General features: G+C 42.7%; 14 protein-coding genes across 21 annotated transcripts in view; 7 read left to right on the plus strand and 7 right to left on the minus strand.

The window, feature by feature from the left end:
• LOC115671870 (uncharacterized) overlaps nt 1–892 on the plus strand; it is a 3,569-nt gene extending 2,677 nt beyond the window's left edge. For both annotated transcript variants that reach the window (XM_030593529.2, XM_030593530.2), the window contains exon 8: nt 505–892. In XM_030593529.2, the coding sequence (XP_030449389.1) occupies nt 505–673 (169 nt within the window). In that variant the 3' untranslated portion in view covers nt 674–892. The remainder of the gene's footprint in view (nt 1–504) is intronic.
• A 429-nt stretch (nt 893–1,321) lies between these two features.
• On the minus strand, nt 1,322–5,954 carry LOC115671871 (AP-1 complex subunit mu-2). Its single transcript, XM_030593531.2, has 11 exons — nt 5,416–5,954; nt 4,954–5,100; nt 4,761–4,823; nt 4,421–4,597; nt 4,220–4,323; nt 2,820–2,927; nt 2,592–2,688; nt 2,410–2,507; nt 2,188–2,329; nt 1,934–2,056; nt 1,322–1,661 (listed from the first exon to the last, which is right to left on the minus strand). Exons 1-11 carry the CDS (start codon nt 5,542–5,544, stop codon nt 1,563–1,565), a joined length of 1,287 nt encoding a protein of 428 aa, XP_030449391.1. The 5' UTR covers nt 5,545–5,954; the 3' UTR covers nt 1,322–1,562.
• A 14,086-nt stretch (nt 5,955–20,040) lies between these two features.
• On the plus strand, nt 20,041–20,987 carry LOC115671872 (cyclin-dependent protein kinase inhibitor SMR6-like). Its single transcript, XM_030593532.2, has one exon. The coding sequence runs from the start codon at nt 20,449–20,451 to the stop codon at nt 20,782–20,784; it is 336 nt and encodes a 111-aa protein (XP_030449392.1). The 5' UTR covers nt 20,041–20,448; the 3' UTR covers nt 20,785–20,987.
• Nucleotides 20,988–26,497: 5,510 nt separating this feature from the next.
• LOC115672137 (ARM REPEAT PROTEIN INTERACTING WITH ABF2) lies at nt 26,498–28,896 on the minus strand. The gene has a single exon (XM_030593916.2). The coding sequence runs from the start codon at nt 28,677–28,679 to the stop codon at nt 26,853–26,855; it is 1,827 nt and encodes a 608-aa protein (XP_030449776.1). The 5' UTR covers nt 28,680–28,896; the 3' UTR covers nt 26,498–26,852.
• Nucleotides 28,897–32,064: 3,168 nt separating this feature from the next.
• LOC115672134 (amine oxidase [copper-containing] zeta, peroxisomal) lies at nt 32,065–37,678 on the minus strand. Of its 2 annotated transcripts, none has more exons than XM_030593912.2 (12): nt 37,335–37,678; nt 36,645–36,754; nt 36,229–36,534; nt 35,647–35,759; nt 35,219–35,549; nt 34,872–35,087; nt 34,517–34,753; nt 34,189–34,374; nt 33,795–33,935; nt 33,328–33,596; nt 32,703–32,784; nt 32,065–32,378 (listed from the first exon to the last, which is right to left on the minus strand). In XM_030593912.2, exons 1-12 carry the CDS (start codon nt 37,552–37,554, stop codon nt 32,256–32,258), a joined length of 2,334 nt encoding a protein of 777 aa, XP_030449772.1. In that variant the 5' UTR covers nt 37,555–37,678; the 3' UTR covers nt 32,065–32,255. The 2 variants fall into 2 exon arrangements, with proteins under 2 accessions (XP_030449772.1, XP_056165661.1); XM_056309686.1 differs by lacking the exon at nt 37,335–37,678 and adding an exon at nt 37,060–37,075.
• Nucleotides 37,679–51,764: 14,086 nt separating this feature from the next.
• Nucleotides 51,765–70,970, plus strand: LOC115672139 (protein DETOXIFICATION 29). Of its 4 annotated transcripts, XM_056309687.1 has the most exons (9): nt 51,765–52,007; nt 66,009–66,246; nt 66,536–67,077; nt 67,669–67,755; nt 69,651–69,707; nt 69,780–70,018; nt 70,116–70,234; nt 70,371–70,457; nt 70,550–70,970. In XM_056309687.1, the coding sequence occupies exons 1-9, from the start codon at nt 51,865–51,867 to the stop codon at nt 70,631–70,633; spliced, it is 1,596 nt and encodes a 531-aa protein (XP_056165662.1). In that variant the 5' UTR covers nt 51,765–51,864; the 3' UTR covers nt 70,634–70,970. The 4 variants fall into 4 exon arrangements, with proteins under 4 accessions (XP_056165662.1, XP_030449779.1, XP_030449778.1 ...); XM_030593919.2 differs by lacking the exons at nt 66,009–66,246; nt 66,536–67,077; nt 67,669–67,755; ... (3 more) ...; nt 70,371–70,457; nt 70,550–70,970 and adding exons at nt 52,656–53,197; nt 54,188–54,274; nt 55,840–55,896; ... (2 more) ...; nt 56,553–56,639; nt 56,732–57,109 and having other exon boundaries at nt 51,773–52,245; XM_030593918.2 differs by lacking the exon at nt 51,765–52,007 and having other exon boundaries at nt 65,690–66,246.
• Nucleotides 70,971–76,207: 5,237 nt separating this feature from the next.
• LOC115672143 (60S ribosomal protein L27a-3-like) lies at nt 76,208–76,864 on the minus strand. The gene has a single exon (XM_030593927.2). It carries the CDS (start codon nt 76,797–76,799, stop codon nt 76,356–76,358), a length of 444 nt encoding a protein of 147 aa, XP_030449787.1. The 5' UTR covers nt 76,800–76,864; the 3' UTR covers nt 76,208–76,355.
• Nucleotides 76,865–78,291: 1,427 nt separating this feature from the next.
• LOC115672141 (uncharacterized) lies at nt 78,292–82,015 on the minus strand. 2 transcript variants are annotated; one of them, XM_030593922.2, is made up of 4 exons: nt 81,434–82,010; nt 80,871–81,023; nt 80,542–80,747; nt 78,292–78,740 (listed from the first exon to the last, which is right to left on the minus strand). In XM_030593922.2, the coding sequence occupies exons 1-4, from the start codon at nt 81,950–81,952 to the stop codon at nt 78,533–78,535; spliced, it is 1,086 nt and encodes a 361-aa protein (XP_030449782.1). In that variant the 5' UTR covers nt 81,953–82,010; the 3' UTR covers nt 78,292–78,532. The 2 variants fall into 2 exon arrangements, with proteins under 2 accessions (XP_030449782.1, XP_056165877.1); XM_056309902.1 differs by having other exon boundaries at nt 78,696–79,726; nt 81,434–82,015.
• A 3,911-nt stretch (nt 82,016–85,926) lies between these two features.
• Nucleotides 85,927–89,697, plus strand: LOC115672135 (beta-arabinofuranosyltransferase RAY1). Of its 2 annotated transcripts, none has more exons than XM_030593915.2 (6): nt 85,927–86,278; nt 86,372–86,712; nt 87,189–87,441; nt 87,537–88,304; nt 88,753–88,999; nt 89,244–89,697. In XM_030593915.2, the coding sequence occupies exons 1-6, from the start codon at nt 86,198–86,200 to the stop codon at nt 89,687–89,689; spliced, it is 2,136 nt and encodes a 711-aa protein (XP_030449775.1). In that variant the 5' UTR covers nt 85,927–86,197; the 3' UTR covers nt 89,690–89,697. The 2 variants fall into 2 exon arrangements, with proteins under 2 accessions (XP_030449775.1, XP_030449774.1); XM_030593914.2 differs by having other exon boundaries at nt 85,929–86,278; nt 87,531–88,304.
• A 268-nt stretch (nt 89,698–89,965) lies between these two features.
• Nucleotides 89,966–90,758, plus strand: LOC115672142 (uncharacterized). The gene has a single exon (XM_030593926.2). It carries the CDS (start codon nt 89,969–89,971, stop codon nt 90,602–90,604), a length of 636 nt encoding a protein of 211 aa, XP_030449786.1. The 5' UTR covers nt 89,966–89,968; the 3' UTR covers nt 90,605–90,758.
• Nucleotides 90,759–91,463: 705 nt separating this feature from the next.
• LOC115672138 (inorganic phosphate transporter 2-1, chloroplastic) lies at nt 91,464–95,613 on the minus strand. Its single transcript, XM_030593917.2, has 3 exons — nt 94,591–95,613; nt 92,543–92,734; nt 91,464–92,346 (listed from the first exon to the last, which is right to left on the minus strand). Exons 1-3 carry the CDS (start codon nt 95,314–95,316, stop codon nt 91,525–91,527), a joined length of 1,740 nt encoding a protein of 579 aa, XP_030449777.1. The 5' UTR covers nt 95,317–95,613; the 3' UTR covers nt 91,464–91,524.
• Nucleotides 95,614–109,485: 13,872 nt separating this feature from the next.
• LOC115671916 (uncharacterized) lies at nt 109,486–110,787 on the plus strand. The gene is made up of 2 exons (XM_030593605.2): nt 109,486–109,761; nt 110,050–110,787. Exons 1-2 carry the CDS (start codon nt 109,587–109,589, stop codon nt 110,529–110,531), a joined length of 657 nt encoding a protein of 218 aa, XP_030449465.1. The 5' UTR covers nt 109,486–109,586; the 3' UTR covers nt 110,532–110,787.
• Nucleotides 110,788–113,785: 2,998 nt separating this feature from the next.
• On the minus strand, nt 113,786–119,031 carry LOC115672117 (uncharacterized). Its single transcript, XM_056309653.1, has 5 exons — nt 118,798–119,031; nt 116,747–117,103; nt 114,451–114,513; nt 114,114–114,352; nt 113,786–114,020 (listed from the first exon to the last, which is right to left on the minus strand). Exons 1-5 carry the CDS (start codon nt 119,029–119,031, stop codon nt 113,867–113,869), a joined length of 1,047 nt encoding a protein of 348 aa, XP_056165628.1. The 3' UTR covers nt 113,786–113,866.
• LOC115663734 (plant intracellular Ras-group-related LRR protein 3) lies at nt 118,874–121,597 on the plus strand. Its single transcript, XM_030585719.2, has 3 exons — nt 118,874–119,759; nt 120,428–120,594; nt 120,743–121,597. Exons 1-3 carry the CDS (start codon nt 119,178–119,180, stop codon nt 121,389–121,391), a joined length of 1,398 nt encoding a protein of 465 aa, XP_030441579.1. The 5' UTR covers nt 118,874–119,177; the 3' UTR covers nt 121,392–121,597.
• The last annotated feature ends 16,150 nt before the right edge of the window (nt 121,598–137,747 follow it).

Below are 137,747 nucleotides of genomic sequence, written 5' to 3' on the forward strand. Positions count from 1 at the left end.
AAAGATTTGAGGTCAACACTCGATATATTTCACCATGATCATCCTCCCCATGAAGAACAGTATGCTACTGTACTGCATCATTAGACAGCATAAACGACAATCACCTAAGGTTAGTGATTGATCCAGGTCGGCCAGATAGAGCGTCATCATCTGTTCTGGCCTTCCTTGAGGCCTATGATTCAATCCTCAAACAGCATACTTTGGTGCAGTTTTATCTACGTAGCGTCTCTTTCACATGAACAACTGTTTCAACATTTTGAAACATAAGGTGCCGTCAACTTAAATTAGCAGTGGAATCAAATCTTGCGGTTGAAAATGAGTAGTTTGAATTGCCCCGGCGAAGAAGTTTGACGTATTAAGAGAAATCTATTCAATTACCCACTTCCTTTTGACGGATACCACTGAATTGTTTTTTCCTCGTGCTAGTCGTTGTCCTAGCAAAGACTTGCTAACATGAAAATGAGATGGTTTGGCTTTACACGGTTGTGAATTGGTGGAATGCAGGTACCACAAGATCGTGGAAGCTGATCACATACTGTTCATTGTGAACCGTGAGAGAGCGGGAATTCAGTTTGATCTCATATACGATAGCATCTTCCAACGTTGCCGGAAGCATGTATTCAGAAAATCTCTGCCAACATTGCCGAATAACATAGTTGCTGATGATGAATAGAAGTGGAAACTGGAAAGGAAGCTCATGGTTGCCCATATTTATAGCGTTTCTCCAACTCCGTGTCATTCTGTCGAGTCGATGCCAATTTTGGCACATCATTTTGATCTTTTAGTAGTGTTAGGGAAAACAGAAGCTATAGGCAGGCTCAGAATTAAGTTTGTGAAATTATTTGAAACAGGCAGATTTTCTGGCATTAAGTCTACAGAAATTCTTTTTGCATCTTTACAGCCATTTACTCTCTCTCTCTCTCTAAGCTTACTGATTACTGTATCATCCGTGACATAAGACAAACTCAGGACATCTTGGGTAGCCACTAGATATACCAAACTTATTCCAGCATTTTCCTCTAAATCAACCACAGCATCACCAAAGGCAGATGCTTAACAAAATAGAAACAAATTCCAGCAGCACATACTATGATTGTTAAAGCACGGATAATGCCATGCTGGATTCTTCTGAGGACAATTCAGTAGCTATGATATTTCCAGCCATATGTTCATTACAGCACTCAAAGACAGGCTGCAACCAACATCGGCAAGTCTGAATACTGAACAGATCCACAGTATGAAACTGAAAAACTAGATTGTGAGATTATACTGAAGACAAAGATCAAAGCGTACTATGCAGACCTACTCCACAGAGTTAATATGAATTAAAGATCTCGACAGCACATTCATTCACATTATCAAAATGGTAAATCTATCAAAAGTATGGGAGTACTACATATTTGGGGAACCACCAACAATTAAGCCCAACCAAAAGAATAATTATAAAGCGTCGAAAAACAAGAAAACCGATATTATCCGCATCAAACCACTCTTCAAAAAGCCCGCATTTTCTGAAGCTTCTGTCATTGTCCATCAGTCTTGGCATGTCTGGTAAATCTACCTCAAATAAGCCTCAGTTCATACTCGCCTGCCATTGTAATGTATCTCACCCAGGGAAGAGCCTGGTAGCCGGTCTTCTCAATAATCTTCAGGTACCGCACCTAAAACAGCATCAAGGATCAGAAATAAAACGGAATGAATATTCTGCTTTGATTGTTGAAATAAAGGCTTCACCGCAGAATATGTCCGGCAATCTAAGAAACCAATAGTCGAGAAGAGACTTCATCTAAGATTTGACATGTCCATGCCAACCGTTTTTGACTACTGTATTTTACCCTTCTTCTTACATCATTCTTTCTCCAACAGTTCAGTCAAACTGGACCAATACCATGAATATATTGGAAGCAATAAGATAAGCCCTATAGAGAGGCACCTGTATGCCGGAGACAGTGAAATATGGTATCTCAAACTTCACGCGTATGGGGGCCTTCCTCTCAGGAGTTGCTTCTTCAGCTGTTATACTGGGTAGACTGAATTCAGCCCTCAACATATACTCCTGCAAATTCAGTTTTAAAAGGAGAATCGAATGAGAATAGAATGGCTAGAGATATACGTGTAACACAATTCTTTTAGTATGCAATGGTATAGATAGTCAACCCACACAAGTGAGAGGATACACAGCCATACCTTGCCACCAGGAAAGGATTTTATTTTCCAGACAAGTGCATCGTTTTCTGGTGCATATGACGCAGAACCCATTGAAGTTCGAACATTTGGATTCGTAGAATCAGCAGGAACTGGCAACTCAATTTCAACGTTTGTAGCGGTACTGTTTTTCAAATCAAACTTAGAATGCTGATAAATCATTAACAAGAAAAGCAATTATATAATCATTAAAAGAACAATCACCTGCGCTCCTTGAACTGGCTCCTAGCTTTTACCATGATCTCAATACGACTTCTTGAATGCTTTTCTACTTGGGCTTCCACCCAGATAAGTGGCTTTACCTGAAGTAGAAAAAATAAATGCATCTTTCACAAGACTACAAATGCAATATTGGAAAATAACTAAAATCAAAGTTTGAAGCAAACCTGAGTACTGAGTCTGTACGTCATAAGGTCAAAAGATCCATCAGGTGGTATAAAGGAGATTGTCCTATCATTTTCGAAGCGGGCCAAGCGTACACACCTAATTCAACATAGAGTTCAATCCAAAATCACAGATCAAACTGAGATGGACAAACAAAATAAAAAGGAAAGGTGAATCATCTTAACAAACAGTTCAGGCCACATAGGAGCTCGTCGAGTTAGACAACTTACTGATGGAACTTTATGTCATCCAAATCAATTGCCTTTCCCTTTGTTGTTCGACCTTGGGCCTCCAATAATACTCTATCATTTAGGCCAAGCTTGCACTCTGGCATGCCACTGTAAAAAATAAATAAATTAATCGAGTTAAGAATCAATACGATTGTGCTGAAAAATATGTCAGAAACAAAAAGAACTATCAAATAGAGAAGAAACAACAGATTCCTACTCCTGCTCCTGTCTTCGTAGAGTTAAGAGTTTTTTCAGCTCCTCTTCCTTCTCTCATAAGCCACAGTTCTACATCCCAAAAGAGCAATAGGAAGTCATGATTTTTTAAGATCCCCTATGTCAAAGAGGATGCAATATTCTACTCTGTTGTCATCATCCTTGAGCTTCATACTCTTTCTCTAGTTTGCCTATTAAAATGCTTGACATGGATGTCCAGGCCATCCAAAAAGAGAGCTTGTAAACTTGTAATGACTAGTTTCTTAGAATCTTAATGCTATATCCTTGCAACAACCTAGAGGTTCCTATTTCACTTGCGCCCACTGTCATCCTTTAATTACACTACGAGTTGCAATAGATTTGTGGAGCTACTGTCAAGAAATCCTTCCGCTTTCCGTTCTTCTAATGAAATGACCAAGCCAGATTATGAAACTTATTTTTCAAGTAAATGTAGAGTGTTTCACCAAACCAATAACTTGTTACAGAGAGTTACAGTTGTGTTGGTTCCAAAATACAGAAACCAAATTCGGTCTGATTGGGAAAATACATTCAATCAAATCCTTTGCCACAAACTTAGACATGTCAGAGAGCATGATCAGATGATTAGCAAGCTGAAAGGGCACAATACATACTAATTCACATTAATGTTGATATGACAAGCTCAACTTCTGCCGTTACCAAACTTCATGATCTTACTTGAGTCCAAAATTAGAAAGACTTCTGGTAATGTAAATCTTGACATAATTATGGTAAGAACGAGCAACTTCTTGCTGCGAGAAGAGACAAAATACTTAAATACACAGAACCAACCCCCAGACATTTCAAGCATCAGCAGAACAGGCGTGGTGAATAGATGCTAGTTTTAAGATTACTACTGAAATGAGGGGGAAAAAGACAATAACATTTTATAGTGTACAGACTGCACAGTGCAGGAACACTATCAATCTTCAGTAGATTCAGGATGGGAGAGCAATTGCTGTTTTTTGACAAATCAAAGTACAATACCTCAGAACAAAATTTATTTTTACTATTTCAAAACCAGAGTAAAAATATTAAAGCGGTTCCATCTTCATTCTATAAACTTCTGTGTAAATAATGGCAAATATCACAATAGCAGGTCTATGAAGCATTACAAGCTACCATTTCCCAAAATGGACTGAATAGTTGAGCATTGGTGAATAACAAACCTCAGATACGTTCTCATTTTCAAAGCTCCAACCACATCTGATCTGATAATTTGCCCGTTGCTATTGACAAGTATATTGACACTCTCCACGACATCCAAGAATACCTACAAAATCAGACACGCCCATTACATTCCAATTACTGGTAAAAGATGACAATAGAAGAGAGAAAAGAGCTTGGGAGGAAAATCAAAACAGACTTACTTCATTCTTCTTGTAACGTATCCCTTCGCTACGCCAAGAAACTGCATTTGTTACAGCCATGGGAGGCCTTTGAGATACTTCCATCCTATAAGCATCGGTCTTGATAAACTCACTTAGAATTTTTGCTTCAGTATACTGAGGGTAACCGAAGTCCATCATTTCATCGAGTAATTCATACTGCCACAGAAACAAAGCGAGCAGAGGATTCAACAAATTATCATCAACACCCGAACATTTGAAATCACCCAGAAAAAGAAAGAAAGATTATTGAGCCCTAAATGATCCATAGGACCAGAGACAATGATGGGAAACAATAGAAACAAAGTCCAAAGCATCTTACCACAACAACAAAGTTATCTCTAAGCGATTCCTCCTCTAGTTCCTCGAAATAATGCTTGAATACCTGCAACGACACATGCACAATTCTCATTACACACGAGCACTTTAAATTTTTTATTTTCCGCAACATTGTGCTAGTAAATGCGTAGGCTACTAATGGTGCGAACATATAAAAATTTACCAATAGCTCTTACATCAACAACTCGGTGTAGGAAAAAAAGAAGGCTGGCAGCGTTGCAGTTCTGCCGCGCCGCTACCATCAAGTAAACATTGCTATGCTGTATGAACATATAGGTGACGCCATTATCATACACGACTGGATCCTGAGACTGCGGATCACCCTGAAATGACAATCCGGATGATATCAGAATCACGCCAAAGTCAGCCAAACTTCCATCGCGTAGGCGTGAGAGCAACACGATCGAGATCGTAAATGGAATCCATACAGGTCAAATCAAAGAAGAACCAACAACAGATTCTACCCAAATCACGAGCATCAGTCTCCACCTCACACAACCACAACGCATTCCAATAGCACACGTTTCCAAATCACACGAAATCGACCAAAACCTCCACGAGAAGCAAGATTCCCTCCTCCTAACTCGGAAGTCCAACACCCAAAAAAAAACACCCCACGCGAATCGAAACGAACGGACCTCTTTCTCGATGAGCTTGGTGAAGAAGCGCTCGGCCTGGACGGCGGAGACATCGCCGCGGTAGTCGCGCCACACCAGGACGCGGCCCTTGATGTCCAGGAGGAACAGCGCCGACACCGCTCCGGCCATTCCCCCGTCGCTCAGCCGATCGAATCGGAGACCGACCGGATCGGATCGGATCGGATCAGGCGAGAATCGCAGGGATCTGAGGCTCCGTCAGCCGAGGAACCCACCCGTCCATCCGCTCGCCGACCTCAGAGGTCCGGATCCGCCATTGACTCTCGCTTCAATCGCTTGTGGCTCGAGAAACAAGGTATTGCCGAGAGCTTCTTCTTCCTCTTCTTGCTCTTCTTCTTCTTCTTCTTCTTCTCGTCGTCAGAAATTGCGAGCAGGGCGTGACGATGGCGGACGGAATGGAATGCGCGAGTGAGAAGGGAGCTCCGAGCCTTCAAGCTTCTTGATTCCAAGGGGGAAACTTCGGGTCCGAGCTAAACAGCGTTTTCCTTCGTGTTTCCTCCTCCTCCTCCTCCTCCTCCTGGTAGGCTGGGTACGGGGATGGATTTCCTCGTGCGACGACGCCGTATCGTTGCAATTCTTAACGGAGCATAGTCCCACGCGAAGTGCTGTGTGGGCCCAAAATATTTCGGGCCTATTCCAATCTTCTTTACTGGGCTGGGCTTAGCTATTGAGCAGTCGTAATTATTATTATTTTTTTTTTGGCGATTCGTTATAAGTTGGGACCGAGGACGAGACCGGCCATATGGGTTTGGTCAGGTTCCAGGGTCAATCCGAGAGCGGTCGATTCTTTTTTTTTTTTTTTTTTTTTTTGTTTCGCTTTTTGTATTCCTTGAAAGGAAAAACTCACTATTTGAAATTACATATATATCTACAATACGATATTGAGCGACCAAACCGTGAACATTGGTACAAATCAAATAGAAATCTAAGATAAGGCAAGATTAGAAATCTCTATTTGCCAGAAATAAAAAAGATTTTTCTAACGAGCATAAAGTTCTCCGATCAAGCATAAACCGAGAAGCGAAAGGGGAAATATAAATACATAACACAAATTGCGAAATTACATGAGCTTGAAGCTCTTAGATCAAGCACAAACCGATATGCAAAAGTGGAAAAATAAATACTCAGCACAAATCGAGAACTCACACGAGCTTGAAGCTCTCAAATCAAGCATAGATTGGGAACTCACTAGCCGAGCTGCATTCGTAGGGTGAGGGAAGAAAGGTGAGCGAGTTGCGTTTGTGAGGCAAGCGATGTCAGCAGCTAAGCTGCGGAGCTGCGTTCGTGAGATGAGTGAGGAGAGGCAAGAGATCTACCGAAGTTCGCTTGCGAAAAAGAGGCAACATTCGACCAAAAAAGGCGAGAGAGAGAGAGAGAGGAGGGATAGAGAATATATACATATATATATAGTAAATAATATAATATAATATATATATATATATATATATATATATAGGGTTGGTCTGGGTTGCACCAACCCTAAGGGTTGGTCTGGGTTGCACCAACCCTAAAATTCCAGGACCGATAACCAACCCCCACTCAATGCACGTTCCGAGATCCAGGACCCATGACTGGCCAGTTCCCCTGGGAACCGGACTATGATCGGCCGGGTTGGGCCAGTCCAGAGTCGGTACAGGGGTGACGCCGGATTGCTACTCACCCCTAATTATAAGTTGCAATTGGATGGTTAGCAATCCATGTCGTGTTGTCGTAATCGGTCGTTTATTAGCGTAATTCGCAACATAATGTGCGATATGTCAAACTCCCATCAATTCGGAGTCATTTTCCTTTCCGTTGAAGTCTTAGAACTTGTGCAATGCATCCCAAGTTGCAACTGACCGGTCCTAGTATGGTCTAGCGTTGACCCTGAATCGCTGCTTACCCCTAATTATAAGTTGCAATTGGATGATTAGCAGTTCATGTCGTGTTGTTGTAATCGGTCAGTTATTAGCGTAATTCGCGGCGTGATTATAAATTGTATTTTTAACGAAATGCGCAATATGTCGAACTCCCATCAATTCTGAGTCATTTTCCTTTCTATTGAGTTCTTAGAACTTCTGCGATGCATCCTAAGTCATAACTTACTAGTCTTGGTCCGGTCTAGGGTTAAACCTAGATCCCTACTCATCCCTAATTATAAGTTGCAATTCATGTCGTGCTGTCGTAATTGGTCAGTTATTAGTATAATTCGCAGTGTGATTATAAATTGTATTTTTAACGAAATGCGCAATATGTCGAACTCCCATCAATTCCAAGTCATTTTCGTTTCCATTGAGGTCTTAGAACTTCTACAGCGCATCCTAAGTCGCAACTAATCGGTCTTGGTCCGGTCTAGGGTTAACCCTAGATCGCTGCTCACTCATAATTATAAGTTGCAATTCATGTCGTGCTGTCGTAATCGGCCAGTTATTAGCGTAATTCGCAATGTGATTATAAATTGTCTTTTTAATGCAACGCGTGATATGTCGAACTCTATCCATTGAGGTCTTAGAACTTCTGCGGCGCATCCCAAGTCGCAACTGACCGGGTTACGTCGGCCAGAGATTTTATCTGGGCCGGGGTTAGTAAGCGGATTGTTTGTCCGTGTCATAATGAAGAGTACATACAAGGGCTAGGTCGCGCTTTCAACGAAATGGAACTTCTAATTGCGCTTTTCATAGATGTATCAAGTTAAAGAGAATGAGAATATATAAAAAATTAATCAATGAGCCAGAGGCTTCAAATCGTGCGCAAAGCTAGTCATAACACTGTAATTTGCCAGAGGTGCTCGCCTTGATGTGTGTGGTGACACCTAAGAAGAAAAGGACATGCATGGGGCAGGACTACACGTCTAGAAGCGGTGGCTCCTCTACATCAACAATGTGGCGGAGGAGGAGGCGCATATTTGGAGATTTTGGCTGTCGGATCTCGCCGTTTTATTGCTGGGGGCGGGGGAGGCGACTTCGGTGGCGGCGGGGCAAGGATGACCGCGTAGTGTCCAGCCCGATCCCGGGCCGGTGCCGGTGGAGGCGTTAGGCGCCTCCTTTTTGCCAGCATCTGAAAACTTTGCATTTGCATCCGCACAAGGAATTCGCATCCAGGAACCATCTTTCGAGATCTCTCCCGGCACCCGCCGAGCGGGCCCAACGACGAGCCTCTCTCACCTGTTAGTTAGATAATTAGGAAAGTCGAAAACAAAATAAGGTTTGGGTTTTATGTTTCGAAGAACACCTGTTGGGTGGAAACAGCAAGAAAGTAGGCTACATACCTTGAAGAACAGGAGAGGGACGGCTACACGATGACGACGCGAAGACGGAAAGAGAGAGGAAAATGGCCAGAACAGTCGCAGTTAGCTTGGTTCTGATATTTCTTTCCGAGAGCGCCATGTCTGAATTCCTGAACAGGAGAGATGAAGCTAAGCTAGCTTTAAAAAGGATGGAAGGCCAGCACCACCGCGTAGAGACACGGAGAGAGAAGGTGAAGGGGGGGTTGACTTTGACTTTCATTGTCCTCGAGATTGTACTGAATCGAAAAGCTGAGCTGGAACGAGGATGAAGCCGAGGTTGTCGTCAAGAAATGCGTTGCGATGTCTGATGAGCTGTTGTGTCATGTGTGTGCCCAGTTGACCCGAATGCCTTGAAAGAGAAAATGGGATTGAGTATGTCGGAGTTGCTTATCTCAGAATTAACCACACGAGCACATGGTAATGCAGCACAAGCTATCATCCTTTAAGTTTAAATCTCACTACCTGTATACTCGAGCAATCTTTTAGGTGTTGCAGTAGGCGATGACTCGGATCAACTTGTGTCTTAGGTGATAAAATGCTAATCTTGTTCGCCTCAGGGCTCAAAGATCCAAACAAAATCACTCTTCTTTTATAATCGAAGGATACGAAACGCAGAGATCTAACTAGCCAAAGGCCCATAAGACACTCCACATGACTTTAATTTCATGACACATTGTGTGACTTGTTTTTGTTTTCTTTTCCTTCTTGTATAACTGTTGAAATTTCACCTTTGCTTTATGTCGATCACAACAGAACTTGCTCGAAAATGTACACACATATTAACACGTAGATTCAGTCATATCTCATTCACATTTTCTTAAACTTCAGAAAGTAGTTTTGTTCTCACAATACTGTAGGACAAAGTAAAAATGACTTTCTAAAATTCTATAAGAAACAAAAGATTATACAAACCAATACGTGGATCTCTCTCCAACTCTAGGAAGAATGTACCTGCCAGCCACCACAGGCTCCTCTCCCTTTCTCCTCATGCTTCTCTTATCATCAGTCACGGACGGCGCTGGGCTCCTCCTACTCGTCGCCGAAACGTTCTTGTTTGATACTAAGAATAGTGAGGAATAATTGAACAGAAGAACAGAGGAAGGAATGTGTAAATAATCTTTTTGTGTTTTGAATTTTTCTATCGTGTCTTTGTACAATTACAGAGGCTCTATTTATAAACTTTCACAAGAAAACCAATGTCTACACTTGAGGGGGTTTTGAAAGGAAACGTAATCACTGATTAGGAATTGACGTAGTGATTTGTTGATGCTTGAATTGTGGGGATTTGATTATGTCAATTTGTTTCTTTCTTTGGTGGAGATCGTGTTGTGGGTTTCCTTCTTTGCTTGATTCTTCCAATCTTCCTTCTTTGGTGTTACCATCGTTGGTGGAACCAGAATGTTGTTGATTGCTTGATTGTTGCAGATTTCGTGATTGTTGCTGATTTCTTGAATTTCGGTGATTGATTGATTCCCTTAACATCCCCCTGCAAGCTGACTGGGCAGAATGGACATTCAGCTTGGTTTGAAGCATCCGAAATCTAGCTGATGAGAGTCCTTTGGTGAAAATATCGGCTGGTTGATCGACAGTTGATATATAATGAACCGAAAGTTGACGGCGTGCCAAGCTTTCCCGAATGTGCGGGCATGGAAAACTGGGTTCGCAGTGAGATAGATAGCCGAGAGATTGTCACACCAGAGTGCAGGCGGGTGTGAAGGTAGTGCTCGAAGGTCACGAAGTAGAAACTCTATCCAAATGAGCTCGGCTGTGGTGTCTGCTAGGCTTTTGTATTCTGCTTCGGTGCTAGAGCAAGCAACTGTTCATTGTTTGCGTGAACTCCAGGAATAAGGTTGGAACCAAGGAAGATGCAAAAGCCACCAACGGAACGTCGGTCGTCACGATCACCGGCCCAGCTTGCGTTGAAAAATGCATGGAGAGCAGTGGAGGACGAGCGGCTAAAATGTAGCTCGTGTTGTGGAGTGTCAGCAAGATAACGTAGGATCCGTTTCACAGCTTGCCAATGCATGGTGGTGGGAGCATGAAGAAACTGACAGGCGGTGTTCACAAAATAAGCTATATCTGGGCATGTGAGTGTGAGGTATTGAAGAGCCCCAACAATGCTATGATAAAGTGCAGGATCAGGCATAGGATCACCGGAGTAAGCTGATAGTGGTTCATCGGTGGTGCAAGGAGGAGGAGCAGCTCGAGCTTCGGTCATTTTGGACCGCTGGAGGATCTCTTGTATGAACTTGGTTTGATTGAGTAGAAGGCCGGTAGAGGTGTGCTGAACTTCCATCCCCAAAAAATAATGAAGGGGTCTAAGGTCTTTGATGGCAAATTCACCTTGGAGTGAGTTGAGTAAGGACTGTATAGGAGCCTGAGGTGACCCTGTGAGGACGATATCATCCACATAGACAAGCAGAAAAATGCTGTAATGTGGAGTATGCATAATGAAGAGAGAAGAGTCCGCAGTAGATACACAGAATCTGATTTTAAGGAGATATGAACTGAGCCGTTGGTACCACGCGCGTGGCGCTTGCTTTAAGCCATAGAGAGAGCGTCGAAGACGGCAGACATGAGTCGGTCGTTGGGGATCAACAAATCCTTGTGGTTACGTCATATAGACTTCTTCAGATACATAGCCGTGAAGGAAAGCATTGGACACATCTAGTTGGCGAATAGTCCAGCCGCGAGAGTAAGCTATTGCAAGTATTGTGCAGAATGTGACTGGCTTAGCAACGGGGCTGAATGTTTTTGTATAGTCGATTCTCAGTTGTTGGTGATAACCTTTGGTAACTAATCGAGCCTTGTACCTTTCAAGGGAGCCATTGGACCTGAGCTTGATTTTGTAAATCCATTTGCAATCGATGGGGCGGACATGAGAAGGTGCTGGTACAAGTTCCCAAGTTCCATTGTTGATTAAGGCATCATATTCTGCCGCCATAGCTGCACGCCAATTTGGATCTCGGGAAGCCTGCGTGAAACAAGTAGGCTCGATGGGAGTTTGTGTACCTGCAGTCAAAGCAAAAGTTTGATTCCTTATGAGGACTCGTCGGTGAATCGTGCCATCTCTCAACCGAGTGAACATGGGATGTGCCGGGGCTGGAATGTCCGAAGTAGAGGAGTTGGAAGTGTCAGGCTCCAGAGTTGTGGAGGGAGTTGCAGATGATGTCGGTGAGATGGATGGTGAGGACCTGGGGGCAAGATCTATTGCTGCAAACATGGAGTTCTGTTCAGAGTCGTTCATTGGTGGCAGAGGTAGTACCACACTTGTAGGTGGAGGGGCAGAGCATGGCAGTGGAGATGGTGTATTGCCAAATGGAAAGGTGTGTTCGTCGAAAACTGCATCAGCCGCAATATAGATTTTACCAGTTTATGGGCAGTAACAGCGATAGCCTTTGTACCCCGAAGGATAGCCAAGAAAGACACAACGGTGTGATCTTGGGGCAAGTTTGTGAGTGGTATAGGGCCGTAAGTATGGAAAAACTGTACACCCAAAAACTTTGAGGTGTGAAATCTCTGGTGGTGTTTGGAACAGTGTCTGCCAGGGTGTGAGATTATTGAGGAGAGGAGTCGGTGTCCTGTTGATAAGATGTACCGCCGTTTCAAAAGCATATTCCCAGAACTGGTAAGGGACTGAAGCGTGGGACATAAGGGCTAGGCCTGTCTCGACGATGTGGCGGTGTTTGCGTTCAGCAGTGCCATTCTGGAATGGAGCATATGGACAAGATACTTGTTGATGAATACCATGTGGGAGGAGATGGTTTCGGATTGCAGTAGAGCGGCGAAATTCTGGTGCGCCATCGCATTGAATTGTCTTAAGTGTACGTTGTAATTGAGTTTCTGCAAATTTGTGAAAAGCCTTAAAAATGTCTGCAAATTGATCACGAGTAGTGAAAGGATAATACCAAGTGAACCGAGAATGGTCATCGACAAAACAGACATAATATTTATATCCTGAAATAGAAGTGATAGGGGATGGTCCCTAGACATCAAAGTGAACAAGTTCAAGGGGAAATTTAGCTCTAGAAGGGGATGGAGGGTGGGGTTGGTGTTTACTCTTGCTAAGAGCACAGGCCGTACAATAGGAGGGAGAGGATTTGGAAAATTGTGTTTGTGTGGATTGAAGCAGACAAGTTATTCGATCAGATGACGCATGACCCAGGCGTTGATGCCATAAGTTGAATGAACTAAGGAAAGTTGACGGAGACTTGTCAGAGGTGGAGACCCGATATAGACCATTCTCAAGATGACCTCGGAGGAATACCTGACCAGTATGAACACACAGAGCAACAAATGAGGTGGGGTAAAATAAGAAGACACAATTGTTATCGAGCGAAAATTTAGAAACTGACAGCAGATTTTTTGTAATATGAGGAACAACTAAGACATCTAAGAGATGAAAGTATGGACCTGTTGTAGGCACGAATGTACCTGTGTGAGTGATGGGAAGGGAAACTCCATCACCCACAATCAATTGTTGATTCTCGGTGTATGGAGTGACCTGGGAGAGGCCGGAAATGTTGTCGGTGATGTGGTGGGTGGCTCCTGCATCTGGATACCAAGACTGAATATCCATCGCAGAAGGTGGAGTAGCAGGTGAGGCATAATAAGCTATGGGTTGAGCAGTTCCGGTTAGGGCCGAATAATGTGCTTAAGATGGCGCCGGTGTAATAAACTGGGGATTAAACCGCTGCTTGCAATTGTTCACTCGGTAGCCTTGTCGTTGGCATATCTGACAGAATGGATCTGAATTTTGTCGCTTGCCACCTCCACCAAACGACCGGTAGTTGGGTGCCCTTGTTGGTGTCGGCAAAATTGGATTAGTGCTGGATGGGCTTGCATTTGATGAGCTGAAATTTTGAGTGCCCCCTTTAGACTGTTGAGACGTGAATCTCGACTGGTGAGATACAAAAGCAGCAAGTGGAGGGGTATTGGAGGTCATTTTGTTGATTTCCAGTCTTTCTTCGTGTTGAAGGAGCAAACCATGAAGGGCGTCACGTGAAAGTGCTCCTGATTGAGAGACGACGGAGATCGCTGTGTCCAAACCGGAAAATTCTGGTCCAAGACCACGGAAGATGTGTGTGTGGTACTCATTTGCTGATAGGGGTTCTCCAATGGTGGCTAATTGATCTGCGATGGTGGCTGCCTCGTGAAGAAATTATGTTATTGTGCGGCTTCCTTTTGTAATGGATTGAAATTGAAGTCGCAAAGCCGATGCCTGTGCTGTTGATTGTGCGGCATAAGAGTCGGAGAGGTATCTCCAGATGGCTACTACAGAGGTATGGTTTGTCAATTGAGCGACAACAGGAGAAGTGGATGAATTGTGAATCCACCCCATTGCGATTGAGTCACGGATTCGCCATGCCTTGCATTCGGGATTAGGCACCAGTGTGCCGTTGTTGGAAGCATGTGAGATGTGTTGGGGAGGAGCTAGTTCTGAGCCATCAAGAATAGAGAGGAGATTAGCTGCAAGAAGATATGGGGTAATTTGGGCTTTCCAGATTGGGTAATTTTGCCCAGTGAGTTTTTTCCCAATGGTGGGTGGGGAGTGAAGATTGAGTGTCGAATTTGGAGCTGCAAGATGTGGAAGGGCAGCGGTAGTGATTATTTCTGAGGATACATGAGTTGAGTTAGTGTTGGATCGAGGGCTTTCGCTGGTATGCTCTAATACCATGTTTGATACTAAGAATAGTGAGGAATAATTGAATAGAAGAACAGAGGAAAGAATGTGTAAATAATCTTTTTGTGTTTTGAATTTTTCTATCGTGTCTTTGTACAATTACAGAGGCTCTATTTATAAACTTTCACAAGAATACCAATGTCTACACTTGAGGGGGTTTTGAAAGGAAACATAATTACTGATTGGGAATTGACGTAGTGATTTGTTGATGCTTGAATTGTGGGGATTTGATTATGTCAATTTGTTTCTTTCTTTGGTGGAGATTGTGTTGTGGGTTTCCTTCTTTGCTTGAGTCTTCCAATCTTCCTTCTTTGGTGTTACCATCGTTGGTGGAACCAGAATGTTGTTGATTGATTGTTGCAAATTTCGTGATTGTTGCTGATTTCTTGAATTTCGGTGATTGATTGATTCCCTTAACAGTTCTCTTCTCCCACCATTGCTATGGTCTGTTGCCCCAACCACAACGATGTTCTCTTGTCCTGGCCAGTGTTTATCGCATTTTCCATAATTTGTTCTTGCAATGAAATCTCTTGACAATGCTCCTCCGTGCCAAGATTTGGTAACTTTTTTGAGCTTGCCTGTTCGTCTAGAATCCTGCGTCAGCTACTGCAGTTGCCAATGGCAACTTGACATCATCGCCACAGGTCTCTACTACTATTTTAATAACTTGTGCTGCCTTTTCTCTACCCATATAAGCCGCGCCGTGCCGCACCATCTCCGCCAGCTACACTTGGCTACCTCTTTTATCTAAGCTCTTCGTTTTCCTCACCCCCATGAATCATTGCAGCTACTTTGCCCCCAACAGCTACACGACCATTGTCACTTCATGGACCTTGTTGCGAAACTCTTTAACCACTGGCAATCACACCGTGACGCAATTGTGAAAGCAAATTCGATTCGTGTATTAAGGCTCCGTTCGTTTGGCGGAAAATATTCTCCCGGAAAATATTTTCCGGATTTTCCGGTGTTCGGGGGGCGGAAAACGTTTTTCGTGGGAAAATATTTTCCTTCCCCCCCTCACAAATTAGCCTAAGTCTATGGAAAATAACTTCCGCTTCTTCAAAAGCGGAAATCATTTTCCGGAGCTTCTTTTTCTTCTTCACTAAGGTCGCCGGCCGCCGCCTGTGCAGTCGCCGCCGCCGGGCCGCCGCCGCCGCCGCCGGTCGCGCGGCCGCCGGACGCCGCCGCCGCCGCCTGCGAAAAATATTTTCCGAAACTTTTTCATATTGGTCGCCGAACACCAAAAAATTATGTTCCGGAAAAATATTTTCCAGAAAAATGACTTCCGGGAAAATATTCTCCAAAATGAGAATATTTTCCGCCAAACGAACGGAGCCTAAGGATTCCTATTTCCCACCGTCCATTGTAGGCACAAGCCTTGCGGGTTTTGATTATTTTCCAATGCGGTGATGAGCTTAGGCTTGGGTTTCTATTGGGTTCGCCCAACGAGCCTTTTAGCTTTTACTTCTTTCAGTTTTGTTCGCTAGGTTGTGGCTTTTAAGTCAGCATTTGCTCATCGTACATGTATCAATTAGGGGTGTGCAAAAGAACCGGAACTCGCCCGGACCGCCCGGAACCGGTGGTTCCCAAGGGAACCGGTTCGGTTCCCGGTTCCAGGTGTGGAACCGCCCACCCGGACCGGACCGGTAATATAATAATAATATATATATTTTTTATTTTTTAATTAAAAAAATCTGACCAAAAAAATTTTAAAAAAAGAAGAAAATTTATTATCATGTCTGAAGCTCTTGTGTAGTTGGGATACCTTGGTCATTTTTCCCAATAATTAATGGGTACCCACTTGATTTATGGATGATGTGGTTAATATAATCGATCACAGTGTAGGAATTGTATGAAAAGTTATGTTCTTTTCCTTTTGTTCTGTTGATCCGATGTTGGTCCACAGAATTTTTTTTTTATTTGTCTAGGAAAACTTGTTGAGACCCGTTTCATGGACCCGCCCAAGAGCCGGACCGGACCGGCGGTCCGGTTCTCGGGCGGGTCCATGGAACTGACGGGCGGTTCTCGGTTATAATTTTTGGAACCGTTCTTGTAACGGGCGGTCCACGGTTCCGGGGTGGGAATCGCCTACCCGGATCATGCACACCCCTAGTATCAATTACGTGCATACTTGCTTGATGATGGACATAACCTATATCAGTATGGGAAAAAGCTCCGTAGCATCACATCACGCTGTGAGAATTTAATTGTGGGATGATGGCAAAGTCTGATTTCTAGCTCGTGCAAAAGTCAGTCTTAGCCATCATGGCTTCTTCCGATTGTAAGAAGAGACATGATGATCTAAATTAAAGATGCTCATAATGAAGAGTTTAAACATGATGACGGTGACGAGAGCATTGAACGGCCGACCGCTGGTTTGTGATTGAAGAAACAAACAAAATCCACGTGATACAAAAGATTGGCTCCTGACTGTCCGTCGGGTCGATTCAAAGGCATCCTCCAGGTCTGCACCAAGGCCATCGAGTGAAGTAGGCCGCGTATTTTGCGGCTATCTTTTTTGTATACATCCCACAACTTCTACGACTGGGAACGACAGGCCTTCACGGGCCTACTGTGATACCATGTAGATCGCTTTCACGTGCTGAGTTGCTGAAGCTTTGTCCTGCATTTTGCTTGACTCATGCCCAATCATGAGTTTCTTGATTATTGTGGGTGTAGTAGTCACTTAAGAGGCTTTAGACAGCTCTAAAATGAATGTTGGCGTGGGCCTATTTCAATCCGGAAGGAATGTTTATGCCCAAAATGTCAGCTTTTGACTTTGCTTACCATACTAACTCCTGACTAGCCCTGAAATTGATAACTCGACCTTAAAAACGACCCAAGACAATCAACCACCGGCTGATTAAATACATGCTATGAACACTTCACGATCTTCACTTTCCTGTATAGCAAAATGAAGGCAAGCAAGTACTCCTTTTTATAATGCAAAACAATGAACTTCAGTCGATATCCGGCATGAAACATATCCGGGTTTGTTCCGAGAGTTTCCGGCGAAAAAGTAGGGGCATGAAAGGTAAAGTTTCCATCACCTAACACAAGAAAAGGACCACCATTAAATCAAGTCGAATAAGAAGGGTTATCAACAGTAAGGGTAAAGTTAATGTTACCTTGGGAAAAGATATCAGAAAGAATGGAGCGGGGTCAACTGGCTACTTAACTTAGCATTTAAAAGCGCGAATAAAATCTGGCTTTTCTAGCCAATGAGATCGATCGTGCGGATTTGGATGCTTTGACTTTTACGGGACAAGGAACTTTACCCTGTTCCAAAGGAGACCTTCACGTACGCTCAACGAGCGTAAACTCAAAGCAAAAGCTTCATCAAACCCTTCTTTCTTTCTTTTTTTTAATCTCTTTCGTGGCATCGAATGTGGCGTTATTTTTGCCTTTCTTGCCTTCCCTTTCACGTCTCTCTTTGCCATTGGCTTTCTTTCACGTGGAGAAAGCGCTTTCCTTGAAAAACAAAAGTACCCCTCACAGAGCAATAAAGGGTTTTTTGATAACAAGGTTTGAAGTGAAGGATGGAGGAGATCTGAGACAGACACAGGGACAACGAAAAGGGTTCGATCGTGAGCACCAGCTAAGCTCGGTAAGATGGAACGCAGCCAGTTGCCGTAAGTAGATTAGTGTCAGAACAAAGGATTGTTTTTTGTCAAAATGCCTCCCACATTAGTAGCATACAATTGGTCGGTGCTGCTAGACACAGTAGTAATAATGATTAGGTCATAGTCCGGTGGCCAGCAGCAAAGGGGGCATTGAACTATGGCCAGTACAACTAGACATTTTTACCCATTTTTAACTTAGCACGTTTATCAGAAGCATCACGACTCATAAGGACGTAATCAAGTGGACTTGCAACTAGGATGTTAATGTTGTTTGGGTCCAGCACATATGATGAGGTTTGATCCGCCATGTTCAGGAGTGATTTGTGATTACGGGTTTCACTTAGGTGAGGAATGAGTGAAATTAAAGAGTAGATAATTCCCTATAGAAAAAGGCGAAATAATGTCCGGACAAAAGATTAGCTGACACGTCCTATATCGGCGCTGTTGAGTTACTTGACCCTCCAAAAATTGAAAACATCATGTCGGGTTGGTGAGGTTGTCATATTTCTCAATTGAAAGAAAATGACAGTAATTCATGCCTACACTGAGTGAAAAGGAAAATGGTTGGGCAATATATGATTTCGTCGCTTGACGAGTTTAAGAAAAACCGTTTGATACAAGATGTTTCCAATCTATCAAAAGATAAAGGAATGTTGAGATCCATTGTGTCTTGATACAGATGCTAGCATTGTTCTTTTGATATACGAGGTGCCCACAACTCCACCTTGCTAATGTTTTAGTATCGAGCACATGTTTTTAGCAGTCGCCATTGCCGCTACCAGCTATTCAGCCCCATTCCTAAACGGGCGGGAAAAGTGCTGAACAAGTCCTAAACCTTTTTGGGGTAGTGCCAATTTAGTTATAAACCTATTTTCGGTGCCAATTGAGTCCCAAACCTTTTGATATAGTGCCAATTCAGTCCTTTTGGCCGGATTTTGCTGACGTGGACATCGGCCAGCCGGCGACCGGTCACCGGCGCTGACGTGGATAAAATTTAATAATATTTTAATATTTTTTTGAATTTTTTTCTTCTCCCTCTTCCTTCAGCTGCTTGCCGGAGCGGCGACTGGCCGGAGGCCAGCGAGGTCGACCTCACCGGCCTCGGGTGAGCCTCGCCGGCCACTGGCGAGGCTCGCTCGGCCTTCGCCATGGTCGGGCGAGGGTCGATCTCGCCAGATCCGGCGAGGTCGGGCCTCGCCCAGCCGCCGGTGAGGCTCGCCTAGTCATGGTGAGGCTCGCCTTCGCCGTCGCCGGCGAGGGTGAGCCTCGCTAGTGGCAAGCGTGGCTCGCCCTAGGCCGGCGAGGTCAACCTCGCCGGCCTCTGGCCTCCGGCCGGTCGCCGCTCCGGCGAGTGGCTGAAGGAAGAGGGAGAAGAAAAAAAAATTCAAAAAAATATTAAAATATTATTAAATTTTGTCCATGTCAGCGCCGGTGACCGGTCGCCGGCTGGCCGATGTCCATATCATCAAAATCCGCCCAAAAGGACTGAATTGACACTATATCAAAAGGTATAGGACTCAATTGGCACTAAAAATAAGTTTGTGACTAAATTGGCACCACCCCAAAAGGTTTAGGACTTATTCAGCACTTTTCCCCTAAATGGGCCGATCTATCGCATTTGAATTTACTCCGATGTACATATGCCGTTTTAGAAATCGACATCGATGCCTCAAATGGTCTGGCCCCATTATCCGTGATTTGCCCGGTTCATCAAAGAACGGCCCGGCCACTCTTTCAAATGTGCAGCGGAACCAAAGACGACAATTAACTTATTTTTGGGCGGGGACAGAATTACGACGGGAAAGATTAAATTAAGGAGATAATGATGGTACAAAAAAAAAAAGCAAAGGAATATTAATTGGGGAACTTGTTGATGATCTCCCCCCAATATTCCCACCACCACCACATCACCACACCTCCAAAAGATTTTGGCGCCAAAATCCGAGTCAATCTCTTGCCGCTGCCCGCCCCGGTCAGCTACTTTCACGGGCACCTTCCTCTCCTCCCCTCCCTCCTTTCCTTTCTCCTTTCACACACACCACACTACATTACACAACATTAACATAAAAGTCTTCTTTATTCTTCTCTGCTTATGTCACGAGTTTCCTCGGGTTCTCTTCCTCCTCCCCTCTCCTCCTCTCTCTGATCTCACTGGTATATACAGAGCCACATTGAACCATATGCTCTTCCTCATTTAAAGCCAGCTCCCCTCCCTCTCTCCACATCTCTCTCTCTCTCTCTTCCATCTTTTATAAGCGCCCTTTCACCCGAACAGCCCAACACCCTTTCCCAATCCCCCACAAGAAAAGATCAAACCAGCCTTTATTCTCTTCCTCCCGTTTTATATTCTCTCCCTCAAAGCCTTCCTCCTTTGCGCTGCACCACACCGTTTTTGTTCTTGGGCCACCGCGCGGAGGCGGCAGGGGGGGAGGGGGCGCGTATTTATGATCATGGGGTTCCAAGAGAAGCGCCACCAGGTGGATAGAGGGCTCGAGATGGAGGGCAAGGCGACGTGGGTCATCGCCGGAATCTCGCTGCGGTCCCCGTTGAAGCCCATCTACACCAAGTGGGACGACGGCGGCGGCGGCGGGGAGGAGGAGGAGGAGCTGTCCACGACCCCGACGGGCGAGGAGGCGAGGATCCCGGCTAAGTTCACGTGCCCGCCGGCCCCGAGGAAGCGGAAGCCGGCGTTGAAGTACCGCTACAACGGGGTTAGGGAGTTCTTTAATCCTCCGGATTTGGAGAGCGTGTTCATGCGCAAAGCCGAGAGGGCTAACTGATGATTCGTGGGAGATTTGTGTAGTTGTTAAAAAGGTTGTATTATGGACTCCAGTTTCTTGCTTATTTTCTTTCCCTTCTCCTCTAACTATTATTTCTCTTTTTTCTCTTGTCCTCTTGTATGCTCTTATCTGTTTAGTAGGTAGTGGAGGCTAGTGATGTGTACAGAACATTTTTCATTCAATAAAGATTCGCGATTAGGCAAGTTTCCTTCTTTCTCTTTTTAAGAAAAACCCACTGGGTGTCTGAATCTTTGGCTTGATAAATTCAAACAGAATCACATAATCTTGTCTCCACCCGGGAAGTAGCAGTTATGGCTTTACTTGGTGAAGCAGGAGGCATCGTGTTTCCAAAGCGAAATTTGCCTTTGCTTCTCTCTCTCTCTCTCTCTCTCTCTTTCAGGCTTCTCTAAAGTTTGGTGAGCTGAGACGGGCAAGAAATTCTGGGTCTTCTGTTCATTGTACCTTCTCAGAGTACTCGAACTGGTTCCATATTTGCCGCTCCGAGCGGAAGAATGACGTAAACCATCGCTTTATTACATTATGCACGACTGTAACCTATCATCTTTATCTTTGTTCAAGTCGACATGAGACACCCACTCTGACAACAAGTAGGATTTCTAGAAGCAAATCTTTATTCATCAAAGAAGGAACAAAAAAAAAAAAAATTGGGGAAAAAGAAGAACCAAAGCTTTTGTTAATGGCTTCAAAAGAGAGGGGAAAACAGATAGAACTTTTTAGCTTTTGATGCCCTTAACAGTCAAAAGGCAAAGCTTTCAACTCCTAGAGAGCTCAAAACATATGTTGGGTCAAATCCCATATTTTCAACTCATAGCCATAGGGCTTCTTCTTTCTTTTCCCCTGAAGTATTTGTGTGCAGTAGATGCTCTCTCTCTCTCTCTCTCTCTCTCTGGTGATGATGCGTGAGAGAGTTGTCTTTCCCTTCCATTCAAGTCACAAGTCAATTTTGAGCTTCATATAGAGAGGACAGTGAATGTGAATGCGGCCCAAAAGCCATTTCGAAAGGAGAAGAGGTAAAGGCAAATCCTTTTCAAGGGGTCACCTATCTCGGATTGGATAATGAGAGATCGATGCTGTGGTTCTTCACTGATGTTGATTGGGACAAAGCCCCACATGACCCTCCCCCTCGGTCACACCCATGTAACCCCACCACACCTTTTATTCTGTCTTAACCATCATAATCATCGACCCCTTTTCTTTATAAGACTTCTTTGGCCCCTCTCTCTCTCTCTCTCATATGAGTCATGCCCCACATGCATGCATGCATGTACACATACTTGCCTAACCCACCGAGGGCTCTTGTGCTCTATTGGCTGGGTAGTGGGGGAAAGTTTGTGTGATGGGTTTGATTTAAACACAAAAGTACGGCACCCATGTGGAAAGAGGCTCCTTTGGTTTTTTTTGTGCCCTTTTTGAGAGATTAGAATCCTATGCTCTCGCTGAATGGACCAGCTATAATATGCATTTTTACTCACTTTCATGCCACCATTATAATAACCCTTTTCATAGTCAAGTGCTTCTCACCAATAATTGACTCAGCCCCTTGTTTAGCACTAAAAAACAGAAGGGGGTTTTAACTTTTTTAAGGGGCGAGAATGTGCAATGGTAGTGAAAGCAAAAGGGGAGATGTTCCACCTTAGCTCTTCGAGATTGCATTGCACCCTCCCAATTAAACAAACCCTTCTTGGGATCGGAGACGTCATTGAGTCTATGGCATCGTAACACGTATTGTACGAGCTCCTGAATATATTGGAGCTTGGCAGGTAGCTGTGCCAAGTCTTGTTGTGCTTTAAGATTGATCAATTCATTTAACTTAAAAATTCTTTCTTTTATAGTCTTTTTTGTTGCCATTATCGGAGACCACATGCTTAAGGGGGGATCTCCACACTTTCATTCGGCGGTTGCCCGGACGAATTTTGATCTTTACCATAAGATAAGATGGATTACAAATTTCAATTTTGACTGTGTTGATGGGGACAAGAGGGATGAGGAATGATGGGTTGGAAATAGAAGGAACACGCCAACGGTTTGAGTTCGATCTTGCAATCTCTTGTCCAGAGCCTCGCATGTTGCCTGGACAACCCCTTCGGTGCGTTTGATTCTCTTATGATCCTGTGTATTTCCCGTGCACGAGATACGGAGAACATAGTCGCGTTAGCTTCTTCACGCTCGTTAACGATTTCGTAGAAATGCTTAGTTTAGTCACATAGAAATCTTGATAATAAATTAGCTAGGTCGATGGCATTCGTGTAATAACCGGTCCCTAATGCTACCTATCTCGATAAATTTATGGGAAAATTTTATGATTATACTTCGCTTGCATATACCTGATTTACAAACGCTTCTGATCTATTCGACTTCTTGTAGTCGATTATACCGTGTAAGACGACCCAATCGAGGAAGAAATTTACGGGGTTTGTCTCTACAATTCCCTTGGACTCGGAGCTAATAAATTTTATGTGAATTATTTAGTATTTGTGCTTATTATATTCGACTTTGTATCAGGAGAATAAGCTATTCTACGTACTTTCATTATCGTGTCATCATAAGTTGCAAAAGAGTTTGTAGCCTCGGCTCTCGATGGTCTGTTCGACAGTAAAAAAACCGTAAATCATAATGCCCTTAGGGAAACATCATGAACTTGCCAAGATTTTAATGAGAGATTTTAGAGATAAATACATTCATAGCCCCTGAACTAATTTTGACAGCGTTCTTGTTTAGTCCCTGGACTTCTTCTTTGCCGCTTGTAAGATCTATGATCTTTAAACTTCTATAAAGTTTGTGTAATTGCAAAACAAACAACTGGACTACACATCCAGTTGGTCATGCTTGGTACGAATGGTCGCCTTCGTAAAGTTGAGCGAAAGAAGCTAGGGACCCTAAAGCTGCACGTTTGGTTTCTTCACGTAATAACATTTCGAAGAAGTCGACACTTCCGCAGGTGAGCGATTAGCAAATGTACTCTATACACACTTTTCGGTATTGCGATAAAAAACTAGATGATTTTCCTCCCATTGCACAAACATGTAACTATAATGTCTAAGAACCAACATGCTATTTATACACACAGATATGGCTCAATGAATTTATAAGCAGAGTTCTCTGATCTTTGATGCTTAACAATGAGAATTATTTAGGACGAGATAGACGAATTTTATTTTTTTCGGGGCCGAAAACGAGAGAGATGAAAGGATGCTAGGAGAAATTGCAGCTCATTCGACTGGTTGAGTTGGAAACCATTAAGCAAGAAACGTACTGACGTATTGATGGAAAGAGACTCCATAAATTTGAACATACCAGAAACCTAGTGCTCTCTGATGCAACTGGTCCACTGCAAAAACAGGACATTATTGAGCCGAGACGGCAACGCCATCATGCGACATCCTAAATGCTAAACAAGTAATCATGCATCTCTTGTAAGTTTTTGCGTATTGCTTAACACGCTGTTCGCATTTCTTTCTGATTTTGAGCAGATCTGGGAAAGAGAATAATGGAATTTACATGCAGGTTCAGGAAACGATACGGCGAGTCTTAATACGACCCTCGTAAACGTCACAGACTATGGATGATTGGAAAAGGGACGATGGTGCTTATGTATGAGCGTAGTGGTATGGTATGCACGGCCAGCTGTCTCTTCTTCTTGAGAGATGCTTGGGCTTTGTGTGTCAGCGGCTGAACCTGGAGCGACCAGCCTATTCTGTGACATTTGAGGGTAAGGATTGCCCAGCTGGGCCTACTCTTTTCACTTCTCTTCAGGTGGACCAACTTCTGACTAAAACAAGATAGGGGCTCGTACGAAGGAGTGAGAATTTTAGCGAGTTTCAGTAAAGATTACTTGCTACATCTAGCATTTTGATTTTATTAACAAGGGGAGTCAAGTGTCCTTTAGGAAAATCCTTCTTGTTTCATCTATTCTCGTCTTCCCCTGTCCTTTTTCACTCTCGTTTCTGTCCTCAGTCACACCCGTCGGCAACCAAATTAGGTTTGGAGGGCATGGATACGAGCCAACCCGTTTCCTCTCCCCCATCTTTTGGCTAATTCAAATAAGAAATCGAAATGAACAGCAACAGCAAGAGTATACACTCACACATCAACTCCTGAAGACGGCGCCTGTTGGTGGATCAAACATAGATGATCTCGGACACGGCAAGAAAACTGACGGGGTTGTCAAAACTTCACACTGACAAACTCATAGCTACAAAAAGGCACAATATGATCAGCGACTTTCCTTCAGACCTTTTGGCTTTGAGGTCTCTCTCCTGAACCCCCAGATCTAGAGTTCTAGGGTAAGTTGAGAGAGAAGCTACAAAAGGCAGGATTGCAATGTAATCAACAGGAAGTAATGAGCTACTATTTTTAACAAGCAGCAATTAACTAATGGATTGCTACTGTAACCATGCTAGGAAACGAACCAGAGGCAGAAGACCACCCCTCCGAGCGGCGGGAAGGTAATTCATAGCAAGAAACAATGCATAAAATGAGATCCTTCAAGAAAGATATCAAGTACCAGGAGGCTCTGATTATGGGATGGTCAGACCACTCCGCATGGACGACATCATATATTTGCCATTTACATGCATATAGAAGCACGAAAGTAAGGTGTCTAGTCTACATGTTGTGGATCTGCCTGTAACAATGTTCGGACATACGATAGAAGAACTCGAAAAATGCATGCTCTCCACAAGTTTCACATCCCAAAAGAAGCGTGAAAATCCACACAACCAACGAGAGCAGTTACATGTGTAAATCAATTGCATATTTACAGGATTCTCCAGCTACACAGGTGACTGCAGTATAATGAAATTTTTATTTCATTTAATGGGCGTCATGTGACACCTCGTACAGACGTAAATGCAGGATTAGTAAGGTTTGATTCTAACCAAAATGAACAGCTGATTCAACAGATTACACTAGGATGCAAGCTGCAAGTCAAATTGTTCCGAAAGATTGCTTAAACCACAGATTACACTATTAGAAAGTGCCCCTAAATGGAGGAAAGAAGTGATTCTTTAACTGTGACGAACTCAGACAGGCAGGAACACGGTTTTGTGCTATGCTTCTGAGCTCTGCTATCATCACATCTCCTTTGACAGCCTTGTATCCTGGCTTAACAAATCTAAAAAGGCAAGCTCAACGATGAAAAACCTGAAAAGTTCATCATGACTAAGGACTCTTTCTCATCTTAGCACCAAAATGGTTGTTGGGCAGTCAAAAAAGGAACAAATGGCATTTCAACCAAGGAAAGAAAATAATCCTGCACAGGTGATTTCTGAAAGACTTCTAACAGAAGCACATAATGCAGCTAATCTTTTTTCCACAAACAAAAACGGATTGATAGATGCAGCGTGTCCATGGTACTAGGGTTAATTGGGACCAAAAAAATGGCCAACTATTCATAAGTAACAACAAATTTGAAAACCCTCCCAAAGACAGAACGCCCCAAATGGCTCCTCCATTCCCACCAAACGAAGAGATAAAAATGAAAGGGCAAATAGGAAGAAAAGCAAAACCGAGTCAGCATTTCTAAGTACAATGCCAAAGCAACTTCAAATGCTAAAGAAGAAATCAACACAATTCTTCCCTCGATGATTATTTATCTCTTACGCATACAACTCAAATCAGTTGGAGATGAAGTAAAAGTAACGGCTCAACAAAGACTAACTCTTCAGGTAAACAGTATTCACACAGTAGTATATTTCCATCTAAACACCAAGTGCAATCTTAGATTTCACCAAAGCAGCACTCATATCCCTAATCCAAAATTACACTAGCTGAAGATTTAGAGTATAAACATCGAAGCACCGCATAACCCCAGTTAAAAGAGACGACATCCTTAGAATGCAACCAAAAAAGAGATAGGACAGAAGGATTATACTGATCTACTAAAGAATGTTTGCGCAAACTAAGATCTCTATTTTGGCAAACATATCGCTACTGTCTGCAGAATTCATTGTTCACAATGAACATTTTCTTTATACCCTGAATTTTCTTCATATACAAGCAAAGCTGATCCAAGTAAAACGGCCCTGAAAATCACCGGGTCCATTGGCTCATTCATGGGCTATTTCAACCAAGTAAGACTGCTTCTGGGAATGGCCACCCGTATGGAACATCTTAAGGTGATATGTTGCATCACCAATCAGTTCTCGCAAATCAGGGTGTTGGGCAGCGAATGAACGATCAGCTCCGTCCAGGACAGCCAACACCCTAGCTTGTGCCAGGGCCTCGCTGTTGCCAGAACTTATTGCAAGGTAGCAGAGTAGATACAACCCATGCAATTGCATCCTTTCACCGCCCTTTAGCAGTCTCATCACTGGTGGAACACCGTCAGACTCGATTATTGCCCTCGCATGCTCCTTACACAGAAAATTATCTGGACATACAAACTTCCCCAGAGAAATAGCAGCTTCAGTTGCTACTTCTTGGTTCGAGTGGTTAAGTTGACTTACAAGTGGCACAAGAACACGAGTCTCTCTAGCCGGAAATGTCCGAGCCAACGAGCCAATGGATTTAATCGCAGGAACTCGCAACGATGGAGAATCTATCTCCTTCATCACCTTTAAGAGCTGATCCACAACAGATTTTGCAGCAGGTGAGTTGGTCTTAAAAGCCGCGCGTCTAAAGTCGGCATTAGCCTCCGCGGCAGCCGTTATCTCCATAATAGTCATCAAGCAGTTGTACTGCAATTCACCTTGCTCATCTAACAACTTGGCCAGACAAAGCAACCCCTTTGTCTCTGTAATCTTCTTGCTATTCAACAAACTCTCTGTAGCAAGCTTCCACAATGCCTCGGCGCAGCTCATCTTCAGCTTCATCTTAACCTCGGGCTTCTCACTCTCCCGGTCTTTCTTATGACTACCCGACCTACTACCATCCGGATATGAGTTATGGCTGTTCAGTTTGCCTAAAGATTTACTTCCCTTTTCCTTATTAATCTGGACAATGGAATGAATACTCTGCTTAGGCGTCCCAGCTTTGGGATCATCCACAAACATATCAAACGACAGCAGCGTTACCAGGGGCCGAATAGCATTCTGTCTAGCGAAATCCTCCCGAGCAAGCGGGCAGTGTGCTGCCATGCTCACCACCAAGCTCGCCACCTGAATCTGCACGCGCATAGGCGCATCCCCGAGGATTTGCACAATAGTCTGAACCCCGAGTTCGGTCACGATGGCCTGCACCCGCCCTTGATCATTGGCCAAGTAGCAGAGCGCAGTGGCGGCGGCTATCTGAGCATCGGGAGCCGAAGTCTCCTTCAGGAGCTTGAGCAGCGGAGGCACGCCGCCTTCCTCCACGATAATCGTCTTGTTCCTGTCATTGTCCCGCGCGAGCGAAGCCAACTCATTCGCGGCCTCAATTCGATCAGGCAAGGGCCCCATGTGAGTGGAGGCGATGAAGGACCAAACCCAGGACAGAATCGGGTCATTACTCGCAATCGGAGGCAGCGAGAGCTCGATACCGCCGCCGCCCTTACCGTCGGAGCCGAAGACGCTGAGCAGCCACTTGAGGTCCCCGACGGAAGCGTCGAGGAGGCCCGCGATCTTCCTGAAATCGGCGGCGCTGGTGATGGTGACGACGCGGCGGAGGATGCTCTGGTGCTTGCACTTGCGGGCCAGGGCCAGGGCCCGCTCCAGGTGCCTGGAGACGTCGGCGGCGACGCGGCGGATGGGGCGGTCGTAGAGGGACTGGGCGGAGGTGGTGAAGCGGACGAGGGAGCGGAGCATCTGGGAGAGGCGGTCCACCTGCCTCCCCAGCTCGGAGCACTCGGACTTGAACGACTCGGCCTCGTCCACGGCGGAGCGGACGCGCTCCGACAGCATGATGGGGTGCGACAGCTCGTCCTCGATGCGGTTCTCCTCGGCGGGGGGCGCGGCCATCCTCGGAGCTCGCGGCGGGGGTTCGGGGTTCGGCGGCGGCGGCGGCGGCCGGTGCTGGCGACGGATCGGAGGCGCTGATCAGCAAGACCATGTAGGGCGGGGGGTTCCGGCGGGAGAGACGAGGGGCCGCCGGTGCGTCGCCGGAGAGGGGGACATTCGGATTCCCGCTGCGGATGTCCGTCTCTCCCTCTCTCGCCGTGGGCGAGTGTGGTGCAGAAGGAATGATTTTTCGTGTTTGTTTTTTTTATGTTGTTCTTTTTTCGTGTGTTTTATAATGTTGTTGTCTTTGTTTAATTGGTCTAAGGTAATTGTCAGTGCGAGAGCGCGTGGAAAATGGAGGGGCGAGTCAAAGGGGGGCGAGTCAAGTCGGAGTCTTTGTGGGGGGTGCTGAGGTGTTTGACGGTGGCGGCTTACGTTACGGCAACGGCAACGGCTACGGCTCTGTGTTGACCCGGGGAGTTTCGCGAGGGGTTCGGGGGGCACTCGCACGGAAGGCGCGCGTTGTTCCCACTTTCCGTGCAAAATTTATCGGGTTAATAGCACGTAAAACGTACCCGTGTGACAAGATAATTTTACCCTAAACTAATTTTTTTTTACCACCAAACACCAAAAACTGATATTTTTGCGATAAATTTATTCTCCGTTAAATTGAATTAATATTACGGAAAATCACAAACTGGTACACCTATGACAAACGGAGGAGGGTAAGATCCCAAACTGTTACATCCATAAACTATCACGTGTCATCCAACTCAGAAATTTGATAGTAAAATTTAACGGAAACTAACGAAAGGTAAAACTGTCACAGGTGTACTAGTTTTGGATTTCTGATGGTCAAAAAATTAACTCGGAGTAAATTTATCATGGGTATATCGGTTTGGGGTTTTTCATGGTATTAATCCAAATTTATTTTTGTATGAACTTTGGCCGTCCATTAACCCTAGTGCCTCCATTACTATCCCTAAATTTTCCAAAAAAGAAATTAGGGGCGAGTATCGATCCCGGCCTAAATTGAGTATCGAACCGGACTGGCTGGTCCTGGATGGTTCCCACGGGAATCAATGCGGTTCTTGATTTTGAAATTTTGGAATTGAGAATAACCGATCCTATTCACCGGACTGGACTGGCGAAATAGGTCCTAAGTAATTATTATTATTTATTTTATTATTCAACAACAGCAAAAAGTACAAATTATTTGTGGGAGTGTATCTTCCCTGTGATTAGTAATTTCATTCTACACTAAAATATTTTTCAGTATATTTAGAAACTTTTGAGTAAGAAAATAATTTTTCTAAGAAAAAATAACATCGCTGATTTCACAGATTGAGACCGATCTTGTCCGAACCGGTACCCTGTTATAAGGTGGGAACCGATCCATCCCGGAACCAATCACTCCTAAAAATCATAGCTTAATTTTGACTTATACTGTTTTTTTCACCTTAGGCAGCAAAAACTTGAGATTCGTAATGTACTAGATTTACTGTTGAATATCGTATTTTCAAATCTTGTTAGCTGGTTCTTCAAATTTAATTGAATTGGATATGCATCACCAATGTTATTTAGTAAATGAAATAATATCGAAATTTTAGTAAGTTCTGCAGCAACGCGAAGGCATGTTCTAAGTATTCGATGATGGTGTGTGTCTGCTTCAATAAGCAAAGAACTGACTTTTACTGAAGCTTTAAGTAGTGAAGAGAACCAAGATTAATGCGTGTACCAAGGACATTCGTTAAGCAATCAAATAAGGAGAAGATATATAACTTCCGATAAGTTGTTTCCTTTTCTTGGGTGTTATGTGTCGACGATGCTTTGAAAATTGTAGCATGCTTTGTTAATTATCTTTAACAAGTACCATGATGATCATTATCAAGATCTAAAGTAGAACGTTTCCACACGTGAGTTCATTATCTTGTTTAGATTGATTTTTACTTCTTGCTTTATACGAAACAAAAAACTTGTGGCCCGTGCATTCTGACTTTTCTTTGAACTCAAAATCCCATTAAACTTCCACAACATTTTAAGATTGATATGGGAGTTTACATATAAATACATTTTCCAAATATTTAAAATTCATGCAATATTTTAAGGTTCGGCGAAAAGTAAGATGCCTTTTACTTTGGCTTCAAAGTCAAAAGCCCCTTTTTTTTTGACAAAATTGAATTTGCCAATAATAAAAAAACATATCGAACAGCAAATCTTTTCTGCGTAGAAACATAAATATTATTACTTTGATGACCTGAGGTCCAACTACTGGTCAAGTTGAAAGTTGAAACAATCAACCGAGTGCACAGAACCATGCTGTAGCCATCCATGCAAGCTTTCTTTCTCCCTTTACCTGCTGCATCATGAGATTAACGGAAGAATCTGTAGGCTTGGATTTGCCTATGCAAGATCAGCTTTCACGTGCTTCATGAGATTAAACGAAGGTCCAGCTTACAATTGTCCATCCACATTCAAACCCAGTTGAGTTTGAGGGAATTCAAGATTGTGTCGAACTAGATCAAGAACGTTCGTTGCCATCGTTCACGATGAATGTCGTTAGCTATAGCACATTGCTGATGGGATCGGACTTTTGTGAATTTATCCCGTCCGATGGCGCTTAGAACCTTAGAAAAACCGTCATGAAACGTAGCGGGTCATCGAGGATGGCGAACCCAGAACTATTATCCAAGTTGCAAGTAACAAGCTCTCGGGGAAACTCGGTGCCGAAGAACAGCTGAAGCTGTCGATGATTAACAGATTTGATTTTGTCGGACACTGCCCTCGAATCGACCATCACTGTCGAGCACTGTCCATGGAGTAGATGGGTCAGGCATGTGAGCAAGTGCTGAACTTTGACGCGTTGAGAATGACGGAATCACAGCCTGCTAGTTTCCAAACCAAACTCTGCAAATCCAATCCCAGTGAAAGTCTTCTACCTTTTTTTTTGGCCAAAAAAGTCTTCTACCTTATTCATTCAGAGAATAATGCAGACCCATCCAGGAGGACGCATAAAGTTGCTGTTCTGCGCCACGTTCGGAAGCCATCGAACCTCCTTCCTCGATCTTACAATAATAAGACATTTTGACTCTTGTTTTCATTTCCCTGTGGATTACTTTTTCATGCCTAAACCAAATGTGCACATACAAAGACTTTGGACCAAAGAACCATATAAGAGGTTTACTAATCTGAGAGCTCAAGAGTGCTTATGCACCTGGCAATGACCCGCCAGAGCAGAAAACTGCTTCACCGGAAGCCGTTCTCAGCCTCCACTTGTCACGACTTAACACTGAAGCAAGCTCGAGAACCTCTAGCGTTGTTACATATCGACATTAACGTGCCAAAAATACTAAGGACATCCCAAATTCCCTGCCTCTGCAAAGGGTGAAGCTCTGTAAAGCCCACGGCATTAACTCCCTTTAGTTTTTATTTTGGCAAAGTCATCATATTGATAAATCACACTTTAAAAAGTGTCACAAGGCTGAACACAAATGGCGATTGCATAGAGTAAAAGCCACAATTCTTAAACACGAAGTTGAAATGACCGGTTGCATAACAAATCATGATGCGGCTTCAGTAGAAAAAAAGGAATTTGTTTCACATCTTAGCGAGTAGTCCGTTCTGGATGGATTTCGCAGCCACCCCATTGTCCTTGAGCTCTGAATCGCATAGGTTTGGGGGCACATCAATCGCCGGTGAGCAATTGAAGAAACCGTGTGGCTGAACTCGGAGGAGAAAAAAGGAATAATGTGAGTTTACAGCTTTTGCTCCTTGAAAGAACAAACACTTGTGGCAAAGTATTGCATGTTAATTCTATGAAACCATGATCCTCTGAAGTAAACAGTCTAGTGGGATGGGTTGTAATTTCTATCTGATGGGTGATTCAGCAAAACCAAAGATTAGTACTCAATGATAAACATAAGAATCCAAGCATGCAGAGATACCATTATCATCATTTTATCAGTATATTTGAAGCGAGAGACTACTAAGCAAGAGCTTGCGACGAGAATGAGTGGAGATATGACAATACATTGTTCATCATACCATGAGCATAAATCCAATGCGGTCCACCGGCATGATAGGCCAGTCTTCCAGTCTAGGAATATGCGTCACGCCAAACACATACCTACAAATGACATCCGTAACAGTTAGCACATAAAAAAAATCCCATTTCTAATCCTTTTTAAAACACCACATTGACAAACTAATACGTTTTAGAATATGTCTCAATCCCATTTATCCATGCACAAGCTAAGGGTTGAGCTCAGACGCTCTGTTCACCTGTCATTTTTCAGTGGCAAAATTGACGTTGTGTTCACTATTGTTTATTGTCATCTTGTAAAAAATAATCAGCGAGAAAAGTCCATCATTATTCTGATTTGGATGTCAAAGGGCTGAAACAAGCTAGTGATAATAGTTTTTTTTTTTTTTTTGATAACTGAGGTGTCCGCGCGGCCGGCGAACTAGGGCTCAAACCAGCGGTGATGCCCGACTAGTCCTCGAGGGGGGCTAGCGCAGCATCCCACCGCCACGACCCCCACTTAAATCACCGATGGGCGAGTTTGAACCCAGGACCTCTCGTGAAAGGAACTGAGCGCAAACCAACGCGGCCACCGATGGGTGGGTAGCTAGTCATAATAGTTCGCTTACAAAGAAGCTAAGAACTAACCATAGAACTATGTCCGTTTCTTCCAGTGATCGATTTTGCTTAACCCATGTAGCCAATCCCTCTCCAACACGTGGATTTTGATTAGGAAACTCCCCTCCAGGATACATTTCATCGCGTGCATAAGGTGTGACCCAAAGGTTATGCTTCAAGAATGCGGCTCTTCTCAAGAATTTTGCCTCGGAACCAGCCAAAGGTAAGCAATTTGAGCCAGGTAATAGCTTGAATCCTGCAAGCTGCCCCGTCCTATTGACTGTTCTTGTATTTCTGATCTGAATAATGTAAAAGAACATTGTTAAATTGTAAAGCCAGAACCAAATAAGAGGAACAGAACCAGGCAGTACTATTAATATAGGGAGATGCACACATCTCTGAGAAGATAACATCCAATATTATCACTAACGTGGCTGAACAAAAAAAAAAGGTTGGCAGCCGTATGTGCATGCGAGAGAGAGAGAGAGATATCTCACAATCCAGTGTCGTGCAGATAAAGGATTACAGTCTCGCATTGCTTGCATTTCAGACCTGAGCAGCTCCTCTTCAGCATAGAAAGCATTATTGTGAACATTCTCTTTTCCAGGTTCCTCAACTTTGACATTGACTTCGACAACCTAGAGAAATGCATTTATGATTAAAAAAAAGATTTTGCTTTGATATTCGCAGCAGAGAATGTAAGGGGGGAAAATGAACATATTCAGTACACTCAGAACTTTCGACCAAAAAAAATAGTATACTCAGAACCATCAAAGAATGGTGATACGGTTCAGAAATTCCATAAGGAAGGCAAACAACCAACAAAAATAAAGTCAATTATTGCCAGGGAGAAGAAAAGGATCACTACAAAGTTTCAAGCTTATAAACTACCTGATTGAAGGTTTCACCAGGCTTACAATCAACGGCCATGTCCATCCGAGCCACAAAGAAATGCTGATGAACAGGGGCATACAGCCCAGGTGCAATGGTGGTGCCATATTTTCGAGTTTCTCCAGGCTGCAATGCCCCAAGACTGAGAATACCAGTAAGTTTAACCTCCGCTTCAATTTTCCCATCCTACAACAACAAACAAAATGAAAATCATTGACAAGATGAATCATACACCCTTTGACACCATGTAATTTAAAATAAAGCAAGTGGTGATCCAAGGAAACAAACACATCAACATCATTACAGATGTTGAAAATTGAGCACTTGCCTGATAGAAGTGCCAGAAAAATCCATACTCGTAGTTGGCCACAGTACAAATGAAAGACACAGTTAGCCTTCTGGATCTCCGGACTTCTGCTAAACCTGTTCTCCAGTCTTGATGCTTCCACAGGATCCCATGATCCTCTTCATGCAAACAAACACAGTTTTCAATTGTTTCTACACCTCCAGTAAAATTCGTAAAATGTGCGTCAAAGTACTTTATGTAGCCCAAACAGTCACAACCCTGCAACATTAAACTCAATATGAGAAAGTCACTTCTGCTTGCAATATTGTACTTGATAGATTCGGCAAAAGAACTTATTATGGGCTTGATATATATAAGGTGGGGAACGAAAGTTTACCTTCTTAAGAGAATGTGCATTTTTCCCAAGACCATCTTCTCCAGCATCAAATGCATTCTTTCTGTAATGAGGATCATTAGGATCTCCATAAGGCACTACCATCTCAACAAAACTTAACCTGTGGGCCACAGGTCTCCGACCTCGGTTACCATCAACATATGCGACAGAATATATTATCAAGCCCTCTCTTGGCGTGAATCCGATTCTGAAGTTCCACTAAAAACAATAATACATCGAAACATTATCAATATTTCGAAATATGTATTACCAAATTGATACTCAAATTTATATCTCGAAATATATATTGCCAAATTGATGATCAGTTTTCATGATATATTCTCAACGACCTTTTGCCATTGAACGAAGTGACCATCGACACGAAAGCTTGGGCCTTCAGGCTGAATGATTTGTAAGGGTTTCACGTCACTACGATCAACACCACCTCTTGTTTCACCAGGAGTGTAATTTCTCAGTGGATCAGCTGGTGGCAGGGGAATGAGTTTACGGTCTTCAAACTCAATAACAACCATATTTTGAATATCAATAAGAACATGAATTCCTTCCACCGGACGTGCATAACCATTTTCCATAGGACAGTCACTCTCAGTTCTACAGAAAATTAGTGGTTTAGCAAGTCTGCGGTTCGGCGCATCAGCTTCACTGTGATATCCAGCACACCTGGACAAAGTTACACAGAGAATGTAAATAGAGCAAGAACCATCAAAACCATTCTCCAAGGAGGCATTTGGAAGTGAAATATCTGTGAGGAACTGACCAAGGATCCACCATCACAAGATCCATATCCTCAATACCCCTCTTCTTCATTGCCTCCCTGAACAGAGGGAATTCCTTCACAACAGCTTCACATTCAGCATATTCCTCAGCATCCTAGAATTTTCAGTTTTGAAATAGGATTAGGTCAAGTACTCATCAAAGCAATTACCAATATCGTATATCTCATACAAGGAGTAAAAAAGAGCACTGGATAAGTGACAGCAAAGCACTTCATTGTTTATTGGCAGAAGAGGTCTAAGTGTATTAGCTTTTGTTTTCACCTACTTCAGGGGCCGGTGAGGCAGTCCTCAACAGATGTCGTGGCAAATGATCTCAGGAAGAATTCCGTACTTGCATTTGCATGTTGCACAAGAGATAAACACACTATTACCTTGGGTTTGTCAACCTGATATGGTCAGTCATATTACTTTAACATAGAATTCCAAAGACCTGTTGTGCCCTATTAACAATGCTAAATAGATCCAATTGATCCAAACTTCAAATCTTATCTGCTTTAACTATTATTGCACAGTCAGCATTTTTCTTAGTATCAGACATTCTCAGGAACGGATTGAAGTTTTACCATGGGAGGCTGAACATCTGGAACAACTTTGGATGAAATCACTTTTCCCCTGTGATGCCCACCTCGAGTCACCGCATGAACCTCAGACAATTCAACAATCCAAATGCTCGTCTCGTTCGACCTCTTGTTGTACACAATGAGTCTTGCTTGCCTTGGAGGAAGCTTGCTAGGTATCACGGGTCCACCTTTTGTTCTGGGAAGCAATGACGGCTGAAAAGGAGGGAAGAAGTATGCATCTGCCAGGGCAACAACGTGCTTATCTGGTTCCAGCAAAACCACCTCGACAAACCGCATGCTGTCTCGCACCTGAAAATGGAGATAGGGATCAGCATCTTTCTTCCACCAGAAAACACGGGCAAAGTAACATACGTCGAGACAAACGTCTAGCCAAATGACCGAAGGTGTAAACTAAGTACCTCCGGTGTTGCGCCCGCAGCCCTGACAGTGGCCACTGCCACCGAGATCTCGGCAGCGGATAAAGGATCCAACGGGTGACTGGTCTGAGGCTTCACCATGGCTGGGATTCCTATCCAAGCCAAGCAAACACATCTGATTACTACTAAAGCTGAACCCTCCACACAGGTTCTTGAGCTTAGCAGGATGGGATGATCCCAGATAAATTATCTATCGAGCAATAGGATAGATCAGACAGAACAGAAAATGAACACCCTTAGTCACCCACGATGGATGACTTCTTGTGTCCCAAAGACAAAAACCTGGAAAACGAACTACGTGAACAAGAAAACCTCAGGATCTAGGAATCAAGAAACTCATTCCTAAGTAAAACAAGAGAGAACAAAAATCGAAGACGTGGACTGGAATAGGTTCAACATTTGGGACGCGGAAGGGTGATGCTCGATTGATCATCTCAATGGGGATGCCATATTGTCACAAGTACTATAAAACAGAGAAGAACACAGATACACAAAAAAAAAAAAAAAAAAGCAACCTTTACCAAACTTACTTCCTTTTCCACAACCCAATCATTGATCAGATATAAAGCCAAAGCATTATCACCACCGTATATACCCCGATAAGATTTGTATATACCCTACACCTACACTTACACGTAGCTCAGAGAAAAAAAGAAGACTACGTGCGCGAACCTTTGTTAGCCGGAGGCTCCACGGGACGGACCAAGGCAGCACCACCGACGGGGGCAGCTCTCTTGCCGGTCAGATCGTCGGCCGGATCGCCCGCGTGCACGGCCCAGTCGCGGACCAGCACCTCCTCGCCGTCCTTCCCGAGCACGGTCCCCGCGGCCGGCGGGGGCGGCTTGGCGCTCCCGACGCAGCAAGGCGCCGCCTTTTCCTGAGTTGTGGCCATTGCAACGGGTTCGCTACCTCACCGTATCCACCGCAGTACTTATCGCAGTAGTACTCTGCTGACATACAGCAATGCCTCCGATCAGACCACACACTCAGTCAGCGCGCACACAAGACACGCACGCCCGCCCGCCCCACGCAAGAACCCACGATAGCTCCCCACCCCCACGTCCCTCACATTCCCGGGAAAACGATCGCCTGGAGAGGAAAAGGGGGGAAGAAAGTGGGCCTCTGGGTAAACGGGTGGCTCTCTAAAGGTGGGACGGATCGCGTATGTGTGCGGGGAGGTTGAATTTATAGAAAGTGGTGGGTGGGTTGTTGTCCGAGTCGATTCGCAAGAAGAAGCAGAAGCAGAAGAAGAAGAAGACAAAGACTACAGGGAGGGAGGAGTGGGTGCGCGCGCGCGTGGGCTGATAGGTGGAGGCGATTGTCAGAGACGCAAGTGTGGCGATCACAGAATTCAAGAACGGGAAAAGGAACATTGGCGAAAATGGGCAGAAAGGAGCAGCAGCCTTTCGTTTCTTTGAAAAAAGTCAGACTCGGACGGTAGTGGCTCCCCTCTCGTCCCAGTCGCCACTCGATTTTTTGTCTGATGACGAGGGTGATTAGTCGACTTCCGTTCGTCCTAATCCTCTCCTTCCCCCTTTGATTCCTTTCCTTTCGAAATCGAAATTGAAATTGAAATTGAAATCGAAATCGAAATTGTTTGGCATATTATACTCGATTAGAAAGAATTGTACTCAACAACATGCCATTTCGTATACATGTTAAGCCTCGACCTGTTCCCGGGTTGACCCTGCAACCGAAGGCCAATTCCACCGATACTTTCTCGGTATATTTCATTTTCCGAGCATTCAAGAAAAGATGGTCCGTTTTAAAAGTATAATCTTTTCTTGTTCGATTGCTTAGCAAACCAATCCTAAAGAGCATCAGCACGAAGATACATTGTATTTTTTATAAATACTGTAATTGATTGAACCGCGGAGATATGAAAATTATGCGATGATCACTCGAAAGAACACACCCTTTTTCCTGCTAGAGATACACCCGATGATGAACCCTGCAAAATCGAAAGAAACATCGTTATCAAAGGGCCAAGGCGCTCGAAAACGAGTACGCCGATGCGAAAAAAAGGAGGAGAATACACTAACCTCGTGCGAAAATATACAGACGCTACGCTCTAGGGAATTGCCTCTGTTCTTCAACGTATCAGCACGTAGTAAAACTCGTCGGCGACATCCCCGTCGTGCTCCTGCTCCAGGACCCTCTCGCCGGATAAAAAAACACTGCGCTGTATTGCTAACTCGATTGTAAAGGGAAGAAGATGAGGCACGAGGTTAGTCCATTCGCTGTAGCTTCTTCTTATTTTTCGGGAATTTCATTCGCCGTAATAATTCGTAGGAAAATTTTTAATATATTCCCATAAATATAGATTTTGTCAATATCATGTTCGAGTCACGTAGGTTACTCTAAAAGGGTAACAGACATGGACTACTTAATGCCAAATCACCGCGAAATCGCTCAGGATACCCGCAATTGCACGCAAGAAAGGGAAGTTGGTGTCGAGAATTCGTGGAAACTACTTGGATATTTCCTTACTTTTATGGAACGAGAAGGCTGTGAAGGAAACGATTTTAGGCAAGATGGGATTTTAGTTCCCCAGTTAGGCGAACGTCGTTCGATGTTTGCACGAAGGGGCGGTGTAAATTTTTTGCCGGAAAGGAAAGGCGAACGGCACTTCGACCTTCGTGGAAAAGCGTGTGATGTTTCTTCTTTGTGTGGAAGATTTGCATCTCGGAAAATATTGGAAAAGATCGCTTGCGGAGCTAGTAAGTGTTTTGAGTAATGAACACAGGAAAGATTGCAATTGAGGAATTATGTGCGAGTGATTTGAAATGCCGATTTTGGCCCCAATTAAACAACCGGATATAGTCCAGATTCCTTGATAACATGGACCTTTATGGAAAGTTTGGTCAGATTTTGAGGTTGAAATATGAGAGAGAGAGAGAGAGAGAGAGAGAGAGAGAGAGAGAGAGAGAGAGAGAGAGAGAGAGAGAGAGAGAGGGGGGGTTTTGCTTTATTGACGGCGAAAATATCTAATTAGTCATAAATCTTTTGTATGAATGTCAATTCATGTCAATTCAGCCTTGAACTTTTTAATTTTGTTAATTTAGTCATAAATATTTACGAAATTTCAATGTAGTCATTCAAGTCAATTTTTGTTAAAAATTGCTAACCTGACGGTCCAGTCATCGCCGGCCGTCCTACATGGTATACCGCCACGTCAGCGATTTTTCGGCAAATATTGGTTGGAAGGAAGGACTGGGTTGGAATTTAGTACAAAAGTTTATGACTAAGTTGGTAAAGTTGAAAAAGTTTAGGATTGAATTGGCATTCGTACAAAAGGTTTAATACCGATTAGAAAATTTTCCCCTTTATCAAAACTTGTTGATTCCATAAGTATTGCTTGTGAGGTAAATCTTTAAAAAAATTTCGGTATATAAAATTCGTTAATTGAATTAGCTGCTCTTCCCCGTCTAAATTTCAAAGGGAAAAGTCACTCAAAACATAACTTCTTTCGATCAACTCGATCTTGTTATGCTTGTCATCACATGCACGACAACTTGTGTGAATAGATCGTGCAGAAGTAAATTTTATGAGGCACCGCCCAACCTTCAATCGTTAGACATGTCACATGTTAATGTCATTGCAGGAGACCCGCACCCGCCGTGATGTCGACGGTAGGCGTAATTTTGAGGAGTTAGCAAAGGACATGAATCAACATATATACACATCGTTGTCCCTAAAACCTTCAGTCTAGCATCAGAAGCTTGAACACTTTTAAATGAATTCAAAGTTTAACATCGAATCTTGAAGTATTGCATATACGAGATTGACTTGTAACATACGTTGGGTCGTGTCTCGTGTATGCTTCGTCGAAATTGACACTGAATTTGCGAAGAGGGTTGAGCAAAAACTCCTAGCAAAATTAGGTGTCGCGTCACCAGCATGTGCTGTCAATTTCAACCCAATTTTACCTCGCAAAGCTGGGGGAGACTCGCAGAAATTTCACTGCCTTAACAAAAGGTCATGGACTCCAGTTCTTGCATCTGCGATTTCCACATCCATCGCCATCAACCACGAAATAATGTATGGTACCATGGTGCTCAGCCTGATACGGAAATCGTGAAGAAAGTTTCAAGAAGGCGACACTTCCCCCAGTAACATTTTTCTTGCCAAAAGTTTCACAAGCCACTGTAGCACGATGTCGGTCGCTCCCTGATCGAGACTCGCTTGCACCTGCATTGCTTTAAGATGCATCGTCTTAGTCAGAGATTGCGTACAAAACTTATTTTCACAGATTGTTTTCACAAGGCTAGGCACGAACTGTATGGGGTCGGAGATAGATCCGATGCCTAGTATGTAGAAACAACGTCGAGTCTATATTACTTCCCTGTGCACGATAGTTGGTTTTGTGTAACTTATGCCACGTTCTTCTCCGTCTCCCCTCCAATCAGTTTTCCGGCCGGCGAGACGCGAGTATGACATCATCCGCATTTATAATTAGTTAAAGTTTGAATGCGAATAATGTTGATAACTTGTAACTCGCCAAGTCAAAATGCGCATATAATTAGCAGCATATTGAATCGAGATGGGACCTGGAACCCTAGCTAGTTGTCGGTTTCCTCGCGAGTCCACGTCCAGAGGCATTGGTTGCTCGGAGCCACCACCCCCCACATTGGCCGAATGACGGTGGAGGTGGAGCCATGCAAATGCAATGCATGCACGGGTGGTGAGGACTTTAATTATTTCCATGGAGAGACAAAAACCAAAAGACTCGCACGTCACCAAGTCAATTCCATCGCACTTCCAGGAAGATAAGAACAGCCCCCTCCCTACCTAACCCCCATCGCACTCCTCATTGTAGGCTCGGTCCTTTCGAAATTTCATGTGTCGATAATGTCCAAACCTGAAGATAATGACGCAGTTCCGATCTCTCTCACGTCTCGGCACTGTTTCTTTAGACTCATTAGGCCCGTCATCATGCATAAGAGTACGGACGGACGATCCTTCGAGAGAACCTAGTGCAATTATACCCCGATCGATATCTCGTGATGGCATGAATTGCCAGTTGTTCCATTTGTTCGTATTAGGCAAAGAGAAGATGTTGCGAGATACCAAGATGGCTGATGTCTCTGTCCAGGAAGTTGTTCAGCAACTTGCCGGTGTGCTACGGCCATGCACAGGGTACGGCTCTCGTTGCTTTTGGAATCACCCCACCTGTTAGGTCAAGCTCGATACCATCTACTCCCGTGTCAATTTAAAATTAACCAGGATTTGTTATCATCTGGGCGGTGTTTACGTTGGGGTTGGGATACTCATTATTTGTTATCATCTGGACGGTGTTTACGCTGGGGTTGCGATATTCATTAAGTCCTTCTGATGTGAAGGAGACAGCCGTGGAACAATCTAGCAGATCGATGGGGAACCCAGAAGGGCATCTTTGACTCTGAAGAATTAATGAGTCTTTTGTTTATATAATGCCACGTTCAGTTCACATTTGATATAAGCTAAGTCACGAGAGAAAGTTCAAAACAAGATCGTGTTACTTGTTTTGAGTTAATCTATGTGCCAGACTTAGTTTACAGCCCACATGTTCCCGGCTAGTAAGACTCTCGAAGTATCTATTTTTTTTCTAATCAATGGGAGACTGTAAGAGTGCAATTTCTAAATTGGCCTGAATAGAGAGAAAAGCCTATACGCAACTATAATTGAGGTTTCTTTTATTTGTTTACGTATAGTCTTGCGTAGCTTATCGGAAGGATCTCGCGGACTCGACAAAGCGCAAAAGCCTGGATGTGTATGAAGAGTACATAAACCTCACGAATAAGCTCATAGGAATGTACAAATCGGCCAATTTATAATCCAAGCTGGTTTTTTTTTTCTCAAAAGATATTAGGAAGAACACCAAATTCGGAATAATTCAACCCTCGAAGTTGAGAAACTATACAGTTTCTTCGATCAGCGGCTCGACAAATGCTTCCAGCGCCCTCGTTGAAAGGTGGTCAAATGGGCCTTTTTCATTAAAGCCGATGGATTTAGGAGATTTAACCGAAAGTTGCTTTACAAATGATTTTTTACCAAAAACAATTTGCGTTTTCCTAAATTTATTTGGGCTAAAGGCCCTTACATTTCCCCAAAGCCTATTTCCAAAGTTGAACCAAATGCAGCCTTAAGCGAGTCAAATGAGTAAAGCTTGACAGAGGTCGAGGGCCGTCCATGGAAAGGAAGATTGAGGGCCGTCCGGACAACAGTAAGCTTCAGATGCAGAGAAAGGTTGGGTCGGACATGGATTGGCGCCTGTATCTTGTCGATGTAGGCCTTCGTCTGGCCCCAGACATGACGAGGAGGTTCGTCGGTTCAACAGGTTTCCTTCTTGTTTTTTCATGTGGTTGTTCCTTAAAAGCCCACAAAACCCAAGAGAAGAGTAATAAAAGCTGAGTGTTTTGGCCCAACAAGTGTCAGGTCACATAATCTTTTGGCAACTACCCGGTTTGGTTACACGGGTCGGTCGAGAGTTGATTTTCAATTGGGATTGCTGTCTAAACGCTGTTCCAACGAGAAGAGATTGTGCCTATCCGGTGTGTTGATGTGGATTTGGCTGATGTCCGAACCCTGATAACGTGAGAGCCCCCCTCACTCTCATGGTATACGGTCCTACATGTTCGTCGCAAGCCATTAAAAGTACAACCTCGCGATCGTACAAAAATCGTGTGTTCGTAATCACCTAATCAAATGATTGGATGATGAAGTCATGGGTACTATAGTTTGCGTGAAATTAGCTCATCATTATCGTTTTCTTTTTCCTTTGTCAAGTAATTGCAAGCTTGGTACAGTTTCAGCGTATAGCTCCCCAGTAACCAATACCATAACAGCTACTTTATAAATGAAGTTTGGTAATCACATTTCGATTCTCCAACTCGTCATGATCAGGCCTACAAAATTTAGAGAGAGGGAATCAGTCGATTGAGAAACGGAAGAGGAGGAAGAGTACGAAAAATAATGGTCCAACAATGAATCGGACATTGTTGAAAAAAAAAAAAGCAGCTCAACGGCAGCAGTAGAAAAAAACAACGCTCTCCTTTGTCAGAGCTCGAGCAGTAGCCTTCGGTCTTCGATGAAATCATTTCTGACAGCTACACGCCATGTTGAAGAATCGCTCGAATCTCTCGCTGACGTTTGACATGACTCTCTGTCCAAAATTAGCATCCTTGTCAGCTACCATTCATAGGTAAAGTACAAACGGGGCTGGGACTGAGCAGCTGAGTTGACTGTTAGTTTTGAAACCAAAAGAACATGCACTGTCGCAAGCCCCATCCTCAGTCAATCATCGACCGGGATTAGGGACGTTCCAAGGAAAATAACAAGGCGCTAACATGCAAGCAAAGTGGCTTTCGGTTTGTCTGTATTCGATGAGAATCGTCCATATACACATGCCAGCCAGAAGATCGCACGTGGACAAAGGTTAGAAAACCTAAAAAAAAACAGGAGCGGGCCAAAGATCTTGTGGCTTGCTAATCCGAGGGATTGATCAGTACGTAATGCTTTGCTTGTACTCTTGCTCTGGCCTCCCTGCGATTAGACTGCACTTTTTGTTGTCGTGTTTCCCTTGAACGGTGTGGCAGAAGGAGGCTCATCTCTTGATTGCCATGATCATTCTCGAACTTATTTCCTCTTCACTATTCTGAATTCTTTTCAAATTGAGTTCATCTTTAAAGCTGGTAAAACATTCCAATCCTTGGCGGTATAAAATAACCGTGCACGCACTGCGCTTCTAGAAAAAAAAAAAGGGTTTGCTCATCCTCATCATCCTTTGTCCGTAAGACAATATCTTTCCTTGCCCGTTCTACGGTTTTGGCAACCACGGCGATTTCCACATCATTTTGTGTACGTAACTTGTTTAGATTATCTTTGACCAAAAAACTTGTTCAAATTATTGACTGCGACTCGTGACCTATCGCATGTTAGACAAAAAACTGTTTTCCTTCCATGTGACCTTTCATAAGACAATGATTGATGTATTTTATTTTGGGATGGTGAGGAAGATGACCACGGGGCTTCGTCTAGCTGTTCGTTGCGTTTGGCTCTTCTGTTGATTTCCATCCTCTTGTTTTGATCCTTGTCTTGAAAACTTGTACGTTGCTTTTCATCCGGGTACTACGGGATGGATGGTCATTGCTAATTATGTGGTTGGGTTCCAGTCGCACATTGACGTATCGGTGGAGATTTGAGCTACTCTTGGGGCACTTTCTTGCCATGGTTGTTATAGCAATACTCTCTCAAACCCTCATTCTTCTCCCCACTTGAATAGGAGTCTGCCATGTATCGACACAAGGAGTTAAATATATTGGCCGTCCCTTGAACTATGGTATTGCCGCCCCAAGATCATTAGCCGACAAATACCACCTGGAAACTACATTAATTTACAACTGACACGTAAAATTCGACGAACGGGACAGAAATGAACTTTGATATCATGTTATAATGTCTTGTCTAAAAGCTTAAATTAATAGGCAGGGTTTCCCATACCTAGTTTAGTGAACTTGGTCATCTCGTGATTTTTTTTCCATAAAAAGTCTCAATGTGCAGCCCTTGGTTGTTTCTCTTTTTCCACATGTATATTGATGGGGAAGCCGATTCTCCCCAGCAATAATCTACAAACTTTATGTTGTAAAATCAACCGTTGTTATTGAGTATTCCGGAATCACATGCCTTTACTAGTATAAAACTACATACTCGAGATTTCTTTGACAAATTCCACTACTGCCAAAGTTTTGGCAATATTCCATATAATTCTTTGAAGCAACTTTTCAGAAAGTTACTTTGCCATAAGAAATTTTGCGGTCTCATCCTTTTGTATGCTTAGACTAGTATCTAATCCTATTGTCACTGAACACTATGACCTAGCGCCGGGCTGCTACCTGACTATATCTTAACGATAGTAGGTCCCGGAAAAAGGTGTGCTATGCCAAATCCAATATTCGTTCACTCAGCTGTCTTTTCTTTCTGCCGTTTCGATTGTACAGGAAAGCACCAAGCGATAAGCGACATCTTTTGCACCATCCAACTATTCTCCATTTTCCGACTAAAAAAAAACAAAAACTCTTACTCCGTTTTCTCTTTTCATTTCGTTGAATAATTTATGTCCAACTATTCTCAATGAATAAGCCAAGATTTATCGATGTTTGCAACCTGGCCCATTGCCCGGCGCATAGTTGTCTTTGTGTCGATTCTTGCATGGATTGATTTTCCCATTTTTGAGTGCATGAGTTTAGTGCCACCCGATTCTATGAGCTTTAAGTGTTGACCCTTAGAGCCGATCGCCCCCCCCCCCCCCCAAAAAAAAAAACAAAAGATGAGAATCTATCCACCCAAATATTCTTTCTTTGATAACCACAAATATTATCTTCTAGAATATGATCCGACACCTAACTTTCTTTGGTATTAAGATATGGTAAGTCCTCGAACTATAACAAATCGTTCAGTAAGATCTCTCAAAATTTTTATTTTTTTTTGCAATTGGCTCCCTGAATTATATACTTTTTTGTTCGAATTGGTCCTTCCGTCTAATAATATAAACGGAGACATTGACGTGCCTGTAACAAAATAAAAGAAATGAACCAAGTTGCCATGTCATATCTCCATTCATAATTTTAACAGAAGAATTAGTTCAAACAAAAGAAATATACATACTTTAGGGACCTAATTGCATAATAAAAAAATTGAATGCCCTTTATACTTTGACGTTTTTATGCAGTGACCCCTCTACCTGATTCCAATTCGGTGAAAATAGCCCATGTACTTTTACAAATTCATTAAGGGCCCCTCGTATATACAATTTCAAGTGAATTTGTTACTAGAAAAGTCCGACACAGACATTTCAACACAACATCATTATCTCTGCACTATGCATTCATTTTCAACGTATCCGTCATGGAGGCTCGGAAGATGCCAAGTCAGATTTTTCCGTCTGAAAATGAGCCCTGGTTCAATGAAATTGTAGACGTGAGAGGGTTATGTCTCCACCTACAGAAGATTACACTCGCAGATGACTCCATTTTTGACTTCTGATCCCTGTAACAAGCTCCAAGTTAGGTTAATAAGTTCTCGGGCTTATTTATCCAAGACCAAGATTAAGTTCCTGTAGTCTTAATCAGCTCCCGAGTAATCTAAGGTCGATGCTTCAATCTTCTGCTGTCGACAAATCCCACTTTTCTTTGCTAAACACGACACGCAACGTACTGTTCAATGTACATTAGCCTTTCCAACTTTCGATGGACGCTCGAGCGGAACACTAAACCTCTCGAGCCGACCTAATTGTATCTCACGAACGATGAGCCAGGTTCATGTCTAGGCTCCTCGTCGTAGGGCGACTTGTATCTGCCCAACCACCCTAGTAAAAACATTCACAATCCTGGTAACACACATGGACCAGGATTGCCAATTGTAATGTGTGTTTTTAGTTGGGTGATGGGAAGTGGACCACTTTTTGTCCCTAACGAGTTTCAACAACCTTTCAATTGCAAAATGGCAGTGAGGGGTCGAGCCAGCGATGGATCTGACTTAGGGATGATGAGCCAAAACGCATCCACGGAGCATTTCAACCATTAAAAGGCGATCTTCATGAGGGGTAGGGATCGATGCTCAGAGCATCTGCCGCATTCCCCATCACGATCATTGTACTTAGCAAGGTCAAAGGGTTGCGGTTGCAGATGCTTTTTCATGTACGCTTCTTTTAGATTTGGAATCGGAAATATTTGTTGTAGTAGTGACTGGTGAGGAGAGCTGCCAATACAAAATACAGGTTTGTTGTGGTAGTGACCGGTGAGGAGAGCTGCCAATACAAAATACACAATTAAGCAAGAATCTCCATCAACTTTATTGGCGACTTTTAACCTTGTTTGTGATGGGTTATATCCGAAACAGAATCAGAACAATCACATAGATAACATAAAAATTGACACACAAGTTTACCCAGGATCACTCCAGAATAGGACTACGTTCTGCAAAGGGATTTTACTATAATATTTGGGTTTTACAACTACAACCACTCGTTACAATGATCTTTCATATAAGTACAATATATATAGGACTTAAAATGGACTCAAAGCCCAAGCCTATCCAAATCCCTTTGGTCCCACAACAAACGGGTCAGCAAACCCGACATTCCCTTTGGTCCCTAATGAGTAGAACCCCGTCCGCAGTCCGGGCAGCGGGACCCCAAACATTCAGTGCGTAGGTGTCATATGTCGTCGGTTCATACTTCGATTTTCCTAAGCTCACGTGGGCATGCCTGGTATGAGAAACAAGGGTCTCCGAAGTATTCGCCAACTCCAACAGTTTGGACTATTGGAGTGTTGTTGAAGTAGCCAGGCATCTTTGTCTTTGGAGCCGCGGGACCATCACCCTTTCACATCTTCCCTTGAGAACAAGAAATTCCTCTTTCAAAGGTCATCAATCTAAGAAAGAAAGGAAGGTATAGGCTCTGTTTGTTTCGTGGAAAACTAACGATTTAGAAATCATTTTCCTGACAATAATCGCTTGAGATTATCAGTCAACAAAAAAAAGTTTTCATCATCAATAACGATTTATATCTAAATATTTTCGTGAACGATGAAAACGTCTTATGTTCATTTATTTTGTAAGTGATAAAGACGATCATTTATTTCCCGCGAAACAAACGGAGCCACAATTTTGATTAATTTCCGGGGACAACATTGAGCTTTCCGTGATTGAATTGGGTACAAGCTCCCCCATGGGCCACCCTCCAATTTTGAAAAGTCTACAAAGGCCAACTGTCATCTTTTTTGTTTTTCCTTTTCTCATGGAGAAGAATTTGAATCTAAGTGTTATATCTATTTTCAAATTTATCGGCTGCACTCTCAAGAGGAGTGCTAAAAAGATGCAGCTTACTCAAATTTGTCACTATGCTATTAGGTAAGATTAGATATATGTCGGCTTTATGCACGGGTCCACTTATGTAGAACACCCGACCCAGTTATATTCATTCCCTTGATACATATGTCTTAGTAAAAGTACTTAATATACCTAGCGTTACACATTTTTTGACGAGTGCCTTATTCGCGAGTTGAAGATACGCCAAGGACATGCATATGCTTCGTGAGATATATTAGTACGAGCAGCGCAAACAAACTGAGGCGGCAGGAACGGATCTAGAAATTTTTCATGATGGTTTTTGAACCTCTAGCAATCTGATAGTTTTGTTGAGTTGGGCTCCTACAGCACCTACGATTGAATTGAGTTGTCAATATCTCGTAACAAGGGTGAGATTGTTGTGGTAACACCGAGACGAGTTTGTTGTGTGATTCTTGCGCCGTTGAGTGGGTTTCTGAATCTCTAGTGCTTTCAGTTTAAACATTTCATGATGGGTACGAGATTATTATGGAAACACCCAAACGGATTTGCCAAGACATATATATATGGGTGTGTATATATTTCTCATCATATTGCACTTATGATACTATTTAGATTAAAAGTAGCGGTATGAAACGTTACCAATAACTAGTATAAAATGCCTCTCGGGACATCTCAAAAATTTGAGAAATGTACGTATTTTGTGACGATTTTTTACATCATCCAAGTTTGATCGGTGAAAAGGGCGGGAATGGACGACCTACGTCAGCAACCCTCTCCAGACGTCATCTTAGAAATTTTACCGTGACTATATATTCGTTTTGACCCGTAATTACTGTTCGTTTTGGGCAGATTCGTCACCGTTACGGTGCTAGTGGGAGCAGAAGAAAGCGTACTGAATGAACAAAGAAGCGCACGCACATCCCTGTCCAAAATGGAGCATGATCTTTGACCGCAAAGAATGCACATTGACGGGGGTCGAGCATTGATTGTGTACCAAGCAGCGTCCACCATGCATCATCACATTGTCCAGATTCCCCGCAGCTCACGTCGAGCATCGTCCCTTGCCAAAAGAAAGCTTATGTCCCATCAATGGAGCGAGCTTAGATGACTGGTATCTTCGTCAGTTTTAACTCCAACGAACCCACGTCAGACCCAATTGTAATGGTGGTGCCGCATGCTCTTTTGTTCGAGCTTATAGATGCCATGTCCTTTTCCTGGAACGTCAGATGTTTAAGCTGAGGAATTCATCAACCGCCAGAATTGGATTTGGTTTGACCTTGATTAATGCTAAGCTTCAAATGGTTGGAAGAGCCTCCATTGATACTTCTCTCATATCAATGGAGTACCGAAAGGGTAAACGAGCGCCCTTGGGATACTGTTCAAGCTTACTTAATTTGAAAAATTGCGCTTCTAAAAACATCGATCAATTATATATAATATGAGTATAATAAGTGCATCGTACTGAGTAGTCCTACATCGCATAACTCTAAAAGAGATGGTAGTGCGGTTTCACACTTGATTTGGATGTAGCAAGTTCAATGTTCAAACACATGAACAGGGCAACTCGTTTGTATCCGTGGAAATTAGCGTGGAAATTAGTCGAGTCAAATGATTCAAATACCTCGTGTAGTGATTGGTGCTATGGTCATCAACTTGCTAGGTATTATAGCGAGATTGCAAGGGATGAGGATGCGGGATTTTAGGTGTTGTTTTGTGAATGCAAGAAGAGGTGGATTAGGGTTTGGCAGCAGAGCGCCTTGACACATGCGGCTGCATGTTTCATGTTTGGTTGCGCAAACCGACTAAAGGAGGTGATCAAGAGCGAGGGGAACACATTGCTATAGGACCGATTTGCATGTCCCTCATCAACATTGCCAGCTATCTCTATGTGTACAAAGAGATAAAAAGGTGAGGAAGGGTAACCGTTCTTACTCCAAGCTAATGCAGCTCCACCCAAATTTGTCCTTGGGTTGTACTTTATAATGTTTTATTTTACAAACTGTGTTGACACCTAAATTTTGGCGACCCTGTCAGTCGTTCGTTACATAAAAATTAGGGATCAATCCCAGTCCGTAGACAAAAAAATTAGTTAAATTGCATATAGATTAGGAGCATTTGAATTAGTATTTAGGGTCATATAGTTACATTTGCATTGGACTGCGATGGATAGACTTGAGTGAATGATTCTGAGCTTAACTGGACTAAGCCCGCGGTAATGAAAATTTGACCTAGCCCATCAGTTATCATTACCAAAAATCATTGGGGGTATTTGTCGAGTTTGGAGATTGATTTATCTTGGGGAGTAATTAAAGAAAGGAAATTGCAGTCATGCAAGATTGTGGCCGAGTATATTTTATCTCAATGTTCAAAAGGAATGTGTGGTCAATAATTCTGGGCATATCAAAAGCATGTATTAGATAAAAATAGCTGCCAAATTGAAAGAAGAAGAATTCGGTCAACAAGAAGAGAGAATATTTGATTGAAAGAAAAAAGGAAGGAAAATATACACTCGTCCCGCAAGGAGTCGGTGAGTGAAGAAGTATAAATTCTCTGGACGTTTACATGCAGAGAAGGAGGCCACAAAATTGAAATACATGACCTCAATCGAGAGACATGAAAAAGAGAGAGGAGAGAATACAGAGAGAAAGACAGAGGAGTCGTTTCGAGGAAAGTTTTCATCCTTATCTTTGTAATTTATTTACTGCTTTGCTTTATTGAGTGTTAAATAATAGTTGCGCACCTGCATGATTACCTCACATGTTAGTGGACAGGTTTAAAATCAATCCAAGTTGCCTGTAAATATTTTTTGAAATAAAATAGAAAAGGTACCGAAAGGGCATTAGAGTAATCTAGTGTAACCAAGTCCCCAAATTCATAATTTTTGGTTCGTAGGAGTTACTTTACTTGGGTTTTTAATCGTGGCGACTCCAAAATGAAAGATCTTGCATGTTAAATAACGTGAACATAAGTTGCGAATTGGTATAAGCTTGGGAGAGCCCGAGTAAAGTCTAGGCTTAATAATCCATTAGGTGAACCCCTATGTGGTGCATCGCGGGAGGTTAGGTCGCGACAAACTGCAAAAATCCAACTCGGACCATCCTATCTCCAGTCTGAAATTCACATCCCACTGTGCATATATATTATATAAATTATATATATAGGTAGTAATAATAATTATTCTATAGTCATGCAGAAGAATACCAGACCAATTTCTCCTCCACAGTCCTTGTAATATAAACCTCTCCCGAGCACTATCCCATCACAGCTCTCTCTCTCTCTCTCTCTCTCTCTCTCTCTCTCTCTCTATCTCTCTCTCTCTCTCTCTCGGCAGCAGCAGCAGCGCTGAGATTGCTACCGTTGTTGCTGCTGAGACATGAAGAATGGTAGGCAGCCCCTCCTCTCGCCTGCCGAGAAGGCTGGCCTAGCCGATCAAAACTTCGGCGGCGACCATGCCCGGGACCAGCAGACGATTGTCGCGAACCTGCCGCTCTCGACCACTGTCAACGACGCCTTCACCTTCACGCCACAAGCCGACGACATCCCGCTGATCAAGGGGCCCCGCGACTTCTTCCGGGAGTTTACCAAGGAGTCCAAGAAGCTGTGGTTCCTCGCCGGCCCCGCCATCTTCACCTCCATCTGCCAGTACTCCCTCGGCGCCGTCACCCAGGTCTTCGCCGGCCACGTCGGCACCCTCGACCTCGCCGCCGTCTCCGTCGAGAACTCCGTCATCGCCGGCTTCTCCTTCGGTGTCATGGTATATACGTCTATATATGCGTTCGCCTGTTCCTGAAACTGACGTGACTATAGAAGATATAAACACATCTCAGTTCTGCGGGCAATTTTTTTTTATTTTTAAATTCTTATGGCATATTCATCGTGTTTGAAATGGAGCTAATATGAATATTCCGAATTACGAATCATCAATCGATGTCAAATCGCGAAGACAAAAATCCTGCTACTAAGTTCACATTGAGAGCTGATTGATTGATTTCGCGCATTAATCACGAGTGTTTATAATTGGGAAGTGCACTAGAGAAGCAGGTGATAAAATGATTTTTTTATAAATAAATTCCGAGAATCCACACATGTAGCTTTGTCCGATTGTCAGTTCGAGTTCATGTGCCGAATACGGGATAATGAATTTGCTCGCAATGAATTTGGCAGCTCGGGATGGGAAGTGCGCTGGAGACGCTGTGCGGGCAGGCTTACGGGGCAGGGCAGCTCGACATGCTGGGCATATACATGCAGCGGTCGTGGGTGATCCTCAACACGACGGCGGTCGCGCTCTGCTTCCTCTACATCTTCGCGGCGAAGCTCCTGCGGCTGATCGGGCAGACGGCGGCGATCTCGGAGGAGGCGGGGGAGTTTGCGGTCTGGATGATCCCGCAGCTGTTCGCGTACGCGATGAACTTCCCAATCGCCAAGTTCCTGCAGGCCCAGAGCAAGATCATGGTGATGGCGGTCATCGCCGCTGTGGTGCTGGTGCTCCACACCGTGTTCAGCTGGCTGCTGATGCTGAAGCTCGGGTGGGGGCTCGTCGGGGCCGCCATCGTGCTCGACGCGTCGTGGGTGGTCATCGTGGTGGCTCAGCTCGCCTACATATTCAGCGGCACGTGCGGGAGGGCCTGGACGGGGTTCTCTTGGAAGGCGTTCGAGAACCTGTGGGGGTTCGTAAGGCTGTCCCTCGCTTCGGCCGTCATGCTCTGGTAACAAGCTCCGCTTTAACATCTTAACGATATCTGTCACCGCGAACTCGTCTTTAACAGCCCTAAGCCGTGGTTGCTAGCTGAGAGAATAAGCTACAGATGCATTTAGGACCGGATCAAGCTCTGCAAAAGCACACCTTTCTTTCGTGGTTTATAGAACAGTCAAGACTGATGGTTGCGGCCCTGAAGATAGATAGTACATCTTGCGCTGTCCGACGAAAGACGTATCAAAACTTGCTTTCTTTTCTCCTCCTTCATGCTCTACCAGTCTTTAGCATGATCAAGCGAGAGAAGCTTTTGATGCTGTGGGACTTTCTGTTCTCTGACTTGGGGCCGGCCCCGTGAGAGCGACCCGGCAATCCCGTGCTTTTGCGACGGGTTAATGAGTGATTCTTAAACCGCTTAGATCAATACCATCTAGACCGTTAGCTATTTGAAATCTGGCCATGTGCCCCGCGTAATCGACGATCAAGATACACTCGATCCGCTGTGCACTATGGATGAATTCTCTCACGTGGTTGGTGCTCATTTTGTATATTTTAACATGAGTTTACCTAACCACCGGAATTCCCGGTGACCACCCTTCCTACTTGAGAAGGAGAAGGTGAGGAGTTTAAATCACCACCTTCTTAGAGGAATTAGGGGTGGAGACGTTTAGTTTCAAATGTGGGTTTCGACTCTCACGCCGGATAACAGTTTGAAAGTGAATTGAAATTTAGGGTAGGACAAATTTAAAAAAAAAAAAAAAACATGCGTTTACCTAAAAATGATAGGAAAAGATGATGAAAAAAAATGAAAAGGACAGGCAGAAAGATTCCCTCGACCTTTATTATTTATGTCTTAATCATGTAAGTAGATTCTGAGCGGAGTTAATGCAGCATTTATGAGACGATATCTTAGCCGAGGGTCCATTTTATGTAGTTAAATTAATGACAATGGAATTTCACGTGCCTTCTCTTTTCTTTGTTTTTTTGGTTCTTCTGGTGGCAGCTTGGAGGTATGGTATTTCATGGCGCTCATTCTGTTCGCGGGTTACCTGAAGAATGCGGAGATTTCGGTGGATGCTCTGTCTATCTGGTAACAGTTCCTTTCCCCCTTTCCTTGTGTATCAGTCTTCTTTCTTCGGGGGTTATCAATTCTTGAGAAGGTCGGAAGGCCAAATCACTTGAGAAATGCAATAAATATAAAGATTGAGTGTGCGTTTGTTTCACGGAAAATGTAACGTTTTTAGAAATTATTTTTCGGAAAATCATTTTTAAGGAAAATAGTTGGTTTTCCTTTGTTTAGTGATATGTGATCGAAAATATTTTCTAGTATTTGGATATCATTTGAAAATTGATTTCAATCCCATGATTTTATCTCAAGCAAAAAAATAATTAGAATTTTTAAATATTGTTATTTTTTAAAATAAAAAAGAAAAAGAAAATAAAGAAAAGAATAAAATAAAATATCAAAAAAGTAAAACACTTTTCTAATTTTATATTTGAATATTTTTCTTGATCGGAAAATATTTTTGATTGACTAATCATTTTTTGCGAATCTGAAAAATGAAATCCAGAAAAACACTTTTCCTGGAGCAACGCACCTGAGTTGTTTTTTTTCTTGAGCAGTGTTTTCTATTTTCTTTGTTCTTTTCGAGAAAGACAAAGCTGCTTTTGATATTACTGATGATTCAGAAGCGAGATGACAGGTTTCTGACAGTCTGTCGTTTCCTGCAAGAACCACATTTGACTAACGTTGTGAGACACCATTGTCGAACCTAGAATGGCAGTGACTGTGCGGTTCACTCCAGCTCTTTTCGATACCAACAAGCGATATCAATGTAACCCACGCTATGCTTATAGAACTGGGATTTTACTAGAAATGGTTCTGTAGTGACGATGAATCCAAGGCCGAAGTTCGACAAGGTTTTCCATCGAAGATGCAAGTTTTAGGAACTTCGTTAGATGCGTTTGGGGTTTCATGCGTTTTCACCTGATTTGTCCCCCGTGGATTTAGTTGCCGTTTACAGTGGAGATTGGCTTAATTAGCACAAAGAGGTGTCCTAGAATAAATTTAACACCAGATATCAAGTGATTTAATCTCGAACTGCCCACCTACCAGTTTGACAGAAGAGAGACTGATAACCTATTCGGCTTCCGTGACATCACAAACTGAGTAGCACAAGAAGGTTTCATTTGCTGTAAAGTCCAACTTACTTCTGGGATGTGCACTTGTTCTCTTTCTTGTAGGTTCGATCGATAGTTAAGGTTTGATCATCATTAGTTGTTCTGTCTTTTGTCTCTAACGTTTTCTTACAGCACCAAACGACCTAATATTGTTCAGATGGAATAACTGGCTCTCTCATGTTTTTTCTTTGTCGTATATTCCTTGTCTTCTTCTGTTGCTGGTTCAATTAAAGGAGAACGGCAAAGTTGCATTTTTTTAAAGACGCAGATTTGTTAAATTTTACATATAGAGGACCCACACACACGACACGGATGTTTCTATTTGGTAACTGGAGTACACATTTTTCGGTTTACACTTGGTAGCTGTGTTAAAACATAATTGGATAAGATTAATGTGATTGAGGTGCAGTTTGACGGTGCAGTTCGATTCGTGGTTCTGATGTTTGATTTGGTGCTCCGTATCTGATATTGCAGCATGAACATACTGGGGTGGGCACTCATGGAGGCTCTTGGAATGAATGCAGCCATAAGGTTGGTACTAGAATTATAGGCTCTCCGGAAAAATCTCTCTGCATCTGAAACGGTTTCTTGGTTGTCGCAGTGTGAGGGTGTCAAATGAACTCGGAGCAGCTCATCCAAGAACGGCAAAGTTCTCGCTCTTAGTGGCCGTGATCTCCTCGTTCATGATAGGTCTGGTCTTATCGGCGATCTTGCTCGCCACTCAGGACATATATCCGTCCCTATTCTCGAGCGACACGTCCGTCCAGGATCTGGTCAAGGAGCTCACGCCAGTGCTGGCCTTTTGCATTGTCATCAATAACGTCCAGCCAGTGCTCTCCGGTAGATTTTCCAGTCTTTCTTTCATCTCTTTAGCTATCGGTTTGCCAACTATAGAAATGTTACATGTGCAACTGTCCTACTCTTCTTAACAGGCGTGGCCGTCGGAGCTGGATGGCAAGCTGCAGTCGCATATGTGAACATTGCCTGCTACTATCTATTTGGAGTTCCCCTGGGTCTGATCTTTGGTTATAAGCTAAGCTGGGGTGTCAAGGTAAGTTTCCAGTCGCGTTCAATCATCTTAGAAGTAGAAGTTCCACTCTTTGCAGTAATTTATCCCCAATTTGATAAATCAAAAACAATGCAAGACAGTCAGAAACCGATCACTTATAAATATCACTGATATGCAGGGGATCTGGTGCGGAATGCTGACGGGTACAGTAGTGCAAACATGTGTGCTCATCTTCATGGTTTATAGGACGAACTGGACCAAAGAGGTAAAACGTCCTTTTTTTTATGCCTCTGTATGTTCAAAGATATGAATGCTTCAGGAATAGGTGGAAGCTCATCGTTGTCTCTGCGCTTTCAGGCTTCCATTGCTGAAGAAAGGATAAGAACTTGGGGAGGTCCTTCAGCAGAGCAGCGACAGGCAGAGAACGACTTAGAGAAATAAAACAGATCCCAATAACTCACCAGGAATGAAAATTTTGGCGAAGATGACCCTCACTGTAGCCAGTCGCAACTTGACGAGGCAATGCGAGCATTCATCGCTGGATTCATTTGCTGTTCAACAAATTCCGACGGCCATCGGAGATCTTATCGGCCCCCTAATTCCGAGAGAAACCTCAGTCACACGAGTCATTTAGTTACACCGAGTCAATTGCAGTATTTAACAAGCCATTTCATGTTTTTTCATCTCGCTGGCGATTGAAAATCTTGGCTAAACAATCATCCTCAGTTTTAAATACCGATTCGTCTTGTCTATACTCTGTCCGGAAAATTAATTCGCAAAATCATGGCAAGCCCAGAGAAGCCCGAATCATATAAAAATGTGAATGTCATTACTCGGGAATGGTAGTGTTTTGGCAGAATTTCTCCCGCGATATAGCAAAATGAAAAACGCTAGTCAATGTGTGCAATGAGCCTGTCAGTAGTCTGTTAGAGCCTTGTCCATCAATAATGAGTCTGTCGGTCATCCAAGTCAGTAGTCGTCTGAGTCAGTGGTCCTAAAAGTCTATGTATGTTGAGTCCGTGGATAATTATTGGTGATACTTAGAATTACACCAATAATTGATTGTTTGTGCAGTCATTCGTGCCTATATAAGGCAATGCTTGTAATATTTGAAGGCAGATTTGCGCCTCAGAAAAGTCTTGAGAAATACAACTTGTGTGCATTATGAGTCTCTAAATCTTCACTTCTTCCTTAATGTCTGGTTTAATTCTTTAAACAAGCGTATGTGTGCTGATTAGTCCTATTAGTATGCTATGTACTTGCTATAATATGAAACCTGTGCATCAAAAGTCTATTACTATAAAGCAGTTCTAAAGTGCGAATCAAAATTCGAAGGGGGCTTGGTGGCTAAAAGACAATCCCTTTTATAAAGGCTTGGAGAGCTGTTTATATGTAGGATAACATACTTGTTAGCCTCGTCTTCGTTTTTCTTGATTTACATCTTAGCACCCATTTGATGGCATTTGATTTGTGCCTGGGGGACTCCTCAATAGCTTGATGATGGTATTTATAGTAGTTATGCCATAACTGCTTCCAAGCGGTTTCTAGCGGTTGCATCCATGTTTCTTTGCTTTCAAAAGTTTCGTGCCCAAGTTTTCATGATGCCATGATCTAATGTTTATGCAGTTATACCTCAGAAAGTGCATATAAGTTGCTCCCCGATCTCGATTGCTTCACTTTCCAGTAACTTTAAACTTGTAAATTAAATCTCGACAGTCCTTGTGCATTTAGCCTTTTTCTAACACTTTGGTCACTCATTGATCCTTATTTGTCGACACTCTCGTCGATTGTCTTTTCACCAAACGTCGTCGTAAGTCAACAACCGGCTGGTAACAATCATTGATGGTGACATTCATAGATACCGATTCTAGTCGTCAACAATGGGTCGTGTGTTCCTTAATTTTTATGCTCTCCGTGTCTACCCATGTCGACGGCCATGACAACTTTTGGTGTAAACAAATAGTAACTGTACTAAAACGTGAGTACGATCCTCATTAAGCACACCTAAATTTATGCAAAATTTATGTCGCCGTATTACTGCCCCCTCAATAACAGGAAGAATAACGCCGTAAAGATGCTGTGTTTTATTGTTTTGCAATTTAGTTCCGGCTCTTCAGAACATGAGAACCAGTACAAAGACCCCCTCTCCCTTCCCTGTTCTTGCCCAACACTCACTGACTTCGACTACTAAGTCCCTGACTCTTACCAATTAATTTCCACCTCCTCCAACAGCAACAGTATACGTCATGACCAAAAAGAAAGGGAAAGAAAGAACAGCAAAAGTGTATATGAGCCGTCTGCGCGATTCCGCTATTGATACTTTGCTTTTGCATAAGAAAAACTTCTCCTCCCACTTGAATAAGAGTCTGCCATGTATTGACACAAGGGGTTAGATATAGTGGCCGTCGCTTGAACTACAGTATCGCCCCAAGACATTAGCCAACAAATATCGCTCAGAATCTACATTAATTTAGGACGGCATTTTTGAGTGCTCAAAACTATGTTTCTCATGTTCTAATGACATTTTTGAGTAGGATAGATTATCTGTTCTGAAGTAACACACTCTTTTGCACTTAAACGATAACCTCATAAAATGCTCATACTTTTGAGAAAGATTTTGCATGATTATTCTGCCTGTTCAAGTTATCAATGTCCTTCAACCAAAAAAAAAAAGTTATCAATCTCCATGGGGAATTAATTTAGTTTGGCAATTCGTGAATAATGTGGAGTTTTTGAAAGCTAAATAAGACGTGTGAGGATGACGAAAGGTAAGCCTTATCCTATACACAATTACCTATTTATATACCGTGGGATGAGTGGAAAAATTTAATGTCTATAAGGTTAAGGGTAACCTCGCGAAAGGTACGTAGACCAAAATGATGAGAGGCATTTCATTTCTCTATCCTAAACACTGCAGGTAAACCGTTGTTTAATTCATTTGAGCCTGAGTATTTGGAGAATTCTTTCAATTTACCCCCGTAAAGAATCACTCCACATTGGGGCGGAATGGAGGTAAAGTTGGCTTTACGAGGTGAGAAAAATGAATAAAACTTTCTTGCCTTCACTTATATCAATCTTTGAGTGCCTAATGCTAATGAATTCCAACAAGAATTTAAGTGCCTGGAGATGATGAAGAGCCTTTCTTTTGCTATTCTATACAATTTTTATCCATTTCACAGACTAATTAAGCCTACAAATACATTTCTCAAAATCTAGTTGGTGATCATCCCCACGTTAGGGCAAGGCAGATGAGTTATTGCATTAAAACATCATGGTCCGGAGCATCGCTTAAAGGTGAAGATCCCAAGAGTCTAAAAAGGCTGAATTGTTTGAGAGCTTATGGTACGGTAAAAACCAAAGTTTGGCAGGTCCATGAGTGCACTACAAGAAATGTGTCAATAGAAAAAACACACAAAAGAAAGAAAGAAAGAAAAAAACATAATGTTAAAAAGAGAGTAAAAAAAAAGTGAAAAATGAAGAAATAAGTGTACTAGAAATCCTATATCTTGTCACAAAAGTGTAATCGAATCCTAAAACTTACAAAAAAAAATGCAATTGAATCCTTCCGTTAAAACTTGTTAAATTGATACAACTGAATCATTCCGTTCAGACTTGGCTAACAGAAAATGCCGACATGGTTTTTTTAATTAATTTCTCTATTATACGTGGCGATGACGTGGCTACAATAACGTCGTTTTCGTCCAAACATACATTACGCTCCTTATAAAGTCTCTTTAGATTATGTCACTTTAGTTAATGTAGGATCTTCAAATGTTAAAATCTTCGCCCGAACAAGTGCAAGCAAGATTGTTTCTATCTCATTTTGCAAGGTTCTTAACTTGTAAACCCAGCAGAGATTATGAATGATGAATATTTCTTTCAAAAGCATAATTGAAATATCCCATTTCAATAAGTCATTGATCAAGTTTACATTACAGCCCTCATAAAAGACTTCTCAGATTAGTAAGGTCGTACCGCTTGCAAGAAAACTCTGACTTTTATTGACATGATCATAAAGGTAAGAGCAAGTGTTTCTCCTTTTCTTGCATCAATGGTTGGGACAAAATAGCCTTCAAAATGAGAGTGAGTGAAAAACCCTTTCAATTCGAAAGTCTCTCATTTAGCATTTTCAAGAAATCCACGTTCTGAAAAAATTGTCTTTTAATGATTATTCCAGCAATGGAAATTTGGGGACGCGAGCATGGTAAAATCCTATGCATAAACCTCAATTAAGTTGATAAACCCTAATGAATATTGAAATGTGCATTTTAGAATAGCCTTGATTGTTTATTTCTTTGATGGATGCATACTTGCTTTAATTGTGTGTAAAAGGCAAGTACATCGTTCCCCAGAGTTGTTCTGGTACTTGGGTTATCCAGGTGCTTCCATTTCAGGGCTCGTTGCTTGTGCGACCGTTTGTTTAAAGAAATTTCCAAATACTTGTGGTTATCCAAGTGTTAGATTGTTTGTAGTATTTGTGGCTACCCAGGTTCTTCTTTTTCGAGCCCCATCCTTGTGCACTTGTATCCTCAAATTTTCAAATACCTGCGGTTATCCAAGCCTTTGAATGTTTTAAATACTTGTGGTTATCCAAGTGCTTCCTTTTCAAACCCCGTCACTTGGAAAGGTGTTTGTTTACAAAATTTTTAGATAACTGTGGTTATCCATGCTTTTGAATGTTTTTAGTACTTGTGGTTATCCGAATGCCTCCTTTTCAAGCCCAGTCGCTTGTACATGTGCTTGTTTAATGAAATTATCAATTACATGTGGTTATCCAGGTGTTTGAATGTTTTGAGTACTTGTGGTTATCCGGGTACTTCCTTTTCAAGCCCCATCGCTTGTGCGAGTGCTTGTTTCCTGATATTTGAGTGTTTGAAGTACTTGTGGTTATCCAAGTACTTCCTTTTTAAGCTCCGTCGTTTGTGTGGATGTTTGTTTACAGAATTTTTCAGCTACTTGTGGTTATCCAGGTTTTTGAATACTTTTGGTACTTGTGGTTATCGAGGTCCTTTTCTTTCAAGCCCCATTGCTTGTGCAGGTGCTTGTTTCATGAAATTTTCAAATACTTGTGGTCATCTAGGTGCTTGAATGTTTTAAGTACTTGTGATTATACAGGTGTCTCCTTTTCAAACCCCGTCGCTTGTGCGGGTGCTTGTTTCCTGGAATTTTCAAATACTCGTGGTCATCAAGGTGTTTGAATGTTTTAAGTAATTGTGGTTATCCGGGTGCCTCCTTTTCAAGCCCCATCATTTCTGTGGGCGGTTGTTTCTTGAAATTTCCAATTACTTGTGATCATTTAGGTGTTGAATGTTTTAAGTACCTTTGGTTATCCATGCTCTTTCTTTTCAAAATTCGTCACTTGTGCGGGCGCTTGTTCATGAAATTTTTAAATACTTATGGTTATTTAGGTGTTTGAATATTTTAAGTACTTGTGGTTATTTAGTTGCTTCCTTTTCAAGCTCCGTCGCTCGTGCAGGCGCTTGTTCACATAAATTTTCAAATAGTTGCAGTTAGCCAAGTGTTTGAATGTTTTTAAGTATTTGTGGTTATCTAAATGCTTCTTTTTCAAGCTCCGTCGCTTTTGCGGGCGCTTGCTTTCAAAAACTCTCATATTTATAGGTCATCCAGTTGTTTGATTGATCTAATCTTTTCTAGAATATGATGATTCCTAAGAAATTTTCGTATCCAAATATACTTTCCCGAAATTCCAAGTAAGTAATGACATGCGCGTATTCTATCTTTGCATTAGCAACTGCCTTTTCATCACATTTTACTGCACACATTACACTTCACTTTAGAAAATGGGCGTGGACCCATTGAGATCCATATTCCCAATAAAGAGATTCATTTCATTACATTGTATTTACATAGTCAAAATTTAGGTATCATTTGCACTTGTATGAAACCTTTGCAAGTTCCACTTCAACGAGGAGCAAATGTTAATACCTAAATTTTGGCGATCTATTTAGCCATAAAGGGAGATCTCAACCCCTAATATTTGCATGTTAGTAACATCTTTTCAATAACATTAAGCCCACATAAATTGCATTTTGACTGAACTAGTACAAGAAGGCTTTAAGCTTAATCAAATCATCTGGATTAAGCCTCAAAGAAAGTGAAAATTGGAAAACCCATTGAAGATTTATAGTGGTCGAAAATCACATGTGGTGAGCATAGGGTACCTAACTAAGGAAATGGATTCTTTGATTAAAAAAACTTGGAAAGTGACGAAGCTTATTTTGTGAAAATCTTGTGGGGCACAAGATTTCAGTCCATGAAAAGAAGGACATGGCAAATATGGGCGCACGGTCGAGAATATGATGCCAAAGCGTGCACTTATATAGAAGGAGAAAAAGACAATTTCCATTGATGCTCTGGTAAGAAAAAGGGTTATTTTAAGCAATGAAAATTCATCGTCCAGCTATTTTGGGAAGTGGGGTCTCGAAGAAGGCAACATAGCAAAAATCCTTGGTGAAGATTTGATGCTGAAAATCGCGAGTTTTGTTCGAGAGGGGTCTAATTCCAAAAAAAAAAAATCAACTTCAGGTCGAGTTGGTGTTTTTTTACGAGATAAAAAAAAGTTGCGGTCAGAATTGTCACTCGACCTAAAGTTTGTGCTTTTTTTTTTTAATTAGCCATTCAAAGAGGAAGGAAGAAGGTTCTGCAGTAGTGATTAACGGGCAAGCAAAATGAAGAACGTGGGAGAAATAAGACAGGAAAGAAAGGGAAAAAAACAGAGGATTGAGAGATTGGTATTCCTGGCCATATGTTCATGCCTCCACCATTTTCTCAATAAGGAGAGATATAAACATTCAAAGGAGACTGGGACGAGGGGGGACTCTCTTCTCGCTCGGCAAGAACACGCGCAAAGTGAGGGGTGCTGCAGACACTTTCGTAAGAACGAGGGCACACACAGGGAAGTAGAAAAGTTCAGAGGGGTTCTTTTCTTTCTAAGTCTTTGCTCGCGCGACCAAATAAATGTGCTGCGTCTCACGTTTCTGTTCTGAGCATCACCATCGCCACGTGCTGCTGTCTCACTGAGTTGTCTAGCTCTTTTCTGTTAGAATTACACGCATAAACACAACGAAATAGAGGGTAAAGACAAGAAAGAAAAATCGAGACATAAGGTTTTATCTAGTTTATCCTTAAACTAGGGTTACGTCCAGCAAAGAATTCCGCTATATTTAGTAGCTCCCATCTATCTATTTTACGAACCCAGTAACTATTCATGGACCTAAACCCAAATTACCAATAAAATACATGTCAAAACCACGCTAAAGCCAAGTCCGTCCCTAGCTGGTGGTAGCTTAGCGGCATTGGAACACAGACTAATATTATTGTTCAAAAGAGCACGAGTTCGAATCCACTTGTGATGATAGTGTGTGATTCTTGTGCCGGTGAATGGATTTCGAGACATCTGGCGCTCTAATAATCCTATGGTTATAAGTCCTTATAGCATCTACGAGTGAATTGAGTAACTATGACTCAATCCAAACATCCCGCATTAGGTGTGACATTGATAACATCCAAATAGTTTGCTAAGCCAGTCACCTCCATTTCACCCTTATGAAACTGTTTAGATTAGCAGTAGTAGTCGATATTTCGAAAATTTAAGAAATATACATAAGTGGAATATTTTACATCATCCAAAAATATTTTTTGATTATCGAAAAGGGTGGAAAGGGATGATTAACGTTTGCGACCTCCCTAAACTAAACATTAACGTGGGAGCTCCACACCCGCGATGAATATTTAGTTTGAGCAATTACTGCTACTTATTTTGAGCGAGCCCATCGCCTCGCCCACCGTGACACTAGCTGGAGCAAAAGAAAGAATCTTGAATTATTAAAGAAGCGCTCGCACACATCATTTCCAAGAATTGCCACACAGCTAAAAAGGAGCATAATTTGGAGCCTAACGAAAGCACATCGACGGGACTCGAGCAATAATTAGGTACTAAACAAAGTTCGTCTTCCATCATCACTCGTCAAAATAAGTCATCGACACATTTCTTAATTCATATTTAGTAAGCTAAGTTATTATACAAATTAATTATTTAGTAAATAGATCGTCATTGAATTTAAAATAATAAAACTCAAAATATCATGTATCCAGATTGATCTAGAATTAGATTGTAATTTGACCTTGATAAATACTAAGCTTCAAGTGGTTGGAAGTGCCTCCGTTGATTCAAACCGTGTCATAGCATTGATTGTATATAATACGAAAATAATCAGTGCATTGTAAAGTGCAAAAAAAATTTCACTTTTAGTTGCTTTGGCACTTGTTACAAAATTCAGAATATAGTAGCAAACTCCTCATTTATCTTCATATGAAGTAGATCTCACATCTCATGACCCTAAAAGAGATGGTTGAGCAGTTACACACTTGATGCAGACATACCAGGTTCAGTGTTCGAATACATGAACAGGGCAACTCGTGTTACCCGTGGCAAGTATGCGCAAAATCTTCTCTATTTTTCCTTTATCTTCCTTCTTTCTTTCTTTTATTTTTCCCCCTTTTTCCTCTCTGTCTCTCGTGCGTCTCGGTCCCTCAAATAGCTGAGCATCATTTTCTCGCTGTTCACTTTTCCTTTCCTTTTTCCTTTTTTGCTTTTCTCCTTTTTAACTTTTTCAAATCCATACTTTTCACTGACTGAGGGAGTGAAAATTGGACCCTTCGTTTTTTAAGCAAGAGAGAATCGAGCGACTAGATCTGAGAGCGACGGGTCTGAGCGAAGAGGGCGAGCGAATGGTTTAAGCTCGAGCGACCGGAAGAGGGCGAGCGAGCGAGGCACAGAACTTAGCAATAGAACTGAGCGAAGAGGTGGATGCTCTTGTGCAAAACGAGGAGAAGGGAAAGTAGAGCTAGGGTTTTCTTTTCTAAGAGGGGCGAAATTAGACTTTTGGTAAGCTTTCGAGGATATAGAAGGCAGCTATTGAAATTTCATTAATTGATGGAAGCTGCCTTCCGAAAATGCCGGAAACCAAAGCAGGTGGAGATTTGCCTTGGACTTTTAGCTTTGTCAAGGCTAGCTTTCACTCAAGACGGGAGCAACAAAGTTTATTAAACGCTCTTAATTCTTTCCCAAAAGATTTTAAAGGCCTGAAATCATTTGGAAAGCATAACCGAACTCACCAGAGATGATCAAGTGTGATTGGGAAAATGACTCTATAGGCCTGATTTGTATGTCCCTTGACATTGCGAGCCGATTTTTCTATTTTTTTGTACTTTATTGTTTTCGTTTTACAAACCGCAAGAGTCCAAATTGGACCGTCCTAACTACCATATTAAACTCCCATCCACTGTGAATACATATAGCAATAATGATATTAAACTATAGTCCCCCATATCATGCAGAAGAATACCAAGTGACTCTCTCCTCCACAGTCCTTGTTTAGTAATAATCTCTCTCTCTCTCTCTCTCTCTCTCTCGGCAGCAGTAACAACAACGCTAGGATTGCTGCTGCTGTTGCTGCTGAGTCATGGAGAATGGTAAGCAGCCACTCCTCTCGCCCGCCGAGGAGGCGGACCGAGCTGATCATGGCGTCGGCGGCAGCGACCATGCCCGCGACCAGCAGGTGATCATCACGAACCCGCCGCTGCTCTCGACCACTGCCAACGACGCCTTCACCTTCACGCCGCACGCCGACGACATCCCCCCGATCAAGGGGCCCCGCGACTTCCTCCGGGAGTTCGCCAAGGAGTCGAAGAAGCTGTGGTTCCTTGCCGGCCCCGCCATCTTCACCTCCATCTGCCGGTACTCCCTCGGCGCCATCACCCAGGTCTTCGCCGGCCACGTCGGCACCCTCGAGCTCGCCGCCGTCTCCGTCGAGAACTCCGTCATCGCCGGCTTCTCCTTCGGTGTCATGGTATGCACGCATATATTTTCGTTCGCGGTTTTCCTGTAACTGACGTGACTATAGTACACATCCCCACATCTCAGTTCTGCGTGCAATTTTTTAATTCAAACAGTATCGCACTGACAAGAATCCTGCTACTAAGATTACACGGAGAGTTGTTTGATTGATTGATTTTGCACATTAATCACGAGTGTTTGTATAGTGGAGAAGCAGAAGATAAATGAATTTTTTAGTCCGACTGTCGGTTCGAGTTGCGTGCCATACAGGATAATGAGTTTGCTTGCAATGAATCCGGCAGCTCGGGATGGGAAGCGCGCTGGAGACGCTGTGCGGGCAGGCCTACGGGGCGGGGCAGCTCGACATGCTGGGCATATACCTGCAGCGGTCGTGGGTGATCCTCAACACGACCGCCGTCGCGCTGTGCTTCCTGTACATCTTCTCGGCGAAGCTCCTGCGGCTGATCGGGCAGACGGCGGCGATCTCGAAGGAGGCGGGGATGTTCGCGGTCTGGATGATCCCGCAGCTGTTCGCGTACGCGATGAACTTCCCCATCGCCAAGTTCCTGCAGGCGCAGAGCAGGATCATGGTGATGGCGGTCATCACCGGGGCGGTGCTGGTGCTCCACACCGCGTTCAGCTGGCTGCTGATGCTGAAGCTCGGGTGGGGGCTCGTCGGGGCCGCCGTCGTGCTCGACGCGTCGTGGGTAGCCATCGTGGCGGCCCAGCTCGCCTACATATTCAGCGGGGCGTGCGGGAGGGCGTGGACGGGGTTCTCCTGGAAGGCGTTCGAGAACCTGTGGGGGTTCGTGAGGCTGTCCCTCGCTTCGGCCGTCATGCTCTGGTAACCAAGTTCCGCTTTAACATCTTTAGCCATCTCTGTCGCTGCAAGTTCAAGTTCTGCAGAAGCACGCCTTCTTTCGTGGTTCGTAGAACAGTGAAGGACGTGTCAAAACTTGCTTCTCCTCCTCCTTCGAGCGCTACAAGTCGTAAGCATGACCAAACGAGAGCGACCCGGCAATTTTTGCGCTTTCGACCGGTCAATGCATGTTTTTCTAGCCACTTTAGGACCAATACCGTCGGGACGATTTGATTATTCTGAATCTTCGCATGGCCTATAGCGTACTGCGGTGCGTGTTCTGCGTCCATTTCATATTGTATGAAGATGCTGCTCTTAACTTAAAATAACCCCCGACCTTTAGTTAGTGTGTATGTCTTAGTCTTAACCATATGATTGGATTCTGAGCTGAGTTAATGCGCAAGCATTTATGAGACGGGACCTTTGGCAATTAAAATCCTGACAATTGAGACAACTGGTATGATAGGAACAGATTCCTAGGAGAGGATACCTTCTCCGAGGATTGAATTTCACGTGCTTCTTCTCTTTTCTTTTCTTTTCTTTTCTTTGGTTTTTTACCTTCCTTTCTGGTGGCAGCTTGGAGGTATGGTATTTCATGGCGCTCATTCTGTTCGCGGGTTACCTGAAGAATGCAGAGATTTCGGTGGATGCCCTGTCTATCTGGTAACAGTTCCGTTCCCCCTTTCCTCGTGTACAAAATCTTCTTTCTTCGAGGGGTTATCAAATTCTTGAGAAGGTCGAAAGGCCAAATCACTTGAGAAATGGAATAAATAAGAAAAATTGAGTCGGGACATGTCGCTTCAATCCAACCACTCTCTGCGGCTTCTTAAATTAGCCTTGTTTTTTTTTTGTTGAGCAGTATTTTCCATTTTTATTTGTTCTTTCGAGAAAGGGATAATACCGTAAAAAAATAACTTAAATTATGTCTACTTTGATACAAATATTCTCAATCTTTTTGTGTCATAAAAAAGTCCGGAACTTATATCAGTAGGACTTAATATATCCTGAATGAAACTATGACAGAGGGTATGTATAAGTTTGGATTAAAAAAGTTCGAGGTACATGTGACACAATAAATAAGTTTAGGATTTTTGATAATATAAAAAAATTAGGATATTTATATCCCAGTAAGCATAGATTGAGAGTTTTTAGTGATATTTGTGCATCGAGAAAATTTAGCTCAAAAACAATATCATTGATGATTCAGAAGAAGTGAGACGATAGGTTTCTAACTAGGCGTAATCTACCACGTCACTCCATTTATTGGGCGACACGTGGCAACATGGGTCCCACTGTGCCCTTTTACCTTCTCCCCTCAGGGCTCACGTCACTCTCTCTTCTCCGTCAGTCTCTCTCCCCCCAGACTTTTCTCCCCACCGACAACAATTCTTGGTACTGCACTGCGGAGATTCTAGGTTTGATTGATGTAACTCTTTCTTATTCGCTCTCTAATTATTACAGGCTCACGAGAAAAACAAAAGAGCAATCTTTTTCATCGATGTCACCAAGAAAAGAGAGAAAAAATTAGAAAACAAGAAAAGAGTAAACACACGAAACAATCTCTACAACAGCTAGAAAAAGAAGAAAATCAGGGAACTCGGTCCATTGGGGTCTAGATCTTGGCCAAGAATAAAAGGTGTATAGTGGGATCCAAATGGACACGAGAGCTAAATGGCCAGAGATATATTGCTGACTTTGACAAGACAATTCTACCATATATTTTCTCGTACATCGTCGTCAAATTTAGAATGGCGATGACTGTTCGGTTTATAATAACTCTTTCTGATACCAACGGGCGATATCAATATGATCCACGCTTTGCTTATAGAACAGGGTTTGCTAGAAATGGTTCTGTAGTGATGAATCAAGGCCAAAGTTCGACAAGGTTGTCCATCTAAGATGCAAGTTTAAGAACTTCTTTAGATGCGTTTGGGGTTTCATGCATTTTCGCCCGATTTGTCCCCGGTGAATTTAGTTACCGTTTACAGTGGAAATTGGCTAAATTAGCACAAGAGGTGTCCTTGAACATATATAACACCAGATATCAAGTGATTTAATCTTGAACTGCCCACCTACCAGTTTGACGGAGAGAAAGAGAGATTGATTCAACGTCAAACGTGAGAATATGGCATTCGTCTGCTGAAAAGTCCCGACTTATTTCTAGTATGTGCACTGCTCTCTTTACTTGTAGGTTCGATCGATAGGTAAGGTTTGATCATCATTAGTTGTTCGTCTTTCGTCTCTTAACGTTTTCTAATAGCACCAAACAACCTATCATTGTTCAGATAAGATATTGACTCTCTCGTCTTGTCTTCTTTGTCGTGTATTCATCGTCTTCTTCTGTTGCATTTTTTTAAGACGAGGATTTGTTTTCAGTTATGTATACAGGACCCACACACACGACACAGATGTTTCTATTTGGTAACTGTAGTACACATTTTTTGGTTTACACTTGGTAACTGTGTTAAAACGTAATTGGATAAGATTAATGTGATTGCGGGTGCAGTTCGGTTCTTGGTTCTGATGTTTGATTTGATGCACTGTATCTGATGTTGCAGCATGAACATACTGGGGTGGACACTCATGGAGGCTCTTGGAATGAATGCAGCCATAAGGTTGGTACTAGAATTATAGGCCCTTCGGATAAATTTCTCTCCGTATCTGAAATGGTTTCTTGGTCATCGCAGTGTGAGGGTGTCGAATGAACTTGGAGCAGGTCATCCAAGAACAGCGAAGTTCTCGCTCGTGGTGGCCGTGATCTCCTCATTCATGGTAGGTCTGGTCTTATCGGCAATCTTGCTTGCCACTCAGAACATGTACCCGTCTCTATTCTCGAGCGACACGTCCGTCCAGGCTCTGGTCAAGGAGCTCACACCAGTGCTGGCCTTATGCATCGTCATCAATAATGTCCAACCAGTGCTCTCCGGTAGATTTTGCCAGTCTTAATTTCTTTCATCTTTGTAGCTATCGCTTTGCCAATTATAGAGATGTTACATGTGCAACGATCCAACTCCCCTTAACAGGCGTGGCTGTGGGAGCTGGATGGCAAGCTGTGGTCGCATATGTGAACGTTGCCTGCTATTATCTGTTTGGAGTTCCCCTGGGTCTGATCTTTGGTTATAAGCTAAACTGGGGTGTCAAAGTAAGTTTCCTTTCGTGCTCAATCATATTGGAAGTAAAAGTTCCACTCTTTGCAGTAATTTTACCTACGATTCGATAAACCAAAAGCAATGCAAGATAGCCGAAACTGATCACTTATTGATATCATTGATATGCAGGGGATCTGGTTCGGAATGCTAGCGGGTACAGTGGTGCAAACATGTGTGCTCATCTTCATGGTTTATAGGACGAACTGGAGCAAAGAGGTAAAACGTCTTTTCTTTATGCCTCTGTAATGCTCAAAGATATGAATGCTTCAGGAATAGGTGGAAGCTCATCGCTGTCTCTGCGCTTTCAGGCTTCAATTGCTGAAGAAAGGATAAGAAGATGGGGAGGTCCTTCAGAAGAGCAGCGACTCGCAGAGAACGACGTAGAGAAATAAAACAGAACCCAATAACTCACCAGGAATGAAAGAATTTTGGCAAAGATGACCCTCACTGTAGCCGGTTGCGACTTGACGGGGCAACTCATGAGATGCGAGCGTTCGTCGCCGGATTCATTTGCTGTTCAACAAATTCCAACGGCCATTGGAGGTCTTATTGGCCCCCTAATTCCAAGGAAAACCTCAGTCACAGTCATTTAGTCATTTAGGGTCTCTTTAGTAACGTTTCTGTTCCTAGAAATAATTTATATTCAGAAATAGTTTTTTCTATTTCTATTCCCTAGACGAGTTTCTGAGCAAAAAAACGTGTTTAGTAACTATACAAAATTTCTATTCCCGGAGTAGAAAAAGAACAAAAATGCGTTTAGTAGGATACTAAAAATTTCCACTCCCAATTTTTTCATTTAATTATAAAATTGTCGATGAAAACTTAACAATTCATGTTTGGATAAAATTGAACTAGAAATAGAATAAAAATATATTATGATATAGAATTGTATGACCTTAATATAATCATAAAGAAAATTATTCCTTATAGACAAAGCAAATACCGGATGTTGATCGAGGAAATTGTAGTTTAGCGTACTTAACAATTCATGTTTGAATAAAATTGGACTAGAAATAAAATAATAATATATTATGATATAGAATTGGATGACTTTAATACAATCATAAAGAAAATTTCTCTTTACAGACAAATTAAACATCAGGTAGTGATCAAGGAAATTGCAGTTTAGGGTGTAGGATTTTAGGATGTTGGTTCTGAGGTTTTGGTTTTGGGTTTTAGATTTGGATTTTATGGTTTAGGGTTTGGGATTTAGGTTTTAGAGTTTCGGGTTTGGGGTTTAGGGTTTTAGGTTTAGCATTTCGGGTTTCAGATTTTGTGGTTTAGGATTTAGGGATTCGGGTTTTGGGTACTAGGGTTTGGGATTTAGGGTATAGGAATTAGGGTTTAGGATTCGGGGTTTTGCAGTTTAACGTTTTAGGATTTAGGGTTTGAAATTACAATTTTAGAGTTTAGGTTTTAGGGTTTCGAGTTTGGAGTTTTGGGGTTTAGCGTTTAGCGTTTCGGGTTTTGGGTTTGGGATTTTGGGGTTTGGGATTTGGGTTTAGAATTTGGGGTTTAGAATTTAGAGTTTTGGGTTTTGGATTTTTCATTTTAGCATTATAGGTTTTAGGATTTGGGTATTGAGGTTTAAGGTGTTGGGGTTTTGGGTTTGAGGGTTAAGGTTTAGGATTTTGGGGTTTAGGGTTTGAGAGTTAAGGTTTAGGATTTTAGGGTTTAGGAATTGGGGTTTTAGGGTTTAGTATGAGAATATATTGTGAAAGAATGAGAGCTGATCTTGTTTCTCTATTGTTTCTTTTTTTTATTCTAGAAACAGAAAAGTATATTTTTTTTACTTCTTATTTCTATTCCAAATTTATTCCCTAACCACTTTTCTGTTCTGGGAAACAAAAAGCTAACTGACGTTACTAAGGGCCCGTTTGGCAACGCGCCAAATAGTGAAAATTTCTGTTCTTTTGTTCCTAAAATCAGTTTGGGAACAAAAATCCGTTTGTTAAAATTTTTGTTCCCGGGCACAATTTTGCCAAAAATTGATCCCAGAATCAGTTTTAAAATAGAATCAAGAAGCAAAAAAAAAGTAATTTCTTGATTCTGCAACAATTTTTCCGGAACTGATTCGTTTTGGTTTTCTTCTTTCTTTTTTATTTGTTCTTCATCTTCTTCCTGGCCCACCGCCGGCGACCGTCCACTGGCCCTCGCCTCCCCCGGCGAGGGTGGCCCTCGCCTCCCCCGGCGACGGCGAGGTCGGCCTTGCCCAAATCTGGCGAGGCCGACCTCACCGTCGCCACCCTCGACGACGGCAAGGTCGGCCACGCCAGATTTGGGCGAGATTGAGCCTCGCCCAGCCAAGGCGAGGCCGACCTCGCTGTTGCGGGGGGTGGCGACGGCGAGGTTGGCCTCGCTCGGCCATGGCGAGGTCAACCTCGCGTCACGAGGGGTGGCGACAGCGAGGTCGGCCTCGCCTTGGCCGAGCGAGGCTCAACCTCACCGTCGCGTGGGGTGGCGACGGCGAGGTCGGCCTCACCTTGGCCGGGCGAGGCTCGACCTCGTCGTGACCTGGCGAGGCCGACCTCGCCGTCGCCGGGGGTGGCGACGGCAAGGTCGGCCTCGCCTTGGCCGAGCGAGGCTCGACCTCGCCGTGATCTGGCGAGGGCCGCGACACCCTCGCCGACAATGGCCGCGACGCCCTCGTCGGCAATGGCCAAGGAAAAAAGGAAAAAAAAAAAAGAGAAAGAAATATTAAAATATTTAAAATATTATTAATAAAAATAAATTTTGTGTAGTTACCAAACGCATTTCTGTTCTTTTTCTATTCTAAGAATAGAAATTTTGGGCAGTTACCAAACGCCTTCAAATGCTTAGAAATTGTTCCCGGGCACAGAATAAAAAGGAATCATTTCGACTAGACTGCATTCGCAGGACAGAATGGTTGTCATGCTGCTGCCTAAATGAATTTCTGTTCTTTTTTCTATTCGGAACAAAAGAACAGAAAAACAGATAAATAAAAACGTTTCTAAACAAGCCCTTAGCTATACCGAGTCAATTGCAGTATTTAAAAAGCCATTTTATGTTTTTTCGTCTCCCTGGAAATTGAAGATCTTGGTTGATCAATCACCTTCAATTTTAAATACCCATTTTTTCTTGTCTATATTCTGTCCAAAAAATCAATTCGCAACGCATGGGAAGCCCAGAGCAACCAGAATTATAGGAAAATGTCAATGTCGTCACTCAAGAACGGTAGTAATTGTATTAAAACGCGCGTACGATCCTCATAAAGCGCACCTAAGTTTATGCAAAATTTATGTCGTCGTATCACTTGCCCACTTAATAACGGGACGAACAACGCGGTGAAGATGCCATATATTATTGTTTGCAATTTAGTTCTGATTCTCCAGAACATGAGAACCAGAACAAAGTCCCCCTCTCCCTTCCCTGTTCTTGCCCAACACTCACTAACTTCGACTACCAAGTCCCTGACTCTTACCAATTAATCTCCATATCCTCCAACGGCAATGGTATTCGTCATGGCCAAAAACGAAAGGGAAAGAAAGAACAGCAAAAGTATATATGAGCCATTTGTTCGACTCCGCTATTGATACTTTGCTTCTGCATAAGAAATAGCTGGACGTGGCCTGAAGGAAGAGATGTATCGAGTTTCCAACTGGCTAGAAGCATTCTCATGGCTGAGGAACTCCAACTGCCGATGAAGCGCTGAAGAAGAACCCATAACCAAACGTACTACTCGATAATCCACTTCATGTTTCATGCATTTGAAACACAATATCAGTCAGTGCCACACAGAACCTCTCCAAACTGATGGACTAACCAACCGTCTGATACACCGAAATCTAAGCCAGCAAACCAAAGAAGGCGATGAAAGGTCGGCCGCATATCAAAACGGACCAGTTGGGGTCCGACAGTAGGACCTCTCTGCTGGGAGATGTTCTTAAGTCGAAATACTGAATGGGCGACCAATGAACAAAACCTAAATTGGCTGGAGCTGGAGACATATCGAGATAGACAGGGAAATTGCGTTATGAGTTTATACCAGCACTTGGGATACACTTCACCTGCTATCTCTGAGCCGTGCGCGCTACAGGATGATGGTCTTGGTATTGCTAAAGGAACTTGGAGCGACCAAAGTTCCAGTGGACATGGATGATGAAACATGCCACGGAGACTATCTCTCAAATAATTTTCTCGCGTAAAATTCTTCCCGACTAAAAGGTTCTTGATTGCGGACATTTTCCTTACACCATGCCCATCGGAAACGAGATTCTTTTGAGGATGTTGTGACGAAGTCGTGGGGCAGGAGGAGTCACAGAACTTCGCTGGTCCGGAGACATTTCATACAAGAAATCTCCAACTCGCACTTTGCGTCATTGTAGAAACTAGAAATCCATGTCTGGCCGCGATTTTAGTAATGCATAGTCCTCCCCTGCCTACCAGCACTAGGCCCAGTCACAGGGTTGCAAGGAGCTATGATCATGGAAAGAACATCCGAAGCAAATCAGAACAAAGCCACAACTTCGGATTGCAAGAAATGGAGAGCAGCGAGGGGAAATAGTTATGCAGGCGGACATCTGCTCTTTGAAGCAGGAAATAACAGGGGGGTAGTGCAGTTATTCCCATTAGGCGACGCTGTTCCTTCTATTGAAATGACGGAAATGAGATAGCTTGCCCAAGGATATCTATACGAAGCCAGTGCGTTGGACCACGGGACATCGCGGCTCGACAGATATAAGAGGTAACAAACTGCAAACAACATCACGAATTTTATAAAAAGACCGAGTACTTTAGGCACGAAAATAATCCTCAAGCAAAGCTCTTAGGCAACACACACTTTAAACCAATGCATTTCATTTGGTGATTTCATAATCTACCATTAGATTATAAACGCAGAGATTGCGATTCCAAGAAATTACCTAACAAGCATGATTGAGGTTCCATTTGTTTCGCGGGAAATGAATAATTTGAAAAATATTTTTTTAGAAATGATCGCTTGTATCGCTTATGAAAATGAACGAACAGAAGATATCTTCATCGTCCACGAAAATGTATAAACATAAACTGTTGTCGATAACGAAACATCTTTCATTGGCCAACTAATTCAAACCAAACGTACTACTCGATAATCCACTTCATGTTTCAGGAAAAAGAAATTTCTAGATTATTCATTTTCCACGAAACAAACGTACGGATGGCATGATAAATTGAGATGACAGTGATAAAATGCTAGCTCCTAATATCTTCACCACATATATATCCCAACCGTCATGAAGTTCAAGTGCCAAAGTTTCATGCTGGACATGTCTACCCTGCTAAAGCAAAGTTTCCACAAGATCAGAATGAAAAAGAGCCAAACTAAGTCTGCATTGGAACCTCTGAAGGTCTCAAAAGATGGCAAACTCCTTAATCAGCATGCATATAAGATCAAACTAGCAGTATCCTTAGGCAACCCAAGACTTGATAGAAAGCAAAGTGGCAGGAAAAGCAGGCTCCAACCAAAGATTAAACATCAGACTTCCATCCCAAGCTACGTAACATACAGAGAAATCAATCCCTGGCATAAACTTATATCTGCCACAATCAAATTCCGCATACCATTATCGCGGCACATCATCGACATTCAAATAAGCTTCGGCACTTAAAACAACCGAACAGTCACGCAAACGGGGCAAAGGCGACCCACAAACAATGTGTAAATATAGTCGCCCTCGCGAGCTCCCGGAGCAGCGAAGAGGGCCGAGGGAGACGATTATCGCGAGGGCGACACAAGTTCTATTGCTTCAAGGGAACGAGTCATGTGGGAACTAATTGAATCCTCACTGACCAGATAAGTGAAGCGTCGTCGACACCAGACACAAGAACAGTTTTCCAGATGACCATCAATATCACAGACATTCACCCAGAAATGCATAACGTCACACTACGGAAAGCAGAAATCATCCCAAGCAAATCGAACCCATCGCCATAAGCACGTGAGCGAGCGAGCAAGCATAAGAGAATTACCCAGAAAATTAAGCTCTCCGCCTACATAAAAAGTAAACAGATCCAGATCCAATTACAACCAAGCGTCAAAACCATAATGGAAAGCGGGATCAATTGTATATGACCGTAAACGGAAACCCCTAAAAGCTACCGGATGGGGGCGACCTAAGCGGTGAGCACGACGGCGCCGCCGGCCTCCTTGATCTTCTTCTCGGCGATCTTGGACACCAGCTTGGCCCTCACCACGATGGGCTGCTTCTCCGGCAGGACGCCCTTCCCGAGGACCTTGAAGTACCCGAACTGGGTGACGTCGACCACGGGGGCGGCGGCGGCGCCGGAGGCCTTGTCCTTGGCGGCCTGGGGGACCAGCGACCAGAGCCGCTCGACGTTGACGATGGGGCAGTAGAACTTGTTGCGGAGCTTGTGGAAGTACCGCATGCCGACCTTGCCGAAGTAGCCCGGGTGGTACTTGTCGAAGAGGATGCGGTGGTGGTGCATGCCTCCGGCGTTACCGCGGCCCCCCGGGTGCTTGCGGTGCTTGCCGATGCGACCGTGGCCGGCGCTGACGTGGCCGCGCTTCTTGCGGTTCTTCTTGAAGCGAGTCGTCATTTCCGGGGCGGTGGGGGGAGGTGTCGCTCGGCGGTGCGGCGGAGGCTCTGAGATGGGGAAGAAGACGAGATTAGGGTTCGGTGGGTTTCTTTATATTGAGGACGGGAAGGAGGGATGGGTGGGGGGGGCGGTTCATTTCGGTTGACCGTTTTGTCCTCTAGGGTTTTGGGTATTTACGATCTGCCATTGGGCCAGACCGCATTGGGCCTGGTTAACTTTCGTCCGCATGTTTCCGATTCCTTTTGCTTGATCCTTTTCGGCCTACTTAATTTTGCACGATCTTCAGCTCGTTTCCTAGGTGAAAACCTTTCCTATTGACTCGCAACGTAAACGTGCTTTACAACTTTATATCGATATATAAAAGCACTTTACCATTTACTCGGGAAAAAACACACACGAAGGATAGATTGCCACACAAATCGATTGCATTAATACCAATTTAGTTATAAACATTTTCACGTTGTGTCAATTGAATTAATCCGGTTAATTTAAAGCGAAAATTGTTGACATGAAAACCGACCATCCTAAAACAACACGGCTGGCTCTAATGTAAATAATTTTCTCAATATTTTTTCGATTTTTGTTATTAATTTTCTCTTTTCCTTTTCCTTTTTCTTCTCTTTTCATTCTTCTTTTTTTTCTACGGTGGCCGACTAAGGTGGCTAGAGCTTGCCGACGATTGGGTGAGGTCAACCTCAGCATGGTCTAGCCGACCGACTAGGGTGGCTAGAGCTTGCCGATGATTAGGTGAGGTCAACCTCACCATGGTCTAGCTGGCTGGGTGCAAAGGTGGCCTCGCACACGATTGGTGAGGCCATGGTTGCCTTCATCCATGGCTGACGATGTTGGCCTTGCCCGCGGCCGCCTGCGACCTCACCCTAACCATCACCAAGGCGGCCACCTTCACCCGCAGCCAACTAAGCCATGGTGAGACAGCCTCGCCCGCGGCCGCCTACACCTCGTCCACATTTGGATGAGGTCGAGCGAGGGCCGCAACCCTTACCCAGTGGCTGGCTTATTAGGTTAAAAAAAAAAAGAGAAGGAAGAGGGAATAAAAGGAATATAATGGAAAATTTTAATAAAATTAAAAATTTCAAAAAAAATATAAAAAAATGTCCATATCGACATTAATCGTGTCACATAAGACAGTTGACGTTCACGTTAACAATTTCTAACTTAAATTAGCCAAAGAGACTCAATTGACAAAACGTAAAAAGATTTAAGACTAAATTAATCATTAAAGAGTTTAGGACTAAAATGGTACTAATGCAATAAATTTACAGCTTTTTCGGTACTTTTCCTGATTGCCGCAACTCCGGCAAAATACAAACTAGCAATGGTACGTACGACAAGTGCATATAAACACAAGATCTACCCGGATGCTACCCCTGAAAATAGGCTAAGATTAGCTGTCCGAGAGCAAGGAGAGAAGCGGAGAAATAAAACATTCATCTTTTTAGGCAATACAATACGACAATCTTTACAACCTCGGACAATACGACAATCTTTACAACCTCGGACAGCATCCCCTAACACCCCGATAATTTCGAGGCACCGGTCGATAACAAATTCAAGAATTGCATTTCGATGTGAAGGACACAGCTCTTCACGAACCGGAAACTATATATCACGTGAGATTTGACACCGCTTGACCACAAAACAATTGGATAAATACATATCACGATACCCAGGGATAACATGTCATTGTGTAACTAGAGAGCTGTACCCCTGCTTCATCTCTGAAGGACGATAGCGGCTCCAACTAAGCCCAACCACACTGTCAAAGCTACCCAGAAAGCCCTATTTTTCTCGAGGCCGACCGGGGGCCGCCAGACCAGAAAGTCCCCCAGAAAATCTCTGGATGAAGGAAGTCGGTTGGTTGTGGGAAAACTACTGTTTTGATCCTTGTCTTTGTACTTACCACTCCAAGTTGCTGCATAACTGCAATAGCCACACGAAGCACTCACGTCATCAATGTTTACAAAGAGACGAGAATACCAGCATATGGAATTCCCAGTTCTGCTTCACTGATAAATTTAGGGTATGACATCACCAAAAAGCAGGAGATAGAGAGCTTTGAACATTCAATTCGTCTTCATCAGTGCTATAACAACAACCACAAGCAAAATGCTAACCCCGTCCATAACAACATGGTAAAGGCAAACTTGACAGTATTAGGTTGCAAATTAGGACAGGACACACTTAGGGCCCCCACCGCACCTGTCAAGCCAACATTTGCTTGCTCAGCTTTGATTTTCGTGTCCCGTCTAAAGCTGTGAGCTCAGATTTCCTCAGTGAGATATCTCAATTAATTCATTCAGATATGGTGCAGGTAAAGCCAACATAAGATCCATCAGGGAAGGTATTATATATGGGAACTGCACACACACCCCATTACAGTACATAAATAAGAGGTGGCAACACCATCCTCTAGCAGAAAGCATATAGAAAGTACCGCCTCGCATGAGGGAATGTTGATTCTAGCCAAAGAAGATTTCTTCAAGGTTTTCAAGAGAATTCAAATAACATCAAGAGGAAGACTTGTTGATGAGGCTCTCGGGTGCTTTTTTGAGAGTTGAGCATCAGCCTCTGAGTCTAGTCCGCGATATTAACAGTAGAGTTGGCTAGAATCAACGTAGACTTACAAGGGAGAAGGCTCTCTCATACAGGTTAATTTTGTGAAATGGGTAAAGGTAAAGATGACTAAGTTTAAATGATCAAAGTTTGGGCAAGCAACCCACTAACTATTGACTAAACCCTTTATTGAATTTTTGTGCTGGTGCCCGCTTTTAAAATATTCGTCCGCAACCTAAAGCAGTGGAATTTGGTTAAATGAAGTGAAAAGTAAAAATGAGTTGTGAGGTTGGAGAATGTGGGAAGTAGTCGTCTTGCAGTTGAGAAATAAAAGACACCATGCTAGCAGAAGACTGCATCAAAGGCACAAGAGAAGACAGAAATGGAAGAAGAATTTATCAGGAGTTAAAGTATTTGATGGAGGTTATTTAAAATATTAGGAGCAACTGAGATAAAGATACACGTGATCAGATAGTCAGGGGAATAATTATCGCGAAGAAAATCAAATCGGCAGGAGAATGCTATTAAAAGAATACTCAAAACAGAGGAGGGGATGCACTCAGACATCGAGACAAATCGAGCACTGGTCTTTTGCCTCTACATTATTCTGTAATTTGAAGATTTCAGCGATGTGGTCCATTTAGATCCTTGTACCTTTGAATTTCCACTTGGATTTCTAGTTGCTACTGGAATTTCAGTTCCTTCAAGTTAGTTACTTCTAAATTATATTTACATATCGAGAAATTCACTTTAAGTAGTCGTACTTCATAAATCCAATTCCTTCATGCAATTAATTTTATTTTGAAGCACCTCATCTCATCTCTGCAACGTATTCATCCATTCACTCTGTACATTGTAGGTTGGTTAAATTAGCCACACATCCATCCGAACCCAATTCGTGCACTTTACGCATCAGTGCCGAACCAGGAGCAAATGCAGTTGCTCCTCCGTAATCTAAAATTCAAATGAACCCAGCGCAAGCGTTCCATGAAACAGTTGCAACCAAAACTGTGATGCCTATTTTGTATCACCAGTAACACATATCGAGTACTTTCCCTTCCTATTGACATTTGGTACACCTCATGCGAGAGAATTGAATTTGCAAGCAGGACAGAAAATCGGCTCAAAGTCAAGATAATAATGGTGACATGGAGAGATGGAAATGTACCTGTCATAGCTGGATCCTATCAGCGGAATGGTAACCATCTCTTCTTGAGATATTTTCAACTTAGGTGCTTGAAGGATATACTTGAGCTCTGCAGCCTGACGTCGAATGCTAATAATAGGGTGCTTCTTCTCCAGCTGTTGGTAAAGTGCAATACAATCTGCATGACGATTATTAGCCTCGTATGCCATTGCAAGCCATATCTGAATCTGGAGGCCAAAAATGAACAAGCATCTGCATCAGTTCCCATCAACATGGTATTAAGGATGTAGAGTCGTGACATCCCAGGAAAAGAACACCAGGACATGCAGACTCTAGGGTACTAAACCAACCTCACCGCCAAACAATGTAGGCCTGGGAATGATTGTAAGTGCGCCCTCTAGGAACTCAATCGCCCTTCCATACATTCCTTTTCCGTAAGCTTTCTGACCCAACTCAAACATCAGCTGGGCTGTGGCCCTTCGCTCCGCCTGCTCTTTAGCCACCTGACCTCCGACCGAAGAACATGCGAACATATCATTATCACATTCGACAGGGCACCGGTATCAAACAAAGCAGAGCTCATGACATAGACATAAACGTGCAAACACAATTAGATTCTCAAATCATCACGAGTAGTAAAGAGACAACAAATTTCTGAACTATCCACCAAAGATGTATTCGACAGAGCATCATCTCTCATCCTTATCTTCTTCGAAACTAAAAGTATTGTCAGCATCAGACAATCCCACGAAGAATGGAAAAATCCTCAACGAGCAAGCAAATTAACAACAACGAGCAAAAGCACCCCGCCCTTCTGATTTTGCAACAACGTAACGAACAACGATCAGGCTTCAGCATCAGCAGTAATTAGCGTAAATCAAAATCACGCCCAGACGATCTAATCAAACCTAACCTTTTCAAGCTCTTTCCTGACTCTCATCTTCTTCTCCTCCTCCGTCTCCTCCCCGCCCTCGCCCTCGCCCTCGCCCTCGCCCTCCCCTCCGCCCTCCTCCTCCTCCGCCCGGCTCTGCAGCTCCTCCGCCTTCCGCTCCAGCTCCTTCATCTCCTCCATCTCCTTCACCCGCCTCCTCATCTCCTTCTCCCAGTCGAACTCCTCCTCGTCCTCGCCGCCCCCGCTGCCGTTGCCGTTCCCGTTCCCGTCCTCGTCGCTGGACCCGGCGCCGAAATCGACCCCGTTCACCTTGGAGTTGGCCTTGCCCCGGGCCACCACGGCCCGGTGGCTCCAGGCGTCCCCGTCGGCCTCGAAGCCCTTGGAGCCCAGGGCGGCGTAGTAGGAGGTGAACTGCGGCTCCCTCTTGGTCAGGCCCGAGACGGCGTCCACCAGCGAGGGGCGCCACTTCCGATCGGGGATCGAAGCCCTGGGCGAGTTCAGGTCCAGCAGCAGAGCTATGTTGCCGAGCACCGTCGCCATGGCGGCCGTCACCAGAGAGAGAAGCGAGATATGGTTAGTCGCGGGAGCTGACTGAGCTACTGAAGAAGAAGAAGGAAGAAAGGAAGGAGATATTTTAGGCAGTTGGGATGGAAAGACGGGAGTGCCCTTGCGGCGGCCGGGAAGAAGGGGAGGCGATTTCGGTTTTTGGGGAGGGCAATATGGTCTGGGAAGGATGTGATGGAACGTGGCGCTCTGCGGGGCGCGAGAGCCGTGCCGGGAAACGAGAGAGATCGTTTTCGGGAAATAGTGCGTGTGGCGAGAGGATCTGAACCGTTGGCGGTGGGCCCCCCGCGCGAGATTCGTCAGATCCGACGGTTGGCGGAGCGGCTTGCGCTGCTTTGCCGTGGGGAGCTGTTGCTTGCCGCTTCTGGTTGCGGGAAGCGGTGATTAGTTTAGTTTAACCGCACGCGACACGTCACCGGAATTATCCCCGGCGGGTGGAAAATGAGACGACGTAGGATCCGTTTATTTCGTGAAAAATATTTTCCTTAGTTTTTCGATATTTAATTTATTTACGAAAATGAGTAAACAAAAAAAAATATTTTCTCATTCAACGGAAAATGTTTTCTACCATAGCATGAAAATGATTTCCTCTTTGAATGAATCAGAAAACGTTTTTCAAAATATGACTAGTTATCAGTGCTTGAATCCAAAACTTTATACTTTAACATGATACCCTGATGCCAAGATCAGGTCTCTCACGATCGGGCCTGAACCCCGAGTGCCCGTACCAAATGCTCCAGCACCTAAGCCCGGATCTATAAAGGCCGTGCTCGGGTCCCCGACACTCGAGATCTACTCCCGACCCTCAAGCTCAAGTTCACAAAGGCCATATGCGAGTTCTCAGCACTTAGGCTCGAGTCCTTAATTAATGAAACATTTATTCTTGTAAAAATATTTTAAAAAATTCGAACTTTTATTATTTTGAATTATTTTCCTTTTTATTTTTTTTCTTTTCTTGCTTTTTCTTTTTTTGTTTCTTCCATGGCCGGTTGCCAGCCACGGCGACGGCCAACGATCGGCCACAAGTGAGTCTCGAGCTCGCCGGCTTGACCTCGACCGAGGCTTGACCTCGCATGTGGCCAGTTGCCTACCGTTGCCGACATCGCTATAGCCGGCGATTGGCAAAGTTAGAAGGAAAAAGAAAATTTTAAAAAATTCGAAATTTTTGATATTTTCTCCTAAAAAAATTGAATTAGATTTTCAAATGTCAAATAGCGGAAACTATTTTCTAGCTCGTTTTCAGGCTTCAATCGAATACCGAAAAATATTGTCATTTTCTTGAAAAATAACTTTCTGAAAAATATTTTCAGAAATATCACTTTTTTTCGTGAAAACGAACATAGCCTAATTACAAAAACACTGGTACACTGCGAACTTTCTTTTTTTTATTTTTCTTGTTGAATATATTTCAGTTCAAAATGAGATTCAGGTCGATAAGATGCTTTTGGATCATCACCCATCTTATCCCCCTTTCAATCTTCATCGCCCCAATGCAAGCAAAGGATGTGAGCATGAAGCTGTCTCCGTTGTGCAAAGTTGACGAGAGGAGTGGAGCAAAAAAACAAAGACATGTTTGTAGAGAATTTAAGATGAGGACAAAAAGACATAATGGAAAGGAGTGCAAGGGTGTCCAAGTGAGGAAAGAGAAGAGATTTGAGGGTGTTTTAGTCGGTGCGCAATTAGAGGGATGCTTTACCTATATTTGGGGTGGAAGTCCTTTAATTAACGAGGTAAATGGAACCCGAAAAAATTTAAACTGAAAACCTCATGCTTTGATGTTGTGTCAGATTTTATGGGATCACTCTCAATTATTTTAAAAGGTTAAGCTGTTAAATGAAGGCGTGGTTTATATTTAAATATTGTATCTTTTATTTTGTAGGTAAACTTAGAGGGTAATTTTCTTGCGAATCATCCATTGTTGTGTGTAGTCATAATGTAGTTTAATTGTATGCATGTTTTCCATGATTTTTTTCAAGAGTTTATCTAGATTAATTTCATTTTTACGTAATATAAATTTTGCAGTACATGCTGTTTTTTTCAATTCAAAGCTCGTGAAGGTTTTTATAACGATTGACGATATTACAATTGAAAGTTTTGTGAGATGACCTAAATGCTAGTCATATGTGAAAGCTGAGATTTGGGCAATCTTATCTTTCAAGGGTCTCACTTAAGTATGGAATATGAGTTACTTCGAAAATCGGACTCTATTAGTTGATACAGGAACCACCCATAAGAATTTTTGTTAAAGTTGGATGTTTCGAAATGCTCTGTTTGACATAAAAGATATGTCGACACGTAAATTCACATATATTTCTTGTAACTTTTTGAAATGTAAATAATAAGTAAATTATGGTGGAATTCTTTTTACGTATAAATAGACAAGTCTTGAGTTTGCTTAATCAATGCCATACATTTATGGCTTTTCTTATAAATCAAAAAGTAAAACACCACTATATTTTACATCGAACTACGTAATAATATCCGTGTATATGGAAATGTTTCAAAATTTATAAAATCAAAATACGAGAGTTATTAGAGTTATGAAATGTCAAAATTTTCTCCGGAAGAGGAAAGTCACCCAAATAGAAATATACATTCAATACCTCTTCATGTCAGACAAGAAGATCGACCAAAAAAAAATGTAAGAAAAGAAGGGCCTAAATCTTTAAAAAACCCAAAACTTTAGGTCAAGTCTCAAATTTGTACCAAACTTTTTTTTATCTAAAAAAAAATCTCAAATTTTAGGTCTAGTCCCAAATCTGCCATGAACTTTTTTTTTATCTTAGAAAAAATCCCGAACTTTAAGTCTAGTCCAAAATTTACCCCGAATTTTGTTTTGTGTAAAAAAAATCACCAAAATTCAATTTATTTTAAAAAATATACCCCGTGATCCAATCCCAACTAGACGTGACACTTCCACGTGGATAACAAATCCATATCAACAAAGTAATGGGGCTTTTTTTCAGATAAAGAAAAGTTCAAACCAAATTTAGACTGAACCTAAAAATTAGGTTTCTTTTTAAATTAAAAAAAGTTTTTTGGGATGGATTTGTTATCATCCCTAACTTTCATATCCTATAAGGCTGCGTTTGGTCGACCGGATAAAAGCCAGGATATGATATGTTTTATCCTATCCTGTGTTTGGTGGTGGTCCCGGATAGGATAAGGTCGGATATAGACCGGATATAGCCCGGATAAAAAAATCCGAGGGGGGTGGGATAGACCTGGATAGGATTTCTAATGTCTATTTTTCCAGAAACCCTACTCTCTACTCGCCGTCATCTTCATCCCCACACCTTGTGCGCTTTCACCAAAAAAATTTCTCAGCTTTTTTTCCTTCACCGACTCCTCCGGACCCGTGAATAGCACAAAAAAAAAAATATCATATCCGACTTTAAATCCGTAGTCCACCAAACAGTGGATAGGATATGAAGAAATCCCAGGATTTCTTATCCTATCCTATCCAGTCCTATCCTGTTTAGAAATCCGGACGACCAAACGCAGCCTAATGGTTTATTTTTATTGGGTTTGATTTGTTATCGAAGTGGAAATGCGATGTTAGTCTGTATCTATAGCCTCATTACTTTGCTGATGTAGATTTATTATCAACGTGGAAGTGCCACGTCAAGTTGAGATTGGATCATGTGGGTATATTTTTGAAAATAAATTAAAATTTGCTATTTTTTTACACAAAACAAAATTCGGGATAGATTTTGGATTGAACTTAAAGTTTGGGTTTTTTTTAAGACAAAAAAAAATTTGGGCCAAATTTGGGACTAAACCTATAATTTGGAACTTTTTCTGAAATAAAAAAAGTTCGGAACAAATTTAAGACTTGACCTAAAGTTTTGGGTTTTTTTTGAGGAATCCACCTCGAAGACAAAACTTTTCCAATATACTCTTTCTTGACAACGTTTGAAGTTCAACGGTCTTGACCGTTGACCCTCCGGTCTCCATCTTCGGCGGACAACATTCACATGCCTCGCACCGTCGGCGTGTTTCTTCCTCGTGAGTCGGCACGGCGCAACCGGAGGAAGTGGGAGTTTGTCTGAATTCTGTGCTCTTCTTCTTCTTCAGTTCCTTCTCTTCTTCTTTATTGTTTTTTTTTTCTTTCTATCGGGGGGGGCGGGGGGGTTGTCGTTGCTTGTTTCAGTTAAAGTTCCACTTCCTTCCCTTCGTTCACACACACACACACACACACACACACATCCAATCCAGTCAATGAAACCAGAACCCAACACGGCTCCCGTTCCTCATTGCTTCATCCATCTTCTCAGCCGTTCGACGAGGATGAAGTCGAAGGTCCCTTCTCTCTCTCGCTCTCTCTCGAGATTTTATCAGCTTCTTTTTCTTTCTTTCTTTCTTGGGTGCTGATACGTTTCTTGATTTGGTCAGGCAGTGGAAGCGGGTCTCTGGTCGATTTGGCTATCTGGGTTGGTGCTCGTTGGCCTCTCCCTTTACGCCACCCACAAGTTGCCGCCGGCGAAGGATCGGATCAAGAACCCATTGCTCAGCCGCAAGGTGGTCTCCGACGAGATCGGGCCGAGCATTGCCATATTCGCCGCGCCCGGACCCTTCGCTGGCTCGGTCGGAGCTGCGCAGAGCGTCGCGATCCGTTCGTGGCTCGGGCTGCCCTCGCGAATCACGGTGGTGCTATTCAGCCGACACGAGTCCGTCGTCTCTTTCGCTGCTGAACTCGGGCCGCGTGTATTGGTCGAGCCCAATATCGATTTTACGTAAGTGTGGCTTTGTATTTCGGGGTTGATGGTTTAGCTTGTGTTCGAATGACTGCTTTTGCTGTCCTTTTCAGCTTCTAGATATGTATTAGCTGAAGAATTTAACATCTGTCGTGTCGACTGTTTTTACTGTCATTTTCTGCTTCTAGGGTTGTGTTAGCTGATCTGATTGGCTGATATGTCTGTCTGGAATATCCATACAGTTTGTAGTGGTTCAATGATCACCATGTAGGATAGTGTACTTTCTCTCTGTAATTGAACAATGTCGTAAAATTTTCGATGAAGAGGCGAACCTTAGGTGGTTGGTTCCTGATTAGACATCTTGCACGCTTCCTATGACCTGCCTTCTGATTAGGGGACTTTTGGCAGTATGAATAAAAGGTAGAAAATGACGTATATGAGCATACTTGAATGAACCTAAAAGAGATTTCTTGTCGCACTTTCTGGTAGCCTGATGTGTCTTTGTATCTTTCTAGGTTCCTGGGTACCCCATTCTTTCATTCCATGGTGGCAAGGTCGCAGGAATTCGCGTCTGACATATGTGTGTTTGTCCATCCCGAAACCATCCTACTTGCCAACTTTGTTTCGGCACTGAAATTTGTCCATGAACTCGATCACGACTGGTTCCTTTTTGCTTCTCCGCGTAACCTCTCTTATTTCCCATTTTACTTGGACAAAGATGGGAAACATTGGCTGAGGGAGGATGGCAATCGGGTGAAAATGAAGGAGGTATGACGAAGCCTAACTTAGATTGGAAGTTGCTGGTTCATGCTGCTCATGTGAGGCACCTAGACTGAGATTATGCTCTATTTCATTAGTTGCAGGAGATTATCACTCAGAATTCGCAACCTAATTACAATGAGGGAAGATTGATCACGGCATGGAACAGAAGGGATTTGCCCTTGCATACTGGAATACTTCCCCCTTTCTTATATGGGAAGGGAATACACAACCATTGGGTCATTAATGAGGTTGCATCATCTGAACTGAGGTTTGTGCTTGATGCTAGTTGGAGTATTTCAAGTTTCTATATGACTGATCCTGCACCTCGGTCTAATAAGTGTGTGGGGTGTTCTGGTAATCCAAACATTGAGGAAAGAAGTTGGGAATATGCTGGCAATTCTCTTCTAGGGGCACTCTATGGATCATCACTTTTCCATGAAGCTAAGCATTCCAGTCTGGTGAAACTACTGAGATGCAACGGCACATATATATTTGCTGACACATCTGACAACATTCTCCACATATTTGGGAACGTAAAAGCATTTGGCTTGTTTGAAAGGAGGATTGTGCATTTTTGGAGAAAGAAGAAGCTAGCCGCCTGTGCTAAGGATGTTAATTCATCACATGGTGCATTCAAATGGTCCCTAAAAAATCAGTTGAAGCCATCAGTGAGATTGGATTATCCATTCACGCTGGAGTCACTCCTCTCGATCATTGCAGACAAGAATAGGACAATTGTGCTCGGTGTTGCTGGATTTAGTTATAAGGACATGTTGATGAGTTGGGCTTGCAGACTGCGGGGTCTCAAGATGACAAATTTCATTGTCTATGCTCTTGACGATGAAACTTATGAATTTTCTGTCTTACAAGTATGACAGCTCCAGTTTTTGTCCCTTCCTTTGCCCTTGCTATTCATCTTCATTACCTTTCTTTCCCTCTATGGTCTAAATAGTCACTATCAAATCTTGCTACAATTGCATACCAAAGCAGGAAATTATGGGTATATGTAAGGTCGATTGGACCATTATATAGCAAATCAATGGTAACATGAGTCCCTCATGAAGTTGATACCTGTTCCTTTGTGCATCAGTCTGCTCAATAGTCCTTACAAGATTAAAAGATAGATTGTTTCATATTTTAGAACTCCGTTACTTTCAATAAAAATGGCTAGAAATCAAGAGCATTCAGTCATTTGATTGAAGGGACATGGATAATTGGATGTTTTCTGTCGCCTGAGATTTGTTGCCACTTTATATTTTTCATTGCACGAGGCTGGTGCTTGCTATCTGAATTTCATTTACTCCTTTTTATTGCTAGGGGCTTCCAGTTTTCAGGGATTCATCAGCTCCAAATGATACTAGCTTTGATGACTGCCACTTCGGTACAAAATGCTTCCAAAGGGTGACCAAAGTGAAGTCCAGAATAGTTTTGGAGATACTCAAGCTAGGATATAGTGTACTTCTTAGCGATGTTGATGTTTATTGGTTCAAGGATCCTTTACCACTGGTCTCCTCATATGGTCCGGCTGTTCTCGTCGCACAGTCTGATGAATTTAATACAACAGGTATTACGTCCAAGGCTCGTGCTTCCACTCACTGCATCAGGTTATGCAATATTTCTAAATAATTTCAAAATCATAATGACAAAAAAAAAATTTATGGTAAAAATATTGTTATGCATAAAATAAAAGAGAACAAAAGGACAACAAGATGTTCGCGTTAATCTTCTTCTACTTGTGAGGAAGATCATGGTCTTAGTTGTAAGACTACTGCTAATATTAGCGCTTCTAATATCTATATTTTTTCTAGGACCTATTAATATGCCCAGGCGCTTGAACTCTGGCTTTTATTTTGCTCATTCTGATGTTTCAACAATCGCTGCTTTGGAGAAGGTGGTAAAGCATGCTGCTAAGTCAGGCCTATCGGAGCAGCCGAGTTTCTACGACACATTATGTGGGCTAGGGGGATCCAATCGCTTGGGCAATAATGCATGCTTCGAACCCGAGACAAATTTGACAGTTCATTTTCTGGACAGAAATTTATTTCCAAATGGTGCATATGGAGGACTTTGGGAAGAAAGAAACGTCAGAGAGACCTGTTTGAAGAAGGGTTGTTTTATCCTTCACAACAATTGGATTAGTGGAAGAAGGAAGAAGCTGGAACGTCAGGTGTTATCTGGACTTTGGGAGTATGATATCAGCACAAGGAGGTGTCTGCTGAACTGGCATGAAAATCAATTAGCAAGTGAACGGTAAGACCCTGTTGGTGCTTCTCCTATCTGTCTCTTGCAGACTTTGGTTTTCACAAGGAAGAGAAATGATTAGAGATATTATTCCTCCATCCATGATTGTGATGGGGGTAAGCATTGGTTTCATCGCCGCAACATGTTTGAAAATGTTAAAACAAACAAAGCCGGCCAAGGGATAGGCCAGAAGATAGCTGCCATTGTGAGGAATCAGGGATAACACAATGTGATGCCATATCACAGTTTAAGTAATTCCGATTCACAACCAGTTACCGCATAGTGATCAGCTATGCTGAAGAACTGTGTTAATTTGCTGGGGCTAGTCTCCCACAAGGAGCCCCCCTCAACACCAAAAAGGGCCATTGCTGGAGCTTCCTTCTCGCTGGAAATAAGCTTACAATTCGGAGATATTTCTCTGGGCTCACAATTGAATAATGTCCCTGTAAGAATAATCCATGCAGGTGGGCGAATTGAGCTGTACGAAGATGTGATTCCTGCATCCCACGTGATGAAGAAATATCCTGGCATGTGTGTTGCACTCCCGGAAGTTTTCAGGAAGCCCCATGAATCCATATTGAGTCCGGAGGAAGATTTAGTACCTGGCAGGAAGTACTTTGTAATTCCATCCACCACTGTGAGCAAGCTGAAGCGCAAGTATCAAGAGAAAATGAAAGCCAAAGAAGCTGCTGCTGATGAAACAAAGTTGGATATGAAAGCCAAAGTCAACCCAGTCGAAGAACCCATCGAGCAACCCATTTGCTCGGCGAATGATTTTTACACCTCAAAGGACAGATGGTCAGGATGTTCGAGGAGAAAGAGGGGCATCAAGAAGCAGCCTTTTGTACCTCCTATCCCGAGGGCGAGAACGTTGCATTCGATGACATGGGAGCCGAGCCTATCCTCTGTACAAGAGCTCTCTCCATGATTCTCTATTCTTTTCAAGGCTTCCAGAGTCCATGGTTGTTGATCTTTACACACTTCAATGGCAAATTTTGTACCTCTCAGAGATATCAGACAAGCGAATTTTCTTTTATTCTATGTTTAATGATCCAGACAGTCTCAGTTTGTTGGACAACGAATTATCCGTTTCCCATGTGTGCCTCTATATCTCTGTTTTGTTGTACCGTTACACTTGATCGCAGCTAATTGGATGTTTTTCCTTGTTCTTCTCTCAATTTATTTGACCAAAAGACTGCTTCTTTAGTAGATGAAAGTGTAACCATTTCCCCATCTCCATGCGGCCGCTCACACCATAAGGTTTAAATCATCATTTTATCCAGTTCATGTTCTTCTGTTAATGCATATCAAAGCACCATGTTTCAGTCTATGACTGAACCATTTTGATTTTTCCCACTTTTATCAGCATTTTCCATGCAATCTTAGACATCCTCAATTTTCCATCTAATGCACGTTCTGATGTTCGCAGCATTTTGCTTTGCCTTTGATAAAAAAACCAGCTTCATCAAGCAGAAGAACCAGAAAATCAGTGCCTTTTTTTTTTTACCTTGCTCAGTCCGGAAATAAAGCATATTTTGAATAATTAGTGTATTCCACCGTTTATGCACTGGATTCTGACGCCACCTCATACAAGATCTTGAAAATTGGTTGAAGTATATGCAACAGCTCCATTGATTTGGATGGTTATCCAATTTGATTGTAATTCAGCAGGGAGAAAAAAAGACTGCTTCAGTTCCAGACAAAATCATTTGGAAACAGTAAAGAACCCGATTCAAGCGTTTTAGCTTGTTACCGACAAAGCCATCTAGTAAGCAAACCAGAAGACAGCAATGGGATAATTATCTATATTGGTAATCTTGAGGAAGCTGTATATCTTTTAACTTACACTCACAAAATGTATGGCAATAGCTTTGTCAATATCCAGGTATAGAAGACGGCAAAGACAGCGCCGACTGGAATTGTCACGGCCCAAGAAGCCACAATCTCCTTGACAGTTTCGGCTCTAACACTGTTAAGCCCCCTCGCGAACCCGACTCCCATCACTGCACCAACAAGCGTGTGTGTGGCTGAGATAGGGAGGCCCAGCTTCGAGGCAAACAGGACCACTGAAGCGGCCGCGAACTCAGCTGCAAATCCACGAGTGGGTGTGAGCTCTGTTATCTTCTTCCCTATCGTCGCAATCACTCTGTACCCCCACATCATAAGGCCTGCCACAATGCCGAAGCCTCCCCAAGCAAGGACGTCAATGGGGATGACTTTATCGGCGCCAGCAGCACTGCCCTGGAGGATGGATAACGCACTGGCTAGAGGACCGATCGCATTGGAGACATCATTTCCTCCATGTGCAAATGACATGAAACAAGCGGAGAGAACCTGCATGTACCCAAAGACCCCGTACACTATTTCCAGCTGAGCACCCTTCGGGCCCTTGATTTTTGACAGAAACCCAACATCTCTATTGAGGATGGATTCCTCTGGCTTTGGCTGGGATGAATCGGTTTCCTCAAGGAGGTGGCCGAGTTGTTTACGGATCATGCGGTCGACGAGGAAAGCCCCGGCTGTGCCACAGGCTAAGGCCTGGGCTAAGGCCAAAAAAAGACTCTTGCTAAGTGGGAACGCTGCAAAGGAGATTCCCGTCACACCGAGGAAAACTGCAATGGGAGCAGCGGCTGCGGCTGCTTGTCCTGGATTGGGAGCACTATAGACAAACTGCATAAAACAGAGGCGATATCAATGAGGCCATGTTCTTGAAAATTCCTGCTCGACACACTTCACTTAGTTATTATCTAAACGGTAGATTGGCAGAGATGCCCAAAATACTCATTGAATTCCACTGATCACTTCTTTTCCCGATCTTTTTTTCACCACAATCTTGAAGGCTTCATACCAAGAGCTGAAGTCTTACCCTCCTGATGCATTTGTATACAAGAAATGAGACCAATGCCCCCATTAGTGGTGAGATAATCCATGACGATGTGACCCTCACAAGTGAACTCCAGAAGACGGCGCCTGCACCTCCATAGACGAGGCCAAATCCAACCATCGAGCCAACTATGCAGTGTGTGGTCGACACTGGCCAACCATAGTACGATGCAACCTGGTTCAAAGATGGTCAGTCTTTTTAGGCTGAAAAAAATGTGTGATTCCATAGGCATACTCGTGGCAACTACTTCAGAGAGATCGTTCTGGGAGAGGTTCCAGCTACATATGAATGACTAGAGTTGCAAATCACGAACTTACTGTACGCAGTTATAATCACCCGGAAGTTTTCATATCCAAGATGGACTAGGCCATGAAAGTTGAGAGTTCATTGGCAGGCAGTGCGACAAAACATCTTTTACATCACCCGATCATCGACTCTCAAACAAACACGACGGGGTGTCTCTTCAGGGTTCAATTCAAATTATTCTGCTTTCACCTCTCGAAATTATATTATTTAAGGTTCCGTACTCTATTGTTCTTAATAGGGGTGATTGGTTCCAAGGTGGGTCGGTTCCAGACTTGGAACCTGAAACCGACCCTGTTATAACCAGTTCCTAGTTTTTGGAACCTAAAACCTACCCTGTTTGCCCTGGACCCTGTTTTTTCGATTCGGTTACAGGATCTACCGAGAACCCCTTTTTTTTTGTTTCTTTTTTTGGTTTCATTTTTTCCGAGTAGCAATAGGAAAACTTATAACTCAAATCAAAGGTTATAAGTTTGACTATGCAAATAATCTTAAGTATTCCTACAAAAGCATATTATCTTAATCCCAATAATTTAATGGACGTGATAAAACACCATAGGTTCCAGTTGGATATGTAGTTTTTTCGTTACTGAACAAAAATTTTAAGAAAAAGGAAATTGCTTCCTATAATGCTTACAAGCCCTTGAGCTAGATTATCCGCAAATAATGATTACCTCCCTCATCCTTTATGATAGAATGCTTTGAATTCTGGCCATATAAAATTGCAAGTGGACCTCCATATAAAACCGGTTCTAAAACCGGTCCGGGTGGGTTTTCACTTGGAACCAGAAACCAGACCGGTTCTAACCGGTTCCTAAAAATGGAACCGGTTCCCGAACCTGTTTTTCAGGTGGACTGGTCTGGTTTTCGGGTAAACCGGTCCGGTTTCCGGGTAAACCCGGTCCGGTTGCACACCCTAGTTCTTAACGCGTCACATGTCAGGTTGTAAAGCCATCTCAATAAGTTCCAAGTTAAAAAGAAGCTTCAGATTAATAATTCTCTGGAATCGGGAAGATCTTTCAACATATCTTGGGATTTTGCTGTAAGAAACTCCCTTTGGCTTGTGTCTGGACATCAAAGATACCATGGATAAGCAAAACTCAGACAAAAAGAACAGATTCATTTAGTTGTGCAACGCAGTGAATTTCTTTTCCCTGTTAAAGATCCTTCTCGTCTCAATTTTAGTACCCACCAACTCCTGGTATACTCTATTCAAGCTGTTACCAGGATCTTAAAACAATGGCTTGAACTGTCACAAACAAGTACAGTAAACAAGAGAGAGGAAGAATGAACTGAGCTTGGAAGAGAGCACTTTTTAGCACAACGGCTTTGGATGAGCTTCTCGAACTTTTTCCCATTAACCAAGAAGGAAAATTAAAGATATAGTGAGACCCTGACGAAGCCTCTACATTATTCTCGTCCAGCTGCACTATTGCCTTTGCATTCATCCTTAATTTTCTTATGCAAAATGCGTACAAATCAAAGGGGCTGGTTTCATCAATTCCTTGGTTAATGGGGAAGGAGACTTCTCACCACAGAGTAACCAAAATTCTAAAACTGAGAATAACCAAAAGACTAATGGAAGATATGCTTTAACAAGGGCGTGACAGACTACAAGCGGGCATTTAAATAAATATGTCATACTCAAAACTGGATAGGAGCCCATGGCATCATTGAGTAGATCAAAAGATATGGAAGATGTAAGAGTGGCGACAACAATCACAAACCTGCAACCAAGTACCGGCAGCGGCCAAAGAAGAGAGCAGGCCGGCAAAGAGCAGAGTGTCCTTGCCCTTGAAGACGTCGGCGATGAGGATGCCCTTCTGCATGGTGCTGGTCACGTGCGTCCCCATCAGCAGCGCCCCCGAGAACTCCAGCACAGCCGCCGTCAGCACCGCCTGCCGCAGCGTCAGTGCCCCTGACCCCACCGACGTCCCCATCGCGTTCGCCACGTCATTCGCCCCGATGTTCCATGCCATGTAGAACCCAAACAGCAGCGTCGCGTATGACAGCGCCCGAGTCTTCATCGCCATACCTTGGCCCAGTGACCTCATTGCCAGGGGCAGCAACAGCACCGCGAAAGCTATGCATATTGAGATCGCCGATGCCGTCCTGGAGGATATGCCAAAGGCCTGTGCCATCCCGGGCGAACCGTTGCCATCGCCATCATGGGCGGTGTCCGAGGAGGAAGGGCCGGCTCTCTTGCCTTCAACGACCCTGATTCCTTGCTCGAATATTTCCTCGCCTTCAGCATCAGCAAAGGAGGATATGCTGGCAAATGGGTGTGCTGGCCGGAGGTTTCGCAGGCGAAGCAGGTGGGGTTTTAGGGGTAAAGTCTCTTTCTGCGGAAAGCTTGGTTCGTGGGGGAGCGAAGGGGGTCGATACTTGGGGAGATACAAGTGAGAGGGCGTGACGGTGTTTCTTGTGGAAGACAGGCAATAAGAAGTAATCATTGCTTTGGAGAGAAAGAGAGAGACAGAGAGAGGGGAATGCGGCGGTGGCCGCAGAGGGATTATTCAGGTGAGTTCTTGGCCATGGGAGGTGGAGGAGAAGAGAGAGAAGAGTAGGTGGTGGTGGTGGTGGAGGAGGAGAGATGGAGATGGAGATGGAGATGGAGGAGGAGGTGTTGGCATAACTTTGGAGGGAGGAGGAAAACAGTTTGGCAGTTAGCTTTGGAGGAATTGATAGGAAAGAGTGGTGGTGGTTGTGGTTACATGGAGGGACACTTTGAATCTTAGACCCGCAGAAAAAGTTCAAACATATTCAAGAATATTCAGTGGCTTTCCGTGAGGGAAAAAATTTGGGGACCATATCCCCGATCGGATAATGTGATTATCTCCATCCCCGTCCACATTCTGCAATTCTAAGGATTAGACGAGCGAGAAAGATTAGGCACCGCAAAACTCACTCGATGTGGCCGATTTTTCTTTGCTCTGTACCTTTCTCTTACGAGTGCAAACGAAGCTGAAAAACAGATGTAGTTTAGTAGCTTTGAAGGCCATAAACTAGGGGGAAGGTTGGATGGGCATCGTTCCCTTATTCTTCATTTCTCTTACAGGAAGGAAAAACGTCGGCACTTTGCGATTGATAAGAAATTCAAGACCTTCACTCCATCATTTGTATTATACTCATCCGTGAAACAAACGGCGAAAAACTAAATTGTCGACTGTATCTTATATACCCAGCGTGGCATGATCGAATGAGACCGTGCAGAAGGGTATCGGATACTATGTTTCGGCCGCCCGACATCGCATAAAATGTAGTTGGTAGGAGCAAGGTGTAGCGATACTGGTAAGTGTTACCTAAAAGTGCGCTGATAGGAGCAACATCTGGTGATGCGAGGTCTTGCTTGATAGAAAAACGAGTTGGTAGCAACAGGAAGTGACTGTTGTTACCAATCTGACTCGATCGCGGCAGATGTTCACATTCTCGACAGTTGTCAACCAAGTCTTAGGTTCGTTGCTCATCGAATGCTCTTTTTTCACATCTTGATCACCATTGTGCAAGCACAGACAAGACAGTAACCGACGAACGTCCCCACACCCAAACATGGACTGAGCCCCATCTGTTGTACGCTGAAAAGAGTCTGAGGTCCCATCCAGCGTGCAGGCTTGAAGATGATGCACGGACAGAGCAGCTCAGCTATGGTTTCTGCGACTACGAATTACCTGATTGATGCGTATCTACCCGGTACGTGATCATTTGGCCTATGGACCAGTAGTTAGACTTGCGGTTTGGTTAGACACAGCATCTGTTCTTTCTCATCCCGTTCAGGCCGAGCCGTCAATCCGTTCTATAGCTTCGAGTTTGTACCGATCTCATTCATGTATGCGCGCACCTAACTATTCTTTATTCGTTGCGCATCGTTATGATGAAGTAATAATGAAAAATCCACGTGCATCGAAATGGGTAGATTGACAATGTGTCGACTGCACATAAGGTAAGGTAGCGTAGCTTCCAACGCTGCTCTCACCTTCGCCTACTCCCACTTTCTATTACCACTTTCAAGCTTTTCTTTTCCTTGAGTTTTAGTGAAATTTTTCTTATTTTCATGCAATTGCCCAACAAATAAAAATTTTTATGTGTGTTGCACTTAATTTAACTTTTGTCCGATATGCAATTTATCGATAATTATTGACGCAAAATTAATAAAGTATTTTCCATATGAATTGCATCCATATCAAAATCGCAAGTGTTGATCCTATGTTAATTTGATGCCTTCCAAGTCATTTATGTATTTCCAAACTGATGTGATCAAAGAGCCATGCCTTCTTTTTTCCAGTTTTTTTCGCTAGCTTCATTCCATTTGTAATTCATCGATTATTAGAAGATTTTTCTTCGAAAGATTAAAGAACAAGATCGTGCTCAATGTATATCCACTGATCTTGCCAACACAGATAAGAGACACGTTTCGGCGATAAATACCAGACGTTCTTTTCGACAAAATCAATCACGATCTGAAAATACGTTGCATATCTCTTATTTTCTCGTTTCCAAAAGTTTGTTCAAAGACTGTTCACACTGCAACCTTTTAACCTTTGGAAAAAAAAAAATTGGCCGAAATAAATGTATGCGGTACTATTCTCTTCGTGACGTATGCGCATGTTTAACACTAGCTCATAACTATAATCAGATCGCGATATAAAATACTTGTTGATATTCTTTTAGCTGCTGTACTGGACATATGCTTATGATCCCGGTGCATATGAGACCGACGGCGACAGAATCAAGCCTCGATCATGTGGATCTCACGTGATTCCCAGCACGTTGTTCGACGGCTAGAACCAACGGGGCTCATGTGCACCTGGATCACGCAAGTCATGCTCGGGCCGCCCAATCTTTTTGGGCCGATACACCGAGCAAGGCCCAACAAGGAATAGATTTGTTCCACACGGGCCCAAAACAGTCTCGGCCCATACCCTAAACATTCTCCTCGGCCTTTCCGGCTGACTAAGTCCACGGTGAAGCCCCTTGCCATCATCAATATCTAATATTCCCCTTTCACTTGAGAGCACTGCTATTGCCGTTCATCACTCGACGGACGTTGCGAGATCCCGAGAGAGAACCCCCATGCAAAAGACGCGCGAACGCTATCCCGACACCTCTTTCTTGTCGCTACCAAACTAGTAAAGTGAATTCATCTATGCGGCGACACAAGAGAGGACTTTTCGAACAGCGCGCGACAAGGGAAAGCGCGGGAATATAGCTTTGTCAAACATTCTCACACGACGCGACGGGCACCGAATTCAGAAGTCCGGCTTTATGTATGGAAGCAAGAAATGCAAATTGAAGGTCGTGTTCTGCATTTCCTGGTATATGGAATGACGGAAGTTGCGTCTGCTTCTGCTGCTGGAGTATCAATTCCTACTTTCCGGATTTTGGGAAGAGGTATGAACGGTTGACTCCTTTCTTCATCAAGAACTACGCTTTGCTTTTTTCTCTCTGGTGATGTGAATCTATCTAACCCCTAATTGGCTTCTCTTTGTGTAAACTTTAAGTCGTCGTCGGAGGAGGAGCTCTTAGACAACCAGATATACAGAACGTGTCGGGTACAGAGGGAAAAAGGATTTTTATGTATTGATTGCATGGCCGGTTTAGTTCTAGCAGAACGGATCGATTACGTCGTTAATGCAATAGGCATTCCAATCGAATTCACATGTGAATTTTAAAACTCTTCTGATGCCGTTCTTTTTCTAGACGATGATGCCTATTGCCTAACGAAGCATAAGCATAAGTACCATCGCAACCCCCCAAAGAAAAGGAGAAGTGCCCGAAGTACCCGATTCCTCATCAACCTGCTCCTAGGAAATGTGAAAACTGTGGAGATTGGGGCAGCCTATACACATGCCTAAAACCAAAGATGAAAAGAAAGGAAAAGGCACGTTGCCTAAGGAATAAAGGGGTCGCTTCCTCCTCTCGACGCGGGTCGTTTTAGACACAGCACAATTGCCTGTCCTGAGATTCCTGTAGGAGCAAACGTATTTTAGCATCATCCTCCGACATATGCCCCCCCGGTGATGAACAAAACGAAGGAATCAAGTTCATGCATGAGCGAATATCAACCTACTCCTTCATTCCATCCATTGCACCTGTTCTCTTCGTTTCGAACATGAAGAGTTTCAAGATGCGCTGGTGAGTCAGGCTAAGAAAAATCCAACATCGAAGAATGGACGTGGTGTGTAGCAGTTTATATACCATTGTTGGCCCAAAATTCGGCACATAACTCATTGGCCGGAGCTTTTGAATGAAAGTAAGTCTAACTAAATGTGTTGACGAGTTTGGACTTGGTGCTCAAAGAAAAATCGTGAAATTTCTTCCTTTTTTATTTTTAAATTTTCGAAGCGTCTTTCATGTTTTGCAAGTTTGCAGCTCTGGTTGAGCATTTTCAACGAAAGCGGGGTCTACTTGGTTACTAGTTACTACTACTAAAAGAAATCGTTTCCTAGTTTTGTTGCTTTAATTCATTGAAAAGTCGGTACGAACTTCGACCATTAGATAAAGCAACTAAGAACATATTAACAGAAAAAATGGTGCATAACAAATAGGTTAGACTATTCAAAGTCTTCTCCATAAGAAGTTTCACGGTTAGATACCCGTAAGATTCGAATCCTGATTAATCTAACCGGAAACCTACAGTGACAAACCGTCGAGAGATATCGTTATGCCGAGTAATTCTTAGCATCGTTTCTTACAACATTACATGTGTCCCCAATTATCCGACTCCCACTCTCATGTCGACCGGTAATCTTAATCTCAATGTGTAATTTTAACTTTACCCATTCTGCCAATCATGCTCCTCCGCAAGAGCTCTTGCCTCTCTCTTTCGTATCTTACCTATATTGCACTCGTCTTGTTCATCTTCATATGTATGGACTCCACTTTTTCAAACTTTTTATTTTGGACTCCATCTTGGTTTTTCGAAAGTCCAAAGAGTCGGAGGATTCTGAAGCCTGTCTTGGAGAGAGAAAGGAGGACCACTCATGCTCTGTTTTCCCATGGGCAGGAGAGTATGGTCCTTCCTGGCCCCTCCATATCTCCGGAATCGCCGAGCGTATATCCCGTCGAACCGGTCATGGTCGACATGGGCAAGGGAAGAGCGTCTTTTCAAATGGCGCGACGGGTGCTCGGATGCTCGGTTTGAGAACGACGGGTTCACGTCCGAATCACGGGCGTTTCTTGTCCGGAGCAACTTCGAGAGCTCCCTTACGCGTTGCGTGTGGGTGGGATGCTTTGCGTGGATTTCAAAGAGGAAAACGTCTTCGAGACACGGTATTGGAAAAACGTCGCGATTGCGTGCGCATGTACGAGGCCATTCCTATGATCCTATGCGCGTTACGATAAGATCACGAAATCTATGGTCATAGTAAAACCACGATTTTTAAGAAAAAGGAGGACAATAATTCAGTAGAAATGGCACAAGGCAACCTTCAACAAGTTGTGGATTGCATTTGGGTCCCCATAAGTTCAGTCTCCCTCCCATTCTCCTGGCGGTGCAGGGCCAGTCTTAGGTGTCCCTCCTCCTGCCATTTCCCATTGGCCCACATGTTCACTTCGTATCTCGCACAATCATGACCCGAATGCATCCGTCGCAATATTACCGATGCCTTTGGTTCGACATTTGTAAGGGACTTTAGGTTTTGGGCTAATGCAAATGACATTTGACAAATTTGTTTGGAGAACTTTGAAGCATTTCCCAAAGGCCCTTTAGAGGCCTTTAGCCCAATGCAGGTCCAGAAGTCATTTTCCAAGGCATCCCCGACACTCTGTCAAGTGTCAAGCCGGCCCATCAAGGGCCAACAAGCCGGAAGAAAAATCATGATGTCGATGTGTTAAATGATGCCGTGGAGTATCTAATCAATCATCATGATCCGTATATTATAAGTCTAATCTTACTTGATATCACATATGTCGTGGACGTCAATCCAATCGGCTTACCTTAGCGTCACATGAAATGCTTAATCCTAACCCTAACATAAGGGATCCGGCACGTCATTTGTACCGAAATTTTAGGTTTTAGGCACTTGTGTTTCACACCTCGCATCGCCACCACATGGATCTGCCCCTTTTTGCGAGGGTAGTGTCCCCACCACAAGAAGCTTGGTCCTTGGTCCGACTAATACCCATCAATCTTGAGGCTTTCTTGTTTAAGCCCATTTTTTTCCAATGGCGGCTTTGTTTGGCAACGAGAAGCGACGAAAGTTGAGATATAAATGCTCTATAATTCAAATCGGCTTTGGTTCGTATCTTCTCATAAAGACTTTTTTAACATGATATCGAAGTATATATATATAACCCTATTATCAAGCGATATGAAACACTCCCTCTCACATGCATGATGAATTAGGAATGACACATGAAATTCTACTATCAGGGGTAAATGCACGCGTGAAAGATGGACTCTGACAGCATATTAGAAAGTCTAATCTGAAAGTTTGAATCGGACTTTCTAAAAAAAATTTAAAAACTTCCCTTGCCTTTGTCCTAATTTTTCCATTCCCCTCATTTTCCAAACGCAGAAATCGCGACAATTGTCCCGGTAAATTCGATATCGATCCCGCCGCGATTACAAGAAGCGAATCGTGACCGGATCAAATTATGGCATGAAGCATTTTCGTAAGGCACGCGAGCGATCTCGAAACAAGCTTTGAACTAGCTGAACGTTGTAGCTTTCGGTGCATTGGGGGGTCCTCTTGATCGGCGGTATTTCAACGAGAACCAAAGACAACGACGCGCTCGTTTGCCCAATCTACTTTGGCGGCTGCCGCCCACACACGTGCGACTCGCACGCTTTTTGGGGGGGGGGGGGGGGGGGGGGGGAAGGAAACGCCCCCCGCCCAACTTGGCTTGGCGGGTTGCGTGCTCGACACGGCGGTGTGGGCCCCCCCTCCCCCCAATCCGACGTGACAGGTGGCGAAGTGGGTCCCCCGCCACGTGTAAAGAGATTCGTGAGGTCAGGATTTGGAGCCAACATGTCCGATTCCCCAAAAGTATACTGCCCAAAATGCGAATAAAAAGGCACGGCCCTATCCGAGTTTGGAGAACATCATTTAAATTTGGGTTTACATGCCTCCTATATCGTAGCTTTTCATGCGTGTCATTGTCATAATAATTTTATATGAGATGTGGAATAAAAAGATTTAATGCCTTTTTTGCTATTTACTGACGGCGGCTGCTAAGACTCGACGAGAAAAAAAAAGATATGCCCGATGGGGATGACTATGTTACTCATCGCGTAATCAGTGGATTATGAGGTGAAGAATGAGGGTGAATTTTCTCGCCTTGTGTGTCGTGACAAGGTGAGGTTGGCTCGACCTGATGGACGCGCCTTGCTCCTACCGACAATCCTATGTTCGCAATTCGGTGATTTCCAGTATTGGGCTAGTTTCTTTTATGTGAATTGTTGTACTCTGGCACTATAAATTTTCAATATAAACATGAACGCTTCGGATGATTTATTCCTTTTTTTGTCATCAATAAGTCCCGGAAAATTTCAAACTAAACTTTATGCTAACAAATCCGAGAGTTCCAACCCAACAATGATTCATTCAACTTGCGAATTTATTTCGGGGATTATTGTATAAATAAATTTTGTTTGTTGAAAAATGCAATTTAAAATTTTAAGTTTGAAATTATAATGAGATGGGGAAACCAGTATACCCGTGAAGGTTAAGAATGTACTATATAAAAGTGCATCGCGCAGGGCATGGGTTGGGGATGGGGCTTCTCTCATAATAGTGGGGCAAGGATGGAGAAGCAACTTCCTCGACTAGCTTGCCCTATTGCCTTCGCCTAACATCGAACGACGTAATCACTAATGATTTACCAGATAATTTTATAATGTAAGAGTGTAAAATGTGGGACTATAACCTTCTAAACTATAATTTTGAAAACCTACAATTTGCTTCTCTCAAATCCAAAAATCCAATTTACCCTCGAATTTATCCAAACCGTAAATCATTCCTCGATTCTTCCTCTTTTCCTCTCACTCACTTTGCTCTCTCTTCTCTATGGGTTCACACCACTGATCATGTCGCGCCACCAACATTTTCAACTGACTCTGTGTTGCCATTGACTCAGGCTGAGCTCTCTCTCTCTCTCTCTCTCTCTTCTTGGCCATGGTCGGCGTTGAGTCAAGCTCGATGGATATAGGGCGGGTCGAGCAAAATGTATATATGAGTAAAATTTGTCAGATCTAAGTAGAGCTCGACAGATTGGACTCGACCTGGATGCCAGTGGAGCTCGACATATATGTCGAGTCGAGCTCCACGCCCACAAAAGCTCGCCGAGTCGCGATTCAATTGGGGTGGTGGTTGTCGGGGGGAGGCAATGGCGTGACGGGTGTCGGCAATGCTTGAAGGGGAGGGGCTAGCTGGTTTGTGGGTGGGTCGGTTGGGGTTTTGGCAAAGCGGTGTTTTCATTGTAGGTGGATTCGAAATGGTCGGGGGGGGCAAAGCTATAAGGAAAATGACAAATTTGTACGTAGGACCATACATTACATGCAACTGGGGATACTAATCGTAGGTTTTCAAAGCTCAAGTTGCAAATTGACACGACAATGAAGGCGGCGAGACTTTTGATATTTTCCCACTCTATTATGAATCGAACTCTCATCCAAAACATTTGTTACGTATCAATCTCTCCGGCACGACCCACGTTTCTGCATCAATCAGTGCTCAGGGGGACTCCTATTGGGGGAATTTGCAATCGCCAAACAACATGGGACCACGACCGCCATCCACATCAGTCCGATGATGTTCCAAGAGATTCCGAGCACCACAACTTCGAGCACCACAACTCCTGCTATATCCACCCACTTACCCAAATCAAATCACAGTTTGAAGCTCCTTAGGTCAAATTAAACTGAAGCGACAAGCGCGATTTATCGTGCAACTAGATCTCGGGGGAGGGGAAAGGTTCCATGGCGTGCGCCCGAAGGGACCAATCGAAGCGAATGATTCCTTCCCTCTCGCGTCAAGGGATAAGGAGATAGAGGCGGATAAGCCCACCACCCTTTTGAATATTGCGATTTCCCCTTTTGCCTCGAAGAGAAAACGATAAAAAGTTTAAGGAAAATCGATAGCGAGGAGACGAAGTGGGCGTCACAGGCCTGGCCGGCGTAGGACCCAAAAGAGCCATTGTTATGGCAGCGGGGAAGGAAGGGGGGGGGGCCAATCAGCCGGCTCGTTCGTGAGGAAAACGACGAGTCGTAGATTCATAAAATATCGGCTTAGTCCCTCGTGGGGGTTTGAGCTTATCTCGTGGAGCCGGCCCCCCCCGGACTTTGAGCAATCGCTGAAGAAACATCAAGGCCCCCTAATCACAATTTGTCAATTCAATGGTGAAGAAATATCAAGACCCCCTCATCACAATCTGTCAATTCAATGGACACACACATTCTTCGTCCCGATCACACAGACTTTTCACATTGCGTGTGCATCCAAAAGTGACCGGGTTGTCAGACATGAGCAGACACGGGACTAGAACGTTAGAGATTGATAAGCGCGTGATCCATTGCCGACGACTCAAATCGGTATCGATGTTGGCACGCATCGATGATTGTCGCCGGCCGGTTGTCGACTTGCGACGACGAGTGGCTGATGACGAACGATGAGAATATTGATAAGTAGGGATCGGTAAGTGGTCAGGATGTTAGAAGAAAGACAAATACATAAGGGGTATCGAGATACAGTTACCAGTTGGAAGTCATTGGAGAACAAAGCAGTTGAGATCGCGGAACAACTGGCATGCTTTTTGGGAGGAGCAACCGTCCTAGAATAAGATCATGACATCACGAGAATATGAGCACAAAAATCCTGGAGATGGAAGAACATGGATTCAACCACTAGAAAATTGTGCAGAAGCGGTTATGGCACTACCACTATAAAATACCACCTCTCATCTAGTGGAGAGGCTCCCATACAAATTAAACAAATTTATTATTTTTTTATTTATCTTTACTTTCTCGCACTGTATTTTTATTTTCCAAAACTCGCGTCATAGATTAAATTCCGGCACGTTTTTTAGCTGTAATTTCCAAATCCACCCCGTCGATTAAATTCTGGCATAATATCTTAGCGTCGATTAATTATGGCATAATTTGTTTACGTTCGGTTTTGTCATGGAGTCTATATTTTCAGAGCATTATCGTCTATTAAATTCCAGCTCGGTTTGTGCTTGTACAGTCCCGTTCAATTCAAGTCATCGGTTTCCTTATCACCTGTGATACTTCATGTCTAGAGTCGCCACAGCACCCGTCTCCTTCAATTAAAAGTCGAAGAATGATTTTCGGCGAAAAATATTTTGTTACGGGAGAATGCTAGCGAAACACATTGTCAAATCAACGATATTATTCGATCAAATCCAAAACGCGAGTGCGGATCGGAACTAAGTTTAAATAAGCTTAGAGGATCAACACAAGGACGTACATCAGTGTCATAGGCCTAGATATTATATTATACATAGTGCCTTAGTTTGGCTTAGAGTGCATATGAGATGGAACTTTTCCTTTCTTTAATCCACGCATACAATTTGCCTCTTCGAGTGACTTGAGTGTTATAGTCTTGTTCTTAACATTACTTAGGAAGTTGCAAATCATTTGTTTGTTGACTAGGAATGGTTATCTCAAGATAGTATTTAATTGAAATGTAAAGGGGTCTTCTTCTTTTTTTAAATCTTTTTGTGACTATAGTTTGGTGAAAATGAATTTTTTTTTCCTCTCAAGAAAGTTCGCACGGGTCAAAATCCACGAATTCAACCTATTTGAGACGTACACTTATTCAGTAAGGTAACGATTAATTTTGAGTGTGCTTGTTTCGTGAATAATGAATGATTTGTAAAATATTTATCAAAAAGCAATCGCTTGTATCTCTTACAAAAATAAATGAGTAAGAGATATTTTCAGCGTCCCTGAGAATATTTAAACATAAATTATTGTCAATAATAAAAAATATTTTTCACCGATTAATTATTTCAAGCGATACGATCGATCATTTTCAAGAAAATATTTTTTTTCAAATTATGTACTTTTTCCGAAACAAACGACCAATTTAAAATGGGACAATGACACAAATGATTTATGTGGTCCTTGAACTTTCAATTTCTTCACGGGGTCCCTAGACTTCACCTCAATATGCAATGTGTTCCCTGAACTTTTAATTTGTTTAATGTGATTCCTAAGTTTTTGGTACATGTTCGATTTATTTCCTGAATTATATGAAAATATTCAATATTATCATTTCACCAATTCAAGTTTAAGAACAACATATAGTTCATGTACTAAATGGAGTATGTGCCTAAAGCCTAGGAACCGGATTCAACAAATTAAAAGTTCATAAATCACTTTGCACAATGTAGTAAAGTTCAGTATCCACATTGAACAAATTAAAAGTTTAAGGATTATATCACATATTGGGCTAAAGTTTGTGGATCATTTGTGTCATTTTTTCCGTTAAAATTTAGGCAAAAATTTCTAGCCAAGACAAAGCAGCAATCTCACGGCAGCGCCCATCTTTGTCTTCCAATTGCAACTTTTCAAATCGGTCACAAATCTGGGTTGGTTCTCGAGAATGCCCCTAGTCTCCGGTCAACAACAATCCGTATGTCCCACACCCCATTGCGCAATACATGTTCCCATATCTTTAATTATGCACGAAAATGACTACTCTTCTTTTTTTTTTCTTCCTTTTTTTTTTCTTTTTTTGTTAATACGTGCATGAACATGACTTGACGCATGAGATACGTCTTAGCCATATAAAAACTTCGTGGATGGTGCGATATTTTACAGAGCGAAAAAAGAATAAATGAAGTTTCGTTCCTCGTATCTAAGTTATATTGCAACATCAATATTTTAAGACCTTTTTTTTTTGTGTTGCCCAAATCCCTAAATCCATGTCGGGGGTGACAAAAGTTTTAGGCATTAGTGTCATAGTGGGCATCATTCAGGAGTTTTCGCGCAACGGAAAAAGAATTTGAGGTATCGGTATCATGATGAGCAAAATTTAATATTTTCGGTGGTATTATCCCTTTCGATTCGCCGGCAAACATAACAAATCGTGGTGCGATATAGAGCGACATTCGTGAAGATATCCACTTGGTCCTTGGTCAATAAACCTTATTGTGAAGCCCAATTTCGTTATGCGTCCTCCGAGGACGCATTGTTGTGGTTTCAAACTTAATGCGACTGCGTTCACAGAAGGTAACGTGTGTATGGGAGTTGACAGATTCACGTAAAAAGGCCAAAATCCCTGCCTTATAATTCTGAATCGATTCGTGTGGAAGGCAATGGACGAAGCACGAAATTAAGGAAAGAAATTGGTGCGAGGATGGGTTTCGTGGCGTAGCGAGGGCCCGATTAATTTTAATCTTTTGTGCTCGCACCACGAACGCAAATTGCATGGTGGATCGTCACGCTGTACAGAAGGTCCAATCGCGGGGTTTTGTCCCCTGGGTCGACATTCGATTCCGCTGGGTCGCATCGCTTGGCCAACACATCGATGACGCTCTTCGGAAATTGATTCGGGAGTTTTGAAAAGAGACGCGGGCAAAGCTTAGTTTAGGGTAGCTGTGACTCGTAAAGATTGGATGTGCAAATACAACGAGATAGAATGCAAAGGCAAGTCAGCAATAGGTTGTCGAGTGTGCTGTCGGGTTTCGTGCCATTCAAGACCAGGCCATCTTCGATCTTCGATCAAGCCATAAGGCTCTCGAATTGGTTCATTAATGGCAATCGAAGAATGCGATGTTTTGATTAGATCAAGGCCACGAGGCCCTTCAAAGACACTAAGCCATTGAGAAGCTCGAATCGCGTTAGAAGAAGAGTTTGGATTTGTGCTATTTCCATCTGCAATCACGACATCGAGGCTCTTGAGGGATTGTTTATTTCGTTTTGAAATTGGAGATTGTACTTAATTCTTTAGAACATACACTTTCGCCTCTTTCATATTGCAAATGTAAGTGCGTACAACACCAGAATCTCATTTATCCGGTGCAACGAAATCAGAAGCATGCGACAACACGGGAACAAATTCAATCCATCTGTAACAGCATATTCTTAATTGGCATACATATTCAACTTAATTCATTTTCGAAGTTTCGTTTAACGAGGCTTTTTGTTTGTGCTTTTTGAAAAGGGATAATGACGCAAATGATCCCTAAATTTTGGCTCAATGTACAATGTAGTCGTTGAACTTTAAATTCATTCAATGTGCAATGCCAATTCAATCCTGAATTTTTAATTTATTCAATATGATTCTTGAATTTTTGGCACCGTTCAATTTAGTCCATGTACTATGTAAAAATGTTTAATATAGTTCTCCATTAATGTAAGTTCAGGGACAACACTGAACATTTTCAAAATTGAATATGTAACAAAAGTCTAGGGACACATTAAAAAAATGGCAAAATTTCAAAAAGGGGTCCGAAATGAAATCATTTTCTCAAATAAGGGATTGAAGTAGACTTTGTGTCAAATAAGGACTTGAAATGAAGTCATTTTCTCAAATAAGGGCCTGAAGTAATCTTATCTCAAATAAGGACCTGAGGTGGCCATATCAGTCTTAAATAAGGACCTAACCTCACCGGCTAAAAGGGTATTTCGTCTTTTTACTTTTTTGAATTTTTTTCTTTCTTTTTTCCTTTTTCTGTTTTTTTTCTTTTCCTTTTCCTTTTTTTTTTCTCTCTTCTCTCCGCCGGCCATTGCCGGGGTCGGTGGAGGCCGCCCTCGCCCTCCCAGCCCAGGCGAGGCGACCCTCGCTCGATGCCGGGGAGGGCAACCCGGGTGATGAGTTGCCTTCGTCGACGTCGGGCCAAGGTTGCCTTGCCTGGGCTGGGCGGGTGAGGGTGACCCTCGCCAGATCCGGCAAGGGCAACCCTCGCCCTCGCCAGCCTAGGCGAGGGCAACCCTCGCCCAACGTCGGCGAGGGCGACCCTCGCCTGAGGCCGTCGTCGGCCAAGTGCAGTGGCCGCTGGGGAAGAAGAAAAAAGGGAAAAGAAAAAAGAAAAAGGAAAAGAAAAGAAAAAGAAAGTAACAAAAAAAAATATATATATACTTATAATTTTTTTGACTAAAATACCCCTTTTCCGGCGATAGAATAGTCATCGGCCAGCCAAAGGTCCTTATTTGAGACGATTTGACCACTTCAGGTCTTTATTTGAGACGATTTAACTACTTAAGGCCCTTATTTGAAATAATGTCCACTTCAAGCCCTTTTTTGAAACGATTTAACTACTTAAGGTCCTTATTTAAAACGATGTCTACTTAAGATTTTTATTTGAGAAAATGATTTCATTTTAAGTTTTTTTTAAAAAATTTTTAAAAAAATTAAAAATTCAGAAATGATAGGTTGAACTAAAGTTGAAGTGACACCATGATGGCCCGTCGCGGGGGGTCCTTATGAACCGGGGGGAATACGGGAATCTGGAGTGACCTCAGCTCTGACCCCACCCACATCAAGACAAAATTAAAAAAACGAAAATGAAAAAATATTAAAAAGAAAAAAAGAAAGGAAGAGGGTTGGGGGGTGGGGGGGCCCACTCCTCCATCTCCTCCATCTCCTTCGTTTTCATTTTCCATCTGAAATTACTTTTCCTCCCCGACGTGACCTCTATAAATAAAGCCAGAATCGAACCATACCTAGGCTTGAAGAACGCAACACCAAATCTTCAAACTCTCTTCCTCTCCCTTCCTCCTCTCCCTATCTCCGACCATCCGGGCCACCCGGAAACCATGGTCGGACCTCCCTTCGACGCCCTCCGGCCCCGCCCCGCCCCCCCCGCCGCCACCATCAAGTTCCTCTGCAGCTACGGCGGCAAGATCCTCCCCCGCCACCCCGACGGCAAGCTCCGCTACGTCGGCGGCGAGACCCGCGTCCTCGCCGTCGACCGCTCCATCTCCTTCTCCGGTCAGTCCCGCTTACCCGATCCGTGTGCGTCCCGTCCGTTTTTCTCGTTCGTCGATTTCGAAATGAGCTTCGTGTTCCCGTGAACAGTGTCGATTTTAAGCGTGTCGTCGTGCCTTCTGGATGCATCTTCCGATTGTAGTTGTGTAGGATTGCGGTAGCGATGCTGATTAGGGTTGTGATTCCTGCGAAATTCTGTGTCAAATTCCTGCGGAAATTCGGATTTGCGTGACACGTTTCCGATAGAGATGGAAAGGATGTGATTTAGAATGAGGTTATTTTGGTCAACAGAACTGATGTTGAAGATGGGGCAACTGTGCGGCGCCGCCGTCTCGCTCCGGTGTCAGCTTCCGACCGAGGATCTCGATGCCCTGATCTCCATCACCTCCGACGAGGACCTCGTGAACCTCGTCGAGGAGTACGACCGCTCGCCCCCGTCGTCCTTAAAGATCAGGGCCTTCCTTTTCCAGCCCAAGCCCGGCAAAAAAATATCTCCTCCTCCCTCGCCACTAGCCTCCTCGTCGAGAACGTCGTCGTCGTCTTCGCTGTCCTCCGCCGCCACCGTGACCGTCGGATCGACTCTGAGGTTCTCGAAGTGCGTGCACCAGTACATGGAGAAGCCGAAGCCGGTCGGGTTCCCTCTGTGCAAGGAGAAGTCTGCAGGGAGCAATAAGATGATGATGATGATGATGATGAGTTACCACCAGGGACACTATGCTTATGGAAACCCTGGACATGTCCATCTCATCCACAATGGCAATCACTGGCAATAACACCCCCCAAAGCTCTATCTGCAGATCAGAACTCTTATATGCCTTCGACCCAAAGTAGAAATACTTTGATTACGCCTCCACAACTATATTATATATATATTGGGAAAGAAAGAAGCGAGTGCGACATATATATATGTGAATCGTGATCATGTAATGGGAGGGAGGACTGTAAAAATCATTTATGGATCGATTATTTGTGATCCATGCCCAATCAATGAATTGTTTGCAGTCCGAATTCGTATTGGTTGGACAAGAACATATGTCTATGATGGTGAGTTCTGCTTATCCTTTTGGGGAAGTGAATCAACTCATTTTCCTTTACTTTATCTGCACAGAGCAACAGCTTCCACTTCCAAATCCATATTGGGGTTTCAATGTCCATGTTAACCTACAATCTCTTCCATTGGTCCATTTGCAAGTACCAGTTGCAGAAGTGGCCTGTCGGTTTTAGCCGTGTTGGATTTACTCGTTGACAAATTCCCTTCGTTATCCATTAGAATGGTTGTTGCATGGCTCTGTGTACTTCCTCTGTGTTTGTTCGTCCTCTTCCCTCCTGTAACGTACAGGCATCGTCCTTTTTTGCTATGGGATTGATCGTAGTAAAGCGACATATCTACTTTGTTGATATGGGTATCCTGTCAATAGGAATTTTTCTCGTGTTTTTCTTCTCTTTTTGCTTGCTTGCAGTATTATTGTTGACTGATTTTTACTCTCTTTCTCTGATATTGCTCTGCTTTGTATTTTGTCATGCTATAGGTGCCTAATGCGTTTGTTCCGTTGTGATGGTTTTGCAGGTTAGAATACTTTTTTCAATCAAGTGGATTTGAGATGCGAAGGGTGAGGGAACAGTCTTCAGCGAACTGGTTGAAATTGAAGGTGAGTTTTCTTTTGTATTCCTATTTTCTGTTTCACAGAGGAGAGGGATCGTTGCTCTTATTTGTTCATTTAGATCTTGACTATGAACTCTCATTTCTGCATCTTCGCTGTCCTAGATGTTAGCAAAATAGTCCTGTCACATATGGGTCCTGGAGTTTTTGTTGGGATTAGAACCTTTCTTTAAGAATGTTTGAGTAGAGATTTACTGTCTAATGAAGTCTCTCTTTGATTATAACTGTCGTTATTATCTATTTCATACCGGCTACTACATATGGTTCCTGAAGCTTTTTTTGGCAATTTGCTGTCCAATAGGCCTTTCTATGATCTTAACTTGATATTATCTATTTCTTTATGTAGCCGAAAGAGAAATCAGGATTGCTTTCTTTTTTTCCCCTTCTTTTTTCTCTTTCTTGGTATTGCAAGTTAATGATTTGAACAGTACTTCGGGGGAATCTGCCTTCGGAGAGGGTGGGGTATGGGTGGCAGGATGAAAACGAAAGAAGTTTCGAGTGATCTGCACTTGATGAATCATCCACTCCCCATATTCCACTTTTTCCTTGAAGGTACACATCCACGAGAGAGCAGCCACATCATATCTTGAAAAAAATGGGAAGGTCATGCATAGAGCTTTTTGATTGGTTCAGCTGAGTCATCAGTCACTGAAAAACCCAAACGTGCAACTCTGCCTACCTAAGCACAAGATCTCTGAAGAATTTTCCGAAATTCTCCTCATGAACTGTCCAAGGATTACTTGGCTCGCGTACCTTTTCTTCCCCAGGAAAACATGATATTTGAAGGCACTACACGGCATTCGAGTTTCAACCCCATAACACTTTGCTCCTTCCAGTTTATGCCACTAAAATACATGCTGATATTTTTTGCTTTCCCTTGCCTCTGATATGGAAGTGAACAAAAAATGATGTGGGTTGGTTTGTGTTTGTTTGGACAGATTCACTTAAATCGCTGGTGATGACCGGAATGCGATGGAAGGAACCAGTGGTTGTTCCACGTTCAAACAAGCACGCTGTTGCAATTGAAAGCAATTGGCAATTTGAATTGGGAGCGCTCTCCGGGGGACCATTAGCCAAGAGGCCTTCACAGCTGAAAACAACTGATTTTGGAGCAAAGACCAGAAAGATTCTTTATTCGAGCTGGATATAGATATATGGAGGTGCAGCTCCTGAACACTCAGACAAGGACATAAACTACCAAAAAAGAAAAGAAAAAAAGAAGAGGGAAATCCGCAGTTCCTGGAAGCATTGGAGATTAAAGAAAGACGCTCCACTCATGTAGCATTCAGGAGGAAGATTCTTCTTCGATGTCTTAGTTTTGGAGAGATACGATGAGGCCATAACAATTCAAGTTTGTGAAGCGAAAGGCCATTAGGAAAGTGATTTGGTGGAGGAGATTTCGATAGTGTAGTGACGCAACTGTAAGGGAATAAAGGTAAAGGCAGTTTTAAGGTTGTTCTGCCCCACCAGGCGCGATGTTGATCTCTTTTCCTTTTCTTTTCTCTTTCTCCCGTTCGAACTGGTAAAACTTAAAAAAGAGCTAAATATTAAACTGTTTCTGCCTAGTGCCTTTCTTTTTCTTCTCTCTTTTTTACGCCCAATTGAAAGAAAGGACTGGACATCTTGAGCATGGATAAGGATGTGGCCACAGGCCACCCGTGTCATGGCTCCCACACGGTACTATGTCTAGCCCGTGTCAATGAACAGAGCGTGCTTCGAGGTCCCTCCTGGACCAAAAGTAATTCAAAGATACATTATGACTGACGTGATACATTAGAAAGCTGGCCGGGTCAAATCTTCAATTTTGGTGGATTCCGTCGTCATCGAGCTTCTTTACCAATTTCTCGACGAAAGACAGGTGAAAATTCCAGCTTGGACGTATGGGTCGGATTTGATACGAGTGTATGGTGGACCAACTCGAAGCAACTCTCTCTTCAGTGACCCAAAAGAGAAACTAGGGTCCGCCCAGGAGCTGAATACTGCCATGGTCCAGAGTTTGGTTCTCATCCCAACTTACGGTTCCTTTTGGGCCCATATCTTATCCTAACCAATTGGGCAGAACAATGAATAAGCGGACAGTTGTGGAAAAGCGTCAGCAATTGATGGAGATCATGGAGGCGCATGATAATCATATGAAATGCCCCATCTTCTTAGTAGGGGTGAGCAGTTCCAGATTTCGGGTAGGTTCACCTGGAACCTACCCTCGGGTACAGGTTTCTCAAAATAAGGAACCTGGAATCTACCCGTCGGAACGTGGAATCTGGAACTTATCCTGTCACAGGTTTCAGGGTCGGTTCCAAGTTCCAACAGGTTCTTTTTTTTAATTTTGTTTTGAATTAAACAAAACGAAAATAAACGCAATAGTAGTTCATCTGAATGATACATACACAATGCCCTGATGTGATATTCAGGCGATATAATGCCAAGTTTACAAATGCCTGGATAGAACTAAACTTTAATTGCCCAATACCAATTGAAGGGGAAAGATAGGGTAACTACCTTACTGTCGGAAAATCCTCCAACACCAGCATCAGCATTCCCAAGCCCGTTATCTCTGGCAACTCTTAAAGAATCAGTTGGTGAGTCACGGACAGTATCAGACCTGATTTCGCAGGAAACCAGAAAACTCTCTTAAAAAGAAATCTTGAGGAAGACTAGGATCTGCAAAGCTAAAATATAAAGCACAAAACCCGACCTTAGCAGAGCTGGCCTCTGCAGGCTGTCCCATCGGCCAATGGTAAAGAGGGGTTTGTGTTGCACGTCAACTATGTAATATGAAGAAGCAGAACCTTTGTCAAATATGCTTCTTCCAAACCGATTTCTCGTAGCATTCACCTCCAAAGAATTACTCTCCAGCCTCTTCCACAGCCCACTCAACCCCTCTAGTTCCTTTTCTTTCTGATGAACTTCACTCACCAAGGCTTCTGCTTGGGCCTACAATTAACAGAACGACTTCTAATGTCTTCCTCCAGAAAAGTTGCCTGAATTTTTTATGTAGGAAGAAGTGCACATCACTTAAACAATTAAATTACCTGCTTTGCTACCAATTGCTCTAGCAAACTGTGTAGTTGTTTATCCAATATCTTCTCTCTGACCTGCAAAAGTCAAATATCTTTTATATTAGAGTTGTCAGTTGCTACCATTTATGCAGTTCATAGACAACTATGAAGGACTTTAGCAATAATATTAAGAGTAACATATGATGTCCTTGCTTCAGTGTTAGTTCTTTCATCGCTGCATCTCTTTTACTCAACTCTCAAGCCTCAAATATGTCCCCATCACACCCCCCAAATTCACGCAGCAGGAGAATAAAAGAAGATGAGAATGAAGATGAAAGGAAAAAGAATTATCAGTGAACGCAAAGGTAATGATGATTGAAACTGCTCTAGTAACATTTATGTTCAATTAAAACATACAAACCAATGAGCCATATGCCACTATAAGACACCATCAACACTTTAAAATCTTTTGATGCAGGAGCAACAAGAAAACCGAAGAATTCTAATAATACTAAAGCACATCTAATACAAGGAAAGCAGAGCAGATATGACCCAAGGAAGATTGGCAAGGATTTTCAAACCCAAAGGCTTAAGACACACTCAAAATATTTTCCTCCCGAATCAAACAAACAACACTGGCCAAGCAAACAACTAGGAAGTTATGTCTGCAAGCTACAAGTTTCCTCCCGAATCAATGCTCAGAGAAACCTCTACAGTAGCGCAATCGAACGGAATCTGGAAAAATACACAAAAACAATCAGTTGCTTCCCCGAGATGTTGGATATCGGATGAGTCTGCTCATTGTTTTTTTGGAATGACTTATGTATGCTCTCTGGCATAGTAATGTCTACTTTGCGTTCCCAGAGTCCCAATAGACACTCAAACAACATGAAAATTGCAAGTACTATTCTTCAGTTCTGCTCAAATCAGAAATAAATCGGCAAAAGTACACTACAAGTGCCATAACTTGTGTACGGCGATCACTTTGGTGCCATAACTTTTTTTCGGATCACTTTGGTGCCAAGTCGGAGCAAAAGAGATCACTTTAGTGCCAATTTGGCCGGAAATCCGACGTGGCATTTTTTATTAATTTTTGACGCCGACGTGGCTCGCCGGAGGCTGAGTCAGCGTGTACAGTCAGCATTTTTTTTAAAATAATTTTTTTCAGCGTGTACAGTCAGCATTTTTAATTTTAAATATTTTTTTTCTTCTTTCCTTTTTCTTTTCTCCCCTCGCCGGCCGGGGGCCGGCCGGCCAGGGGCGAAGCCCGGGAAGGGCTGGGCAAGGGCGGCCTTGCCCATGGCCGGCGAGGGGCGGTCGACCTCGCCGGCGACAGGTGAGGCCAGCCCAGGCGAAGGTCGCCCTCGCTCGACACCGGGCGAGGGTCGCCTCGCCGGATCCGGCGAGGGCAACCTCGCCGGCGCCGAGCGACCTCGCCCGCCCAGCGAGGGCTTCCTCGCCCGACGCCGGCGAGGGTTGCCTCGCCTCGAGTCGGGCGTGGCGACCCTCGCCCGACGCCGGCGAGGGTCGCTTTCACCGTGATCCGACGAGGCGACCTCGCCGGCTCGGGCGAGGGAAGCCCTCGCCCGAGTCGGGCGTGGCAACCTCGCCCGACGCCGGGTGAGGGTCGCCTCGCCGGATCTCGGCAAGGGCGACCCTCGCCCGCCCAGCGAGGGCTTCCTTCGCCCGACGCCGGCGAGGGCGCCCTTGCCTGGGCCGGCGAGGGCCGGCCTTGCCCGTCGCCGGCGAGGGTCGGCCGCCCGCCGGCCATGGGCAAGGCCGCCTCGCTCAGCCTCTTCCCGGGCTTCGCCGGTGGCCGGCCGGCCACCGGCAACCGGCCGGCGAGGGGAGAAAAGAAAAAAAAGAAAAGAAAAGAAAAAGGAAAGAAGAAAAAAAAAGGAAAAAAAATATTTAAAATTAAAAATGCTGACTGTACACGCTAAAAAAAATTATTTAAAATTAAAAATGCTAACTGTACACGCTGACTCAGCCTCCGGCGAGACACGTCGGCGTAAAAAATTAATAAAAAATGCCACGTCGGATTTCCGGCCAAATTGGCACTAAAGTGATCTCTTTTGCTCCGACTTGGCACCAAAGTGATCCAAAAAAAAGTTATGGCACCAAAGTGATCGCCGTACACAAGTTATGGCACTTGTGGTGTACTTTTGCCGAAATAAATCTCTGTCACTTATGTAGAAGTATTTGTTCCGTGGATTTGGGTTTGGGGTCTGAAACATTCAGAAGTTGAATAATTGAATTCCAACCCTCCTTCCCTCCTATCCCCTCCCTCGAGCGCAACCCAAATAAAGAAAAAGAACAAGTGCGTTACCAGTTTTTTTTTCAAACTCAGAGGTTGACATGAACCTTGCCCGGAGAGGAACCACGTCCGGCGAGAAGCGACGTCGATCTTGCGGAGAGACGAGAGGAGGAAGAGCCAAGACAGCGAGCTCAAGAGGGTGCGTGTGCGGCGGCGCGTGAGCCCGAACGAAGACGAAGACAAAGGATGTCGCTTGAAGCCGTGAAGCGAAGCCCACCTCCGCCGCGGACGAGCCAGACCGCGGTTGATGAAGACAGAGGAAGAGCCGAGGCGGACACCGAATAGAGCAAGGAGAGCCGAGGGACGATGATGGAGGATCGGGTGATTCAGGAAGAGAAGCGAGCATTTGGGAATTAGGGTTTCTAAATACTAAGTTTATGTTTTTGGTTCCGATTCCGGTTCCAGGTTCTGGTTCCCGGCTCCGATTAGGTTTCGGAACCGGAACAGCCGGTTCCTAAAAATGGGGAACGGGGAACTGGACCCTCTGTCCATGGAACCTGGAACCGAACCGGATCCACCGGGTCCGGTTCTCCGATTTCCGGTTCTAACTTGGAACCGCGCTCACCCCTACTTCTTAGGCTGCATTTGGCAAGGCAAAGCTAAAGGCCTTTGGAGCTCTAAAAAGGTCTTTAGGCCAAGGCAAATGATATTCGGAAAATTTTTTTGAAAAGTTTTGCGGGGATGCAATTACCTCTCCAGAAAGCCTCTAGCCAAAAGCAAATTTAGAGGTCATTTGGGCTTTGAGCATTTTCAATATGGTAATATATTTTTTTTCTTTTAACTTTGCCCTGGCTAAACTTTTATAATTCCGAAAATGTCATCACCTCACTTGACGTCACCGACGAGTCGTCGATAGCCTTACATGAGGCCATGCGACCTCGGCAACAAGTCGACCCCACCCCAGGTGACGGTTGCATCGCGGGAACTCAGGAGAGGGCTGTCGGTGCCAGATCTGGCTCACCGCGCAGCCCGTTAGCTGCCAGCCGGCGGCAGCTACTAAGCCCTTCGCCGGTTTTAAGGGTTTTTTCTTTTTTAAATAGCAATTTTTTTTTACAAAGTGTGATTTCTCAATGGACTCCAAATTATAATTTAACAAACACAATTTGCATATCAAAAAAATCCCTTAGGCTACATTTGGTAGTCGGGATAAAATTCATGATAAGATATCTTTTATCCCATCCCATGTTTGGTGCTTGTCCATCGAATATATGATGAATATAACTCGGATAAAATTATCTCATGGGGGAGGTGAGATAAGGGTGGATAGGATTTCTAATGTTCATAATACAAAAATTAATTTTCTCGAATAACAAACTTGTTAAATTAAAATAATATTTCAATATAAATAATATTTAAATTTTAATATAAAAAATTCAAAATAACGAAAACATAAAAATAATTTCGTTTTTATTTATTCTTATTTCTATTTATATGTTCAATTTTTTTCCTATCTTATGATATACATTTCATATACATTAATAAATGCATTTAGTATTTATATTTATTAAATATTTTAGGTATATTAGTATAGTTTACTGTTTAATAAAATTTTATTAGAGAATGATGGAAGGAGAAAAAGAAATGAAAAAGAAATAAATTAAAAAAGAGATGGAAAAATAATAAAAAATAAGCAAATAAAAATGAAGTAGGTAAGAGTGTCATAAAAGATTTTTATCATTTTCGTTTGTCCAATTTTTAGGTTCATTTACAATAATATGATGTTCATAGTAAATAATGAATTTGGCAAAATATGAAAGTTTTCGGTTTTATTATTACGATTCACCAAATAATAGATAAAATATAATAAATTTCTTGAATTTCATAACTTATTCTATTCAAATCTATCATGATTAAAAATTCAGACCATCAAACTCAGCCTTGCATTTTTCCACGTACGTTCCGTTCAACCAAATGCACCACAGTGTTATCATCACTTCTCCTTCTCCTTCCATGTACCTGCTCTGCTCGCGAGTCGTACACGACAAGATAAATTCCACCAACTCGCTTCCCAATTCGCCCACTTGTTCCCACCTCCGACGCCCTCCTCCTCCTCCTCGTCTCACATTTTCTGGAAGCTCGTAAGACTTGTTGACATTGTCGCACCCAGCGACCACCGTCACCCCCCCACATGAGCGTGAATCTAAATCTATTGTATTCTTCAAATTTTTCCTGTCCCTGTCGCGGTCATCGACGACAGACACAGGCAAATGGAAAAATGATTTCCGCTTCGAGATCGGATCGATCTTGTCACATCGTCCTCTTCGAAACCCAGTTCCCCAGGTTTCAATAATTCGCATCTAGCGGTAAGATCAGACGTCGCACACGGTTTCCCTTCTTCTGTCAGAAGAAGTCTCTAGTCTTCCTTCACAGTGTGCCGTGTCTCCCTTATAAATCCGTTCTTCTCTGCTTGAATCCCGCCAATCCAACTCAAACCCACGAATCCATGGATCCAGATTCGAGAAGCTACCCGCTCCTCGCCTTCGCTCTCTACCAGATCGACCCCAACACCCACCCTTACCTCCCACCCGACGTCGCCCGCAACCTGTTCGACGAAATGCCTCACTTGACCAACCCGAAGGTCGCGTCTTCCCTCGCCCTGTCCGTCCCCGCCGACGTCCTCCAGACCCGGGCCCTCCTCCACGCCATCGGGCCGCGGCCCGACCCGTCGGCCGTCGCGGCGGCGCGGGCCAAGATCGCGCGGCTCGAGGCGGGCGAGGGAGCCGCCGAGGCGAATAAGGGCGAGGTCGGGATATACAAGGCGGTGGTGAGGTTGGAGGAGATGCACGAGGAGTACGAGAAGCAGCTGAGGGACGCGGAGGAGAAGCTGGTGGAGGCCTACGGGCGCGTCGTCGAGGAAGAAGTGGGAGTAGTTGATGAGGAGGTGGTTAGGGTTTTGAGGGAGGTGGAGGAGAACGGGGCTGTGGAGAGAGTTGCGCTGAGTGGGAGGCACCTCAGGTTTGTGCCCGAGGCCTTTGGGAAGATCAATGGTTTGCTTGTGCTTGACCTGTCTCACAATCTGCTTGAGGTCAGTCCTGTGATTCTTTCCTGTTCTCCATCTAATGATATGCTTTCACGGGTTGATTTGTTTTGGAGAAATGCCATGATTCAAGCAATCTGTTGATTATGAGTTATTAGTGTGATCAGCTATGAGTGCATCTCTCCTTCCGTGAGCGTTGACTAAATAGATAAGAAACCGTGGACAAGTTTGAGCGAAGCAGCTCTCTCAGACTCTCAAGTCTTGTGTTGTGAATTTGTAGACTGCTCTTGGGTTGGTAAATTCTTATGGGGTCAGGATCAATTGGCAAAAGCAATAGGAAGTTGAGGTTCAAGGATGGAAGAATGTGTTGGATTAGTTTGTTTCGAAGATGGAGGCCACTCATCCTGCTATAAATGTTGGTCAGATGAGACTCAATGAGAGGCGAGTTGGTTTTGTAAAGTAAGCCAAAATGCTGGAAGTGGTACCCACAATAGTGTCACTCAACATTCTCAGCAACACTGTCTCGAACATTTTGTAGCCGCATATTAACTAGCTAGTCGTTCTAAAAATAGCCCTAGCGGACAAATTGAAACTATACATCTTCATTGTTGTACTTTAATCTATGCGGTGCCTGATGAGTTGAATGATGATATACCTATTTCAGCATCTTGTTGCATAGTCTCCTGATGGTTCGGCTTTTCGCTCGTGTGATGCAGGTTATTCCCGACTCTATAGGAGGACTAAAGAGTCTGGAGGCGCTCAACGTCTCTTCCAACCTTTTAGAGTCTCTTCCAGATTCCATTGGTTTGCTTGTGAACCTGAAGGTTTTCGATGTCTCAGGAAACAAGTTGAAGGCCCTTCCTGAAAGCATTGCTTGGTGCAGGTGCACTATATTTTTCCTTTGAGTACTGCATTTTCTTTGTCAGACACCAACAACGAACGAAGCCTTTTTTTCACCTGGGATCGTCTGTATGCTATTGCACTTGATTAAGTATATATTTAGCTAAAATCGAGTCCTTAATCCGCGGCAGTTCCCTGAAGGAGTTTGATGCCAGTTTCAACAACCTTACCTGTTTGCCAACAAATATCGGATATGGGCTAACCAATCTGGAGAAGCTATCAATTTCCTTGAACAAGCTCTGTGTGCTTCCACAATCGATCTGCGAGGTGAAATCTTTGCGATATCTTGATGCCCATTTTAATGAGCTTCGAGGCCTGCCACATGCTATTGGAAGATTGGCCTACCTTGAGGTCCTGAACGTGAGCAGCAATTTCAATGACTTTACCGAACTTCCGGATACCATTGGTGATCTTACCAACCTGAGGGAGCTTGATGTCAGCAACAACCAAATCCGAGCTCTTCCTGATTCATTCTACAGGCTTGAGAACCTCGCCAAGCTAAACTTGGACCAGAATCCTCTGGTTGTTCCACCTCTGGAGATTGCGAACAAAGGGGCAGAAGCTGTGAGGGAGTTCATGAGGAAGAGGTGGCAGGACATGCTAGCAGAGGAACAGCTGAGAAGCATTCATGAAGCAAGGCAGCCACAGGCTCAGGCAGGATTGCTTGCATGGGGCGGCTCGCTGCTCAGTGGGCTTGTTTCGGGTGTATCCCAAAGTGTGGCCGGATATCTGGGTGGTGCAAAGGCTCCAAGGGACCCATACTTGGATCAACAGCTTTAATATGGATGTAATCTCTATCATTTCTGATGTTTAAGATCCTGTTGTTTGGAATAATCTTCGCAGTGGTATGTACAGTTAAATAAGAATAATACTTAAAGGTTTATCCGCCTTTAGTTCAAATGAGAGGATATGTACATATATTGTCTACCTTAAAACACTGTAACATGTTGACACAAGAATTTGATACTTTTGGCGTGCTTGCCTAACTCCTGTGGACTAAGGGTATGAGCTGATTTTGAGGGGAATATTTCATTTTAAAGTCGGTTGATCTTGACTCTCTTTGGTCGGAGAGCGAAATCTGGACCCTTTTAGCTGATCAACTTGGAGCTAATATAGTAAGGACGTGGAAATAGAAAATTTATCATAAGTGATTCTTGGATAAGACTGGATTTAAAACAATGATCTGTGCATAGCCACTTGCTCAATAAGGCCATAGTAAAAAAATTCAGTTGGGATTGCTAAAAGCACCCAACCCATCTGCATGGACAAGTTTGAGCATTTCATGAGTAAACTGTCTTCATCTGTTCTTAAATAGAAGATGAAAAGCTGAGCAAGGTATATATCATGTCCTACATCTGAGCTGCAGCAAGCGCCAAACGTAACACGAGGATGGATAAGTCTCAACAAGAGTCACCGGTGAGAAAGCCAAAGGTGACCCTAAACTCCATGGGCCACCAGAAAATGCCCATCATTGGGATGGGCACAGCTGTCAACCAGCTCGATCCGTCGGCCCGCAAGTTGGCAGTCCCTGAGGCCATAAGACACGGGTGCAGACACTTTGACAACGCTAACTTATGTAGATCAGAGCGGTCTCTGGGAGAGGCTATCGCAGAAGCCCTTGATCTTGGCCTCGTGAGCTCCAGAGATGAACTCTTCTGTCACTTTGAAGCTGTGGTGTTCTGATGCTCACAGCGATCTCATTGTCTCTGCTCTACAAGAGTCTCTTGTGTAAGTTCCTCTGAACCTTAGGCTCCTGCCCTTTAAGAGAAAGGTTTCTCTCAATCTTTCAGAGCCCTTGAGCAGTCTCTCCATCCTGTCATCATGTTAGTTTGATTCTGTCATTTGGTATCTGCCTTCAGGATGAGGCCACGCCAGTCTTCCGAGATAAATGGCGCTGTTGGTAAAATGACAAGTGAAATGAAACTGTAGCATGTACCGACAACACGAGTTGTTTTAATCGATGTGACTGCTTCATTTCCTATGCAATAGATTGAGAGTTAGGCGCCTCCCAGTTTTTTTTTTTGTTTAAGAATGGTAATACTAATGCTAGATGTGGACGATTAATTCTGAAATTCACGAATTATCCACATTCCTGTAGAGCATCTTAAACCTTTCTCCGGAGAATTGATCTAATATAAGCAATGTAGTAGTGTCCGAAGAAACGATAATGTGCTAGAAGTCATGATTAGACATGACTTGGTTGAAAGTGGAAAAGCTTATAGTCCTCATAATGCAGAAACCTTCAGCTGGAGTACCTTGATCTCTATCTCATTCCCCGGCCCATCAGTACCAAGCCAGGGAAGTTTCAACACCCTACTCCTGAAGTGGAACTCCTAACCATGGACTTCAAATCTGCCTGGGAAGCAGTGGAAGAATGCCAGAAACTAGGCTTTCCCAAGTCCATCGGAGTCAGCAACGTCTCTTGCAAGAAGCACTAGGGCCCTTTCGCCCATGCCTCCATCTCACCTTTGGTGAACCAAGTGAGTCCATCAAGGCATAACTAGTATTAAAGGCCCATTCTTTCCTCGCAAACTAATCACTTGCCGTTAAGAAAAGTTGGTCAATGGTGAAAGCAAAGTTACTTTGTTTGATAGAAAACGTGCACTCCTTAATTATGTTGTTACTATTTTTTTTTCCGGATTCTCTATGATGACTTTTTTTTTCCATATAGGTGGAAATGCACCCTCTCTGGCAGCAGAAGAAACTCAGAGAATTTTGTAAGTTAAATAACATAACTGGGACGCCATATCCGACCTTTGCGAGCTCGAGGGTCTCCTTGGGGAACAGATCGAGTTTTGGAATGCGAAGAACTCGGCGGCATCGCAAGAACCTGAGGGAGGACAGTCGCTCAGGTCATATTACATACTTAAAATGCAGTCATTGATCGTAAGGACCAAGTCAAAGGAACATATGTATGCTTTTCTCATACCCTTGAAACTCACAAGTATTATCCTGTCCAAAGAATGAAGAAACCAAAACTTGGTGGCAGGTTTCTCTAAGATAAATCATTGAGCAAGAAGCTACTCTGGTGGTTAAGAGCTTTAACAAGACAGAATCAAAGAAAACATAGACATCTTTGATTGTGCCCTATCGGCAGAAGACCATGAAAAGATCGATCGGATCCGGCAACGGCGACTTATGTTGAGGTCGGAATTTGTAACAGCTCATGGGCCACTCAAGTTCCTTGAAGAAGATGTGTGGGATGGGGAGATATGACCTTTGAGTTGACCAAATGAGAGGGTTCTTCCACGTTGATTTTTTACTTGAGTCCTTTTCTTTCTTTTGTAATAAACGACTGCTTAGTTAAGTTGGCTTCGTCTTGCCAAGTCATGCATTTCACCAACAAACTAACGAAGAAGTGGAGGGTTTTGCCAAGATACAAGCCCAATACCACACCACCAAACATGGAATTCCTTCAAAACAGGTCCAAGTCCAAACAGACAGACAACCAACTCCAAATGAAACAACAACATACCAAAAATTCAGTCAATTTCAACGGGAAATGTTCCAATTAGAGCTTAGTTTCAAGTGCGGTCTGAAACTACTTATGTCTAAAGCCAACATAGCCTTCAAAACTATGCTCGACTGCAAACTCCATAATCTTCAGCAGAGCATCACCAGAAGAAACTATTTGAGAGTGCAATGCACTCCAAGTATAGTATATGCTAGCAATCCAAACAAAATTCAGCAACAACTTCTGCACTCCTTTTACCATTTCCCGACTTGGATTAATCCAAGTAAACTCAGAATGCCAAGCCAACCCCCGAGACTTCGGCATACAAAGCAAATATGGAAGTACATTGCATCATGCTTGGGAAGAGAAATTAATAGCATTACACCGACAGTTGAGATTCTAAGATCGCGAGATTCATCACACTGCTTGCAAAACAAGCGAGCAGAGTCGCGACTACTGCTTGTCCATCTTCCATTGAGTATGGCTAGCCAGAAGATAGAATGGAACCTCGACATATCCAGATGAGCATGTACCATGTTCTTAACGACATTCCAAGCATCTGCAGACTGCAGTAATAAATAAACTGTTATTTTACACACTTAACCCTTTAGATATACATAATGGGCAATCAATTTTTTTTCATTTGACCTTGTTATTGAGGCCTTTCCCTTTTTGTTTAAGTTGGCTTATATCCTTTTTCTTAAAGTACCTAATTTAGTCCTACTAAAGTGGCTATGTTTGGAGTTTGATATTATTAGGTGAATTCATTTTTTTTTTCTGTTATTAGTGTTGGGAAAATTACCAAAAAAGTCCTAAACTTTTTGCAATTGTGCCAATTCAGTCCTAAACCTTTTTTTTTTGGCCATTTCAGTCTTAAACCTTTTACAATTGTGCCAATTCAGTCCATCCGGCCACTTTTGGCCGGCCGGCGCTAACGTGGACGCCGGCCATGGGCGAGGTCGAGCTCGCCCGGCGCCGGCGAGGTCACCTCGCCGGCGAGGTGACCTTGGCCGGTCTGCCCAGGGGGAAGAAGGAAAAAAAAAAAAGGAAAAAAATATGAAAATAATGCCACGTCAGCCGGCCGGCCAAAAGTGGCCGGATGAACTGAATTGGCACAATTGTAAAAGGTTTAGGACTGAAATGGCAAAAAAAAAAGGTTTAGGACTGAATTGGCACAATTGCAAAAGGTTTAGGACTTTTTTGGTAATTTTCCCTGTTATTGAGGCCTTTCCCTTTTTGTTTAAGTTGGCTTATATCCTTTTTCTTAAAGTACCTAATTTAGTCCTACTAAAGTGGCTATGTTTGGAGTTTGATATTATTAGGTGAATTCATTTTTTTTTTCTGTTATTAGTGTTTTAGTTAATTTAATCTTCTGATGTTTTCTGTATTTTTATTTTTTTCATTTTTGTAGAGCAATTAATGGCGAAAAAAAGGAAAACTTCTTTCGAGAGATAGAATAATGAAAATATATTTTCACCTTGTAAAAGTCTTGTGCATTGCACATGCTAACGGAAAACATAACGTAGGGTTAAAGGAAAGTTCAGAGGTATCGCGTGACAATTAAAAGTTATGAGACAAACGGCAGATGAATTTTGAATAAATTTTTTTATTTACGTTAATTCATGTCGACATATGAGTTAAATAGATTGCAACGCATTATCTTCAAATATTGTACTTGGGATTTATACCATGGACACGTGGTTCTTGATCAATTTAAGAAATAAATCGGGGCGGTCTCAGCAGGAACAAAAGCTGAGAGACCTACCCAGAAATCCCAATCCCCAGCTATATAATAAAACAAAATTTATAATCCAAAAATTATGAGCTACGAATTTATTGAATCATCCCTTTGTTTTATTATTTTCAGAGAAAATTCAGAGATTTCTTAACCTAAAGTCAAAATTTTCGTGTCATGCTGGTGATGACGTGGTATTGGTCCATATTAATCGAAAGGACAATGTTCGAAAAATGTCCCTGGCGAATTGAATTTTTCTCCAAACTCTCTGCGTTACATTTTGTATCGCTTGGATCATCTCAATCATTAATCATCGACCATGAGGATTAACAATGGATGATCCGAAGGTCATAAATTGTAAGGGCGTGATGGTCTAACTTTTGAAAAAACAGTTCCCACGAAAGTAAATTGATTGTAAGTAGCTTGCAACACCCTTTTCCTTTTCTCTAACATGCGTAACTTTCGATTTTTTTTTTTATCACAAATCGACTTATAAATACCTCAACTCATATTGTTCCGAGCGAAAGTGTTTGCCAACCTTTCCACTTCCCAACTATAATTATTCTCATGATTGCAATAATGTCTGGGAATACAAATTTTAGTTTAAGATTTCATTAATAAACGTTCGCGAGACACTTATTGAATAATAAAAAAATAGAAATTAGAGGTTTTAATTTACCTGTTTTCTCGTAATATGTACAATGAATATAAAAAACATCAAAATATCATTATCGAAGTCTTGTTAACAATTTTCAACATGGCACTTATTAAATCTACTAAATTCACGCTCCACTAGAATAGTTTGAAGTTCAAACTCAGACACCTAGCTAGCTCGGCTAATCTTCATCTAATAACTTAAAGCATTGAGCTGTGAGCAACAAAATATGTCAATTTCTTACGCCCACCGTATAACTTGTTCAATATGGAACATGCACTGTCTCACTATTAATCATTCCCACACGCTTGCACCAATTTAATTCTGCCTCTCATGTCTTGCCCGAATATTCGATTGGTTGTTGTGCAACACCTTTCGTCACCAAGACAGGACTGTAACCACTCAGGGTTCCATCGCCACACCGCATCAGTTCCCACGAAAGAGCATCAAACATACACTATTTAAGCGCGTCGTATCGTATCGTGTCGTGTCATATTCGAATTTTCGCTATGTATTTGTGAAATTTCTCTTTTCCCATCAATTAATTTAACTTTATCATTTTTATTTTCTACTGTCCACGGCCAGGTAAGTGATAAGGAAGTTATGTTGGAGTATAATGTACGTCCGAGAGCACAAAAGCAAAGCAGCCCCTTCCTAACTTAGAAGCGCGAGGACCGCCAAACTCGCAGCCGTGCAGCAAAAGCAATCCGACTGTATAATTTATGGAGAATTGGTGCGAGTAGCCACTGAGAAACGAGACAAGTAGAGCCACCTTATTACCAGCAGCAGCAGCAGCCGCTTCTCATTATTTGGGAGGCCAAGATCGATCGTTCGCAGCTGAATCCGTTCTTAAAGCCGACATGTCTACGAGCGAGGTGTGTATCCGACAATGCCGTAAGTTTCTCCACGGCAGAGACAAGAAGTAAAATCATCATCTGTCACTGTCGACTTACCAAACCAGCAACACTTTTCCCTCCTTTCGTTTCGTGATCCAAATGCTTTGTACGTGCCCAAAACCTTCGCTTGCAACTCATGCTCATTGAAAAGACAGTCACGAATTCGACCATAAAAAAGAAAAAGAAAAGAAAAGAAAAGAAAAGACAGTCATGAATGAATTTGGCTGGTCTGACCCCACTCCCTCAACCCGTCTTAAAAGTCTGTCAGAAACCGCATCTCATTCGAGACCTCTCACTCTGATGGTTGCTCCCCACTCTGAGTTCATTTACCAATCTGGATAATTACCAAAAAAATCCTAAACAGGTTATCAATTCAATTCTAAACCTTTCAATTTAGCCAATTCAGTCCCAAACATTTTTAATGATGTACCAATGCATCCTTTTAGGCAAATTTTAGTCGCAAATTACTGACTTGGACGTCGACCGTCCTTCGTCATACGGGTGAAACCGATGCGGATTATTTTTTACAAATTTTTATGATTTTTTTTCTTTTTTTCCTTTTCTTTTCTTTATTTTTTGTTTTGATAGTGGTCAGCGACCCTCACTTGCTCAAGGCAAGGGCCGCAACACCCTCATTGACCACAATGAGGGCTCGTGGCCCCTCGCCCAAATCTGGCACAGGTTGGTTGCCCTCGCCAAATCTAGGTTAGGCGAGGGCGTTGTGGCCTTTGCCTATGGCTAGCGCTTCACTGGCCACCACCGAGGTCATGGATTGGCGGAGGGAAATAAGAAAAAAAAGAAAAGAAAATAGGAAAGAAAAGAAAGAAAAGGAAAAAATTCAGAAAAATTGCAAAAATTTTCCACATCAACGTTGGCCAAGCCAGGTTGAACTGCTAGCATCCACGTTAGTGATTTTCGACCAAAATTGATCATAAAGACTACATTGGCAAATGTCAAAAGGTTTTGTACTAAATTAGCCAAACTGAAAGATTTATGATTAAATTGGCATTTGTACAATAGATTAATGTCGTTTTTGGGTAATTTTCCCACTACAAACCACATATTTATTGGAGGGAGTCCTACTATGATAAGACATAACAACCCCAACCGTTTACGTAGGGCAAGTCATTGAAATGGATATTTTGAGTGATTGCACAAGGTGATGATCATTTGGGAATGAATCTTATTAATGACAAATCATCAAATCTTACCGATCCGATTGATGTGAACTTTAGAATGTCCCAACCACAAAAGTATTTGTGAGACACTCCTCGATTTTGCATAAATTGAGTGGCATGCTTTGCATTTAAATTGGACTCTAAAAGGGCCTATGACTCTCCATCAGAAATTGTTGGACCCAAACAAGATTATAATAATCTACTTGGATTGTTATTGCTGTGTCCAACACAGCTTCTAAATAGCCAAGACAAAAGAAATAAAGGTACTTCAAATTTTTCATCCTGAGGTGTTTGCTAAACAACTCGTAACTGCAGTACTTTCATTTTCACCGCCATAGCATTGCAAAGTTACTGCCATTTTTACGAAGCTGTGCTTATCCTTCTCAGCTTCAAGATGTTGCTGTGCACAAGCTGCAACACTTTACAACATGCTTCTTGCAACACATACATTTGCAATCCAACTGCAGCTATTCTAAACGGACTCTAAATTATATAAGACGAATCATTCTTAACATAACGTGTTCAACTTTTCGATTTTCAGATCATATTATCTTCCGCTTAGGGTAAACTTGGGGACCCTTTGGAGCCTTAGTCTTTAATGTGAACAAGACAGCTTGCACGCTGTCATAGAGATTAGTCGAGTCAAAAGTCCAGACATCCTATGTTATATGAGAAAAAAAAATCATGTTCAGCATTATAAAGTCATATTGAGTTCACCGCCTTTTATGAAACTAGTGGTGATCATTTTCTTACAAAATGGAATGACAATCACAATACGTAGGGAATAATGAATACCCATTGGAGTTTCACCGCAAAATTAAGGAATAGAAGAGCAATTCAACCTTGTTCACTATTTTATTCAAGACTCACTTACAAGTTTTGAAACATTTCAAAAAAGAAAATACGAATTTTGCATTTGAAAAATCTGTATAAATATATAATAATAGACCATTCCTGAAATAAATCACATCTCTTGATGGCACGTAGGACTCTAAATAGCTAGAATAGCCTCTCTTAAAGCAAACTTTCAATTTATTGCATTCTCCACGAAAAAGGGTCCACCTAAGCGCCATCTAAGCATGTATTTACCACTCACCACGGACCATTTGTTTTGATTTTTCCACATTTCTTATTTTAAACTATTAGTAAATAAAAGTTTCTATGGAAATTATCTTGTGGAAATATAACATTATCATAGATTGTTTAAATTGATTTTTATACTTATTAGTTCCTTCAAATATAATAATTTATTTATGTGTATGAATTTAATTATCGAATGATTCATTAACACAAGTTATATTTATAATTAGATGTTTCAGACTTCATTTTTATTAATTTTTGAATGATAAACCCGTGCAGCGCAGGTTCACATCTAGTGATTGAAAGATTTTGTAAAACTTCTAGGAGCTTAAGCTATCAAATGAAGATGTGGTTTTGATATTTAAATACTTTAACACTCCTATGTTGGATTTTGGCCTAAGAGTAACACATGCAATTATATAATTAGGCTTGGAAAAAGTTAAACTTAAATCCTCTCGTTAGGGCCAATGTCAACTGTTTAAAAATGTTAAATTATTAGATGAATGCGTAATTTTAATATTTAAATACTAAGCAATGATAAGGTATAACAATGTAGATATCTCCACCTACATTTATTAATCAGAATGTCAAATATGAATTGAAATTGTGATTTAATTTGACTAAAAATGTTGAAGTGGATAATTTGCAATGGCTTCAATACTTTGTTGGGGTGTGGTTCATATTCATCAGCGATAAGAAGGCATGGGGGTCCCGCTCCTTGGTGAGCGGGCGGGGGTCCGAGGGGATCGCCTCGGCAGGGTCTCAGGGGGCAGCGCTCCCTAAAAGCCAGATGGCTTTTATATTTTGGATCGATGATTTTATTAGTAATTTATGCTTGGACTCATGAAAAGCTACTGAGTATATATTATCCATTTTTCTTGTAATTGAGAGATGTAACAGAGATGTGTGAGGTGCTAATTACAGTGGAATCCTCCATTGAACGTAACCCTAGTTTAAGGGTGACTCAAGATAAAAACCTTATGTCTCGAATTATTTTTCTCACTTTTACTCTCTATTTCTTTGTAATTGTGCACCGAATCCTAACATACTTTTGGTTTTGCTTCACCACACATATAAATGAAAAAGGTTAGAGAGATCTGTGTTTATTTCTTGGAGTGGCCCTTTGATGTCTAAATCATTGACTATGTATGATGATGATAGCTTAATTATGGATAAAACTTTTCATGATCGAACATAAGAAACATGGGAAATTGAAATTGTGAAATTTTCGTGTATTGATGTATCTAATGAAAAGTAGGGCCTATTTATAACTTTATTAGATGGCTATCTAGAGTAATCCAATCAAGTACGATTACTTAAGATATGCACAATCAAGGATATGAAGAATCCAATATCCTAAATATCTCTACTATCCTCTCCAAAATCGCTTGGTTGATAGCCGAAGGGATTTAGTGTGCTGAAAAGAGATCTGACTCATGTTGACGTTGCTACTTACGAGGATGTTGTGTGTTGTCGTATTTGTTGTGCAAGCTACACGGCAGGAGGGTGTAATCACGACAAGTTTGGTGATGGTGTAAGTTTGTGGACTGGTGGAGAAATGTGGCCAATGTGGCTGGCATTGTTAGGAACACTGTGGAGAAACGTAGCTGATGCGGTTGGCTTTATTATGAAACAGATATTAGGATGACGAGTTTGATGGTGTTCCTCTCTGGACAAAAATAGAGCTTGTGCGGCTAACGTTGTTACAAATACCGTGAAGAAAGCAGTGGATGCAGCTGGCATTATTATGAAACAGACTCAATAGACATTTGTTAAGGCTGTGCAGACTATGCGACAAGAGAATAGGTCGACGTTGGCTATCAAAGAGACAAGATTAAGAGACAAGATTGACATTGAGTGGGACGAGACGGACAATGTTGAAAATTGAGTTGAGAGAAGAAAGGATATTAGAAGTTATTGAAAAAGAATATGGCATGAAATACGAGAATAGAAATACGTGGAATAGAAAATTGTGGAATTTATGTGTATTGGATGTATCTAATGAAAGTACATGAGCATATCTATAACTTTATTATAAAACAACCTAAGGTAATTAAATCAAGTATGATCAATCATGATAAGCATAATTGGGGAAATGGAGAATTTCCAAGATATATGCATAATCACGAAAAATTTGAAAGATATCATAAAAATTTCTAGAAAGTATCTTAACCATCTCTTATAGATGATATTGAAGTGCTCTTTTTATTCTAATATGAAAAGATTACACTAGTTTAAATTAGATTTGACCAAACGGAATTATACTCAGCTGTTGATAGCAAGTCCTCATGAAGCGGGGTTAAAACCCCCTAGATCCTCCAATAAGGACGTTTCCCCACATTGTACGAGGTAAAGTGGTTCGATTTGCTAGAGTTTTCGTATTTGTTCTTTTATATAGTTGGACAAACTATCATCAAAATCAATGTTTATCTAATCATCCCTCGTTAGACATGCTAAAAGTGTACATGTCGCTCCGGCGACTCTAAGAGATTTCATAGTCAGTACAGTTTGGCAATATTGAATAACTTTGGAAGACAAAAAGACAAAGTAAAATCTAATGAAAATTGCATAGGAGACAAAATCTACCTTTCCCTTCCTGAAAAGTGCTTATAAGCATTTAAAAAGAGGCCGTTGCTTTTACATTACCTTCGTAGTCCGCAATTATGTGATTTTACAACACACAAACTCTTTTTCAGGAGATAAATGCCCAGCATTTTAGATCATATTGATAACCTCCAGTGAAAGTGAATTGTCTCTGGTCAATGAATATGAGCCAAAGAATATAATTAAGTGGAAAAGGAATGCAGGCCTTGCCTTGAATATCTCCTCATTGAGATTTGGGTCCAAGCTAAAGTTCACAGTTTCCCAGTGCTTTTGAACAGTAACCCTAAACTGTTTTTCCCCAACTTTAAGTTCGATCGAACCGAGAAGATCTCTCTGCTACTGGTCTTAGGTGTTCATCCCGAAAAGAATTCCATGATGTTGACAAGACAATACATCAAAGAAGAAATTGAACTCTTATGGTGGGTTGACCATGACATGCACGCCTGCGTACGTAGGGTTTCGGTTCTTTCTCTTAGCTACATTACATGGTGCATGCGCTTATCAATACCAGAGAGGGCATACAGAAGTTTGATCTTGAGTTGGGCAGGCTTTCCTCTGCAGGGGTCAGATGTCCGCGGAGCGAGGGAGACAAATTATTCAGGGATACATCTGAATTCTGAAAACACTGTTCTTGATCATCAAAAGAAGAGACATGGAACAAGAACTGCGAGTTAACAGTTAAATGTGCTTTATCATTATCTGTGCACATAGGAAGGCGAGAACCATCCCTTCTTAAATAAAAAGCTGAGGCCTCTGGCCTTTCTCCATAAAGCATGTGCAATTTCTAGACATTTGTGTTTCAAAGAAAAATCGGGGGGGGGCGGGCTGGGGTTGGGGGGAGTTAATGAAAAGGAGGTGAAGGTAATATGCAGAATTAGAATTTGATTTGCTTGGAAAGTGAAAGAAATTAAGATAAAAGAATATGTTCATGAAAAATCATATAATTTCATGTGGATTTTTATCTAAAATATCACTGGTGTACTTTTTACATAACAAGATAAGTTTGTCTTTCCTCATTTAGAGCTTGTGTAATTAGTATTTGTAATTTCTACATTTTGCTTAATTTAACTTTGGAATGCTTACACATTGATTTTTTTTTAATTCGAAACATTTAAGACTTTCACAAAATTTGAATATTGACACGTGAATTCACATATAATTTTTAAATGATGTTTTAAAGTTTGGATAATATTTTAAATATTGACATGAAAGCAAAAAATTACTTTCTGCTTTTACTTAATCCTAAATGAACGGACACTTATTTTTTTTATTCTTTTCTTTTTCCTTCCCTTTCTCTCTTTCTTCTTTCCTTCGAGCTCTGCCCAATCATCACACCTTGCTACATTCTTCACCACCATTTTGCGCCATCGCTAGTCTTGCTGGCCCTCCATCACCGCCTCTGCTCCTCTATGACGACCACTCTCTGAATCAATTTGAGGTCGTTGGCCTCAAGTGGACTAGATTTGGGATTGGCTATGGTGGTCATGACCACCATTTTGGTTCAGAGAAAGATAGGGCAGGTAGATAATGATGAGCTGTTAGGTGGTCTTGGGCCTCTCTCACTCTAAAAGATAATTCAAAGGATGAGACTTTTTCTCACACTTATAAAGTGACCATCTGGCCATCACAACTAATGTGCGATATCCTTAACAATTTTTCACTCACACATCAGGCTTAGGTTACAGCTGCAAGAACCCTCTCTGAGTAACTGTTAGGTCCAAACTTGTTGGTAACCTAGGCTCTGATACCAGTGATGGGTGATCTTAAGTCTCTCTTATCTCAAAAGCTATCTTAAAGGATGTGATTTTCCCTCACACTTATAAACTAACCATCTATCCCTTTCACAACTGATGTGGGATAATCGCAACATGAGGCATGGGCAATAGGTGCGTTGTAGCAATGGGCCACTTAGGAATAAGAGCTAATGATGGAGAGCAGGCAGTTGAAGCGAAGGTGGAGGTGAGGCAAAGGCAATAGGGGAAAGGAGAGAGGGAGAGTTCTCGTAAAGTCTAAGGCTACATTTGGTGAACCGTATATTACTCTTGATAGGATATCTAATATCCTATCAGTCATTAGGGGTCACTTAAATTCCAAATATCTCTGGATATAACTCGAATATAAACTAGAGAAAAAGGCTCACCTAGGGTGTGGGATATACTCAAATAGAAAAAGGATAAAAAAAAAAAAACCCACTAATGTTGGAGCCGTCACTAGCCGTCGTCCCCTCTGTCTTACGTTCTATCTCTATATAGACCATTGGACCTGTAAGATCAACGTGGTTCGACATTCTAGACCTTGGATTTGAGGCTTGTGCACTTAGAACCCAAGGTTGCGGCCTCAAGGAACCCTAGATTTGGGGTCACCTGGCTGGGGCTCGGACTTGGAATCGGCAGTGGCCTCTGTGGTCATTGCAAAGGTGGAGATCGTGACTATGAGCTCGCGTTCGTCCAAACTGGAGGTCGCTTAAGGCTAGGCCAACGCTGGAGGATGCATATGTCAAAACTAGAGATTGCGGCCAACACTGGAGGTTGCCTGAAGCTAGGCCTATTCCTTGGCGTTTGTCATGTCCTTTTTGTCACGGCCTATGACCTTATTTGTGACCGTCTTGCTGAGAAACATTAGAATAGAGCGACAGTTAAGCAAAGCGAGTAACTATGAGAGAGTGATAAAGAAACAGATTGCCAATTTTCTCAGGAAGAATCACGAGAAGGGAGAAGATGTAGTTAAGACGTGAAATTGACTAGCCAATTCTTGGCTAGTCTGAGAGGGGGGAAGATGAAGTTGAGACTTGAAATAGACCAAGAACAAGCGAGACGACTGAGACTTGATTTGGGGGTGTATATATTCATATTATATCTAGACATTTATTAAACACCGAGTAAGATATTATAAATCTCATTATTATCCTATACAACCTTTATCATATCCCACAAAATCTCAGAAGACCAAACGCAGTTCATGTGTATACTAAATCGAGGGTAATTGGACCTGTCTCATTCAAGTTACCTTAAATAGAAAGGACCTTTATCCGTTTGAAAAAATTGGCCTCAAATTGTCTAAGTTTTGTTTCCAAAGGGAATTGCCCAAAAATATTTCAATCCAAATAAGGTAATTTGCCTCATCCCAACGATTTTCTTTCTGTATCTTTTTCTTGCCTCGAATTTACCCCATTTTTAAGAAGGCACAAAGGTCATATAACTAGATCAATCAGAAGAAGGATACAAAGAACGACAAGATAGAGACTGTCAAGGAGTGAGGTCGATAAGGATAATCTCCTGAGATTCTAAGCTGAAAGCATTGAAGTCGAAACCTTCCTTTGGAATACTAAATCGTAGCTTAATTTTCGAAGAAATTGAATACTATGGTAGATTTTTTAACGGCCAGTAGATAAAGGAGGGGCATGAATATGTATGAGGCCAATTGAAAACCTTATAGTTTGAGCTTTAAGACCCTTGTACAGTCTTTTAAAAAAGAGAGAATCGTTCTCTCAAATAACTAAACTCACATGTCAGATTGGATTAAGTTCGAATTAATATATTATGGCGTTTGCAAAATACAAAGAACGAATAGGCTCTTTTGTTTAGCTCAACAAATCGAAAAGATTTTCGTAATTTGGATAATTTATGTCGCTTAGAAAAATAAGTCAATGAAAAATGTCGCTTCGTTATTAACAATATTGAAAATACTTTCTGGTAACACAATTTTTTTAAGTGATAAAAGCGACAAAAATTAGAAAAGCGCTTTAAATTGATAATTTTTTTCTCGAAACACAAGGAGTCAAGATGCGAGAATGAATCGACACATGACATCGAGCGGAGGAGGCTTTATCGTGAAAACGAACCCTAAACCAAGGGCAGTTCAGAAACTACATGATACAATACCCATCTTCCTACAACAACATAACACAACGAACCTACTATTTCTCTTTTCATTAAAATGCTTATGTGAAATGGAACATACATCCCAAAAGCCATTCGATTAACCTTAATCTGATCAAGTAAATACAACCGAAACCCTCTCAATATAAATCCATAAGAGTCTGGAATTTAATGTGGGAATGGCCCATAAAAAAGAAGAAATATATTATAGGGGGCCATCGAAGGATATGGATATTCATTACTCACAGAAATCTCCAGGGCAAGTCAGCGCAGTGCAGACGTCTACGGTGACGCGAACATGTATCGGGACACGAAAACAACATCCTTCGCCAATACGGCCGACAGCACAAGCCCTACAAAATGACATTTGCCCGCGTCACCGGGACAGTAAGAGGGAGCAGCACTTACGTATGCTGTGATGCATGTGCAGTTAGGAGAGCATCGAGCGACGGATCTAAGTGGGTCTGGTGTAAAGCGATGTCACACGAACCATATCATTTAATGTCAATATAGGTGTGGAAGCGACTGGGAGCATGCACACGTTACTTCATATGACGTAAGATTGAGCGATGAACTCTTCACGAAGATTCCACATTGGCACGCCCCACGGTGTTTGGTGCGATGACATAAATTGGGGTCCCAAATATACCATTGCTCGATTGGTTAGAGTTTTAGGGCAAGTAATCTCGAGAAACTTTGATTGTTGTGCGAAGGTCTCTTGAGGTTTTTGGTTTCTTCTTTTTGGGTCAAAAGAGGTTCTCCGATGTTGACGACCTCCGGTTAAGGGGAGAAGGGGTTCGTGGCAGCGATGGTAGCGACAAACAATGGAGGGCTGGCGGTTGTGATGTTGACGAAGGTGGTGACAATGCACAAGTGTGTGCACGTGTGAAGAGAAGTTATTACATAGATTTAATCTATATAGATCATTATCATCATAGCCATTGATCATGTGAATTTTACAGTGAGGCTCTCACATACAATTGCAGCTATGTCCTTAGGTAACAAAGTTTACTCCACTACCCAATGATATATATGGTAAATCAATTTAGCCAATAAGATTTTTTGGGGACTTAATTTATTAGACCAAAAGAAATCACATATTGAGAAAACCACGAAAGTTCTTGGACATATTCATTCTTTTTCATGACCTAACCCATTACACATTAAAATCTTAGAGATGGGAATTTCCTCAAAATTAAATTATCTCTCTAGTATGGTTCGGGTTTTTATTGAAGACACTTTGGGACCTTTTGCCCTAGCGATCACGGGCATGTTGTAGATGTATAAATTTATGACTATATAAGATTGGTAAATATACAACATGTGTGCGAAGGAATTGTGGATATCCTTCGATTTTAATTTTGAGCTCATTCCTAATCGAATCGGGTCCAAACCACATATAATAAATCCATATAAGTACAACTTTTTGTTTTTCCTTTTCTTTTGCACTTTAGTGAGCGAAAAAGGAAACGTATATTGTTTTCCTCCAATCTTCATCCCTTATTCGTGGATTACAAGTGTGGACATTTTCCGCGTTTAATTTTGATTGAGTTTGCATGTGAGCAATATCTATAACTTGTAACCTACAGATCGGAGATATGGTCGAGGGAACTTCCTCGAACTAAGGTTGGACAAATATCTTGTCCTTATTTTACA

Source organism: Syzygium oleosum, unplaced genomic scaffold (genome assembly GCF_021117445.2).
Source record: "Syzygium oleosum isolate NSW1041296 unplaced genomic scaffold, Sole_v2.1 Sole_v2.03, whole genome shotgun sequence".
In the NCBI taxonomy this organism is placed as follows: domain Eukaryota; kingdom Viridiplantae; phylum Streptophyta; class Magnoliopsida; order Myrtales; family Myrtaceae; genus Syzygium; species Syzygium oleosum.

What these genes read in the sequence shown, in the direction of transcription:
- LOC115671871 (XM_030593531.2), bottom strand. Translation starts at nt 5,544, where the DNA reads ATGGCCGGAGCGGTGTCGGCGCTGTTCCTCCTGGACATCAAGGGCCGC. An exon ending in TCCTACACCGAGTTGTTGAT is followed by an intron (nt 4,824 to 4,953) that starts GTAAGAGCTATT and finishes GTGTCGTTGCAG; the next exon opens with GTATTCAAGCATTATTTCGA. An exon ending in GATGACATAAAGTTCCATCA is followed by an intron (nt 2,689 to 2,819) that starts GTAAGTTGTCTA and finishes ATGTTGAATTAG; the next exon opens with GTGTGTACGCTTGGCCCGCT.
- LOC115672143 (XM_030593927.2), bottom strand. Translation starts at nt 76,799, where the DNA reads ATGACGACTCGCTTCAAGAAGAACCGCAAGAAGCGCGGCCACGTCAGC.
- LOC115672134 (XM_030593912.2), bottom strand. Translation starts at nt 37,554, where the DNA reads ATGGCCACAACTCAGGAAAAGGCGGCGCCTTGCTGCGTCGGGAGCGCC. An exon ending in ATGCACATTCTCTTAAGAAG is followed by an intron (nt 34,754 to 34,871) that starts GTAAACTTTCGT and finishes TTAATGTTGCAG; the next exon opens with GGTTGTGACTGTTTGGGCTA. An exon ending in GAAACGGACATAGTTCTATG is followed by an intron (nt 32,785 to 33,327) that starts GTTAGTTCTTAG and finishes TGTCATTTGTAG; the next exon opens with GTATGTGTTTGGCGTGACGC.
- LOC115672135 (XM_030593914.2), top strand. Translation starts at nt 86,198, where the DNA reads ATGAAACCAGAACCCAACACGGCTCCCGTTCCTCATTGCTTCATCCAT. An exon ending in CGACGAGGATGAAGTCGAAG is followed by an intron (nt 86,279 to 86,371) that starts GTCCCTTCTCTC and finishes TGATTTGGTCAG; the next exon opens with GCAGTGGAAGCGGGTCTCTG. An exon ending in ATCGGGTGAAAATGAAGGAG is followed by an intron (nt 87,442 to 87,530) that starts GTATGACGAAGC and finishes CTATTTCATTAG; the next exon opens with TTGCAGGAGATTATCACTCA.
- LOC115672138 (XM_030593917.2), bottom strand. Translation starts at nt 95,316, where the DNA reads ATGATTACTTCTTATTGCCTGTCTTCCACAAGAAACACCGTCACGCCC. An exon ending in CTGCCGGTACTTGGTTGCAG is followed by an intron (nt 92,735 to 94,590) that starts GTTTGTGATTGT and finishes TCTTTGAACCAG; the next exon opens with GTTGCATCGTACTATGGTTG. An exon ending in TATACAAATGCATCAGGAGG is followed by an intron (nt 92,347 to 92,542) that starts GTAAGACTTCAG and finishes TGTTTTATGCAG; the next exon opens with TTTGTCTATAGTGCTCCCAA.
- LOC115672137 (XM_030593916.2), bottom strand. Translation starts at nt 28,679, where the DNA reads ATGGCCGCGCCCCCCGCCGAGGAGAACCGCATCGAGGACGAGCTGTCG.
- LOC115672142 (XM_030593926.2), top strand. Translation starts at nt 89,969, where the DNA reads ATGCTGAAGAACTGTGTTAATTTGCTGGGGCTAGTCTCCCACAAGGAG.
- LOC115672117 (XM_056309653.1), bottom strand. Translation starts at nt 119,031, where the DNA reads ATGCGAATTATTGAAACCTGGGGAACTGGGTTTCGAAGAGGACGATGT. An exon ending in CTTACGAGCTTCCAGAAAAT is followed by an intron (nt 117,104 to 118,797) that starts GTGAGACGAGGA and finishes ACATAAACTTAG; the next exon opens with TATTTAGAAACCCTAATTCC. An exon ending in TGAGTTTGAAAAAAAAACTG is followed by an intron (nt 114,514 to 116,746) that starts GTAACGCACTTG and finishes TGACTTTTGCAG; the next exon opens with GTCAGAGAGAAGATATTGGA.
- LOC115671916 (XM_030593605.2), top strand. Translation starts at nt 109,587, where the DNA reads ATGGTCGGACCTCCCTTCGACGCCCTCCGGCCCCGCCCCGCCCCCCCC. An exon ending in CCGCTCCATCTCCTTCTCCG is followed by an intron (nt 109,762 to 110,049) that starts GTCAGTCCCGCT and finishes TTTGGTCAACAG; the next exon opens with AACTGATGTTGAAGATGGGG.
- LOC115671872 (XM_030593532.2), top strand. Translation starts at nt 20,449, where the DNA reads ATGATCATGGGGTTCCAAGAGAAGCGCCACCAGGTGGATAGAGGGCTC.
- LOC115663734 (XM_030585719.2), top strand. Translation starts at nt 119,178, where the DNA reads ATGGATCCAGATTCGAGAAGCTACCCGCTCCTCGCCTTCGCTCTCTAC. An exon ending in TGTCTCACAATCTGCTTGAG is followed by an intron (nt 119,760 to 120,427) that starts GTCAGTCCTGTG and finishes CGTGTGATGCAG; the next exon opens with GTTATTCCCGACTCTATAGG. An exon ending in GAAAGCATTGCTTGGTGCAG is followed by an intron (nt 120,595 to 120,742) that starts GTGCACTATATT and finishes AATCCGCGGCAG; the next exon opens with TTCCCTGAAGGAGTTTGATG.
- LOC115672139 (XM_030593918.2), top strand. Translation starts at nt 65,860, where the DNA reads ATGGAGAATGGTAAGCAGCCACTCCTCTCGCCCGCCGAGGAGGCGGAC. An exon ending in GTGGATGCCCTGTCTATCTG is followed by an intron (nt 67,756 to 69,650) that starts GTAACAGTTCCG and finishes CTGATGTTGCAG; the next exon opens with CATGAACATACTGGGGTGGA. An exon ending in AGCTAAACTGGGGTGTCAAA is followed by an intron (nt 70,235 to 70,370) that starts GTAAGTTTCCTT and finishes ATTGATATGCAG; the next exon opens with GGGATCTGGTTCGGAATGCT.
- LOC115672141 (XM_030593922.2), bottom strand. Translation starts at nt 81,952, where the DNA reads ATGGCGACGGTGCTCGGCAACATAGCTCTGCTGCTGGACCTGAACTCG. An exon ending in CTACATTGTTTGGCGGTGAG is followed by an intron (nt 80,748 to 80,870) that starts GTTGGTTTAGTA and finishes TTTGGCCTCCAG; the next exon opens with ATTCAGATATGGCTTGCAAT. An exon ending in ATAGGATCCAGCTATGACAG is followed by an intron (nt 78,741 to 80,541) that starts GTACATTTCCAT and finishes TGGCTATTGCAG; the next exon opens with TTATGCAGCAACTTGGAGTG.